At 40.2% G+C, this 144,179-nt stretch overlaps 5 protein-coding genes, 1 long non-coding RNA gene, 6 other non-coding genes and 2 pseudogenes across 15 annotated transcripts; 8 read left to right on the forward strand and 6 right to left on the reverse strand.

The window, feature by feature from the left end:
- Positions 13,984–14,875, reverse strand: PANTROV1R-PS215 (vomeronasal 1 receptor panTroV1R-ps215 pseudogene; annotated as a pseudogene).
- Positions 18,599–23,042, reverse strand: LOC107975089 (uncharacterized). Its single transcript, XR_001718337.1, has 2 exons — positions 22,990–23,042; positions 18,599–18,724 (listed from the first exon to the last, which is right to left on the reverse strand). It is a non-coding gene; the product is annotated as an uncharacterized LOC107975089 (long non-coding RNA).
- Positions 36,894–37,818, forward strand: PANTROV1R-PS216 (vomeronasal 1 receptor panTroV1R-ps216 pseudogene; annotated as a pseudogene).
- TRNAP-CGG (transfer RNA proline (anticodon CGG)) lies at positions 45,326–45,397 on the forward strand. Its single transcript has one exon. It is a non-coding gene; the product is annotated as a tRNA-Pro (tRNA).
- Positions 45,398–49,045: 3,648 nt separating this feature from the next.
- H2BC11 (H2B clustered histone 11) lies at positions 49,046–86,858 on the reverse strand. 4 transcript variants are annotated; one of them, XR_008548790.2, is made up of 4 exons: positions 86,430–86,813; positions 80,388–80,535; positions 56,095–56,167; positions 49,046–51,043 (listed from the first exon to the last, which is right to left on the reverse strand). XR_008548790.2 is itself a non-coding variant. In XM_063812258.1 (2 exons), exon 1 carries the CDS (start codon positions 86,811–86,813, stop codon positions 86,433–86,435), a length of 381 nt encoding a protein of 126 aa, XP_063668328.1. In that variant the 5' UTR covers positions 86,814–86,858; the 3' UTR covers positions 80,743–81,455; positions 86,430–86,432. The 4 variants fall into 4 exon arrangements, 1 of the variants encoding a protein (XP_063668328.1); XR_008548791.2 differs by having other exon boundaries at positions 49,046–51,226; XR_010157604.1 differs by lacking the exons at positions 49,046–51,043; positions 56,095–56,167 and adding an exon at positions 76,727–79,915.
- On the forward strand, positions 50,879–50,960 carry TRNAS-GCU (transfer RNA serine (anticodon GCU)). Its single transcript has one exon. It is a non-coding gene; the product is annotated as a tRNA-Ser (tRNA).
- Positions 63,830–64,020, reverse strand: LOC112209721 (U2 spliceosomal RNA). The gene has a single exon (XR_002944530.1). It is a non-coding gene; the product is annotated as a U2 spliceosomal RNA (small nuclear RNA).
- Positions 86,859–87,134: 276 nt separating the features above from the next.
- H2AC11 (H2A clustered histone 11) lies at positions 87,135–89,360 on the forward strand. The gene has a single exon (XM_063812256.1). It carries the CDS (start codon positions 87,135–87,137, stop codon positions 87,525–87,527), a length of 393 nt encoding a protein of 130 aa, XP_063668326.1. The 3' UTR covers positions 87,528–89,360.
- A 2,995-nt stretch (positions 89,361–92,355) lies between these two features.
- H2BC12 (H2B clustered histone 12) lies at positions 92,356–100,989 on the reverse strand. The gene is made up of 2 exons (XM_518295.8): positions 100,489–100,989; positions 92,356–92,747 (listed from the first exon to the last, which is right to left on the reverse strand). The coding sequence occupies exon 1, from the start codon at positions 100,876–100,878 to the stop codon at positions 100,498–100,500; it is 381 nt and encodes a 126-aa protein (XP_518295.2). The 5' UTR covers positions 100,879–100,989; the 3' UTR covers positions 92,356–92,747; positions 100,489–100,497.
- Positions 93,292–95,310, forward strand: H4C9 (H4 clustered histone 9). The gene has a single exon (XM_054686652.2). It carries the CDS (start codon positions 93,375–93,377, stop codon positions 93,684–93,686), a length of 312 nt encoding a protein of 103 aa, XP_054542627.1. The 5' UTR covers positions 93,292–93,374; the 3' UTR covers positions 93,687–95,310.
- A 149-nt stretch (positions 100,990–101,138) lies between the features above and the next one.
- On the forward strand, positions 101,139–101,716 carry H2AC12 (H2A clustered histone 12). The gene has a single exon (XM_063812257.1). It carries the CDS (start codon positions 101,209–101,211, stop codon positions 101,593–101,595), a length of 387 nt encoding a protein of 128 aa, XP_063668327.1. The 5' UTR covers positions 101,139–101,208; the 3' UTR covers positions 101,596–101,716.
- A 10,462-nt stretch (positions 101,717–112,178) lies between these two features.
- On the forward strand, positions 112,179–112,250 carry TRNAH-GUG (transfer RNA histidin (anticodon GUG)). The gene has a single exon. It is a non-coding gene; the product is annotated as a tRNA-His (tRNA).
- Positions 112,251–116,352: 4,102 nt separating this feature from the next.
- TRNAT-AGU (transfer RNA threonine (anticodon AGU)) lies at positions 116,353–116,426 on the forward strand. The gene has a single exon. It is a non-coding gene; the product is annotated as a tRNA-Thr (tRNA).
- A 14,525-nt stretch (positions 116,427–130,951) lies between these two features.
- TRNAI-AAU (transfer RNA isoleucine (anticodon AAU)) lies at positions 130,952–131,025 on the reverse strand. Its single transcript has one exon. It is a non-coding gene; the product is annotated as a tRNA-Ile (tRNA).
- Positions 131,026–144,179: the final 13,154 nt, after the last annotated feature.

Consider the following 144,179-nt stretch of genomic DNA (forward strand, 5'->3'; position numbering starts at 1 on the left):
ACTGCGAGGGTCTGTGGCTTCATTCTTGAAGTCAGTGAGACCAAGAACCCACCACTTCTGAACACACTAGGATGCCATGTAGTGGGGAAGGAAACTCAATTGAACTTTTCAGATGTTAGTGAACAGTGGCTCTGAATTGACATGAACCAATGGAAACCTGAAATGTCACTGAAACACTAGAGTAGGGATTTAATAAGGTCAGGCGATGAATGCAGTTTTCTCTCAGCTTCATGATTTCTTATGAAAAATCCAATGTTACTTGAGAAACTTTGTTTTCTTACAAGTAGTCCCAGGCCACTTTAGAGGTTTTTTTCCTTTGGTTTAATTTTCAGAAATTTATGATGTGTCTGGGTATGGATATTTCTGGGTTTATCCTGCTTAGCGTTCTCTGAACTTACTGAATTGGGAGGTTTATGTCACCAAATTTATAAAAGGTTTCAGCTCCTTTTTCTCGTCAAATCTTAGGCGCCGGGCGCAGTGGCTCATTCCTATAATCCCAGCACTTCAGGAGGCCGAGGCGGGCGGATCACGAGGTCAGGCGATCGGGACCATCCTGGCTAACACGGTGAAACTCCGTCTCTACTAAAAACACAAAAAAATAGCCGGGCGAGGTGGCGGGCACCTGTAGTTGCAGCTGCTCTGGACGCTATGGCAGGAGAATGGCGTGAACCCAGGAGGCGGAGCTTGCAGTGAGCCAAGATCGTGCCAATGTATTCCAGCCTTGGCAACAGAGCGAGACTCCATCTCGGAAAATAATAATAATAATAATAATAAAGATTTTACAGGCAATATATGTAGAGTTCATCTTTCTAGTTCTATTTTACTGGTAACAAAATACATGGAAGTCAAAGGCAGTGCATGTGGTTATTAGCCACATCAATGTGTTCTAAAATTCAGTATTTCCAGTTTCTATTCCCTGCTTCCCACTCCTTTAGATGTGCAACAATTTTAATTATGTTTATTTTTAATTATTTTCTGATTAAGATTGTAGATTTAAGTTTTCTCAACTCAATTTTGACTTTTCAGAGAGAAGTACAGAATAGCACTTATTTGGACAACTCAAATTCCAGGGTATCCTTAGTTATGTGCCACTGTTGTACCTGAGCGAGTTAGAGAAAACGCCACACTTTGAGACGAATTAAGAGTCCGGTTATTTAGCCGGCGGCCAAGAGACGGCTAATGCTCAAAATTCTCTAGGCCCTGAAGAAGGGGCTAGATTTTCTTTTATACTTTGGTTTAGAAAGGGGAGGGGGATCTAGTTAAAACAATTTTACAGAAATAAAGTAGGCAAAAAGTTAAAAGGATAAATGGTTACAGGAAAGTAAACAGTTCCAGGTGCAGGGGCTTTAAGACTATTACAAGGTGACAGACTCGGGGCTTTGGGCGTTATCAATCAGATGAATTCCTAGGAATTCCGGATATAGCTTGCCACAGTATCGTATCAGTTAATTGCATTCTTGGGTGTGCTGGGAGTCAGCTTACACAAGTTAAGTCCTTGAGGAAGGGGCTGCCAGTGAAAGAGCCAAGATGGAGTGAGTCTGGCTCTCTTAGCTAAGGGAGAGTCAATTCAGGTGGAAACAAGGCTAGGTGATTAAAGGAAAAGGGAGAGTCTAAAAAGGTTAGTAAAAACAAGGTTGGGCATTACATCACTAGTTACACATCTCCTATTTTTTTTTTTTTTTTTTGAGATAGAGTCTCGCTCTGCCGCCCAGGCTGGAGTGCAGTGGCGCAATCTCGGCTCACTGCAAGCTCCGCCTCCCGGGTTCACGCCATTCTCCTGCCTCAGCCTCCTGAGTAGCTGGGACTACAGGCGCCCGCCACCAAGCCCAGCTAACTTTTTGTATTTTTTTAGTAGAGACAGGGTTTCACCGTGTTAGCCAGGATGGTCTCGATCTCCTGACCTCATGATCCGCCCGCCTCGGCCTCCCAAAGTGTTGGGATTATAGGCGTGAGCCACGGCGCCCAGCCCTCATGTCTATTCTTAATACTCAATAATATTTTCTTCAGTATTTTATTTTTTAGAGACAAGGTCTCTGTCACCCAGGCTGGAGTGCAGTGGCATGATCATTGCTTACTGCAGCTTTGAACTCCTGGGCTCAAGGGATCCTTCCACCTGAGCCTCCCAAGTAACTGGGATTATAGGCGCATACCATCATGCCTAGTTAATTTAATTTAAATTTTTTTTTTTTTTTTTTTTTTTTTGGTAGCGATGAGGGTCTCACAAAATTGCCCAGGCTGGTCTTGAACTCCTGGGCTCAAGCATTTCTCCCACCTTGGCCTCTCAAAAGCTGGGATTACAGGTGTGAGCCACCATCTGGCCCATGATTCAGTTTTTGTTGTTGTTGTTGTTGTTGTTTTGAGATGCAGTCTCACTCTGTCGCCCAGGCTGGAGTGTAGTGGTGCCATCTCGGCTCACTGCAACCTCTGCCTCCCAGGTTCAAGCAATTCTCTGCCTCAGCCTCCCAAGTAGCTGGGATTACAGGCGCCTCGCTAATTTTTTCATTTTTAGTAGAGACAGGGTTTCACCATCTTGGCCAGGCTGGTCTCAATTTCCTGACCTCAGGTGATCCACCCGCCTTGGCCTCCCAAAGTGCTGGGATTACAGGCGTATGATTCAGTTTTAATATGTCATTCTTACTATTATTTCCAGATCCTTACATTTTTTTCCTTTTGAGTCAAATACCAACACTTACTTTGTCTTACTTTCTATGTTAGATACTAGGAAAAGGCTGCCACAGAAAAGTTATGAGACTGAGATAGATAGCATGCTCCTTGCCTTCATGTAAGCCACAGTGATATGAGAAAGAGAAGTTCCTAAATTACAGTGTAATATAATAACATAAATTATGTAAAAGCCATGTAGACAGCCAAAAAGCCAAACCAGAAAAGAAGTAAGCGTTCACCATTTTTAAGTAGAGGGGTGAAAAACCCAAATGTTTACAAGGGCTACAACAGAGACATGGTAAAGGGACTGTAAAACATGGGGGGAAAGCCTGTCTATCAATTTTAACATTTTGTGCTATAAACGTGTAAAAAGTAAAATAGTATCAAGTATTTTTCAAAATGGCCTCATCAGATATCTGATTGCCAGAACTATGTATTCTCACCAAATATGTGTATTTAATGATTCCATTTTAAGAAATTAATAACTGAATTATTCATTTAAATTAATGTAGAACCAGATTATTTTGTAGCTCTTTGATGAAAAAGACACTGATAGCATTGTGAGAAGTGCAAAGACATTAATGAATGATGTCTAGAAAGAAGCCACAAATTGTTTTCAAACTTAATTTATTCATTTTGAAAAACAATGCAATAATATGTTTAATAAATAAGACACTACAGAAATATACAAAATGAGATTTATGAAATTCTATGTACTATGACTCTATTTTCTTAGTTTCTGCCAACACTTAAGAGTTTCTTTTGCATTCCTCCAGAGATTGTTCATGGATATAATAACAACTTAAATATATATTTCACATTTTTAGAATACTATTACTCTTGCATTGCTTCTCTTTTGTTAATTAAATTTACACCTTAGATATCATTCTGATACCGAAGGGGGGCAAGGAAGTGCTGGGAGGAGACGGGTGGGTCCCTCTCAAGGGCTCCACCCCCGGGCCTGTGCCCACAGACCTAGGTGAGGACAGGCACTCGGCACTCCTGCTTTTGCACCCAAATGTTGCCTTTCCCAGGACCACCCTGGCCCGCCACGCCCCTATCCTGTGCCTATAAAAACCCCAAGACTCTAGCAGGCAGACACACACGCGGCTGGACGTCAAGACAAACACATTGGCAGAGGAACACACAAGCACCTGGATGTGGAGAGGGTGTCGAGAGCACGCTGACAGGTACCGGCAAGCCTGCAGGCCATCGACCGACCGGCCGAACGACTTGGAGTTTGGTCAGGGCGGTTGGAGGAGAGCCGGGGCTGCTGAGCGGCAGGAATCCAGGGGAAAACCTTCCCACTCCACCCCTCATCTGCTGAAAACTACCTCCACTCAATAAAACCTTGCACTCATTCTCTAAGCCCAGGTGTAATCTGATTCTTCCAATACACCAAGGCAAGAACCCGGGATACCGAAAGCCCTCTGTCCTTACGACAAAGAAGAGGATCTAATTGAGCTGGTTAACATAAGCCGCTTATAGGCAGCAAAACTAAAAGAGCACAGGGCGCACGCCCACTGGGGCTTCAGGAGCTGTAAACATCTACCTCTAGATGCTGCCGTGGGGTTGGAGGCCCAAGCTTGTCCATCTGTATGCTCCCCTAGAGGTTTAAGCAGCAGGGCACTGAAGAAGCGAGCCACTCTCCCTGTTGAACGCCCTGCAAAGAGACCAAAGGAACTTTTCCCGTTTCAATTCCGTATCAGTACATTTTGAACTTCCTTATTTTTTCATATATTCTATAAAATTCCTTTGTATAAATGGATACTTAATGACTATTTTTCAAATAGCCAGAAAACTAGCTCATTTTGCTAGATATCTAATTGTGTTTATAAAATAACAAATGCTTCAATGTGTAGTAATTTTCCTGTTGTAATTCTCACAAGAGCAAGTATATCTACAGAATCAAGGCCTAGAAGAGAAACTCTGGATCAAAAGAATAAATACACTAGTAATTTTGGTAACATTTACCAAATAGTTTTCTTTTACTCTGCCACTGGAAGAGTTGTTGTGAAAGACAAACATTAGAATTAAAGATGTTTGCAGCTGGGTGCAGTGGCTCTTACCTGTAATCCCAGCACTTTGAGAAGCCGAGGCAAGCGAATCACTTGAGGTCAGGAGTTTGAGACCATCCCAGCCAACATGGTGAAACCCTATCTCTACTAAAAACACAAAAAATTAGCCTGGCCTGGTGGTGTGCGCATGTAATCTCACCTACTCGGGGGGGATGAGGCAGGATAATTGCTTGAACCCGAGAGGCGGAGGTTGCAGTGAGCCAAGATGGTCCAATTTGCCCTAAACCTACATGCAGAAGAATGAAATTAGACCCTCATCTCACACCGTATACAAAAATCAACTCAAAATGAGTGAAAAAGCTTAAATGTAAGACCTGAAGCTGTAAAACTACTAGAAGAAAACAGGGGGAAAGCTCCATGACATGGATCTGAGCAATGATTTTTTGGACATGACTTCAAAATCACAGGCAAACAAAAGCAAAAATTAAAACGTATGATTATGTTAAATCAAAAAGCTTCTGCACAGCCAAGGGAATAATAAAGAAACAATCTATGGAATGGGAGAATATATTTGCAAACCATACATCTGATAAGGGGTTAATGTACAAAATATATAAGGAACTCGAACAACTCAATGTTAAGAAAACAAAGAACCTAATTAAAAAGTAGGCAAAGAACCTGAATAGACATTTCTCAAAAGAAGACATACAAATGGACAACAGGTACATGAAAAAATGCTCAACATCACTAATCATGAGGGAAAGGCAAATTAAAACCATAATGAAAAACTACCTCACACTTGTTAGAACAGCTGTTATAAAAAAGACAGAAGATAACAAGTGTTGGAGAGAATATGGAGAAAAGAGAAATCTTGTACACTCTCTGTGGAATGAAAATTAGTACAGCCGTTTCAGAAAACAGTATGGAGATTACACAAAAAATTAAAAATAGAACTATCATATGATCTAGCAATCCCACTATTGGGTATACAGTCAAAGGAAATGAAATCAGTATACTGAAGAGATATCTGCATTCTCATGTTTATTGCAGCATTATTCAAAACTTGTGCAGGAATGTTCACAGCAGTTTTATTTGGAATAGCCAAAACTGAAAACAATCATAATGTCTCTTAATAGGTGAGTGGTTAAACATAATGTGGCAATTTGTACAATGGAGTACTATTCAGCCATAAAAAATTAAACATTGATACATTCAACTATTTAGATAGATCTTGAGGGCATTATGCTTGTAGCAGGACGAGCCTCAGATAAAACCTCTCAGACACCGAGTAGTAGAAGGAAGGGTTTTATTCAGCTGGGAGCATCGGCAAGCTACTGCCTTAAAATCCGAGCTCCCTGAATGCACAATTTCTGTCCCTTTTAAGGGCTCACAACACTAAAGCTTTCACATGAAAGGGTTGTGACTGATTTGAGCAAGCAGGCAGTACGTGACAGGGGCTACATGCACCGGTGGTCAGAGAGAAACAGAACAGGGCAGGGATTTTCACAATGTTCTTCTATACAATGTCTGGAATCTATGAATAACATTGGTTTCTAAGTTATGAGTTGATTTTTAACTACTGGGTTTAGGCCAGGCAGGCCCAGGCCTGGTTTCGGGCCTGGCGCCGGGCTGCCTGTCTTTGGTTTTACTTCCTTGTTGTTTTTTCTTAAAACAGGTACTGGGTATAAAATAATATAAAACAATATGAGAGGGTCTCTCTCTTCCCTCATGCTGAGTGGAAAAAAATCTCTGAAGTTCACATACTGTATGATTTTATATATGTATGTGTTTATATATTTCATATACACGTACAAATACATGACAACATTTGTATACATATACAGACAAAATTGCAGTGATGTAAAACAGATTAGCGATTGCCGGGGATTATAAATGATGGGTATAGGGAGGATACGAGGTTAGGAGGTGGACGTAAATATAAAGGGATATCAGAAGGGAGATTTTTGTGGTGATGGAATAATTATTTATATTGATCATAATGGAGTTTGTACAAATCTAAACGTTATTAAACGGCTTAGAACTATACATATACACACTAGTAATGGCAATTTCCTGGTTTTGTTATTGTACTTTAGTTATGTAAAATGTGACCATGCAGGTAAACATGGGGTCTCTGTACTAACTTTGCAACTTCCTTGAATCTATAATTATAGCAAAATAATAGTAAAAGAAACAAGTTTGAAAATGTAGGTAGTTATTGAAGCATGCCTGATGTGTACTAGACGGGCATCTGACTGTTCTTTATAGCTCTGTGTGTGTATGCAGATCTCCAAGATAACAAAAGAAATAACTTTAGGGAAAAAATGTCCATTAAAAGTCACGTTCTTCCTTTTCTGATCAGCTAAGAGTAAATGCAAGGAATCTGGTGACAGTAGTAAAGATTCAAGTGACAAAACTAAGAGAAAGAGAAAGAAACGAAAGAAAGCCACGAGCCCAAGGAGCAAACAAGGGTTGGCCCTCAAGCTCCAAAAAAAAAAATACCTGGAATTGTTTGTTTCATGGTTTTGAATAGGTACTGCACTTCTAGGGTTTAATAACCACATATATTAAAAAATACAATAAACAATCCTGCTTCCACCTCAGTCCCAAACCACCCAGTTACCCTATCAACTATAAGCAATCACTCCTATTAGTGTCTGTGTACTCATCTGTGTACATAAATATATAAACATGAATTCTTTTTGCATCCTTTTATCTCACATGGCCAATAGTTGCATGTTCCTTCCATGGTTCTCACCATTTGGGCACCCTTACCTATAGGGAAGTGGAGTGGCTGAAACTACTCAGCAGGTGCTTCTGTGCACTGTTGACTGAGAAAGCTGAGGTCAAACCTGCTTCCCTGGGAATTCCCTGCTACACTGGGAATTCCACCATGGCTGCATCTTCCATGAAGGTGAGTTGGTCTGTCACTTTGAAATGTCATGCATGAGTCTCTCAGCACAGTTGCCCAGGGGCTGAGCTGGGCCAGAGCAGCTGTGTGTAGGCAGAATTCCTGTTCCTTTCCTGGAATGGAGCCTTCACCCTTTCTAATGAGAAACACAAAGGCCCTAAGACTGGGAACTCTTATTGTCAGTGAGACCTACTTCAACTGTCTTGTAATTGAGCCACCCCACTTGCATTTTCTGTCCCTACTTACTGCTTTATTTTTTTTTTTCATTTTTACTCCTCTTTTTTTTTTTTTTTTTTTTTTTTGAGACAGAGTCTTGGTCTGTCACCCAGGCTGGAGTGCAATGGGGCAATCTCGGCCCACTGCAACCTCCGCCTCCTGGGTTCAAGCCATTCTCCTGCCTCAGCCTCCCTTGTAGCTGGTATGACAGGTGCCCACCACCACACCAGTTAATTTTTGTATTTTTAGTAGAGATGGGGTTTCACCTTGTTGGCCAGGCTGGTCTTGAACTCTTGACTTCATGATCCACCCGCCTTGGCCTTCTAAAGTGCTGGGATTACAGGCGTGAGCCACCGCACTCAGCCACTCCTCTATTTTTTTTAAAGAAAAGCTTATGAAGATCTGACATTGCATGTTTTGTTTATTGACCTTGCTCCTTCCCCAATATATTCATTGAGACCAGGATTATTTGGTAGGGGTAAGGAGTGTAGGGGAGCTGTTTCCATTTGATCACTGCTCTATTTCCTTGCTTCTAGAGCAGTGCCTGGCATAGTTAGAAACTCAGGGTTATTTTCTTAAGTGAAAAAATTGAATTAATCTTCATCCGCCCCCAAACTGGGAGCTCCTCAAAGGATGTCCTTTACTTCCTTCCATGGATGATTCAGAAGATCAAAGACAATCTGTCAGCCTCAAGCACATTGTTCTGTAACTGGCCAAATTTCTAGTCCATTCTCTACATTTCCTCTTTCCCCCCAAATATTTTCAGTTTTGTTAAAATCAGATAGACATTCAGACCTCCTTTTCTTTTTCCTAAATATGTCCCACTGATTACTACTAGCACAGAGTATTTCATGTTCTCTTTATGTAGCAAAGAGGACAATTGATTTATTTTGCCTCATGAAGACAAATTTGCTCTTTCTTTGGCTGAAACATGACACTTTTGATCATGGAATGCACTAGGAGCTGACTACAATAAAATGTTCCTCCAGATTGTGGGGGCAGAATCATGCTTAATGCTTTCTGTCCCCAAAGCACTGCTTTTTGTATTTTCATTTGTCCTGGTACAGAAACACTGGTTTTAGAGTCCTAGCCAAATAAGCCAATGTGAGAGGGGTCTCTTTTATTTAATTTTTAAATTTTATTTTATTTTACTTTTTATAGAGAAAGGAGTCTCACTATATTGCCCAGGCTTATCTCAAACTCATGGCCTCAAATGATCCTCCCACCTCAGCTTCCCAAAGCACTAGGATTACAGGCATGAGCCACCACACCCGGCCCCCTTTTTACCTCAGTGATCAGAAGGATACAGTGTCCAAGGGCTGCAGTGTCCACACTATTCTCTGCTCACCCAGGGAGAAGACCTTTTGGACTTCCCAATGAGGCCACTTGTGTCTTACTTTTGATGAGACTTCCTTTTCTATTCTCATCTGGATCTTTATTCCCTCAGAAATGTCCATCTATTGAAGGAAATGGCTTCCAAAATTATCTCCTGGCTAAAATTTTCTCCCTTTAATTTAAATCTGCACTTGAAACCATATAGGATGAGATATTCCCATTCAAAATGCTAGCAAAAGGACCTCATAGGAATAATCACCACCATATTTTTAATCTGTGGGGCACACTAAAAAAGAAATCACTTTACTTATCCAATTTCATTTTTACATAAATCTATGTGTGATTACCTGCCATTTACAAAAGAAGCTAGACCTCCTAGGAGTAAAATAACTTTCCTAAAACTACACTCATGCTAGGGGGCCAAGCCAGATGTGGAAAGCAGATACTTTTCTAACTGTAAAACATGTGCTTTCCTCCATCTTAGCTCAAGGTTCCTCCATCAGTTCTTCTGCACAGCTGCTCACTCATTCATTCAACAAATATTTCCATATTTATGAATTCCTTTATCCTTTCAATAGACGTCAAGTCAGAAACTTCTAAGTGCCTAGCACCTGAGTTCAAAACTTCAAAATTTTTCTGACTTCTGCTTCTCCATGGAAATATCCATACTGTGTGAAGTTCTTGCTGTGCAATCCCTCGAATCTGTCTCTTTCCTTTTATTCACTCACTTGCCCATTCCTTGTACACATAGTGAAGGAATTTCTGGATCAGACCCTGTGATAAGACCTGGGTCACAGCTGCGTATTTGTCCTCACTGTCATCAGAAACCAAAGAGAAAAATTGGTCCAGGGTTTCTTTATTTCAATATCTTCCTAACTGGTCTCTCCTTCTGCAGTCTCACCACCTTCCACACTTCCTAAAAGTCCACTGTGAGGACAATTCCTAACTTTCAGTTTGGCAATATAAACTGCTCTGCTCAAAGTTCTTTGAAGGATCTTCAGTCTCCTTAATCTGGATTTCAAACCATTTCACATCATCATCTCCAATTTTCCAGGCTTGTTGTTTAAGTTAGTTCTACCCTAAGTCACACAAATAGGCTCTTTGCTTTTCCTCATAGAGGAATTCTCATGTCCATACCTTCCCTCTCCACCCTCTGGTACCTCCCTAACTTGGACTTCATGGGTTATTCTTCATTGCTTCACTGTGATGTGATATGGCTTTCTCAGAACTGCTGTATCTCTTGATTTAGTCGTGTTTTATGTTTTTTTCTATTTTGTTAGAATGTTGTCATGTGACTTCCTTTCTCAGTCCCCATCCTTTGCAGGGGGGGATGTTAATATTCCATTAACACAATGCCCAGCAACCTGGCATATGAACTTTAACCAAATTGAGCTGGGTAGATTGGAAAAAGCTGGGTTATCTTGAGTAACAGCGCTTAGAACAACTGCTGTTAAAAACAGCTGTGGAGCTAAGAAGAATGGGGGGAAATACCAAAATAAGAGGCAAATCAGAACAGGGACAATTTGTTTGTTGCTGGCAATTTCCATAAGAGGCAGTCTTCTTTACCTAGGTAATAAATGGTACCTTGAATCAGTAGCTTTGTCTAGTTTGGACCAGTAAAGAAATGTTTCCCTCTCAAATGTCAATGCGATTACTCACTAAAAGCATACATAATTCATGCTATTAGGTGTTTTCTATATTATATATTTAAAATAAATAAATAAATAAATATTAAGTACGGCGAATAGACTTGTAGCATTCTTGCTCAACCTGTTTATCTGTTAAGCCTGTTTATCTGTTTATCTCATGAGATTTTCTTTTTCTTTTCTTTTTGCACTGTCCAGCCCTCCCTGATGCTCAGTTTATTTGCAGAAAGGTTGGGGCCACCTAGAGAAGTCTTCACTGGCTTCATCATGTGGGTCCTACACTTGAATTACCAGCATTCAGATAATCAATAGTGTCTACAGTGGTCTATCTTTTGTAAGATGAAAAGAACTAATGATAGGTTAGGCCAGTGCTTTCAAACTGTGTTTAAGTTTCCATTAGTTGATTCACTGTAATTAAAATGTTTTTTAAATTAGTAAATCTAGGGCTGGACACAGTGGCTCACGCCTGTAATCCCAGCACTTTGAGAGGCCAAGGCAGGTGGATCACCTAAGGTCAGGAGTTCGAGACCAGCCTGGCCAACATAGTGAAACCCCGTCTCTACTAAAATTACAAAAAATTAGCCTGATGTGGTGGTGGGCGCCTGTAATCTCAACTACTCGGGATGCTGAGGCAGGAGAATCACTTGAACCTGGGAGGCGGAGGTTGCAGTGAGCCAAGATTGCGCCATTGCACTCCAGCCTGTGTAACAGAGGGAGACTCTGTCTCAAAAATAGATAAATAAATAAATAAATAAATCTAATAAAGAAACAACATGATACTTACTTTTAAAAGTTGAATAACTTGTAGATTATTAAAGCTGTAACTTTATATCATTTGCACTAATAATAGCATAAAGTCATGAAAATAAAAAAGACTTGGTTTGGAATTATAAAATAACTTTATTGTTTTGAATTCTAAAAGAAACAGCATGTGTACATGATTTTAAAAACAGTAAATTAGAGACTATCTGAACAGTAAATTTTTATTTACATTAATTAGTAGTATAAAGTCATGAAATTAAAAAAGTTTGGTTTTAGTTATAAAAATTTATTGTTTTATTTGAATTCTAAAACTCCTCAAATTTGAATTCTAAAATTCTAAATTTTTATTTTAAAATGTTCATATTGTTTTATTTGAATTCCAAAATTTCTTTGTTTTGATTAAAATAGCCATGGAAAAAACATTTAGAACTATATATGACATATATATGGCATGACTAGATAAAGAGATATAATGTATAGCTTGAAACAATCTCCAGATTCCTATGAACAGATAGGTGAAATATACCTCCTCCAAACAATTTGATGAACATAAATCTGAATGTATCAATTGCTAAATGCTAATTAAAATTACTTTTATCCATTTTATGTTTTGAGATACCTTGTAGACATTCTTTTGAAGTAACATTTTCCAGTAAATAATGAAAATTAGGTTGTAAACAACATCATGGGTGAGGACTGTGAGTGTCAGAGGTGTTGAGGAGGAAAAAGGGTTTCTGTTTGAGTCTTGTTCTTTTCAACAGCAGAGGAAGAGGAGCGACTGAAGAAGAAAGAGGGTGGAGGTGGAGATGTGGAGCTCATATTGAATCTTTGGAAAAGTGAAAATGGCTTTTAGTATCCAGTAAGAAGAGTAAATAGAAGAATTTTAGCCACAAATGGAAAAGAAAACGTCTCTTCCTCAGCTCAAAGAGACAAGCTCTTGTCAGTTCCTGTAAAATTTAATGCTGGTGGGCCTGGAAGCACATTTCTCAGACACCCTAGCAAATAGGAATGACCAAGTAATATAATTTTGCCAATAAAAATATGCACAATATTTGGTGGAAATTTCTCACAAAATCTTGCTTTCCTCACATAAATGTTTCATCTTCATGCTTGTTGCTTTCTCTTTTTCCTTCCTATTCAGAAAGGAGATGGATCAATAATTGTACAAGCATGAAGACAAATGCCATATCACAGCAATGGTGAAAAGAAAGCCTAGAAGAAATTTGTCTTCCCAACTTTTTTGGAACCCCTGAATCAGATTGACTGCCTCGAAATAGACTTCTTTTTAAACACACAAAAAAAGTAATCTCATTTTTAACAGCCATAAGAATATACCTTGTGGACCATAAATACTGTAAAATTATTTGACCAGGGCCCCTAGCTGTTCTATTCCCAAATGCTTTGTTGTGTTTTTGCTGTGGCTCAGCATCCCATGAACTGTTTCCAGCGAATAACTGAGTGCATAAGGGATACTAAGACAGACAAAGTTTCTGGGAGACTAAGGACTCCTCCAACAGCTGAATTTAGTGTCAGGCCTTCCTTGCTTAACTCAACTTACACTGCAAGGTGGCCTAGGTTGCTTCCATCCAACCTTCTTCCCTCTATCCTTGCACTGAGTGGTCTGATGATTCTCTCAGCTGATATTTTCTCTGACAGGTATTTCCCCTAATAACACTTAATTTTGTCTTGATGTCTGGTTCTGGGAGGACCCAGCTTAGCACACTATTTTTATAAGACACTGCTAATTTATGCAGGACAAACTTTTTGCTGGGCAAAGACAAAAAAATCACCAAATAATATACTGTCATGTTCACGACTATACCAATTGTCATGTTGAGGTCTGAAGGGAGTGGGTGGATGAGCAGAAAGAACACTCGGGGGGGCCACAGGCAGGTGAAAGATGCTTTATTCAGTAGTAACTCTCAACAACAGCTTACTCACACTAGCTTTCTCACACTGTCTGCCTTGTCTAGCTGTCTGCTACAGCTCTGCAGCTCCTCTCAGCAGCCCCCTTCCACACACAGCTGTATGGCCGGCTCTCCCCTGCCTTCAGGGTCATCAGCTTAACTTTCTCTCTCTGGTCACGAGCCGAGTTGTGCTGTGCCCTGGCTCCCCACTGTCTATCTGCAAAGAGGGACAGCTTTGATTATCTCTTTCTCTGGGCACGAGTACACTTGCACAGTGTCAACAGGGCAATTATACATTTTATAGACAACAGTGGCTCAGAGCCAAGTGATGGCCTTCCCATGTTATGGCTACATAGTTGTGTTTACATTATCCATGGAATTGTGCGCCTGTGTTCCAAACTCGCTGAGTCATTCTGGCCCAGATGTCTGCCTCGGCCTATTCCTTGACCAAAGCACAGCCATGTTTCTTACATATACCTTTAGTTACTGGAGGAGTTAATGTAGAAAGTAATTTTCCCAACTTCTTAGTGAGTGTGCCAGCAGTTAACCAAATGGAATCCCTGCTGATCAGCATGAAGGGACTGGCACAGGCATAACCAACTGTTAGAAATATTTTCATACTTAATATCATAAAATCATTTGTCAAGCTGGAACCTATGTAGAAGGAGAAAATAAAATCTGCCCAATAAAAGAAAAGGAAACAGGTCATGAGAATGAGTACTTTGAGTAGCTCTGATCTCTGGGCTGGAATTATTTGCAAACCTGGAGCTCTGAAGGCAGGAGACACACTTGTGATGTTTATACAGATGATAAGCCATGGACCCACCTCTCCAGCCCATGAGACTCTGAAAGATGATATCACAAAGAGCCATGAGAGTGAGAAAAACCCACCAAACTATTGCTTAGATGGTGGCATATAGCAATAACTAATATGTGGTCTAATTTCAGACCTATTCATGCTATTAACTGCTCTAAGGTAGCAGAGCAAGTTGGAGCTTATCAGAAAATTAAAGATCCAAAAGAGGAAGAGATAAGGAAGAACTTGCCAGGCAGTCTGTAGTTTGACCACAAGGTGGTCTTGGGACTGATGGTGATGGCCTGTACCACACTGAGGAGACAGGTGGTGCAGACGGAAAGGCCCCAAGCTACCTTGCCTAAATAAATTGTAGTTTTACAACCAGCATTATCTAGGAAGTTACCGAAATGAAAAGCTGTCACTACATCTGAGATTCCTCTGACACAAAGTGTCATTGCATTAGTAAAAGCCAGGTGGATAAGAATAAGGTCTATGGGTTTTTTCTTGGAACTCATGACAAACATGTACACATGCTTCGCAAACAAAAAGAAATTCCCTCCAATGCCAGATCCAGTAAAAGAAATAAAGATTATTCCCTGGATGGAGTTATTCCAGATCATTCTCTGACTTCATGGACAAAACCAAGAGGAACCTTTTGAGAAAAACAAACAAAGTGAGCATAACTAGTTTGTTCTGAATTGCTATAACAGAATGCCTGAGACTGGATAGTTTATCAAGAAAAGAAGTTTATTTAGCTTGTAGTACTTCAGGCTGGGAAGTTCAAGGGCATGGCCTTGGCTTCTGGTAAAGGCTTTCATGCTATTTCATAACATGGTTGGGGGAAGTAGGCACATCTGAAGAATCAAAACCCAAGGGGTATCCTGGCTTTATAACAACACATTGTCCTGCATTATACGCCATCTACCTGATTCTACCAACATCACTGTTTTAGTCTGTTTTCTCTTGCTCATAACAGAATACCAGAAACTGGGTAATTTATAAGAAAAGCAATTTATTTCTCATAATTATGGACACTGAGAAATCCAAGGTCAAATGGCCACATCTGATGAACACTTTTTGCTGGTGGAAATTTTCTGCAGAGTCCTAAGGTGGTGCAGGGCATTACATGACCAGGGGGTTAAGCATGCTAGCTTGGGTTTCTCTTCCTCTTCTTATAAAGCCAGCAGGCCTAATCCCATGATAACACATAATCCATTCACTCATTAATCTATGAATGGATTAATCCATTCATGAACACAGAGCCCTCATGATCCAATCACCTCTTAAGGGCCCCACCTATTAGTACTTCTACACTGAAGATAACACTTTTTTTTTTTTTAATTTTTTTTCGAGATGGAGTCTTGCTCTGTTGCCCAGGCTGGAGTGCAGAGGTGCAATCTTGGCTCACTGCAATCTCCACCTCCTGGGTTCAAGCAATTCTCCTGCTTCAGCCTCCCGAGTAGCTGGGATTACAGGCATGCACCACGCCCAGCTAATTTTTGTATTATTAGTAGAGACAGTCTTTCTTCATGTTGGCCAGGCTGGTGTTGAACTCCTGACCTCGTGATCCACCTGCCTCGGACTTCCAAAGTGCTGGGATTACAGGCATGAGCCACTGCACCCGGCCAGGATAACATTTTAAAATGAGTTTTGGAAGCAACAAATATTGAAACCATAGCAATCGCCTTCTGTATATGTCCACATATATGTGGCAATATTCCTCCCCACAATCCTACTATACTTCATGTATTTCCTAAAAAATAGTAAATTCCTACTCTGTAATCCTGAATATTATCTTCCCTCACTTCCAATATTCGACCAACTCTATGTTATCCTGAACATTGTGAATTCCCCTTCCAGATCTCCTGGATATAGCATGTGCGTCCATCTCCCAATTGCTGTGAATGTTGCTTGGAAACAGTTCACAGCTGGCACTTTCTCTAGAGAATTTCCCTTGGCCAAAAGAGAGCAATCTCTACCAAGAGAACAAGCACTCTCTCTCTCCTTACTCAGAACACCTAGGCCAATTACTGACTGACATGGAAGGTCAAGCTTCCCCATAACTTCAACCTGTGGGTCCCTCTGTTATTTTGTTCCATAATCTCATAGACTGGAGGCAGCTGACATATTTTATTAGCTGAGACTGCATTGTGGGGCTAACTTTGCTCATCTGCCCAAACTTGCTTTATCCCCTCCTCTTCCTCTGACTCCCCCCATAAATTATGTGAACACAAATTCCATTTTCAGAATCTGGATCCAGGGAACCCTGCCAAGATCAACATCCTGTTGATTCTATCTTTTAACATTTGTCTAATTCTACCATTTTCTTAATCAAAAATGCTACCCTAATAGCTCATATTTTGATTGACATAATAGTTTTCTAACTCATCACTCTTCCTCCAGGTTTTTCCATCCATTTTCTGCCAGACTGAGATTTCAAATTAGAAATCTGCCTATTTGAATTTATGTCTCATAATCCCTTGATAGCTTTATATCTATGCAAGAACATTTGTCTTCTTTTGATTTGTATAAAGCTTACACTTTTAGCCTCCTTTCCTATCAAACTCATACTGAATTTTGGAGGTACATTGAATTACTGCAAAAAGTTTAATCTTTACACTTATCCATAGATATATGCACAAGCTCCCTATGCCAATATTTTACCTCTGCCACCACCCATTTCATAGCTACCTCCCATCCATCCATCAGAAATCAATTTAGACTTCTTTTGCCTGTTAAACATTCACTGATCTCACAGGGCCAAATTGTCACTCTGTATTTCTCACTTTTCTTCTGCCACCTAACTGTGGAAAGAGACTCACTTTTCATCTAAGTCATCTGGCTATATGCCTGCAAAATAATATTCAATAAACAGTTCATAAACAAAAATCAAATAAGCATGTAGTTATGGTTGTTAAAGTGCATATTAATCACAGAGATGAGGTTAGGAGCCAACTGGGGAGCAGCTGTTTGAGCAGAATCTTCTCTACGAATCTAAAGACTAGATGACATGGAGAACTCAAGTCAATCCATGTCCGATGACACATTCATTAGGGACTTCAGTGTCTTCTCAGATGTATATGTAGGTTTAAACTTTAAGGCTGCCATTCTTGTTACCAGCTCCAGTAAGTCACATGTGCCATCTTTCAAGAGCCACAATAAACTCTGACATATTTACATTTACTCTCCCTGCATTGAAATGCTTCTGATTAATTAGTTATTTTCCAAACATACCATTCTGAGATACCCATAGCAGTTTTTGGAATGAGAATTTTGTCTTTGCTATCTAGAATAGGATGACAAATGGACTGGGCAAGTGATACTTTTATGCCTGCTCTGGTCGCTGGGAGGGGGTGAAAGGTCACACATATTTATTTTTTCTTTTCTTTTCTTTTCTTTTCTTTTTTTTTGAGACGGAGTCTGTCTCTGTCACCAGACTGGAGTGCAGTGGCACAATCTCAACTCACTGCAACCTCCGCCTCCTGGGTTCAAGAGATTCTCGTGCCTCAGCCTCCTGAGTAGCTGGGACTGCAGACACGTGCCACCACACTCAGCTAATGTTTGTATTTTTAGTAGAGATGGAGTTTCACCATGTTGGCCAGGATGGTCTCGATCTCCTGACCTCATGATCTGCCTGCCTCGGCCTCCCAAAGTGCTGGGATTACAGGCGTGAACCACTGTGCCCGGCAGGTCACATGTATTTCTAAGAAACCTTTTGCAAGGCTTTTACAGCCAGTATTTAAGGATGAACCAAAGGCAACCTGGAGAACATAGGGTGTACCTCTTGGAGTTGTTTGGCAGAGGCTTTCTATATGAGAGACAGCATAACCCCAAAGTCAAGTGAGATAGCTGGCCAGGAGGGCTAGTGGTGTTTAAATCTCTGCAGATATGGGCTTCATTAATTACATTGTTTTTCAAGTCTCTCTTTCTATATGTGTGTGTGTGTGTGTGTGTGTGTTGTTTTTGTTTTTGTTTTTGTTTTTGAGACAGAACCTCACTCTGTCTCCCAGGCTGGAGTGCAGAGGTGTGATCTTGGTTCACTGAAACCTCTACCTCCCAGACTCAAGTCCCAGCCTCCCAAGTAGCTGGGACTACAGCTGCACACCACCATGTCCGGCTAATTTTTGTATTTTTTGTAGAGATAGGGTCTCGCCATGTTGCCCATGCTGGCCTCAAACTCCTGGGTTCAAGTGATCCTCCCACCTCAACCTCCCAAAATGCTGGAATTCCAGGCGTGAGCCACCATGCCCAGCCCAAGTCTATAATTAAGGGGTGTGGCTTCAATATTAAGAAGAATTGTCGGAAGATTTAAACACTTTATCATGGTATACATTAAGCCCACCTTAACTTTTAAAGCCTTTATTTATAACCAAGTATATATGAATCTCTAGTAAGCACTTTTCTATCAGAGTTGAGGCCTTCAAAATGGGTTAAACTCAGACACTGTTCTGAATGAAAGACTTATGAACCTGCAAGAAAAATATGATAGATTAAAGAAAACATTTATCCAACAAATGTACCTGGATATTTCACCATATAATAGGCCCTGAATAAGATATTGGAAATTAAATAGAAAAGTACCATGTGGTTTCGCCATCAAGGGCTACTCACTGATAGGGAAAGATATCATGTGGAAGAGCCAAGACAGATGTCTGCAGTGAGTGCCATGGGAACACATGATATCAGGCGAGTGTGGTCATTTAGAGGAGACTATTGAGAAAGGGCTTTTAGATAATGTGGCATTATGGTAGACCCAAAAGGAAAGGGTTTATGAATATCCACAGTTACGGGCTGTGAAAGGTAGAAATGGGTGAGCAGAAGGAACAAATGAAATTTCATGAGCAAAGGCATAAGGTTACCAAGGCGAGGTACAGGGAAGGGAAACAGAAAGTAGGTCACTTTGGCCCCATTGGATAGTACATGAATTGTGGGTGGCAGCCCACACGTTGGGCTCTCTTGAACAAATCTCTAATTTCTTGTAATTTGTTGTTCACACCACAGAACTAACATATATACTTTAAATGAGTCTAATGAATGTATTAGCACTCCATGCTTCAGACACAATGAATGGTTTATAGTTTTAAAATGCATTTTTCTTGTTCATATTCCTGTGCATGTCAATGCCTCTGCTTGGAATCCAGCTTTCATATATGTATTATATATATATATATATATGAATATATAAATATATTTTTTTTAAAAATCAAGATAATTTTTAAAATATCATCTTTTAAATGTCATTCATGTCATCTTTCTTGTAATGCCACCCCTAACATTAACTAGATTTATTTTTTATCTGCTCTATTCACTGGCATTTTGGACCAGTCTCTGCTTAACACTTAGTCAACCCTAGTACAATTGTTGGCTTAGGTATCTCACAGCCTTATGTGACTGCTTCATGTAATAAAATCTCAAAATTGAAATAACTATGTGAGGTTATATATATGTTAATTAGCTGGATTTAGTCATTTCATAATGCATATATTTCAAAATATCATTACATATAATTTCATCTATTTTAAAAAAGAAGAAAAAAGAAATACAAATTTAAAAAAAAATCTCAAAATTGAAGTTTTGGCTGAGTCATTAGGGCACACAGGCATTTGTTAATCATCTCTGAGTGCCTCTTGGGTAGATTTGGTTTTACAGTTTTTGGATCCTGGGAGCCTACAACCTAGTTTGAGGTTTTTCAGTGGGTAAGAAAGCGCAATTTAGAGAAGATTATGGGAAGAAATCAGAAGAGAGCTATATTGTGAACCCTGTCAAGTGAGAGGAGTGAAGGGTGATGTCACATCTAGGAAAGGATGTTTCCTCAACCTATTAGGAAGCACGAAGTGTCTGCCTTGTAGCTGTTACACACGGTTGGGGGATAGGGAGGCCGGTGTCTGACTTGGGCTAATTAAAATGACAAAGGTCCCTCACAGCAGAGGAGAAGGATGTAACTGGGAAGTAAAGGTGCTCAAGGTGATGGGTGATCAATGCTGCAGACCTTTCAAGGACTAGGTTTGACAGTGCAGTAGGGATATCAGCCATGAAAGTGGTCCAACGTGCTGAGTGTATGCACAGGGAAAAGCCTGTGTGTATATCACAAGCAGCAGAATCATTGGGGTTTTCAGGAGTAGGCTTCCTGAAGGAGAGGCATTGCTTGCCCAGGGTGAGTTGCAGCTAGAAGTGCCCAGCAGAAATGCCTCCAAAGAATTTACAAAAGTGTCTCGGAGAGAATTGGCTTTAAGTCAGTTAAATAGTCCCTTTGTTCTCCTGTGAGAACACATAAATAATTAAATAGATAAATATGAGTCAAATAAATAGTCCCTTTGTTTTCCTATCTACTGTGAGGCAGGAGATGCAAAGAGAAAAAGCAGGCCACACCCCTAACTCAGCTCAAAGTTTCACACTCTGCTCACAGAGGGAAGAATATTGTACTCCTGATTGGAAGTGCTTTTGTGATTTAAACTGTCTTTAGGTAATTTTATTTCCTAATTCTGAAAAGAAAAATTAAGGATCTGCTTGAGTTGACATCAGGTATAAAGGATGGGAAACAAAAACAAAGTTTCCCTTATAATTACAACCATGGGATTTGCTATTTCCAATGTATCCACATTTTCAAGGCCTGTTTTCCATTATAAGCCCGAAAACAACATGTCTTTTGGGCTCAGAGACAGTGGATGATAAAAGAAGCATCATGAACATGGCCATTAGACAAGCATAGGTGTACATCCCTGGTTTGGGAAGTTACTAGTTCCACGATTTGGGGAGCATGTGTTTTCTTCCCTGGGACTCTATTTCTTCGTGTTTAAAATGGTTATAATATGATCCATATTGTGGACTACATTTGTGCATTGCATTTTCCAGAATGTCTTCCTCTTATATAGTGCTTGACAAACAATTTAATAATAGATGGCTTATGCCTGTAATCTCAACACTTTGGGAGGCTGAGGCGGGCTGATCACGAGGTCAAGAGATCAAGACCAGCCTGGCCAACATGGTGAAACCCTGTCTCTACGAAAAATACAAAAATTAGCCAGGCATGGTGGCGGGCACCTGCAATCCCAGCTACTGGGGAAGCTGAGGCAGGAGAATCGCTTGAACTCAGTAGGTGGAGGTTGCAGTGAGCTGAGATTGCACCACTGCACTCCAGCCTAGGTGACAGAGCGAGACTCCATCTCAAATATAAATGAATAAATAAATAAATGTAAATAAATAAATAATAATTGGCAACTCACTACAACAACAAAAACAACACTGATTAATAAATAAAAACTCACAGAATTGTTAAACAGTTTGGTCAAGACCTGGAATATGTTCGTAAGGAATATCTCAATTCACTTTATTGACTTATTTTCCATCCAAATACTTTGTTCCATCCCCTTGATCTTTTTGTTTGTTTGTTTTGTTTATTTTGAGACAGTGTTCTGCTCTGTTGCCCGGGCTAGAGTGCAGTGGTGTGATCACAGCTCATTGCAGCTTAGACCTGCTGGGTTTAAGCAGTCCTCCCACCTCAGCCCTCAGCCACTCTCCCACCACAGCAGGGAATACAGGCACATGCCATCACGCCCGGTTAGTTTTTACTTTTTAATTTTTTGTAGAAATGAGGTCTCTCTATGTTGCCCAGGCTGGTGTCAAACTCCTGAGCTCAAGTGATCTTCCTACCTCAGCCTCCCAAGGTGCTAGAATTACAGGCATGAGCAACCATGCTCAGCATCTCATCCCCTCAATCTTTGTGATCATCCTCTTTGCTACTCCTCTGATCACTCCCTCCCAGGTCAACTTATCTAATTCCTACTTCCCACCCTGACTGATATGCTCACTGTCTCTGAATCTCCTAGATGTTTATCTAGCGTCCTTGGGTCTAGGAGATACAACTGCACAGATTCACAAGAATAAGCTTTGCCTTCAGTCACTCTAAAGTTCAAGTCTTGGCTTTCCTAATTTATATCTGCATATTACTTGACCTCTGTAAGACCCAATATTCTCATCTGTAAAATAAGGGCAGTGCTTTGTACTGTACTGGTCTCTAGTGAGGAATGAGGACTGAAGGAACTGATGTAGGAAGTGCTTATATATGTGCTTGGCAACTAAGTACTGAAGAACAATTTTCCATAAGGTAACTATTAGTATTATTATGGTGTGCTTTTTACATCTGTCCTATTCCCCACATCTCAACAATTTTCTAAAAAAGTACACCATATTATGTTTTGGAGCTAGGGTGTTAATTTAAAGAAAAATGCAGAATAAATTTAAACATCCTCGGAATACTAAACCTTATTAAAGAAGACAAAAGTGGCACGTAAAGAAAAGACTGAAGGACACTGGAAATAATATGCATAGCTTAACTAAAAATTCCAACTGCTAGGAAAGAAAGTGCACAAATGCTGAGGGAAGAATGCAGAGAAAAAGTTCTCCCACGCATCCAGGCTGACATGTCACTGATGTCTGATGTCACCTATACTTCTCTTCCTTGTATAAGAAGGGGCAGCTCCAGGCACAGTGCATCAAACACTGCTGTACAATGGCTCTGGCTCCCTTGTGGACCAGAAAGAAGCAGATGTTTCTGGATGGGAGTTGGGAAATGATCAGCCACCTTCTCCCTGGGCCCTGGCACCTTCCTCTTCCACAAGTGACAGAAGACCTCAGACTCTTCTCTTTCACTGCCTACCCCTGACCAGCTCTGCCCTGGACAATCCCCTTCCAAAGCCAAAGGCAGCCCCAATCCACAGTTGTCAGGTACACTCACCTGGGGAGTCTGTGTAGCATGCCTCTGGGTGGCTGTTCTGGCAGAGCAGCACCAACCAGGGCCTGTTTATATTTCCCCAAGTCCCAGTGCTCATGGGCAACTCCCACTGGTGTCACAATGTCAATGTCATAATTTCTGACTTTGCTAAAGGAAAAGGGGTCCTTCTGCACAATGTGAATCCCTGGGTACAACTCTGCCCTCTCCCTGCGGCTCGATAATTTGCTGGGCCCAGAAACATCTTGATCCTAATTATAGTAAATGTGCAGTAACGAGTAGAAGGCACCGTAATGAGGAACAGTTTACTAAGGAGCCTGGGTTTCTTCATTTTTACTATATTCTCCTCCCATCTCCTCCATTCACCACCAAAGCTCAGGAACCAATTTGGAAAAAAAAAAAAAACTGAGAATCTAGAGTGGTCACTTTCCGAACATTTTACAAGTGTGTTCTACATTGATAATGAAAGATCATTGATTGCCAGAATCAGGGGCTTCTCTTGGGGTGTAGTGTCTAGAACATGGCCGAAGTGGGGCCTCTGGTTGCTGGTATTGTCTGTTTCTTGATCCAGGTGCTAGTTTTATGCATATAAATTAGTTTGTACAATTCATTAAGATATTCATTAATGATTTCTGCATTTCTTTGTATGTACATTTCATTTAAAAGTTTACTGCCAAATAAAATATACTGCCACTGGCTCTGGAAGCTCATGCCATGGAGTCACAGCCCAGACTAGCTGAGTAGGATGTGTGTAGCCCTGGCTATCAGAGTTAAACCTTCATGCTGGGTCCCTAATAGCTTTTCCAGAAATGGTTCCATTAGACAATAAAGGGACTCAAGGAGAGGAAGACAGCTGATTTTGATATCCACCATCTAGCAATACGGCTTAGCTTAAATAATCTTTCTCTGTTCTTCACTCATACCCTTCCCTTTTGAGTGGCCAGTATAGTTCTCGATGCAAAGGAATGCACTAAAGTGAATTCCAGCTGAGACCTAAAGTTCAGGTAAATATTTTTCTAGACACAAGAGCACCTGTGCTTATGTCAGCTGAGTTAGGTAAGTGGTAGTTTAAAAAAAACAACAATAACAAACAAAACAAAACAAAACAAAACAGGGAAGAGAGGAGGACTCCAAAGGAATGGAATTGACCTGGTAGCAGAGGCTGGGGTCGGGGCCGGGGACAGTTTCTTTCACAATCCTGAATGATGCAGCATGATCATTGCAGACTCCTCTGCTATTGCAACCTGAAGAGACAAAATTTCCCTAACTTACATTTTTATTCAATTCTTACAACCTTTCGATGTGATACTTGAGCTCCCTCCAAACTCAAGTGTGTGTGTGTGTGTGTGTATCACAACCACACATTATCTATTATTTGCAGAGCTCTTGTATCAGGATATAAAAAAATCTAGGCATAAGTAATTCCATTAGATGCACAACAGATTTTTCAAATTTTCTGCTAAGTGCATACGAGAAGATGAACACAAATATTTAATAATGTATTATACATCTAGAGAATTTCATGTAAATTATTTGAACTTCATGATAACCACGGAAATAAGATGCTGAGGCCAGGTGGGCTAAATTGCTTCCTCAAGGATGCATAAATAAGACGCCGACCTAGATCTCATGACTTATGTTCATCAAAGTCTCCCTAAATTAGTAAAACCACAAGCCACAAACTGACAAAATATATTTACAACAAAGTATTCTGAATTAGTATTCAGAATATATATTAAAACTGGCTTAAAATAGACCAGAAAAGGATAAAACTAAAAAAGCACAAAAAACATGACCATTTCATAGAAGGATAAAAAAATGAATGGAATATAAAAAGACACAGATACACTCAATCTCAATAATTTTATGGCAATGTGAATTAAAACCAAAATAAATACTTTTTATCAAATTTAAACAGACAGAATGCCAGGTGTTGGTGAGCATATAGAACAGTGGGGACTTATGGCTGATAGTGTTAACTGGAACATCAGGGGAAATAATTTGACTAATTATTAACTAGTATGTTTGAACAACTCATATCTTATGACTACGCAACAAATTACTGCATATGTACTTTACTATTACACTTATGTGTCACTCAATGAAGGATATATGTTCTGAGAAACGTGTCATTAGGCAATTTCGTCGTTTGGTGGGAACATCATAGTGGGACACCACCATAGTGTCTCAGATACTCACACAAACCTAGATGGTATACCCTACAACATACCTAGGCTGTCTGGTATAGCCTGTTGCTCCTAGGCTACAAATACATTAGTGCACTGAATGCAGTAGGCAACTGAAACACAATGGTAAGTATTTGTGTATCTAAACGTATCTAAATATAGAAAAGATACAGTAAAAATATGATATTATAATTTTATGGGACCACCCTCATGTATGCAGTCAGTCCATCATTGACCAAAATGTTGTTATATGACCCATGACTATACTATATACCTTAGAATATTTATTAGCTTTCAAAATGTGGTCCTGAGTCCGGAGTCACTAGCATCACCTGGGAACATGTTAGAAATGAAAATTCTATGGCCCAACCCAGACCTACTGAATTTCAAGACTCTGCAGGTGGCACCCAGCAATCTGTGTTGAACAGGCCCTCCAGGTAATTCTGATGCACACAGAAGTTGAAAATATTCCTCTTGCATATTTGTGCAGGAGACAAGGAATTAATAGAATTGCTTTTAGAGCAAAGAGAACAACAAGAACAAAAAACTATAATTAACTGAAATTTAAGTTGATAAGAGAATGAATAAAGACATAGTATTTATGGCACTTAAAACAATTAATTGCATTTGCAACCACAACATAGGTGGATCAAATGGCAGAGTTATATAAGTTATGATACTATTTTAATAGAGTTTCAAGCAAAACTAAAATAAACATTGTTTTGAAATGCATGCATATGTGATAAAACAAAAATAAAGCAGAGAAATGCTAATTTTTAAATTATTTTAATATTTATTTCTTATTTAATGGTATTTTAATGTAAATTTTTTTTTTGTTTTTTGTTTTTGAGATGGAGTCTTGCTCTGTCACCCAGGCTGAAGTGCAGTGGCGCAATCTTGGTTCACTGCAACCTCTGCCTCCTGGGTTCAAGAGATTCTCCTGTCTCAGCCTCCCAAGTAGCTGGGACTACAGGCATGCACCACTACTCCCGGCTAATTTTTGTGTTTCTTGTTGAGACAGGGTTTTGCCACGTTGGTCAGCCTTGTCTCGAACTCCTGACCTCAGGTGATCCAGCTCCGCGTGGCCTCCCAAAATGCTGAGATTACAGGCGTGAGCCACCGCACCCAGTCCTATAATGTAGTTTTAATTATGCTTTTAAAACACATTTTGAGACTTAGTTTATGGTCTATGATGTTTTGTAAACTTTCTTCATAATATACATATTTTAAATTTGAGGAACATAAAACTCTATATATGTTCAATTATTAGTTATATTGTTCTAATCATCTTTATTTCTGGTATCAGAAAATGCAAAGATCAGTATCATCTATCACTAAATGAAAAGATATATTAAAATTTTATGATGCTGGATATCTATATTTCCCATTATAGTTCTATCATTTGCTTTACATATCTGAGGCTTTTCAAATGTGCATAAAATTGAGAATTGTTTTACTATACAAGTTGGAACTTTTATCATTATGTAGCATGATGGCTAATTTTAGATGTTGACCAGATTAAGTAATATCTAGAGAACTGGTAAAGCATTATTTCTGGTCTGTGAAGGTGTTTCCAGAGGAGACTGGTGTGCGAGTGGGTGGACCTAGTAGGGAAGTTCTGCCCTCAATGTGGATGCGCACCACTGAATTGGCTGTTGCTTGGATAGAACAAAAGGGCAGAGAAAAGGCAAGTTGTTTTATCTTTCTCCTGGAGCTGGAACACTCTTCTTCTCCTGTCCAGACTCTCTCAGCCTGGGACTCCAGGACTAGAGGCCCCCAGATTTTCAAAGCTTTGGTCACAGATTGAAAGCTATACCGTTGGTTTTTCTGGGTTCTGACACTTTCAGACATGGACTGAGCCACACTACCAGCATTCTATGGTCTCCGGCCTGCAGACAGCCTCTCATGGGACTTCTCCACCCCCATAATCATGCAAGCCAATTTCCTTACTAAATCCCCTTCTATCTACCTATCATCTATCTATCTATCTATCTATCTATCTATCTATCTATCTATCATCTATCTATCTATATCTATCTCTCTATCTATCTATTACCTATCTATCTACCTATTTATCTCTTATTTGTTCTGTTTCTCTGGAGAACCCTGGACTAATACATGTAGAAACCCTCTTTAGTCGTAATAATGCTTTTTGTCTTAACAACAATTAGTCTTATATTAATATGGGTTCTCCAAAATACTTTTTGCTTAATATTAGCTAAGGTAACTTATTTCATAATTTTCCTTTCGAAGTGGTCATTATGTATTGGATAGGTCTCTTGAAAAGGAAAAATAGCAGTAGTTAGTATTTAGTTTCATCTAATACAATATTCGTAGATGACCAAGAATAATAATTTGATCTATGGCTTCTGGAGTTACTTTTCCTGAATTTGGTGTCTATGCCCATCAATTGCTAGCTTTGAAATCTTGGAAAAGTTATTTAGTTTCTTGGTGTTTTCTCATCAGTAAATTAATAATTAATAATAGTAAATTAATAAATTTCTCATCAGTAAAATAATTTAATTTAATAAAATTAAATATTTAGGAAGGATTATATACATTTTTGATGTTTAAAGGAGTAAAAATCTGTCCAGGAATGAAAGAATAAAAATCAGCTCACATCGTAAAAGAAAAAAAGCAGCATTGTCATTTTTCTCACTAGGAAAACATACACAGATTAAAGAAGGCTGAAAGTTTACAGGAAACATTGCTTTTCTACCAAGATCATGGAATAACTGTAAAACTCCCTAATAGCCTCCTCTTTGAAAGGTTTCTGCTTTCATTCCAATGATGCCCCAGGCCTGCCTTGCTATATCCATTTATTACAGGGGATACCCGACTACTAAAGCACCCTCAACTCATTACTGCACTAAATCTTTAGCTAATCATTCTACTTTCTAGTCCTGTCCTAGAAACATCAACCAAACCAGAACCAAGGTTGAAGAATACCTGCTTCTCCTTGTCTCTCTTCAGAATCTTTCAGCAGTAACTCAAACCTTATAAAATGTACTTCTCTCTTCTCTTCTGTAGAGCTACCGTTTCAAGATTCCTCTCAAACATCTTCCTTCCATTACCTGACTCATTAATCTGATTTTGTCAGATTACAGGTTTGTTTCTAGTGGTTTAGTGGCTCCTGGTTAAAGCTGCTTAGGCTGCAACCTGTTATTATACCAGCACTGATATACTTGGACTTTTTTCTAACATCTCTTTGGTTTGTATTTTTCCCACATTTGAGTTTATTTCTTTTTTATTTTCTTTTTTCTTTACTGTCTTTTTAATTGGATTTTTTATTTTGCTAATTTTTCCCCTTATTGTTCTACTCATGTGAATAATTTTTCTTCTACTAATCTGTATATTTATCTATTCTTTGTGTGCTTACTATCAAAATTTTATTATTAATAGTTAACTTTACAAAGTGTAAAGTTAATCTCCTTTATAACATATTCCAAGCATTAACATATGTTTACACACACATATTTTGAGACAGGATCTTTCTCTGTCACCCAGGCTGGAGTGCAGTGGTGCTATCAGGATTCACTGCAACCTTGACCTCCTTGACTTAAATGATCCTAATTTTTTTTAGGCTAGTTTTAGACCACCTGGCTAATTAAAAAAAACTGGTAGAGACAAGATCTCACCATGTTGCCCAGGCTGATCTCAAATTCCTGGGCTTAAGTGATCCTCCTGCCTCAGCTTCCCAAAGTCCTGCTATTGTAGCCATCATTCCCAGCTACAATATTTTTAAATAGCTTAAATCTAATTACTCTCATCTGTTAAACTATTCTTATCTGTTATTTTAGTTCTGGCTTTTTTCAACCCCCAAAACTCGACATCATTATTATTATTATTATTATTATTATTTTATACAGGCAATATTTGCTTAGGCTTATCTGTTTCCCGATTTTTTTTTTTCATTTTTTTCTTACAGCTTATCCTTTCCAGGGTTGTGTTTTTGTTGTTCAAGTACAAACTTAAAGATTCTATAGTAAAGTTTCTTAGTGGCAATATTGCTCTGCTTTCCCTCACCCTTAAGCTGTATTTTATCCTCATTATTGAAAGACAAATTTACTACGATGGTTTGAGTGTATCCTCCAAAAGTTCACATGTTGGAACCTTAATTCCCTAAAGTGGAAGGATTGGGAAATAGGGCCTAGTGGAAGGTATTTGGGTTATCTCTGCCCTCATGAAGAGATTCATGCAGTTCTGGCTAACTGGGTTAGTTCTCATGAGAGTGAGTTGTTATAAAACCAGTCAGCCTGCTTCTTTTTCCCTCTTTCATCCACATTCTCTTGTCGTGTTGCTTTTTCACCATGTTGTGATGCAGAACAAAAACCCTTGCCAGAAGCCAGTCCCATGACCTTGGACTTCCCAGCCTCCAGAATAAACTTCTTTTCTTTACAAATTACCCAGTCTAAGGTATTCTGTTATAGCAACAGAAAATGAACCAAGACATTTACTTTGTATAAACTTTTGAGTTGACATGTTTCTCTCAACAGTTTGAAGATACACTTTTTCTCAGATTGGACTTTCACTTTGTGGTTTCAAAAACCTATGGCAATCTGAATGTTATTTCTTCAGCAATCTTTTTTTCTCTTTCCTGTTGCTTTAAAAATCTTCCTTTAGTCTTTAGTATTGTTAATTGCACTACAGTGTGTCCGGTGAGATCACTTTCTATTTGATCTGCTTGGAATATGTTGTGCTTTCTGTGTATGTGAAGTCATATCTTTCCTTTGTTCGGAGAAATTATCAGCCATTATCTTTGTAAATATTGCCTCTTCCTATCCTGCAAGTTCTAAGTGTTTTGAAAATGTTTTCCATTGTTTTCACATCTGTGCTAGTTTCTAGATAATACCTTCCATTTTATCTCTTTTTTTAATTTTCTGGACTATTTTTAGAGTTCTACATTTACAAAAAAATTGATCAGAAAGTACAGAGAGTTCCCATATACATCTTTATAGTGTGATACATTTGCAACAGTTGATGAGACAATATTGATGCATTTTTATTAACTAAAGTTCATAGTTACATTAGTGTTCACTTTTTGTGTTGTACATTATAAAGGTCTTGACAAATATACAATGATCATTACAGGATCATACTGAATAGTTTCATAACCCTAGAAGTCCTCTGTGTTCTACCTGTTCATCCTTCTCTTCTTCCTGCCATCCTAGATCCTGGCAACCACTGATCTTTCCACTATCCTTATAGTTTAGCATTTTCCAAAATGTCATATAGTTGGAATCATATAGTATGCAGCCTTTTCAGACTAGCTTCTTTCACTTAACAATATGCATTTAAGTTTCCCCGTGTTTTCTGTGTCTTCATGCCTCATTTCCTTTTATTGATGAATAGTATTCCACTGTATGGATATACCACAGTTTGTTTATCCATTCACCTGAAATGATATTGGAAACCCATGAACAGCCAACAGCCTTTACGAATGTCTATAGTCTACCACACCTGTTTCTTGTTTTAAAAAATTGAAATAGGCCAGGCATGGTGGCTCACGCCTCTAATCCCAGCACTTTGGGAGGCTGAGGAGGGTGGATCACCTGAGGCTGGGAGTTCAAGACCAACCCAACCAACATGGAGAAACCCCATTTCTACTAAAAATACAAAATTAGCAGGGCATGTTGGCTCATGCCTGTAATTCCAGCTATTCGGGAGGCTGAGGCAGGAGAATCACTTGAACCTGGAAGTGGAGGTTGCGGTGAGCCGAGATTGCACCATTGCACTCCAGCCTGGGCAACGAGAGTGAAACTCTATCTCAAAAAAAAAAAACAAAAAAAAATTGAAATAATTTAAAAAGTTTCAGTAGTCCCTAACTCTACTATCTTTTCTTTCTCCTCAGTCATATTCACTCTCTCCCCAATTCGGTTTTCTAATTTTACTACTTTTCTCCCCCATTCAGAGTTTTCTAGTATTACTACTTATGGAAATATTAAAAATAATAAATAGTGTTGTTTTACAGGATTTAATGTATTCAATGAATGGTATCTTACTAAGCAATTCACATTTTTGGCCAAATATTTTTTCTTGAAATTATTAACATAACATTTGTCATGGTTGTTGATGTTTTAATCATAATTACCCCAGGGTTTATTTCTTAAAAGCAGAATATTCTTTTACGTGACTACAGTGCAGTGATTAAAATCAGGAAATTAATATTAATACAATGGTACTATTCACTTGATAGAACATGTTTAGATTCAACAATTGTCCCAGTGATACAATTTATGGTAAAAGATAATCCAAGGTCACATGGTACATTAATATGCAGTTGTCATCTCTCTGTAGCTTCCTTCATCCAGTAAAAGTTCCTGAGTCTTTGCATTTTATGATGTTGTTGTCATAAAAGCTTGAGGCATTTCTACAATGTGCTTCAATTTGAGTTTTTCTGATTTTTCCTTGTAATTAGATTCAGGGTGACCCCTTTGGCAGGAATACGGTAGAATTGATTATGAGTTCTCAGCGCATGATGTCAAGGCTCACATGCTGTTGGTGTGTTTCATCCCAGGCAGTGTTAGCTGCCATCACTTGGTGTCTACTGGTATCTATTTGGTGTTCAGTGTAATGTTACTGTTTTACTCTTTGTCATTAGTAAATCTTTGGGGAAGACACTTTGAGGCAATATTGATATCCTGCTCACCTAAACTTCCACCTATTAGTTTTAGCACCCATTGATGATTCCTTCCTGAAGAAATTATTATTATGATAGTCATCGAGTGGTGATATTCTAATTTCATTATTTCTTTCACATTTACTAGTTGCTTTTTCATTGAAAGTTAGGTCTTTTCCTTCTCCCTCATTTATTCATTTTAATTGTGGACTAATGGATTCTTATAGTATCCAATAGGTAACAATCATTTAAAATCATTATTCAGTTTGATTCTCAAATTTTCTCAAATTTGGCTGGAGGGAGTCCCTTCAAGCTGGCTCCCTATTTGACAGATTCTCACCATTCTTTGAGCACTTTCTTACTTTTTGACACAAAAAGATTCTCTAGGCTCATCTTGCATCTTGTTTTCATTGTCATTTTACATAAGAGAAAGTATAGCAATGGAGAGGCCAGTAATTCATCAAATATTGCCCATCCAATGTAACCCAGCCAGAAATCATTAAAGTTCACATGTAAACCCCAAAACTGTTGAGACAGCCGAGTAAAAAGGGCTCCCCAGAGAACCTCCGACCCACCTGTGCACTGGGAAAAGGGGGTGGAGCCACGAAGTTAGCGTGGTTTGCAGAAGGGAGGAGCCCAGCCTCTTGTGTTCCTGTGTGGTGGGGCAGGAGCAAGTTAACAGGCCTCCCTCTCACTCTGCTGAAAGTATTTCTTTTTCCTTTTTCGCGCAATAAATTCCATTTTTCTCACCCTTCTATGCATCCTCAAGCCTAATCTTTCCTGGTTATGTGACAAGAACCCGGTTTTTAGCTGAACTAAGGAGAAAGTCCTACAACACTGCCACCATGTGGCAATTACTCCAAATAGAAGGAGAGGCTGAAGGACACACAACCAGGGATGCAGAGAAAAAGATGGAGACAGAGTCTGTGCAAGATGGGATTGATACTGAGACTGGGTTAGCCACCTCTCCTAGACAGTGAAACAGATTGCAAGAGAGGCTGACCCAGAAAGACACATGCAAAACAATGGGCAATAGAACACATGACCTGAATTAGATTATCTGGGTTCAAATCCTGATTTTGCTATTCATTATCTGTGTATCACTGGGCAATTTACTCAATCTCTCTGTGCCTGAATATCCTCATTCAAAATCAGGGATGAAAAGAGTACTTATCTCAAAGGGCTATTTGCTCACTTATTGCACAAGTAATTTGGCATCTGATATGTACCAGGTGCACCTCTAGATGAGGATACTGTCACATTGAATGAAGTGAAGACCAGTGACCAGAAGCCTGCCTCACAGCCCAGCTCAGTGAGAAAAATAATTCCATTCTCACCTCTAATCTCAACCCTGTGTCACCATTTATGTATAGTCCTTTGCATTAGTGTCTGGAAAGGTCATTTTTTGAGGGCAGAATGAATAACCTATAGAAGGATCATTCTTGGGTATAATGAATTAAAGAAGTATTATGAAGCTTTATAAGGCAGGATTAGCTCATAGAAATGGAGGGTTCTTTTGCTTTTCCAGTCCCATTTGTTGTTTCACAGACAAAGAATAAAACAACCACTGATGGCAAAGACTGCAAACTGCCAACGTTCATTGATAGAGCCAGGTGACGCTCGTCCTGTCCAGGCCTGTGGTTGGGATAAGCTCAGAAAGCAGAGTCTCCAGGGCTGGTCATCATCTATCATAACCCTGTGTATAAAGAATGCCTTGAGAAAGAAAAGAAGTGACTTATCATGTGTCTTCTGACCTGGTTCTCATTTTTATTCAAAACAGTAGAACCTTGGGAAGATGAAGAGAGGGCCAGAAAAATGGGAAACCCTAGATACAGAAACTTGGCTAGCTGTTTACTTTTTCACTGTACATGTTTCTATTGCAATAGTTAAACCCCAATTAAGACTGAAATAACTCCTGAGGCAAACAAATGTAATTGTAGAGACAGAGGGGAAAATGTACTTCAGGGACTAGGATCCTGCAGAGGGTTTCTGTCTTCCTGACAGAAAAACAACTTTGAAAATTTGAGTCCTGGTAATAGTTTGTTAACCAAGAACTGCACAAATCCAGAAGGCACAAACATGGCTTGGGGAGCCTTACCTTGCCAGAAGGACTAACCCAGAGCTTTACTACACCATAGCTACCAAGGTGAGTAGACCTGACAATTCTTTTATTTATTCAGATATGCCATATAAAATTTCCCTCAGAAGTATGCATCTTGCTTTGTTCTTTGACTAAGCAAGGGAGTTTATGTGAGCCAGAGGACCTCGACTCTGCATCTAATCTTTACCTGGGGTCATAAACATGAAGGGGACCATTTCCAGAAGATGACCCTAGAAACGCTTGAGCATCTTTGTCCCTGTGTTCAGGATCTTGTACTGTAAGAGAGGTCCGGGCTGGGTCTTCCTATAAGGTTCCCTCTTTGGTTTCATCCAAAAATCACAAAGATAAAAAAGCTTTTCAGGTTTCTAGAAAAAACTCTTTTTTTAGGCTTACATTTTCACCTGCATTATAACTCTATCAGCATTATTAGCTTTCATCAAATTTCTTCATATCGTTTTTGGTGCATTTCTGTGATTTGCAAGTGGGCCAACTTTGTCTTTACCTATTAAGTTGTTAATTCATTAAGAAAGAGAGAGAGAGTGTGTGTGTGTATATATCCTGAAGGTCTTCTTTCTGCATCCATCCTTAAAGTCTCCTAATCCAATATGTAATATTGTATCATATACAGAAGTCAACTTCATTAACCATATGCCAGTTTAATGGAAGCATCTATTAACAATCATTATGATTAAAAATCATACTTGCTCTTCAGAAATTTTCCACTTTTATTTTTGGCCAGGCTATAAGTAAGTATAACCTGATGTAACCCTGTAAATTTACCCTGGCATTATGTAGCAGGGAGCACTAATCTCATTTTCAGTTGAGAAAACTGGAGCTGAAATGGGTGCACTTCCTTACCTGCCTAAGCTATTAGGTATTAGAACTGGATGGAGCACTACACATCTATCTGAATGTGAAGCATGTTTTTTCAAATAGTTTTCAATCATGATTCCAAAAACAACTTGGAAGACCAGTCACCCTTCCCTCCTCTGATATTTTTCTTATTATTCAGTCAAAAAATGGAAGTGTCTTATTAGTATTACAGAAGCTAATCTCTAATCTGAATCAGAGCTTTGGAACCTTGGGAAGATGAAGAGAGGGCCAGAAAACTGTGAAACCCTAGAAAAAGATAAGAAGAAACAAACATAAAAATATTTGATAAGGACATCAGGGTGGTGAGGTGTATGCAGGACATTCATTTTTGACAAATTCCAGGTTTCTGACTAAATATGTAACCAGTTCTTACTCCAAACCTATTAGTCCATACTGCTCTTCTTGTTATTAAAGCCTGTAGTTCATTTCACTATAGGCTATCCAGTTCAGATCATGTAATGCTTTGTTTAATGCATTGATATAGATGTTAGTCTCTTCATTTGGCACTGGAGGAAACTGAGGCAGAAAAGCAATAACTAATATTCCAAAAGTTATAAAGTTTCCTGGTATAAGACCTGAGTACAAGCCTAAATTCAGGCAGTTCACACTGCCAGACTCCTTTAAGACAAATTAAGATAAATCTAAGGCATCTCTTAGTGATTAGTAGAAAATGAAAGGGGACAAGGCTTATAGAAAGGCATTCCAAATAGATAGCGAGAGGTCAATCCTGGTTAGATCAAACATCCTGGTTTCTTTTGTTTTGGGGAATTTATTTGTAGTTTGATGTAAGTTCTGGATAAGAAGTGAGATTAGAGAGGTTGATTGTGAAAGAGTAAAATCCTGTTCAGACAAAAAGAGTAAAAATCAGCTTGGACTGGTAAAGATCAAAGTAGCTCTCCTGTTACCAATGTTGGGAGAACAGACACAGGTAGATCTGGTTACAGAGTCAACTGGACTCATTGGTTACACAGCAGTTGTAAACTGCCGTAATTGCACCATTTGAGTGATGACTCTTTTCTTACCAATGTAGCCCCAACCTGCCTTGTATATCCAGACATCAGAGATCTCTAATTTATAAACTGCCTTCATCTCGTGACAGTATGCAATAGCTAATTAATCTACCTCTCCTAATGCCCCTTGAGAAACATCAACACATCAACAACTCCCCTTAGGGGCCCCTCAGATCCATCAGTGGGAACTCAGACCTCTCCTAAATGCCCTCGTAGTGTGACATTCTATGGTTCCTCTAGAGCACCTTCTCTGGCTACATCCAGTCCATGTATCTCATTGTTTTTCAGCAACAGGCTTGTTCCTGAAGGTCTTTGGTTGATTAACCATTAACAGTTGAGGTCCTACAGTGAAATGCTATGCAGTTTGACTTTATATGGAGTACTTGGAAAACCCACTGAAAACTTGTAAGTACTGAAATTACAGATTCAGTTCGGGGTCTTGAAAGACAACTCTGAAATATTAAGGAAAATAAATCAAAGATATGAAAATTAGAAGAGATAAACCAGAAATTGTTATACTAATCAAAATGATAGACATATAGGCATAATGAATAAAAGAAGTATCACGGAAGATAAAACATTGTCAAACTTGAGAAATGTTAAAGATGTTGAAGCAACATGATTTTATGAGTGTCTGTCTGTTGAATGTGGAAGAGGTAGAGGGGTTAAGGGTGAGCACCAGGTTTTTGAAATTGGCTGATAGGAATATTAAGAATTAAGTAGAAAATGGAGACATTCAGGTTGGGGGAATTGTTTTAGTTCATTTCAGCATATGCTGAGACTTAAAATATGTGGGATATATCAGAATTTGAACAAGCAAGTTGGTCTTGCAGCTATGGAGATCAGGAAAACAAAATCTGTTTCCCAAATTTAGATTTTTGTATCCTCTTCCAAGATGACATTTAAGGTCACATGGTATGTTCATCAAAGAGTGTCACAGGGAAAGGACTACAGTTCTTTGGACAAAAATCTGCTCTGTTACATATATTATGATTTCCTTTATCCACTAGAAATGTGCTATGATATGATTTTTTTTGCAGATACATATATATCATCATAACTGGTACTTTCTTCATACAGGGTTTCCTTGATCTAAACATTTCCTGCCCATGAAGTTAGAAATGGCTTTGAATATTATCAAGGGAACAATATTCCTGTTTCTAACTGGACTTGGCATTGTGGGGAATGTTTTGGTTTTGGTAAACTATATGTGCATTTTCTTTTGGGGGACTGAGAAGAAGTCTTTACACTTTATTCTTATCCACTTAGCTTTTACAAATATCATACTTCTATTTTCCAAAGGAATGCCCAAGACAATAGCAGCTTTTGGTTTGAAAAACTTCCTAGATGATACAGGCTGTAAAATTGTTGCTTATCTGGAGAGGGTGGCTCGAGGCCTTTCCATCTGCACCAGCAGTCTCCTCACTGTGGTCCAGGCCATCACCATCAGTCCCAGAGCCTCCATGAGGGGGAGGCTCAAGCTGAGGTCTGCATGGCAAGTCCTTCCCTTGTTTCTCTTTTTTCTGGACATTCAGTTCCTTGATAACCATGAACTTACTTCATTCCATCACAAATAGCAACATGAACAGATCACAAATTAGTGAAAAGGATAACTACTGTTATTTTCTAGCAGGGAGATCGGTAATAAGACGGATTTTTCTCACACTGATAGTCTTGCAAGATGCCCTGTTTCAGGTTCTAATGGGCTGGGCCAGCAGCTACATAGTATTTCTTCTCCACCAGCATCACAAGCATGTTCTCCACATTCAGAACTCCAAATTTCTGTACAAAACTCCCCCTGAGATAAGAGCTGCTCAAAGTGTTCTCCTTCTGATGATCTGTTTTGTTTTCTTTTATTGGACAGATTGTATTATTTCTTTATATTTAACTTTATCCTTAGAGAATAATTTCATAATATCAAATATTCAAGAATATTTAACCCTTGGTTATGCAACTCTCAGCCCTTTTGTGCTGATTCACAGAGATAGATGTGTGGCTGAATGTTGGCATGTTCAGTAAGACTTCAGAAAATGTCTGTTTTATTGATCTCTTCAGTAAGCAAGTTTGAAATAAACTTGCTAGTTTTGCTGTGCTGTGTATTTTTTAAAATAAGAAGAATTGCTTAAACATATAAGGATAAATTATCATACAACAAACCTGGTGACCAGCAGCTCCGATCTAATGCAAGAGATCACAGAAATCCTAGAGAGACTCAGCGCTCTTATTCTCTATCCTTCCACCCTTCAAAAAATAGCTGAAATTCTGTGTATTTATGATGGCTCTTTCACCACCAGGCTTCCAGGAGTAAAAAACAGTAGAACAATCTGGTAAAAATCTATCAAAATTACTGATGCAGTCACCTTTTGACTCAGGAATTCCATGTCTAGGGCCTAATCCTTCAGATATACTTGCGCATTTAAGAATTGGAGTAGGAAAAATACACGTTATGATACATTATTTTAAAAATACAACAAAATATCTAGCAAAAGGAATTATTTTTGGCCATTTAAAGATATTGATATGTATCCATTCATACAAAGGGATTTTATGGTACTTATGAGGAAGTAGATGAGTTCAAAATATATTGACACGGAATGATATGCAAAGGTTTTTTTTTTCAATTAAAACAAAAGCAATGTGAAAGCTGTAGCATTCAAAAAGCAATATAATAATATAATTAATTTGGAATTATCTACATCATGAACTCCTGCAAGAATAAAAAAAAAAACTATAAGAATTATTCCTGATTGAAGAGAAACTAAGTAAATGGAGGCAGAGTAAATCAAATTTTATTTTATATATTTCTCTGTTTTCTGATTTGTTAAACATGTAAATGTATCTCTCTTCAATATATAAATAAGTTAGATAGCAATTTATGACTTGTTTCTAGACATCATTTTTTAGTGCCTTGGCACTCCCACAATGTTATCAGTCTAGTCTCTCTATTATCAGAGTTAAAAAATAATCTGGTTCTGCATTAATTTAAATGAATAACTCGGTTTCAATTTTTCTTAAACTGGAACCAGAATACATATTTGGATAGAATGTATAGTTCTGGCAGTAAGGGATCTCATCAAGCCATTTGGAAAAATACTTGATAAAATAAAAATGAAGTGAAAACTTTATAGATAACAAGAGACTTAAGAGACATTTCAAAAGAACACATGTTCAATCTTACTGAGGTCTTCCTTATTTGTTTTTATTTGGTCTAGTTTTCTTGACCAAATAAGCTAAAGTAAAAGTTAACAATTTTTGAATAAATGTATAAGTAAATGAACATCTGATTACTAAACAAGCTGTAATAAATAAGTGAGAAAAATGATTCCTGATTATAGTACTCATTATATCAAGCATAAGGAAATGAAAGCAAAGGAAACCAGAGGAGAGGAAATAGTATTGGGCAAGAAATTGAAATAAGTGTACTGTATTGAAAGTGAATGAAAATGTTAAGTAGGAGCAATTAGCTGCTTTGGAAAGATTGGCAAGAAATATTTAACTGGTCCATGGCAGCTTCTATAATGAACATTTAATAACTGATTAAACTGATTGAACCATCATAACCAACCACCATTCATTTTCCCCGTTTTTGCTCAAAATGGATACATAAGAAGATCATAATGCATGAAAGGTGAAATAGTGCAGAAAGCAAAAGGCATATGAAACTCTGAAAACCAGAAATTAATGTAAATAAAGAGGTTGGAACTTGTAAGGTAGGGGACACAAGTTTGTGATGCCAGGTTCATTAATGTATGACTCCATTCTTCTTTTCAAGTATTTTAAGTCCTGAAGATATCCTTAAAGTGCATTTGGTAGGTGGGATTCTTCCCTTTTTACTTCTCAATTTCTATCACACTCTTCTGGAAGATACAACACAGTATATTGGAGATAAAGGAAAACTACATTTATTTCTTGAAGGATAAGCAAAATAAAAAATCAAGAAAAGGTTGGGCGCGATGGCCCACGCCTGTAATCCCAGTACTTTGGGAGGCCAAGGCAGGCAGATCACGAGGTCAGGAGATCAAGACCATCTGGCCAACATGGTGAAACGCCGTCTCTACTAAAAATACAAAAATTAGTCAGGCATAGTGGCGGGTGCCTGTAATCCCAGCTACTTGGGAGGCTGAGGCAGGAGAATCGCTTGAACCTGGGAGGTGGAGGCTGCAGTGAGCTGAGATCGCGCCACTCCACTCCAGACTGGGTGACAGAGAGAGACTTCATCTCAAAAAAAAAAAAAAAAAAGAAAAGAAAATACAAGAAATACAGAGTGGGAGAGAGGATGAAAGGAAACCACTGCCTGCCTCAGAGTTTTCTCCGGTTGTAGTTATTACCAGTCTCAAAGAATTCATGATTCATTCAGTGATGGAAGCATTTCAAGCCTGTAATTTGGGTGCCTGCTTTCACTAACTCAGGAACTTGAACACAAAATTCTCAGTTTAAAATGCAGATGTACTCTTGACCAAGCTATGCAAACTGTAAAGTATCTTTTAACTAAAAGATAAGAGGATTTTGATCTGCTACCTGAGTCCTTTTATGTTCTTTTGAAGATGATTTTTGACATCCTCTGATCACACATAAAACATCAGCCTTTAATATATATATTACCAATTTTATACTATTAAAATATACATTCCAGATTTGTTGAACAAAAGAGTTTTGGTGCATGTTGTTATGTGGATGAAATGCAAGATCTTGTTATGACCTTGTGATCCTTGAATAAGCTCAACATTCAGTGGTCTGAAACCATGCCAAAGACCTTGGTGATCCCACCACCCTCCCTGAGTCTGTCATTCCCACTTCCATACCACTGTTGAGGCAAAGTTCAGAGGATCTCATAATTAGCAAAATAGCAGCTTTCATAAAAAGAACTTTCTTCAGCCCTATCCCAGCCACATATGGGGTGTAATAAAGTCCTGTCAATCCAGTGGCCAAAGTGTAACTTGTCAATTTTTTATATCATGATACATGTGTCAAAGAGAATGAATTTCTGACCTTGATTATCATATCTTCATGAAAATATTTCAAGACACGCACACATACACACACACACACCCCTCAAAAATGAGAGATTTGAGTTGGCAAAATATTATTGGAGGAGTCCAGAGAACTTACTTTGAAGCTGTGTCTGCCTATCAATCACACTGGTTAACTTAGATTTTAGTTTTATTTATAATGCCTCAGAAAAGCTGATGGAGATTTTGAGGAAGGGATAGAAAAGCAAATTCCACTTGTCTTCTTGGTTTTTTAATTGTAGCTCTGCCTTGGTTGGTCAGTGTGCTGTATCTGTTGGTGGTTCAGTGTCTTTATCTCTGAAATGGAATACAGAATAACAGCATTATCTGTTTCAAGGCTATTGTGAGAAGTAAAAAGGTAGGTGCCTTTAAAATAGTACATAGTAGATACTAAGTGTGAGAAAACAAAAGACTTTTGTTTCTTATAATTGTGTACTCAATTAGCAAACATTTGCTATGTTGCTTGACATTTTGTATAGGCTACACTGAAGATAGAGTGTCCTAAAAGAATGATTTCCTTCAAAATCTGCCTCTTGTGGGCCGGGCGCGGTGGCTCACACCTGTAATCCCAGCACTTTGGGAGGCCAAGGTGGGTGGATGACCTGAGGTCGGGAGTTCGAGACCAGCCTGGCCAAACATGGTGAAACCCCGTCTCTACTATAAATACAAAAACATTAGCAGGATGTAGTGGCGGATGCCTGTAATCCCAGCTATTCGGGAGGCTGAGGCAGGAGAATCGCTTGAACCTGGGAGGTGGAGGTTGCACTGAGCCCAGATCGCACCAGTGCACTCCAGCCTGGGCAAAAAGAGTGAGACTCTGTCTCAAAAAAAAGAAAAAAAAATCTGCCTCTTGTACACTGCAATTACATGTGCTTTAATTCTGTGTTACCAATCACTTTGTTATTTATGTTCATAATGATTCCATTTTCTAGCACTTCATTAGCTCATGAAAACTTCATGACAGGCACACAAGTTTTGGTGATCCAGCTGGAAGAATCAACACAATTATGTGAGCCACATTCCTGCAAAGTGTGCATTTTACTTTACTTTTGTCTTTCATATTGTCATCATCATCATCATCACCCCACCACCATGACCATCATCACCATCATCTCACCACAATCATCATCATGACCATTTTTATCAATATAATTTCTCTATTGAGCAACATTGTTCAACTTCCAACTGTCAGTCAATTGGTTGGAGGCCTGTGGCCAGACTTACAATAAAGATCCTGGACTGGCCCATTTCCTTAGTCCTCTCTCAACTGAATAAAAATTCAGGTGAATAGAAATGTCACCTGAAGAGAAACCTTACGAAAACTTCAGCAAGTAGAGAACCTCCCAAACTATAAAGATGTGGGAGGCAGTTTACACTGCTTGACTAAAAAGATGGGCTTCTAAGAGGAGATTTTTTAAAGTGTCATATCTTTGAGGGATTCAGTATTTGGTTTTAGTGGAATATAGAGACTTCAGAGTCATAAAACAGACACAGTCATAACAATTTGGGATGCAACTCTGTTTCAGGAGATCTTATACTGATATAAATGTCTATTTTTAATTAAACTTTGTATTGCATCTGTTTGAGATGTATAACATAATTTTTGATATACATAGTGAAATGGTTACTATAGTCAAGCAAATTAACATATTCATTATCTCACAGTTATCCTTTGTGTGTGTGTATGTTAAAATTATCCAAAATCCACTCTTAGCGAATTTCCAGCATACACTACAATATTATCACTATTGTCCTCATGTTGTACATTAGATCTGTATACTTATTCATATCAGATATCTACAGCTTTGTACCCTTTGGCCTATATCTCTTCATTTCCTCCTCTACTCTTCCACTCCGGATAATTATCTCTCTACTCTGTTTCTGTGTATTTGAGATTTTTGTTTGTTTTTGTTTTTTAGATTGCATATATAAGTAAGATCATGTAGTATTTTGTTTTCTATGCCTGGCTTATTTAGCTTAGCATAATGTCCTCCAGTTTCATCCATGTTGTTGCAAACGGCAGTACCTCTTTTTTTAAGGCTGGATAATATTTCATTATATATATTCATATCACATTATACCACATTTATATATATATATATGTATATACACACACACACGCACACACACACTATAATATATATTATAATTTTTTTAATTTTTTTTTTTTGAGACGGAATCTTACTCTGTTGTCCAGGCTGGAGTGCAGTGGTGCGATCTTGGCTCACTGTGACCTCCGCCCCTAGAGTTCAAGCAATTCTCCTGCCTCAGCCTACTGAGTAGCTGGATTTACAGGCATGCGCTACCATGCCTGGCTAATTTTTGTGAGACATGGAGTTTTTAGTAGAGACGGGTTTTGCCATATTGGCCAGGCTAGTCTTGAATTCCTGACCTCAAGTGATCCGCCCACCTCGGCCTCCCAAAGTGCTGGAATTACAGGCATGAGCCACCGCACCCAGATGTATAATATATATATTATATATACACATTTTTATGCACACGCTTCTGCGTGCACACACACACACATACATCCGACAATTTCTTTCTCCATTCATCTATTGAGGAACATGGAAATGCAGATACCTCTACCAGGTGCTGATTTTATTTTCTTTGGGTATATATCCAACAGAGAAATTGCTGGGTAATTTGATATATGTATATATGTGTGTGGGTTTATGTGTATGTGTGTATGTGTGTATATGTATATAGAAATTTGGTGAATCTTGTCATTTGTTGGGAAATTTTATATCCACTGTTCTAAGTTGTCTTCTGTAACTATATCTTTAAGCCACATTTTCTATTTTCCAAGAAATTTGAGTTTATGAATATATTCATATTTGCTAATGTAACTAAGCATGTTATTATGCATGATCTACATGGCCTAGACAAGGACAATAAACATCTCTGTAAAATGACTGGAATATAAGTCCTACGTGGGTCCCCTGATGTGTGTAATGATGCTGAGGTTTAGTAATCTTTAAATAATGACCTTTCTCTGGAGTCTGAGTTCCCACTGGTATAAAAGTAAATGAACTATTTATTATCCTTAGAAAAGTTGGATTTGGGAAGGGAAATGTATATTATACTACAAAAATGAAGAGAGAACGAGGGTTTGGGGTTGAGAGTGTGGGTCTGTATATAAAGTATGTGATCCCATTACCATTGTGTTGAGTTCAGAAATTAGTAAACTAATCTATTCAGTTGATTTCAAGATGAACAGAAGTGCTCTAAGTTGTGTGTCAAAGAACAGGTTCTCTGGGAAATTGTTGGGTTGAGGATAAATAATTATTTTCCACACTGAAATATTTAACCTTTGATTTAACATCTCAATATAGTCCTATGTCCCAGCTCCATCTATGCATGAACATGAGATGCTATTTCTTGAGGAGAAAAATGTATTTTCATGGAAGTGGAATGTTGAGTCTGAACCATAATCACTTCTAAGTTTTAGGGCAGTTAGGAATGATTACTACTCCTAGGTGTGTGTTTCAGAGGAGTTAGTCAAGATTTTTTAGGTTTTCATAGTACAAAGAAAGCAGTCGGATTGCAATAAGAATCTCACTATTCTAACATTAGTAAGGTGGGCAGGAGTTAGAGGAATGCCTAGTAGCCTCATAATTATTTTGATCCGCTCAGTAAATCCATGTCAAAATTCAAATTAAGTACTAGTTTAAATCTACTCTCCCTTTCAGAAAATATTGATTTCTCTTCACACATATTCAAGATAATCCTTATTTCGATTTGTCCTTGCAAGAGAGTTTCATTTTTAGTAAATAAACAGGTACTCTATAATAATTATTGGATAATTGAAAGAATGAACTGAATGAGAACTATCTTTTAAATTTTTGAAGGTATCAAATTCGGGACAGCAAAATGAAATTGAAAATATGTATTAATTCAAAACATAAATTTTAACATGAATGTAAAATGTGGCTTAGATGTATCAGCTAATGATCTGTTGTAAAAACTTTCTTTGCATTTAACCGAAAGTTTTTGTAACTTTCTTAAATCTGTATGTAGGAAGAAGTTAGTAAACTAACCAAATACATCTTGGTACTCCTGAAAAGTTGACCTTAAGAAATCTCTTATAAGTAAAATTTTGCTGAGATTAGGAATATTCTTTCTGAAAAACTTCTGGTAGCGAAAATATTCCTTGTTAGAGCAAATCATCTAGAAGTCCCTCAGTAACAGTAATATCCAACTTTCAAAAAGGGTAGACGTGAGATAAGGAAACTTGAAAACTCAAATTTTTCTAAAATATTTTAATTGAAAGCTAAAAATGGAAAAAATGAGTTAAATTACTTAGAGTAGTATAGCAAAGTAGAATAAAGGAGAAATGTTTCTACAGGTTACAAGTTTTACCATAGTATGGTAATTTAAGCTACTAGTAGACCATCCACAGAAATAGCCTTTCCAACCCCTTCATTTACGTAAATGATTGATGGAGTGATAAATATTATTTGGTAACAAATTCTTTGAGGAATAAAAATAAATAATTTGGGAATAAATCCTACAGTAAATATAAGCAAAAGCCATTTCCAAGTGGCTCGTTGGTCTAGGGGTATGATTCTCGCTTCGGGTGCGAGAGGTCCCGGGTTCAAATCCCGGACGAGCCCACTTCATTTTCGCCCAATAAGCTTTAAGGATTTTTAAAATATTTCCCCAAATAGTCATACCCAAAAATATGTACTTTCACCACATCAACAGTAGAATTGTCTAAGCAGGCGAGTACTGAATCCCGGACCTCTTCTAAGGGCAGACACCGGAATGTTGATGCGGCTGCAGCTGCGCTCTCCCACCTCTGTCCGTCTCTTCTCAAACCCCGAAAGGAAGGCCGTGGGCAGCTCGTGCGCGCGTGCGTGTGCGTGTTTAACCGAGTACTGGAGGGGAAACCTGAGTTGCAGTCAACCGGTTATCTTCCTCTTATAGGAAGGAGGATTTTAATTTACACTTTTAACTCCAGCTTTGGTGATCACTCTCTGACTCCTAGTGTTTACTACTCCCGCCACACTGGAAGGTAAAAGTCTCCCCAAGTGCTGCTGGTGCCACTGCTCCCACTGCAGTCTGTTAGGGTGTCACACTCCTGCCTCTCCTGCTTTCCCCGGTCAGAGTTCATTCCTTTATTTCTTCAACGGATGCATAGCCAATGAGTATGACATGTCACCCTTCAGTGCTGAAAGCTGTGGAGGCAGTGATGGAAAAACATGGTTTTATTTCTACAGAACTTGATATTACAAGTAATTAATTATTTACCATGATGACGCGTTTTGAGAAAGTATGGAATTCCCATGGAAGTATATAGCACCAGGGCTGACTATTGACTCTTGGGAATATTGCTAGCCCAGGTTCGTCTAACTGGAGAGAGAGACCACGAGGAGCAGTCATTAAGGCTGGAATTTCAAAGTTTTTCTCATCCCATGCTCTGGAAATTTGCGGGTACTTTGTTGAAAACACTCAGGAGAATTGATTAACACTGGAATTCGAAACAGGGAAAAAATGGAGAGGAAGATATCAATCCAGTTATTTTGCTCATGCTGTCTAAATTAAAATATTTCCTCAGAATAACTGTTTTGTTTGCTTTTGTGGCCAAGACTGAAAGTGGACACCCACTCCCCGACCCCAGTTTCGTTCTAGCTTCATGGACCTCACAGAGGCTCAACTCGCTCTGCTCATCTTGGTATTCTGAAAGTGTGGATCTTTTTACCTTTCCTTTTTCTGACCAATTTTAAGGGCCACTGAGTATGAAGATGCACATCCTTATTCATAGGTGGGGTGTAATATATTGTCTTTTTATAAATAAAATATGTGTAAAATTTATTTGTAAATTAATGTGTATAATTTATTTGTAATTTAATTTTATAACTTGGAATAGTGTTACTTATTAAGTTTGAAATTCAAAAGGAACTTCCTCTGACCTCTGTTCATTAAGAATTTTCTCTGAATGCAGAAAGTCAGTGTGATGTCATCTAGGCAGAAGAGATTGAATGATCCTTCTCAACAAGGAATTTTACTATCCTAAGAGGGATAAGTTGGACATTTTGACATGTAAGAGTCTGATAGTAAATGACACAGGCAGTCCATTCTAAAATGGTTCCCAGAGTCAATAAATTGGACTCATGGTCTTAGTTTCCAGTTATTTTTAGGGCTTAATTATAATTATGGACCAGCAATCAAAGATCACTAGGCATCATTAGACACTGAAGTTAGTGTCCAATCTGAGAAACAGTGATTTTTTAAAAGCTATTTTAAGAAAGAGAGAGAAAGAATGCTGTACAAAAGGATAACTCTATAGAAGTCTCTTGAAATTAAAATTATGAGAGTAGAAAGAAAAAACTTAATAGAACAATTGACATAAAACCTGAAGGGCATCTCCAAAATGTGGAGTAAAAATATAAGGGGAAACTCCAGCAATTGTGATTCTTGATATATACTCAAATGAGTTGAAAAACCATATCCACACAAAAACCTGCACATCAATGTTTATAGCAGCTTTATTTGGATTTGCTAAAACATAAACAGTCAAGATGTACTTCAATAAGTGAATGGATATATTTAATGCAAACTATGGCACAATGGATGGACTATTAATTCATGATAAAAAGAAAGGAGCTATCAAGACAGGAAAAGACATGGAGGAATCTTAAAAGCATACTGCTAAGTGAAAGAAGCCAATCTGAAAAGGCCACATACTGTATATATGATTCCAACTATATAACGTAGTGAAAAAGGTAAAAATATGTAAACAGCAAAAAAGAGAAGTCATTGCTAAGAGGGAGGGAGGGAGGGAAGGATGAAGAGGCGAAGCACAGGGAATGTTTAGAGTGAAGATACTATTATACATGATACAGTAATGATGGACACATGTCATTATACATTTATCAAAGAGGAAAGAGTTACAACATAATCCATAAGAGTTACAACAATGAAAGTGAACCTAAAGTAAACTACAAATTTTAGTTAATATTAATGTATCAATATTGGTTCATCAGTTGTAACAAATGGACCACAATCGTATAAGATTTAATAATAAGGGAAGCTATAGGAAGGAGAGGAGATATACGGGAACTCTTTGTACTTTCTCTTCAATTTTTCTGTAAATAAAAAACTGCCTAAAAATATCTATTAATTTTTTAAAAGTAAAAAGAATGTAACCAGGAAAGAGCAGTAAAAACAAAACAAAAGGTAGAGGAAACATACTGGAGATTTAAAATCCAAGTAAAGGAAGGGAAGGAAGGGAGGGAGGGAGGAGAGGGAGGGAGGGAGAGAAAGAGAGAGAAAGAAAGAAAAAGAAAAAAGAACGAAAGAAAAGAAAAGAAAATTAGCCGAGTGTGGTGGCACACGCCTGTAGTCCCAGCTACTTGGGAGGCTGAGGCAGAGAATCACCTGAACCCAAGAGGCAGAGGTTGCAGTGAGCTGAGATTGCTCCACTCCACTCCAGCCTGGGCAAGAGAACAAGACTCTGTCTCAAAAAAAAAAAAAAAAAAAAAAAAAAAAAGGGCAGAGAACACAGAAATCAGAAAACTAGCAACAACGAAAAACAAGCTAATATCCCTAACCGAAATACAGGATTTAATGATGTAATAGAGTTCCCAAAACAAGGAATGGAAACAGAAACACACTAAAGCATATCTTTCAGACATTGCAGAACATTGAGGACAAGGAAATTATCCTGAAATAGATAAATAAAAGCTAACTGCAAATGTAGACTCCATAATTAGAATGACTTTGTACTTCTCAAAATGAATACTGGAAGCTAGAAGAAAATAGAGAACTCTCTCAAAATCCTGAAATAAATTTCAAAAGCCTGAAAAATATTTCCCAGACAAACATTCAATCAAGTTGCTGGAGAAGTATTGAAAAGTCTCATCGACCACGGTGAAACCCCGTCTCTACTAAAAATACAAAAAAAATTAGCCGGGCATGGTGGCGGGCGCCTGTAGTCCCAGCTACTCCGGAGGCTGAGACAGGAGAATGGCGTGAACCCGGGAGCCGGGGCTTGCAGTGAGCCAAGATCGCGCCACTGCACTCCAGCCTGAGCGACAGAGCAAGACTCCGTCTTAAATTAAAAAAAAAAAAAAAAAAAAAGTCTCATCTACAATAAACTCTTTCTCAGGAAGCTGCTTTACAATGTACTCCACCAAAATGTGAAGGTATAGTAAGATAGAAAATACATGAGAAATTGGGCATACAGCACCAGTGGCAGGGAAATAAAATGTATAGTACAATGGTGAAGGAAGACATCACGATGAAAACCCAATATCAAGTTTAGAAATCACTCAGTTTATTGTTTTGGCAAGGCTTTTATGGTTATTTGTGATATTTTTTTCTAAAAATAATGTTCAGGAAACAAAATAGCAAAGATAGGTAAATAATATTGCCAAACATAATTATATAAAGGGTGATTACTCATTCAATAAAAATTCTGATATAACTATATTTGAAGGAAAAATTGATCAGAAGAGTGTCTGTGTAGGTGTTTACAGTGAGGAAGAGAAGTGAATCTTCTATTTGTGTAATGGGAAATCAATGGAAAATACTAAGCTTAAAATTAATATGTAGCATATGTATTAGAGTACAATTTTGTCTCTGTAACAAAGACCCAAAAGAACCATAGCTTAAAAGAAGCATTACTGATCTCTCCTGTGACTGTCTGAGGGTGTAATCAATGCCAGGGTGATGCTTTGGCTTCATGGTGTTGGTTCCAGTCTTCTATGTCATGGCTCCCTCCTTCCTACAGTGTGCTGGGTCCAATCACTATTCCATGATGCCTTCATTCTCAAAAGCAGATACATGAGGAAGAGATAAATAGAGGTTATTTCCTTCTCTTATGGACATAACCTGGAAGTTTTACATACATTTTCTCTCTTATGCCTTTACTTAGAAATTGGTCACGTGATGACACTGACTGTCAAGGGAAGTCACTGTAATCTTTTCATGGGTGGCTATGAGCTCAGCTAATTTTCCATTTCTTGGAAAAAGCAAAAATAATGATTGGACAACTAGTCATCTTTGCCATAGCATGATGACATGCAGGTAAAAACAACACAAAATGCCAAATGGCTGAAAATGTTTGCCTCTACTAAGAGGAATAAGATAGGAGAGACCACTGTTTCGCATACACATATTTTTTGAAGTAATTGAGCTTTTAAAACATGTATGGTTAACTTTGATTAAAAATTTTGTTAATAATAATTTTAAAAAAGCTTTAAACTAAGAACCAAAGTATGGATAAATAATTCAGCCAGGCTAAAGTGAGAAAGGGAAAGAGCATTCCATGAGGGAAAATCACTTGTTGGAAGAGGAAAACTAGATCTGTCTTGAGGCAAAAACCCAAATGGGACTGAGCATGGAAAACAACGGGTAAGGAAGTGGGTTGAGTTGAGGTTGAAGATTTCAGGCAGGTCAATGCAGCAACACTACAATATAAGGGCTCTTCCAAGGAAAAAAAAAAGGATGACTCTTTGTGAATTCACAGAAACTAGCAAAGGTGGTATTCACTCAAGATGTTAGTGCAATCTAACGTAAAATATCCTGACATTGAGAGTGTGAAAATACAGCAGGGGTCCATTCCTGCAGGATTTCCCCTATGTTCCCTGTTGTTTAGCCTGTGATTGATTTGCGTGGGCTTCTGAAGAGAAACCGACTCCGGTGTGAACGGTTTTGGGAACCTCCGTCTCCTGCTGGCTCCCAGGTGCGCTATCCGACGCAGCGAGACGCGGTGAGCCAACAGAAGGGCTGACCAGGCTCACCTGACGCCCCAGGTCGACTGCAAACCCCGTGCGCCCCGTCGGCCCGGTCACGCCCGCAGCCTGCTCAGGCGCCTCCTGCCTCGGGACCAGGAAGCGGAAGAAAGGGAGAGACCGGCCCGGCAATTACGTTTCTATCATGTCTCGAACATTTGTGTGAGTCCCACGAAAGCTAAGCCCATTTATTCCCCCCTCGAAGCGTTTCCACTCAGTTCTTGATCATTCATGTGAAAACGAGCCATCTTCACGTCTCCCAAACGTCTTCAAACCGTTTCCTGAGTCTTGTAAGGCCGCCTGTGGGTTCCTATTACAAACTCTGAAATAAAATACTCGGGAAACGTGGGGTATCAAGACGAGGTGGCCGAGTGGTTAAGGCGATGGACTGCTAATCCATTGTGCTCTGCACGCGTGGGTTCGAATCCCACCCTCGCCGGGGGAGGTCTTTTAATACGAAGAGGAGGAAACAATACCCAAGTCCAGCCAACTTCCCTTTCAACTCTCCTGGAATTTAGGTCCCTGGAGTTGGAGAGGAAAAAGGAGCTCTTGTAATTCTGTACCATCAGTATTACGATGGTGTTGCTGGGTTTTTTAACTTTATGGTTGATTGGGTATTGATTGTCAATATTGTGCGAGTGATCAGTTTAATGAATATTCTTCTGGTGGGCTTTCTACCTGATGACTGCAAAAACGCCTTCGAGCCTGAGAAAGGGGAGAGGGCAATAGAGAGGAGAGGAAGGTGACGGTGGGGCTAGAAAGAGAGAAGAAGCTGCCAAAAAGGGGGAAAAACTTGAGGTGTGGTTACCCCAGCCGCTTCTTTTAGAAATCATTACTACTGTGAACATTAAAATAAATTCATCAAAAAGATAAGCAGAAAAAAACAAAAACAAAACAGCACGACAAATACACCAACACAGAAATTCAATTACTTAGATGCTCAAGACAAATCGAGGGACCAACATTGAAGAAACGTGTAGCACTGACGACATGGCCACAAGATTTTTGTTTTGTTTTGTTTTGTTAAAAAAAAAAAAAAAAAAAAAAGCAAGCCGGGCGCAGTGGCTCGAGCCTGTAATCCCAGAACTTTGGGAGGCCGAGGCGGGTGGATTACCTGAGGTCAGGAGTTCAAGACCAGGCTGGCCAATTCGGCGAAACACCGTCTCTACTAAAAAATACAAAAAATTAGCAGGGCTTGGTGGGCGCCTGTAATCCCAGCGACTCGGGAGGCTGAGGCGCGAGAATCGCTTGAACCCAGGAGGCGGAGGTTGCAGTGAGCCGAGATGGCGCCACTGCTCTGCAGCCTGGGTAAGAGAAAGAGACTCTCTCAAAAAACAAACAAAACAAGTTATGAAATTTGGAGGTAAGTTATTTTCAAGTCTTCTTCATGATAATCTTAATAGCTGCATTATAGTCACAGGAGTTGACATACTTTAGCAATTCTTCTGTTTTCGAAATGTGTTTTACGAAAATTAATGAGTCAAAGGATTATTGCAAAAATCAGTCAAAGGCTTTGAACGTCTTCTGGTTACTCTTGGTAATTAGTGATTTCTATTTCAGTTATGTTGTTTCTCTTTGCAATCAACAGTGCAAGAGGGACCCAGTTACCCCACTGACACTTTGACGCAGGATAGGTATTCAAGGAGGTGACCATGGTCTTGGGACACAACAACCGTGGTGACCATACAGTCAACACAATAAGCCTCAGCATTCACACTGAAATTGAGCTCATTCAAATGAACAGCTATCAAGAGGAAATTTCCCCTAGAGACAGCATGCGCATTTTGACTTTACCTGTCCTTAGACTGAGCCTTTGCTCATTACAATAGTAAAAAACACACCTCTGGCTGGAGATTTAAGATGCCAATGAGACATACCATGTATGAACAGGCATGTACAGCTACTGCGCATGTGCACTCAGAGGACCACCCAGAAGATGATTACCAGTAACATTTCTCACCTCCTTCTAAATAGTCATGTGAGACTCCCATAAAGGGAGCCTCCCTAGCGCCAATCTTTGCTGTTTCATCCTTAGGAGCAGCCCGCCCTGAATTCTCTCTCTCTCAGGGTGTGCTGTCTATTCTGCACCTAACTTACAAAATATTCTTTTTCCTTTGCAATAAATTAATCTACGCTGCACTTCTTTTGCTGTGTATCTCTGGTTTAAATTCTTTAAAACTAAGAAGACAAGAACCGCCGGGCGCGGCGGCTCACGCCTGTAATGCCAGCATTTGGGAGGCTGAGGCGGGCCGTTCACTTCATGTCAAGAGTTCGAGACGAGCCTGGTCAACATGGTGAAACCCCATTTCTGCTAAAAATGCAAAAATTAGCCGGGCATGGTGGCGCACGCCTAAAATCGCAGCTACTCGGGTGGCGGAAGCAGGAGAATCGCTTGAACTCGGGAGGCGGAAGCTGCAATGAGCCAAGATCACGCCACTGCACTCCAGCCTGGGCAACAGAGTGACACTTTGTTAAAAAAAAAAAAAAAAAAAAAAAAAAAGACCCGAGGTCTTACCACAGCCATCAACAACTTCACAGGCTGAATTACATTATTTTATTTATTTATTTATTTATTTATTTGAGATGGAGTCTCCCTCTGTCACCTAGGCTGCAGTACAGTGGCGTGATCTCTGCTCACTGCAACCTCCGCCTCCCGGGTTCAAGCGATTCTTCTGCTTCCGTCTCCCGAGTAGCTGGGACTACAGACACCCAACACCACCCCCGGCTAATTTTTTTAATTTTTAGTAGAGACGGGGTTTCACCATGTTGGCCAGGCTGGTTTGAACTCCTAACCTCTCGCAATCCGCCCGCCTCGGCCTCCCAAAGTGCTGGGATTACAGGCATGAGCCACCATGCCTGGTCAACAATTATTTATATACTTTATATATAATCACATATATGTTACATATTTATATATATTGTGGATATATCAAGTAGAATGGCAAGAACTTTTCCATATTCTGTTCTTTAATTATGAATTTACTTGCTATAAATCTATCAGTCCTTAGAATTATTTACCTCAAATATATTTCCTTATACTTTTCAAATAGATTTTTAAAACAATTCATAGAAAATTTTTAAATACATTGAAATTTATATTAGTTATAAAATATCCATGTATCTATCTCAGAACTTCCATTTTATCCATTTTTGAAAATTCCTATTCTACAAAATTGCACTTTTTTAATTTTTAAACTTTTTTGTGAAAATTATCACGCATGCAGAAAAGTACACAAAATATATATGCAAACTTAACTTTATGTAGAGAAAAGTATATAAAATATACATGCCAACTTAAGTAATTACAAAGCAAGCACCTGCAGAATTGTGACAAAGGCCAAGAAGTAGAACATGGCAAGCATCTAATAAGGGAACCCTCTCAGTCACTGACTCCTCTCTTCCCCAAATGTATTTATTATATATAAATATAATATATTATATTTATAATAATAATATAATATATGATATAATATATAATATGATTATATTATATATATTATATATGATATATCATAGATTATATTATATGATATATCATATATTATATTATATGATATATCATATATTATATTATATATGATATATGATATATCATATTATATTTTATATGATATATCATATATTATTTTATATGATATATCATATATTATATTATACATAATAGATCATATGATTATATAATCATAATATAGCATATATTATATAATCATAATATAGCATATATTATATAATGATATAGCATATATTATATAATGATATAGCATATATTATATTATGATAATAGCATATATTATATTATGATATAGCATATATTATATTATAACGATATAGCATATATTATATTATAATGATATAGCATATATTATATTATGATGATATAGCATATATTATATAATATATATAAAATATAAATAAAATATAATATATAAAATATATATGATATATTATATATAAATATATGATATGTTATATTATATTATATTATAAATATGATAGCTGATATTATATTATATACTATATATGATATATTACACATAAATATATGATATACAATATACGGTATATTTATACAGTATAGTATATATCATATATAGTATATATATGATATAGTGTATATCATATATAGTATATATATGATATAGTGTATATCATATATAGTATATACATGATATGCTGTATATCATATATATACTATATATGATATGCTGTATATCATATATATACTATATATGATATATATGATATGCTGTATATCATATATATGATATGCTGTATATGATATATAAATATATATGATATACATATAGTATATATGATATACTATATATAGTACATATAGTATATATGCTATATATAGTACATATAGTATATATGCTATATATAGTACATATAGTATATATACTATATATAGTACATATAGTATATATGCTATATATAGTACATATAGTATGTATGATATGCTATATATAGTACATATAGTATATGTGATATGCTATATAGAGTACATATATAGTATATGTGATATGCTATATAGAGTACATATATAGTATATGTGATATGCTATATAGAGTACATATATAGTATGTATGATATGCTATATAGAGTACATATATAGTATGTATGATATGCTATATGTCATATCATATACTATTATATATTATATATATCATATCATATATTATATATGATGTATTATAAATCATATATCATATATTATATATTGTATATCATCCATTAAATGCGATATGTATGATAACCAACCTGACTTTTATTACTTCCTTGCATTTTTAAGAATTATTTTGTCACCAATTATTTTATTCTTAAACACCATTGTTTACCTATGTCTGAAAGTTATATAAATAGAATCACATCTCTAGTATTTTTTGTTTTTCCTTAATAATATTCTATAAATTTCATTCTTGTTTTTGTAGATATTTCATCCCTTTCTGTTTTTATATAGTATGTCATAACATAAACATACTGTAACATATTTATCCTTTGAATGCATTTTCCATTGCTGTGTAAAAAATTACCCTGAAATGTAGTTGCTTAAAACATTTGTTGGCGGCTGGGCATGGTGGCTCACGATTGTAATACCAGCACATTGGGAGGCCAAGGCAGGCGGATCACAAGGTTAAGAAATCGAGACCATCCTGGTCAACGTGGTGAAACCCCGTGTCTACCAAAAATACAAAAATTAGCTGGGTGTGATGACGCGCTCCTGTAGTCCCAGGTACTTGGAAGGCTGAGGAAGGAGAATCGCTTGAACCCGGGAGGCGGAGGTTGCAGTGAGCTGAGGTCGCACCACTGCACTCCAGCCTGATGACAGAGCATGACTCTCTCTCAAAAAAAAAAAGAAAAAAGAAAGAAAAAAAATTGGCTTCTAATTTCTGTGGGTGAGGATTCTGGGAGTGGCTTAGCTGGGTTCTCTGGCTCAGGGTCGCTCACAAAGCTACAATCAAGGTGGCAGCAGGAGCTTCAGTCATCTCGAGGCTAGACTGGTGAAGGACTGGCTTTCATGATCACTGACATGGTTGTTAACAGCATGTTAGAGTGAGGATGTAAGTACTCACCAACTGTTGTCTGGAGGCCACTCTCAGTTCCTTGCCATTTGAAGTCTCCACAGGACTGCTCACAACATAGCAACTTGTTTCATCAGAGCAAGCAATTCAGAAGAGCCAGAGTAAGTACAAGCAAGAGAAAAGTCAGAATCTTTTATAACCTCATTTTGGAAGTGACATCCTATCACTTTTGCTTATGCTGTTCATTGAAAATGTTTCAGTAGGCCTAGCCCACCATTCAAGGGGATGGAATTACACAAGAGCATGATTAACAGGAGCTGGGTATCGTGGGGGGCTCTCTTAGAAGCTGCCTACCACACATTTTAGGTTAATGAAGATTTGTGTTTCTGTTTACTTCTAGGGTGCTTCTTGTACATTTCTTCTGATGCATATGTGCTCACATTGCTGAGTCATAAATTATGGATATGTCATGGGTCTGGCTTTGTTCAATATGAAGTTGGTGAGATAGATCCATGTACTCATAGTTCATTTTCACTGTGCTGTACTGTTCCATGGTTTGGACCCCTACAATTTATTTATCCATCCTACTGTCAATTGACCTTTTTTTCAAGTTTTGCCTATTATAAACTACATTTTTGGAGATTTTCCCACATATCTCAGTGCACATTTGCACTGGATATACATACAGAAATGAAATGTTGAGTCCTATGATATGCATAATTTATTAGATAATTTTATTAGATATCCCCCAAATTTTCAGAGATAGTATCGTGCACCTGCAGCATACATTAAGTTCCTGTTGCTTCAACTTCTTTCCAAAATTTAATATGGTCAGGCTTTTTAATTTCACTATTTTCCTGGGTGTTAATGGGTCAAAATTGCTTATTTATTCTGTAAATACCTGATTAGTAATGCTGTTAAGTCCTTTTTATATTATTATTACTATTCAATATTTCATTTTGTGAAATGCCTCTTCAAATCACTTGATTTTTGTTTTTCTGTTCCTTTCTTACTGCTGTGTAGTAGTTCTTTCTAGATTTTGACAAGCTCTTTGTTGATTCCATGTGTTATAAACACAATTCTCCTACACTGTAACTTGCCATTTGAACCTCTGAATCTCTTAATAACTTGAGGAACAAAAGATTTTTGTTTTAATGAATCCAAATTTATTTATATGTGTGTATGTGTCATATATTATATATGTACATATGTGTTAGTGTTTTGTGGGTTTTGTTTTACAAATCTTCTGCTCCTTAGAAGTCATAAAGATATTTCCCTTTATTAACATTTAGAAGCTATCTTGTTCTACCTTTTACATTTAGATCTAAAATGCACCTAGAACTGATATTTATGTATAGTGGGAGGGAAAATCACCTGGAATATCTATCTATCTTTCTCTCTCAATTCATTTATCTAGAGATAAGTATATTCATTTTGGTATTAAAATGACCAAGCACTTGGTGGGGCGCAGTGGCTCATGCCTGTAATCCCAGCACTTTGGGAGGACGAGGCAAGTGGATCACTTGAGGTCAGGAGTTCGAGACCAGCCTGCCTAACATGGTGAAAGCCCATCTCTACTAAAAATACAAAAAATTAGCTGGGCGTGGTGGCACACACCTGTAGTCCCAGCTACTCAGGAGGCTGAGGCTCGAGAACTGCTTGAACCCCAGGGGGCAGAGGTTGCAGTGAGCTGAGATTGTGCCACTCTGCTCCAGCCTGGGCGACAGAGAGAAACTCTGTCTCATAAAAAAAAGAAAAAGAAAAAGGCCAATCACCACTTGTTGAAAAAAACCATCTTTTCCCTCTTTGCTCTGCAGACTTACTTTTTCTATCACCAGATGCCCATATATGTGGTTCTTTTCATTTCTCCACTCTCTTCCTCCTATTTATCTAACTTTATAATCTCCCACACTCTTATTTACTATAGCTTTATAAGTCTTGAAATGTGGTAACAGAAAACTTGACCTATTCTTCCCCTTCAAGATTTGCTTGTTCTGTATTGCCTCTCTGTACTTACATATACATTTTGGAATTATTTTGTAAATTTCTGCCAAAAAAAAAGTAAGCTGCTGTGATTTTGGATAATATTTCCTGAATCTGTAGATCAGTTTGATTATAATAGGTATCTTTAAAATTATGAGATCTGGCCACGCACGGTGGCTCACATCTGTAATCTCAGCACTTTGGGAGGAAGAGGTGGACGGATCACTTGAGGTCAGGAGTTCGAGACCAGCCTGACCAACATGGTGAAACTCCGTCTCTAATAAAAATATGAAAATCAGCTGGGCATGGTGGCACATGCCTGTAATCCCAGCTACTTGGGAGGTTGAGGCACGAGAATCACTTGAATTTGGGAGGCGGAGGTTGCAGTGAGCTGAGACCGCACCACTGCACTCCAGCCTGGGTGACAGAGTGAGATTCTAGCTCAAAAATAGTAATAATATCAAAATAATAAAATAATGAAATCTTACAATGTATATATTACCTTTCAATTATTTAGATTTTCTCTAGTTTATCTCAATAGCATCATACTATTTTTCTACATAGAAATATGGCCAACATTTTACTAGGTATATTTCAGATATCTTTTGGTTTTTGCGCTACTACGTGTGGTATTACTTTTTAATTTTTATTTTATTAATACATTACAATTCAACTCATTTCTTATATCTGTTATAGAAAGCCTGATATTGGTCCATTGTGTGGATGCTGATATAAGGAGAAGCAGGCCTGCAGTTAGAAACATCGTATTAGGAAGAGTTAGCCTCACATCAGGTGATGCAGGATACACATATGTGTACAAGACCATAGACCACTAGGAAAACTCAGTCTAAGTTATGACTGAGGCTTCCCTGCTCAACCAGCATGCCTCTTTCATGAAGGATCTAAGCAGTGGTCCTCAACCCACGGTGATTTTGCCCCATTAGGAGACATTTGACAATGTGTAGAGACATTCTTGTTGTCACAACTGGAGAGGAGATGCTACTGGTATCCAGTGGATAAAGGCCAGGGATGTTTCCAAACATCCTCCAATGCAAAGGACAGCTCCCCAGAATAAATAATTTTCCAGCCCAAAATGTCAATAGCTTCAAATTTGAGAAACTCTGATACACTATGATATATATTAATATATAAACATATATATAGAGAAAATATATCAAATGACAATTTTACTCTCTTTTGGATCAATACCCAACTCCTTTGCTGACATTCAAGACCCTCCATGCCCTCTACTTACCTTACTGCTCCTTAGAGTGAAGTTACAGTCTTGCTCACCCATGTCATATGAATTTCTATCTCCAATACATTTCTTAGGATCTTTATGTAACCTACCGTGCACCTTTAGCTTTGACTAATGTATACTTCTTCAAAGACTATTTCCAGGTCTACCCTTCTACATAGACTATAGAGAAAAGTGATTATTTGCTTCTCTCAACTCTGATATGTGATGCTTCCTCATATACCCAGCTAATAGGACATTTGCCCAGGTTTACCTTCTTTTGGATGATAGTTCTCAAACTACCCCACTCAGTTGGATAGAGCTGATCTGCTTCTGTCAAATATATACAGAAATATGTAGATCTCTTTTTCTAGCACATGATATCACTGAATAATAATTTGTTCCCAATGTGGTATCTTCTGATAAAATGAGAACTCTAGAAGTTTTTCTTCAAACAGAAAATATGCTGTATGGATTGCATGTTTGTGTCCCCCCCCTCCCAAATTCGCACATTGAAATCCTAACCTCCAATATCATGGTATTAGGAGGTGGGGCCTTTGGGAGGTAATTAGACCATGAGGGTGGAGTCCTCTTGAATGGGATTAGCGCCTTTGTAAAAGAGACTCCAGAGGGCTCTCTTGCCTTCTTTCTGCCAGGTGAGAATACAATGAGAAGTCTGCAACCTGGAAGAGGGCCCTCACCAGAACCTGACCACACTGGCATGCTGATCTCAAACTTTTGGCCTCCAGAACAGAGATAAATAAATTCCTATGGTTTATAAACCACGCAGTCTATGGCTCTTGGTTATAGCAGCCTACACTGACTATAACATATACCAATCAAAACTAATTGTAGGCTGGGTGTGGTGGCTCATGTCTGTAATCCCAGCACTTTGGGAGGCCAAGGCAGGCAGATCACTTGAGATCACAAGCTGGAATTTGAGACCAGCCTGGCCAACATGGTGAAACCGCGTCTCGACTAAAAATACAAAAATTAGCCAGGCATGGTAGCAGGTGCCTGTAATCCCAGCTACTCAGGAGGCTGAGGCAGGAAAATCGCTTGAACCTGGGAGGTGGAGGTTGCAGTGAGCCAAGATGGCTCCACTTAATTGTATACTTACACACTGTGGTGTTCTCTTCCTCTTCTACACATTCTCCACTAAACAGCTTTAATGCAACCCATCCTGGGTCCATAGGAACAAACTCATGCTATTAGACACAACTTGAATCACATATAATAATACTAACAGAATATTTTAAAACACTAACAGAGACCTAGAGTGACACAGAGACAGATTAGCACCTAGAGACACACCATCTGAGAAACAGACATGCCATAAAAGACACAATCACACCCCCACACATTACGAGGGCCAACATGTACCAGACACTGTGCTAAGCACTTTCTAGTCAAATTTACATAACATTCCCATAAAAAATTATGAGACAGGTACAAATAATTTCCACTTAAAAGTGAATAAATCCAAGGCACAAAAACATAATTTTCCCAAGGTCATCAGATGATAAATTGGGGTCGGGGTAGGAATTTTACCTGTCTGGTCTTTGACCTTAATTACTACTCTGAAGTGTCCCCTTCCCCAAGTTATAATGAGGCTGGTTTCTTCTCTTTCTTCAGATCTCAGGTCTAAGAGGCCTTTCAAGATTCCACATTTAAAGAGCCAACATTGCCTTGCTTCATTGTCGTTAAGAACTCACGACTATTTGAAAGTATTTATTATCCTCTACTTTTGTATAGCTGCTTGCCCTTCCAAGAGTTAGGCAAGAGAGACTTCCTTCATCTAGGATTGCCAGATATAGCATATAAAAATATAAAATGCCCACTTAAATTTGAACTTCAGATTTTTAACATATCTCATGCATTATTTGAAAGTTACTTATATTAAATGCTTATATTCATTATTTATTTGAAATTCAAATTTAACAGGGCATCCTATATTTTATGTGGCAACCCTCTCCATCACAGTCAACTCATCTATGGAGTCTTTCATATAGTTGTTTTTTTTGTTTGGTTGGTTGGGTTTTTCTTTTTTTTTTTTTTTTTGAGACGGAGTCTTGCCCTGTCTCCCAGGCTGGAGTGCAATGGCGCAATCTCGGCTCACTGCAACCTCCACCTCCCAGGTTCAAGCGATTCTCCTGCCTCAGCCTCCCCAGTAGCTGGGATTACAGGCGTGTGCCACCAGGCATGCTATTTTTTTTTTTTTTTTTGTATCTTTAGTAGAGACAGGGTTTCACCATGTCGGCCAGGCTGGTCTCAAACTCCTGACCTCGTGATCCACCCACCTTGGCCTCCCAAAGTGCTGAGATTACAGGCGTGAGCCACCACGCCCAGCCTCATATAGTTGTTTTTAAATGTATACCTTCAATGTAGAAATACAATAAGTATTTCTATGGCTATGGTTCAGGAAATCCATGTAACTGCTTGAATTGGGTGCAGGAACAGATTTGCAGGGAGAATGTTCATAGATATTTCTAGATAAACAAATGGATCAATTTTTTTTACCTTTGCTCTCTCACCAAGTGAGCACTAGCTCCTTTTTATGTAGGATTTTTCCTTAGAACTTTCTCAGACTTGGTGATTCCCCAGCTCTTCTTACATAAACCTCCTCCTTAACTCCCTTTGCCTTATAGAAAGACATAGAGAGACAATGTGTTTGTGAAAGCAGTCTGAAGATGTGGATCCTCATGGTGGACTCACCGCCCACTGTGTCTTGTTTCTCCTTTCATTCCAGGCTTCTAGTTCCTAATTTTTCTCATAAGCAAAATATTATAAACCGTTCAGATTCTTGAAGCAATAGCAAAATAATTCATACAAAATTACTTGTAGGTTCTCAAAAGCAAGAGAAGTGCCTCTCACATTCAGATGATATGTGCCTCTCACATTCAGAAACAGACACACAAGAAGGCATCAAGCACAGAACAGGAATTGAAGTTATTGCCAGGACTAGTATCTTTTGGAACTCAATTGCCTTAATACAGGTCCAGGAAAATGTATACCCACAAAATAAGCATATCCCTACAACCGGCAGACTAGGTGGAAATGGTAAGAGGAAATGTTTTGGGAACTCACTTCTACAACTCCCCTGATGTGGTTCTTAAGTGTGGTGGCATATCCAGAATGGATGATATGACCAGGCATCTGCTTCACCAATACTGGGGCCTATTGCTGAGTTGGGAACAGAGTTAGGGAAATTACATATTCTCCTGGGATACAAATACTAGATAAGTAATTAGATTATTTGATATAATTTTCCTTTGTGTTGTGGAGAACGAAATGAGGCCATAAGTACATAAACAAGGGAGGTCCTTAACCTGGGAGGTTAGGAGAAATATCCCAGGGTAGGTGGCATCAAAGCCATAAACTGAAGGAATGAGAAGATGTGGAGGCATAAATATTCAATACTTTTTGACCAACATCTGTCTGATAGGATCAAGTCCCTACTCTGGAGAAGCCTCCATCTTATTGGGAGTTACTTTTTCAACTTTACATAGTAGAAATATTTTCTAGTTTGTCATTTGTTTTCTATCCTTATTTGCTGATATCTGTTAAAACATTTTAAATGCATACATACTAAACTTTCCTTTTTGTGTTTTTATTACGTTCAGAATGAAATGCAAAACACAAATCAAAATAAGTAGTTTTCTGTATTTTTCAACCTGAAGAAATTATATTACCATTGCATGCATCAAGTCTTTCCTTTTCAACATTAAATGCATTGTTACTGTTTGCACACTTCCTATACAAAATAGGTGCTAAGAAAAATTTGGGGTGATAGAACATATATAACCTGCAAAAGTACCACCCACAAATCCTATAGTCCTATATAGGCTGTTTATTTTTATCGACTTTTTAATGGAAATCCAGTCAAAGGAGAAAGCAGTTGAGATGGGTGTGGCAGAATGTGAGTGAAAGGTGTGATCTCACCAGTCCCAACAAAAGGAGAACATCAGACCAGAGCCCTTCAGGTGCACTTGGGAGGCTTCAAAGTTGGATGCCTGAGGAGAGCTCCTCAGTGTAAAAGAAGGTGAGTTTTAATTCTTGCATTATTTCTATGTTTTATTAGAAGTCACTTCAATGAGGGATATGTGTTTATTATGGGGAACTTTTTTTTTCTTTTAAAGACTAAGTAGACAGACTAGGAAGTATAGGAATTGTCTCACATCATTTTTTTAAATGAAATTCCTCTGCCCCCTAAACCTTGAAAATTTTTTGGATAAAACATTACTAAGGATTCTGGGGAGTTGTCCTTAAAAATATAAATGCTTGTATCACATCATGGAACTATTTAATGTTATGTCAATATTATTTGTTGGACCTAGACTAAAATGGAAAGTCATAGAAACATGGACCATAGTTTATAGAGCTTAAAAATCTTATAAGGCACTCAGGTGTTAGGCAAAAATGACACTAAAGAATAGTATAATTATAAGTAGATGTGGTTAATTAAATAAAAACAAGACTGGCCCCTTTCTAAAGCAGTTATTTATAGGTATGAATCATATTTCACTTGTAATCTCTTGCTACCATTTAAAAAAAATTTCCCCCAGAGGAGGATGCACCATTTTGGAAATACTGCAATACCAAGATGATGTGTGGAGTGGACAGAGGAAGTTGCTATTCTATCTCCTACTTCCAAAAGTCCATTTAATATATTGTTCCTTGGATACAGGATATATCAGATATTAAATTGATAAGAACAAACATTACACTTGATGTTAGCCAAAAGGCCGAGAAGCAATTTCTGTTATATTTAACTCCTAATTTTGGCCTAAGTACTGTCAAAGTCAAAATAAAATATAGAGATGAATCTCTAAACATTTTATTTGGGAATCACAAAATTGCAATTCGAGACATATGCACAGACTGGGGTGGTCCTCGGTATGTCTGAAGAACAGAGAAAGTTGGAGATTTTACTAGAAAGAGAAACGTTATATATTGTTTTGAAAGAAAGCTAATTGGCACTAGAGAAGCTCTTGGGAGCTGGCAAGCTCTGACCTGCAAGTGACAGTAGTAAGTAAAATGTCTTAGAGTCACCAAAAGTCATTTCAGCATCTACTAGGTAAAACTAGTCTTAGGAATAAAGCAAGCCATTTCAGCAGCTGAGCTTATGGAAAAGGTAAGAACCACATGAATGATGGTAGAGATCCCTTTACTGAATTCCATTAGCAGGGACAAAAGAGGTCTTTACCAGGAAAAACTGTCTGGAATGGTAGAGCAGAAAAACTACCATTAAGAAGAAGAAAATTTATGCTTTTATGCTGACCCACAGCATCATATTTCCACCTCTGGCTGCATGTTGGTTCTTTTAAATAGGTAGTGGAGGTCTTCTACCAGTTCACAAGTGTAGGTATGCTGGTCAAGTGTGCTCAGCTAATAACTCCATGAAGTTTAACATTCCAAAGGATTCGTTAACAGCACCTAATAAGAACCTTTTTAAAACAGCTAGAAGTGGTGATACTAGGAGCTGCAAGATTTTGCAACCTTGTGATTTTTATAGTTTTAATAAACCCCAGCAATAAGCCAGTGTCTTAAACTAGGATTTGATTCTGTTCACATTTGTCAGAAAGAGTTAAGAGACCCAAAATATTTTGTTGATACAGAACTACAGGTCATTGTAACCGATAGTTACTTATTTAACCAAAATGATCATCAAAAGACTTTAAAGGCAATACAGAAAGTTACACAGACGTAAAAACCTTAATCCTTGTAAATTTCAGTTTTCGTTAAGCAATCACAAACCTAATAAAGACAACACAGGAACTATCTTGATAATATTTAAAACCAGGCTTCTCAGCCGGGCATGGTGGCTCACGCCTGTAATCCCAGCACTTTGAGATGCCGAGGCGGGCGGATCACGAGGTCAGGAGATTGAGTCCATCCTGGCTAACATGGTGAAACCCCATCTCTACTAAAAATACAAAAAATTAGCTGGGCATGGTGGCAGGTGCCTGTAGTCCCAGCTACTCGGGAGGCTGAGGCAGGAGAATGGCGTGAACCCAGGAGGCAGAGCTTGCAGTGAGCAGAGATTGTGCCACTGCACTCCAGCCTGGGTGACAGAGCAAGACTCTGACTCAAAAAAAAAAAAAAAACAAAAACAAAAAATCAGGCTTCTCAAAGGGACAAAAAGCTAAAAGCACTTCTGAGATATGAATCTGAGTTTTCAAAAAAAAAAAAAAGCTATAGAATTGAAAAGCAAAAGTTTTTATTAATTTCATTAAGAGCAAATCAATACCTTAAGAAAACCATGGTTTTTTTTGTTTGTTTTTTGGTTTTTGGTTTTTAGTTTTTTTGAGATGGAGTCTCGCTCTGTCGCTCAGGCTGGAGTGCAGTGACACAATCTCGGCTCACTGCGGCCTCTGCCTCCTGGGTTCAAGTGATTCTCCTGCCTCAGCCTCCTGAGCAGCTGGGACTAGAGGCACGCACCACCATGACCTGCTAATTTTTGTATTTTTAATAGAGATGGGGTTTCACCATATTGGCCAGGCTGGTCTCAAACTCCTGACCTTGTGATCCACCTGCCTTGGCCTCCCAAAGTGCTGGGATTACAGGTGCAACCCACCGTGCCTGGCCAGAAAACCTTGTTTTAAAAGAGGGGACCATTCTTTAGAAAGACTATTATAAACAGTTCCCTTTTAATTATTCCTAAGAATCATATACAAAATTCCTTTTATATATTCCCCTTCACAAACCTTGTCACAACTTACAAAGACCATCTGTGATATGCTTGGACTTTCTGACTTGTCCTATACTACCTCTTCCTTAAATACCTAGTAATTTGACTCTAGAACAAGAGTTTACCATATAAGATTTTCTTTTCATACTGCAATAGTCCTCTCATATTGATTTTTTAAAATTGAAGATCCTTTTTCATATAGTTATGCTCTTTTCTTTATAACCTTCCTTTATACAATTATTCTTTATGACCTTCCTTACCAAAAATACATCTCCACATCCATAACTTTCTTCACATCTCTCCTACTTATAGATTCCTTATTTCATAACCTTTTCTAATCCATAATTTGAATCAACCTTTATATAGTTTCTGAATTTGACAAAATTATTATCTCAATAAGAACACATTTTAACTAAATATTTTTATTTGCCACTTCAAAAGTTACCTAAGGCTCTTCCATGGAGATGGTAAGGTGTCCAGTGGGAGCTGTGGGGGACCTTGGGCCCCGTCAGTCTTGTTTTCTTGGCCATTATGGGTTTGGGTAGCCTAGGCTCCCTTTGAAGCTTGGAACAGTCCCTTTTTCAATGGCCCTCTTGCTTACAGAAGGCACAGTGATATTAGCCCTGGGGCCAGCAAGTTCGGGGCTCTCATCTGGGCATCTGAGATGCTGATCTCAAATCTCCTCAGGCTGGCTAACCCTGAGGTGGGAGAGGGTGCTTAAAGTAGTCACTAACAATTGCATTTTGGAGATTATTTCTTTTGGTTCTCTCTGCCTGTTTTGACCTGTGCCTATTGTTGTAAACTGGAAAGGCCATATTTAAAAATTGGCTTATAGGAGTTTGCGTTTCCCCTTTCTGCCTGTTATAGCTTCCTCCTAACATCAAGGACAGACTGAGTGATAAAAGAGTTTGCCTTTCTGGGGAGTCTGTCCTGCAATATTTCCTGAGTGCCTCAACCAAACAGCCCTGACTAGAATAGGATTTTTATCCTCCCCTACAGTTACTTCTCTAACCTTGTCATAATTAACTGGATTAAGCACACTTTCATATCTTCTATTAAACAAGTTACCTATGATTTCTACATTTGAGATCTCAGGAACCCCTCTGGTAATCCCACTGGGGGTCCAAATCTGGAAGTACACTCCCACATACAATAAATGGCATGATCCTGGTTACAAGCAGCCATTCCATCAGCATATGCCCAGGTAGTATTCAAAAATCCCTTGTTTCTCCTCTACAGCACAGCAGCTGGACACTATTTGCAAGTCATGCCAAGTTACATCAAACTATAAACTTCCCTGGATCCTCTGATATCAGCCAATGTTTCCCTTGCATGAAGCTAAATCAGACATGGAAAAAGGCACAAGTACTGTTCCCGCCATTAGCAACGTCTCAACCTCTCACAATAGATGTAAGTTTGATTTTAAGGGCTGATAGGACTTTATCACTCCTGATTAGACTGGTTGGACTTATTTCCTCAGGCAGTATGGCATATAGGCTGGAGCTAGTTGGTTAAAGCAGAGGGGTGCCTGATGAACTTGGGATGGAATCCTATAGTGGAGAACTGGCAGGACCCCTTCCTCATATTAAGGCACCAAGGAGGCTCCAGGGAGAGTGAACCATTTTTAGGCCAAATTTCTTGGGAAATTAATTTGTACTAAACAGTGTTATAATAGAAGATGAGTTTTTAAGACATCAAATTTGAATTTGCTTTAGTTGCCTAAAAGGCACCCTAGCAGCAAGTGTTTCAGGACGCTCACTGTTGTTATGTCTACCAGAGATACCTACTAAACCCAGAAATTCTTCCAAGTCCAGAGAGTCCAGTTACTTTTCCTTTCAAATTTCCACCTCCCTTTTCTTCAAGAGCAGTAGGGCAATTACCACTGACTCCTGCCAAAAGAACATGGGTATCAAGAAGTAGGTGCCACAAAAGTGAAAGATGAGTGGGCAGTGGGCTGGCAACTACCATCACTAGCTAATGGAATGTTACAAAGAAGGCACTTTAAGTATGGAAGTAAAAAAACGCTGACCAAATTAAGAACCCTTAGTGGAAATTTAAACCCCAATCTTAGAAAGGTGACCAAAAAACAAAGCCCCTAGGGCAGGACTCTCAATTCTAATGCCACGTAGAGTGGGACTGACAATAACCCAATAAATTCCCCCTAGAGTGGGACTCTAACCCAATCCTAGAAGGAACATGGCTCTGACATACAACCATGCATTTAGGAACTGAATGGTAATATCAAGTAGCCAGTCATTAGAGATTTAATAGACAATGGTCAAAAACGGGGCAATGGGGACATAATCTGAACATGGGACTAGCTGGAGGCCCCACTTTCATTTCCTGGTTTACCCAGAAAGGTCAATATGACAGGGAAATCACAGAAACCACATGGTGCCAATTGGCCATTAATTTGGGTCCAGGCAAAGGTTTCCAAAGCTTCAGTGTACAACCAGTTAGTCACCAAGAAAACATGGCTCTGAAAAGAGCCTTTGGCTAGTATATAGCATTACAGTATCACAACTCCAAACTTTATCTTGATGGTCAACCGCCTCATCTTGATGCTCCCTTCATGGTCTCTTCATTTTGATGGTTCCTTCCTTCAGGGTCACCAGGCTGACACAGGTGAACCCCAAAATTGGGACTTAACCCTGGAGGGCTTTTGGCTTCAGAGTTAATTTAAAAACACTTCCTAGACCAAGAGTGTACAGCAAACTGCTCCATAAACAAAGGGCGACCTGTGTGCTAACCCACAGGCAGCACAGCCTGTAGTAGTAGTATACAGAAAAGTGGGTGCTCCACAGAGCACAAGCTAACCCACAGGCAGAGCAGCCAAGTAGCAGCATGCAGCAAAGTGGGCGCTCCACACAGCACAAGCTAACGCACAGGCAGAGCAGCCCAGAGTAGCAGCATGCAGCATAATAGGTGCTCCACAGAGCAAGGCTCACCCATAGAGCATCCCAGAGTAGCAGCATAGTACAGCAAAGCGGGTGCTCCACAAAGCAAGGCTAACCCACTTTGTAGGCTAACGAGAAGCCTACAGCAACTGTGTACAGCAAGGTGGATGCTGCAGAAAGCACAACTAACCCACAGGCAGAACAGCCCAGAATAGCAGTGTACAGCAAAGTGGATGCTCCACCAGTAGAACAGACAGGAAGGGCAGGAGCAGTGTTCAGCAACAGGAGCAGTCCAGAGCAGGAGTCAGAGCAGGAGCCAGAACTGAAGAAAGAGCCACAGTAAAGCACACAGGCTAGCTATATTTATACCCACTATTAATTATATGCTAATTAAGTAGTGTGTTATTCAGAATTTTCTAGAAAAGGGGCAGGGGGAGCTCCCAGAACCCTATAGGGTAACTTCTGAGTCATGTCCATGGCATTTGTAAACTGTCATGGCGCCGATGGGAGTGTCTTTATTCTAATGAGCTGTGAGGGCAACTAGAGGTTGCTTTGTCACCATCTGCTGGTTTCAGCCAGCTGTTTTGTTTTGTTTTGTTTGAGACTGAGTCTGGCTCTATTGCCCAGGCTGGAGTGCAGTGGCTCCATCTTGACTCACTGCAACCTCCACCTCCCGGGTTCAACCAATTCTCATGCCTCAGCCTCCCTAGTAGCTGGTATTACAGGTGCATGCCACCATGCCCAGCTAATTTTTGTATTTTTAGTAGAGATGGGGTTTCACCATATTGGCCAGGCTGGTCTCGAACTCCTGACCTTAGGTGATCTGCCCACATCAGCGTCCTGAAGTGTTGTGATTACAGGTGTGAGCCACCGCACCCAGCCAGGGTTTTTTGTTTTTGAGACAGGGTCTTGCTCTGTCGCCTCAGCTGGAGTGCAGTGGCACAATCGTAGCTCACTGCTGCCTTGATCTCCCAGGCTCAAGCAATCCTCCCACCTCAGCCCCCCAAGCAGCTGAGACTACACGTGTAGGCCACCATGTCTCGCTAATTTTTTTTTAACTTACATTTTTAGGGATGGAGTTCTCACTATGTTGCCCAGCTGATATCGAACTTCTAGGCTCAGGGGATCCTCCCACCTCAGCCTCCCAAAGCACTGGGATTATAGGTGTGAGCCACCACTCTGCTGAGGTTTTTTTTTGTTTGTTTGTTTTTTAACTGCATCCTGTTTTTGATCCGCATGGTCATTACCGGTGCTTGGAAAAGAAATCCTGCTGATCTCCTACCTCACTTTGGAAAATTCTTTTCAAGATTAAGTATATGACTATTTATAAAGAACTTAGTACAGTGAGACCAACAATCAATTATTTAAAGTTGTTTTACTCTTGTTAGTGTCATTATTAAATTTTTAAATTCTTTTCATTATTCCATATCCCATGTTGTTGTATTTTCACAGTGAATATGAGTCTGCATCCAGTTATGGCCAATGACTTCATATTCTTTTGTGATCTATGGAGTTTCAGATGTGAGTACGTTCAGACAAGACAAGACCATCACAAACCACTGAGATATATTCATCTCTGCTGCTTGTGACCTGGGGTCCTCCTTCTTCCCCTCTGACTGCCACTATTGGGAGGCAGAAGTAGGAAGAACAACAGAATGGGCTGTGGGTGTAATTTTGTTTTATCATTTTTTTTAGAATTACTACCTTTTTTTTTTTTTTTTACATTTTTGCTTTTAAAAATAGTTTTGCTAAAGTATAATTGGCATATGATAAACTGCACATAAAGTATACACGTTAATGAGTGTGACATAAGTATTCATATGAACCCGTTACCCTAATCAAGACACTGAACTTGCTGGGCACAGTGGTTCACGCCTGTAATCCCAGCACTTCAGGAGGCCGAGGCAGGCGAATCACCTGAGGTCAGGAGTTCGAGACCAGCCTGACTAACATGGTGAAACCCCATCTCTACTAAAAATACAAAAATTAGCCGGGCATGGTGGCATATGCCTGTAATCCCAACTACTCAGGAGGCTGAAGCAGGAGAATCACTTGAACCCAGGAGGCAGAGATTGCAGGGAGCCAAGATCACGCCATTGCACTCGAGCCTGGGCAACAGAGCAACACTCCGTCTCAAAAAAAAAAAAGACAGTGAACTTATCCATCACCTCTAAAATATACTTGTCCCCCTTTGTAATACCTTTCTCCTATCTCACTTTGTCCCCCAACTCAAAGGAACCACTGATCTAACCTTTGTCACTGTAGATTAGTTTGTATTTTCTAGTTTTGTAAAAATAGAATACAGTATGTACTGTATTTTGATCAGTTTCTTTTACTCAGCATAACTATTTACTCAGCAGTCCTTGCTGGTTTCATGATGTAAGTGGTCGTGTGGGGAAAGTCCACATGGCCAGGAGCTTCAAGCTCCTCTAGGAAGTGCGGGCAGCCTCTCAGAATTAAAGGCATCTTCCAGCCAGCAACCAGCAAGAAGCGGGTGTCCTCATACCTAAAGCTGCAAGGAAATGAATTCCGCCAACAACCTGAGTGAGCTTGGACATGGATTCTTCCCCAGTCAAGTGTCTAGATGAGAATGCATCCTGGTGGGACACTTCGATTAGTCTTGTGAGACCCTAAGCAAAAGACCTAAGTCATGCCCAGACTCCTGATCATTTATTATCCTGAGATAATAAACGTGTGTTTTTTTGAGACCCTGAAGTTTGTGCTAATGTATTTTGCAGCAACAAAAAACTAACATATTTTAGGCTGGGCACAGTGGCTAACACTGTAATCCCAGTGCTTTGGGAGGCCTAGGTGGAAGGATCACTTGAGACCAGGAGTTCAAGACCAGCCTGGGCAATAGTGAGAAACTGCACCACCCCCCTACAACCCCTCGTCTCCACAAAAAAATTTCTAAAAATTAGCTGGGTGTGGTGGCACACACTTATAGTCCCAGCTACTCAGGAGGCTGAGGCAGGAGGATGGTTTGAACCCAGGAGTTCAAGGCTACAGCAAGCTATGATTGCACCACTGTGCCCCAGCCTGGGTGACAAAGTGAGACTCCATCTCAAACAAAAAGAAAAAGAAGAGTAACATATTTTGAATCAACAGTTTGTTTCTTTTGTTGCTTAATAGTATTTCTTTGCAGGGATATACCACAATATTTTAGCCATTCATCTATTGATGAACATTTGGATTATTTCCAGATTTAACTAATACAAATAAAGCTGCTATGAGTATTTTTGTACAAATCTTTATATGGACACATATTTCCTTTTCTCTTGAGTAGATACCTAGAAGTGCCATGGCTGAATCATATGGTAGTATGATTAACAACATTAGTTGTATGATTAACTTTTTAAGAACCTGTCAAAATGTTTTCCATAGTATTTACATGCATAGGACAAATTTATAAGAGTTCCAATTCCACTATGTCCTTTCCAATACTTCACCTTCAGTCTTTTAAATTTTAGGCATTCTAATAGATGTGTAGTGGTATTTGATTGTGATTTGAGTTTGCATTTCCCAAATGACTGATATTCAAAGTATTTTCCTGTGCTTATTTGCTAACAATACGTTTTCTTTGAAGTGTCTGTTCATATCTTTTGCCCACTTATTTAATTGGGTTGTTTATCCTCTTAGTGTTGAGAGTACTATATTAAGTATTGTTCATTCTGGATACCAGTCCTTTATCAGGTAAGTGCATTTATAAGTATTTCCCCGAGTTTGTGGCCTGATTTTTCATTTTCTTAACACTGACTTTCAAAGAGCTATTTTTAATTTTGAAGAAATCCAATGCATCAGTTTGTTCTTTTATGAATTCTGCTGTCATATCTAAGAAATCTTTGCCTAATCCAGTGTCACAAAAATTTCTTACATTTTCTTGTAGAGGTCTTGTAGTTTTAGGTTTTATGTTTAAATGTATGAACTGTTTTAATTTTTGCAAGGTATAGACATAAGTTCATATATATATATACATATAACATATTATATATATATATATTTTGCATGTGGATATTCAACTTTTCTAACACTACTGTTTGAAAAGACTATCCTTTTTCCACCAGGATGCCTTTGGGCCTCTTTCAAACATCAGTTGTTTATATACATGTTGGTTTGTTTCTGGATTCTCTATTGTGTTCCATTGACCTACTTGCCTATCTTACAACCATACCATGCTGTCTGGCTTTCTGAAGCTTTATAATAATTCTGTGAAATGAGGTAGTTGATAGCCATCCAGGTTTGTTCTTTTTCAGAGTTGTTTTGGCAACTGTAGATCCTTTTCATTTCCATATTAATTTTGGAATCAGATTGCCAATTTCTGCAAAGAAACCTCCTGGGTTTTGACTGGGTTAGTGTTGAATTTGTGTATTCGTTTGAGAATAATTGTTATCTTAACAATACTGAGTTTTCTGGCCTATAAAGCAAGTTTTCTCTCTCCAAGTATTAAAGTCTTCTTCAATTTCTCTCAGAAATATTTTGTAGTTTTCAGTGTATAGATATTTCACATCTTTTCTCAAACTTATCCCTAAGTATTTCATATTTTAGTTTTATTATAACTTTTTAAACATTTTATTTCTGATTGTTACTAGTATATACAAATGCAGTTTTTAATATTGATCTTGCATCCTACAGCCTTTCTGAACTCAAGCATTAACTCTAGTAGCTTTTTGTACATTCTGATTTTCTACATGAGATGGCCATGTCATTTGAGAATAATGATAAGTGCTATCTTCACAATTTAGATGATCCTTCTTTCCTTCCATTGTTCCTTCTTTTCTTTCCTCTTTCTTTTTTCCCCTAATTTCACTAGCTAGAATTTCCAATACAACATTGAATAGAAGTGGTGAAAGCAAACATGACTATCTTGTTTACGACCTTAGGGGGAAAACATTCAGTCTTTAAGTATAATCTTAGTTGTAGATTTTTTGTAAATACACTTTATCACATGAGGAAGTTCTCCTCTATTTCTAGTTTACTGAGAGTTTTCATCAATAATGAATGTTGAATTATGTCAAATGCTTTTTCTGCCTTATAGTGTGACAGTCCTCCACCAGCTTGCTTAAGGGTGATATCTGCTACTTGAACCCTGAAGGCTGGGTGATAAGCCAAGGCCATGGTACCCAGCTGAGGAGCAGGTATCCCTGAGAACCCAAACATCCCAGAGAGTAACTGATCAAGGAAAACAGTCTCCTTGCCTAAACACAGTAGGCAAAGACCAGAACATTAGCTTAAAAGCAGCTTAGAGATGGTGGCAACACAGCTCTCTAGAGCTGTCTTGCTGCCGTCCAGGAATGCCCTGTATATAAGTCCTAATAAACTCATCTACTTATCAAGCTGAACTTGTCCAAGTCATACTTTGGTCTCTCGGTTCCTTCTGAGTTTGGGAGAAATGTTACAGTCCCACGTTTTTCTTGTAACATTCCTCTGTTGAGATTTCTTAGTTTGTTAATATGGTATATTATGTTGATTGATTTTTCTAATGTTTAAACAACTCTACATTTTTTGGAAAAGCCAGGAATACTTGATCATGATGTATTATTCTTTTTACGTATTACTGAATTTGAATTTTCTAAAATTTTGTTTAGAACCTTTGTATCTCTGTTCATGAAGGATATTGGTCAATAAGTTTCTTTGTTTATAATATATTTGTCCAGGTCTAGTATCAAGATGATGTTGCCCTATGGAACGAATTAAGTTAACCAATATTTTAAGAAGCCAGATAGTAAATATTTTAGGCTGTGCAGACAATAAGGTCTCTGTCACAACAACTCAACTTTGCTGTTCTGGTGGGAAAGTAGACATAGATAATACACAAATAAGTGAATGTGGTTGTGTTCCAATAACACTTTTTTTGAAAATCAGGTGGTGGGTCATATTTGGTCTGTGGGCCATAGTTTGTTGACCTCTGAGTTAGGAAGTATTTCTTCCTGATTCTAACACTTCTATGAAAATGAAAAGCCAATTATAAAGAAGAACACAGTTGGAGAACTTACACTATAAGTTGCCAACCCCTATCTTAAACTATGGTAATGAGAATGATTGCTATTGAGCCAGAAACATGTGTATAGTCACCTGATTCATGAGAAAGGTAACACTGCAGTGCAAGGGTTGTCTTTTCAACAAATTATGTTAGTTAGGTCAATGATATGTCCATATGGAAAAGTCCATATGGAAAAAATTGTTACAAATCGATAAGTACAAATAATTTAAAAATGGGCAAAGACACGAACATTCTCTTCCACTAAATGACATTCAATGTATATGAAGCATATGAATAGGTACACAATATTATGACTCATCAGGAAACTGAAAATGAAAGCAACAGTGAGATATCACTAACACATCCTATTCAGAAAGGCAAAACTTAAAGCCTAACAAGATAAAGGCAAAAATTTGAAGCAATTAAAATCATCTTATATTATAGGAGTTTGAATTGGTTTATACATTTTAGAAAAATATTTGTCAGTGTTTACTAAACCTAAATATATGGTTACCTTAAAAACTGTTAATTCCATTCCTATTATATGCTCAAAAGAAATGAGCACAGGCTGGGCACAGTAGCTTATGCCTGTAATCCCAGCACTTTGGGAGACCGAGGCGGGTGGATCACAAGGTCAGGAGATCAAGACAATCCTGGCTAACATAGTGAAACCCTATCTCTACTAAAAATACAAAAAATTAACCGGGCATGGTGGCACCCACCTGTAGTCCCAGCTACTCGGGAGGCTGAGGCAGGAGAATCACTTGAACCTGTGAGGCGGAGGTTGCAGTGAGCCGAGATTGTGCCACTGCACTCCAGCCTGGATGACAAACTGAGAATCCGTCTCAACAAAAGAAATGAGCACATATGTACACCAAAAAACATACACAAAAATATTCATAAAACTTATATTCATAATAGGGAAAAAGATAAGCTAAAAGCAACTGAAAAGTAACCAAGGCCATTACATTTTAAATTATTAACATTTCCTGAAATTGTCTTCTAAAACAATGTCTTCTTTTAATTCTTAAAAGTACAGATGAACACTTTAGTCCTAATGACATCATCATTTACAGAACATGGTGAGTTAACCAAACATTTTACCATGTATGTATAAATCTCAATAAAACGAAGAAGTTTTAGAATTCAAATCTATAAAGTATTGACTTTGTAACATGATTAATTTAAAAGTAAATTAAAATATATGAGTTTGTGCCCGGCATGGTGGCTCACGTCTATATTCCCAGCATTTGGGAGGCTGAGATGGGCAGATCACCTGAGTTTGAGTTCGAAACCAGCCTCAACAACATGGAAAAACCCTGTCTTTACCAAAAAAAAAAAAAAAAGAAAAAAAAAATTGGCCAGGTATAGTCCCAGGTACTTGGGAGGCTGAGGTGGGAGGATCACTTGAGCCTGGGAGGCAGAGATTTCAGTGAGCCAAGAATGCGTCATTGCACTCCAGCCTGAGCAACAGAGCCAGACCCTGTCTCAAAAAGAAAATATATATGTATATTAGTTTGATAAACTCCAATATAACTTTTTTACATAAAATAGATTTTTTAAGTTTATAAATATTTAAATATGATATTTAAATCCAATTTTGCTGGAAAGCCTAAACACAATGTGGAAGCTATTGACTTGTCCCATTATCACTCTTACATACTATTATAAAACAAATGATATACCATTATAGCTTCTCCCAACTATCCAAATGCTTATGGGTTAGGTGTGAAACCTACAAGATGAAGCAAATGAGGCTTTATCTAGGGGTGACAGTTTTGTGGAAAGAAATGAGTATCAGGGAAGGCTACACAATGCAAAAACAAAATTCTGTGAGGACTTGAACCCAAGGCATTTTGCCTACCAGACAAGTAAGTTGAATGACAAAGCAACAATTCCCTGTCATAAAAGTTAATTTATTTGCTATTACAGTATAGACATTTTAAAACACACCAGAAGAATTTTAGAGTTTGAAAATGACAAGTTGCATTTTGTTTTGAGCAGGAAACATATCAAGACAAACTTCCTTCATACTAGACATTATTGTAATCCTAGCGACTCAGGAGGCCCAAGCAGGAGGACCACTTCAGGCCAGGAATTTGAGATTAGCCTAGGAAACATAGCGAGACCTCGTCTCTAAGAAAATAAATTAGTCATTGTAGTAGCACACACCTGTAGTTCTAGCTACTTGGAAGGCTGAGGTAGGAGGATGACTTGAGCCCAGGAGTTTGAGGCTGCAGTGAACCATGATCACGCCACTGCACTCCAGCCTGGGTGATAGATCGAGACCCCATTTCTGGGAGGGTGGGAAAACCAGACATTGACAAGGCCTGAGCAGAGGAGGCTGCCAACTGTAGAAATTGCAAGTTATAAAGAAATTCTCTGTTTTCTACCTTGACAGCTATAAAAAGTCGCTCTAAAGAAAAAGAACCAGCTCTGGCCAGGCGCAGTGGCTCACACCTGTAATTCCAGCACTTTGGGACACCAAGGCAGGTGGATCACTTGAGGTCAGGAGTTTGAGACCAAGCCTGGCCAACATGGTGAAACCCTGTCTCTACTAAAAATACAAAAATTAGTGGGGTGTGGTGATGCTCGCCTATAGTCCCAGCTCTCAGGAGGCTGAGGCAGAATTGCTTGAATCAGGGAGGCGGAGGTTGTGGTGAGTCAAGATTGCACCACTGCACTCCAGCCTGGGTGACAGAGTGAGAAAGAAAAGAAGGAAAGAAAAGACAGGAAAACCAGTTATTTCCACTGTTTTCAGAACAAATCAACAGACTGAAGTTTACTCGTGTCAACAGTGTGTGAGGTTACAATGTGATACTTACTATTCTTGAGATGGAAATGTTCAGAAAAGAAGCCACATAAAGCACATGGTGGAAGAGCAAAAATGCAAAACAGGCTTAAAGAACTGTGAGAGTTTAGAAAAAAGCAATAGATCAAAGGGATCAAGAATGGGCATTAGAAGATGAAACTGAAGACAGAATAGGGAGTAGGGGGTTCCAGGCATGGAAATAGGATATTCTGTATGAGGAAAAGAGAAGAACCTCTTTAGTTGGGCATGAAACATACATTCTAGGTAGAAATAATTTTTTTTTCTTTTTTTTTCTTGAGATGACATCTAGCTCTGTCACCCAGGCTGGAGTGCAATGGCACAATCTTAGTTCACTGCAACCTCCGCCTCCCAGGTTCAAGCGATTCTCCTGCCTCAGCCTCCGAGTAGCTGGGATTACAGGTGCCCGCCACCACGCCCTGCTAATTTTTGTATTTTTAGTAGAGACGGGGTTTCACTGTGTTGGCCAGGCTGGTCTCTAACTCCTGACCTCGTGATCCGCCTGCCTTGGCCTCCCAAAGTGCTGGGATTACAGGCATGAGCCACCGTGCCTGGTCCGGTAGAAATAATTTTTAAAAACTTATCTGGAAAAATGTATATAGAAACAAGTAATGGTTTAAAACCCAGACTAAAAGGATACAAGCTCTTTTGAAAAACTTTGAGAAGTTGCTTTCTCAGACTAAGCTTTGAAGTGTATTTCTTATCTGTCAGGAAGGTCGGAAGATGGCGAGCCTAGAAGTGGAGAAACCAGAAACTTTTCAAACAAGGAAGGGCCCCAGATGCTAGGCCATGTTCCTTCAGCCTCTGAAGTCTGCAGTGAATACATGTGACACAGGATTTCCTCCATAATGCTATGTGCCACAAATGCATGAAGGAATGAATGAAAAGAAAGCAAATGTGTGGGAATAATCTACAAGAGTTGGTAAGTCATTGGAGGTGGAGATGTATATCTAATGGGTGGGAATGCACAAATTTGTAAATATGTGTCAAGTGTACCATTGGGTACATGCAGACAAGGAATGTGGAGGGAACAGGAGCTGATACGTGAGAAGGAGCACATTTCAGAATCAAAACTATTCTGCTTTCTAGTACTGGCTTTGCCACTTATCAATCTTGTGACTTAAGGAAGTTTTCTACTCTGAGTCTCAGCTTCATCTCTAAAATGAGGATAATGATACCTGTTTGTGAAAAACATTAAGTTGGATAAAATAAAACAATGTAAATGACACAATTTTTTTTTTCTGAGACAAAGTCTTGCTATGTCTCCCAGGCTGGAGTGCAGTGGTGTGATCTCGGCTCAGTGCAAGCTCCGCTTCCTGGGTTCACGCCATTCTTCTGCCTCAGCCTCCCAAGTAGCTGGGACTACAGGCTCCCACCACCACGCCCGGCTAATTTTTTGTATTTTTAGTAGAGATGGGGTTTCACCGTGTTAGCCAGGATGGTCTCAATCTCCTGACCTCGTGATCCACCCACCTCGGCCTCCCAAAGTGCTGGGATTAGAGGCATTAGCCACCGCGCCTGGCCATGACTCACACTTTATTGTCCCCTAATACATAGCCCTGAATAGATGGCGGTGACTTTTTATAATAAGGTCCTTTTGGTGATATTTTCAAGAGGAGTGTCTCAGGCCATGTGGTTGCAAGTGCAGATTTAAAATAAGGAGAAATCTGGGCTAGAGGCAAGTTTGCCAGCATTCATCCTTTCAGCTGTACTACGTCACCTACTCTGCACTACGGCCAGAGAGGAAACAATGGCTGGTGAAAGAGCAACTGATATTTCTGAAGGCGGGAAGACATAAATAATTAGAAAAAAGAGAGGGTGAGCAAGGAATAGTGTTGACAGCGCAGCCCTCAAGTCTTGGGTCCTTCTAAGTGCAGGATGGAAAAGGAAGCCTTGATGATACATAAATTCTTACAAGCCAATGTTTCTCTTCTAGGAGAAATGGAAACTCAGAAATCAGTGCTCTCAAAGAAGGGAAATTAGGTATGATTTCTTGGGAGCCACAACCCAACAAGGCTTTCCAAATAATACAGTCCTGAGTTTGAGCCTCAGAGAAGGCAGGTATATTTTCAAGTCATGCACTGTATCAATTGCCTTTTTTTGGTACATAAAAGAAAATACTGTATATGCTAATAATCATTAACAAAAAAACATTCAGGTAAAAAGAAAAAATCTGAGTTTTAACAAAACTGAAAAACACTCAGAAGAGGACTATGTGGAATGACAATTTGTTTTTCATCTTCTGGATCATCCCCTGAGGAAAGTAAAGAAAGTTCTCTCAGGATATTCCAGTTGGCAACAGCAGAGCAGAGGAATATTACTTTATTCATTTATTCAGAGAAGTACTTTGCTGGGCACTGTTCTAGAAGCTGGGAAATACAAGTGATCAAAATATAACCTACCCCACAACTCCCAAATCCAGCTCCAAAAAACTTTTAGTGTGGAGGATGGCATAGTAAAGATAATAAGCCAATGAATAAGGAAAACATAGCATTTCAGATCTTTATATTATGACCAAAGAAAAAAAAAGTCCTAAATTGGAACAGGAAACACAGATGGGGTGGCTCAATTACAAGACAGCAGTTTAAGAAGGCCTCACTGACAAGATGAGTTCCCAGTGTCAGGACCCCAATATCCTTCCTTACAAAGAGTGGGGATCCCACCCTAGAAAAGGAATAGCAGTTCAGCCACCCCACAGCAGCTCTGGCATGACTGTTTCTGGATACCTTCATGGAGAAATGCACACACTGCCCTTCATTTCAAAGATGAGCATCAGTCTCGTCTTCAGAGAAGATGCAGCCATTGTGGGGTTAGGGTTTCTCTCCTCAGGTCACTAGTGTAGATGCACCTGCTGAGAAGTTTCGGCCATTCCACCTGCAATAAGAAAGACAGTTAATGAGAAAAGCAAGAGACAGAACCTGTGAAGAACATGTGACCATCAGTCATTTGAATGAAAGGGGGCAAATGTGAATGAAAGGGGACACATTTGTTTGTGTTTGTATAAAGATATTCCAGACAGGTACACAGGAAACGAATAAAAGTGGTTAATTGTAGTATATCAAAGATAAAACACCAGGCCTTACTTTAAATGACGAAAACAGATTTTATTTAGTAACCACTGACAGTGGGGAACCATCTGGGTTTCATAACTGGCACATATCAAAATCAGGCTCCACTCCTACCACACAGCCTGGGAGACGAGGGCCCTATCTTCAGACGTTGACTGAAACAAACAGTAAATTCCTTTGGCGGCATCAATTGAGTTTTCTCAGGCAGGCACTTGAGAAGACCGGGGCTATTAGTAACTATGTTCGGGTTTGTTCAGGTCTTTATAGGCCAAGGTGGCCACCTAGTCCAGAAGAGGGCTCAGAAGAAGCCGCCTAGAGAATCTTTGCCAAGTAGATGGGGGAACTGGGAGGCTGGGGGCTATTGGGGATGTGATGGTTTATAGTATTTTTTGTATATTCAATTATTAAACCGTAGCAATGAAATGCCTAATCGAAATCATAAAACGAAACAAAGTTTTGGCTACATTAGCCTATCCGTTATTGCCATAAGATGGCGACAGCCCTTCTCAACTCATAAAACTAAACAGTTTTAGCTACATTATCCCATCCATTATCGCCACAAGATGGCGATAGCGCTTCTCAACTCGCTTGCGGGATGGAGGCAGGGTGCGGCCCGGAGAACTCCTCCCTGTTCCAACAGCAGCTCTCCAGCCCGCAGCGCTTCTTGACGTTCTGTTAGTTCAGTCGCCTGAAATTCTCTGCATGTAGATTCCTCTCAGGGTAGCCCTTTGTTGACCAAAAAAGAAAGATGTTCACTGATTTGGCCAGCTTTTTTTTTTTTTTTTTAACTTTTTTTTTGGAGGGGAAAGGGAGTGCTCATGGACATCCTGAAGCAGACACAAAAATATAGAGAATCCTGCACTTCCCAAGCCTCGTCGCACAGGCTTCAACAATTACCAACATCTTGCCCATTTTGTTTCATTATCCGCACCCACACTGACAGATGAGGGAGTCTAAAAAATATCTGAAACATGAAATCCCAAATATGTGATTTTAATCATGAATATTTTCACAAATATCCTAACAGATATGGATATAAAGAAAAAACGCTAAGATTTTACACCTAAGAAAATTTTAAAAATGATGTGTAACATTATCCAATACCTAGCCCTTAAAGAAAATCCTGAATTGTCTCAAATATTGATTTTGTCTGAATGAGATCCCACCAGATCCAAATATGGCATTTGATTGCTGTTCCTCTTGAATGTATTAAAATCCATAAATTTACCCAAGTCTCCAAGTAGCCTGCCTGCCCTTTGAAAAAGGAATTGAGAGACCATAATCTGGGTGGGAATTCTCACTGATCATGGATTGTCATTGCTTTTAAACCATTCTTTGAAAAGTGTTGGGGAAAAAATGTTTTGTTTTCTTTCTTTTTTTTTCTTTTCTTTTTTTTTTTTTTTTTTTTGAGACAGAGTCTCTCTCTGTTGCCCAGGCTGGAGTGCAGTAGCACCATTTCAGCTCATTGCAACCTCTGCCTTGCGAGTTCAAGCGATTTTCCTGCCTCAGGCTCCCAAGTAGCTGGGACTACAGGCACGCACCATCACGACTGGCTTATTTTTGTATTTTTAGTAAAGACAGGTTTCACCATGTCGGCCAGGCTGATCTCTAACTCCTGACCTTACGTGATGTGCCTGCCTCAGCCTCCCAAAGTGCTGGGATTACATGCATGAGCCACTGCACCCAGTCAAAGGTATATTTTTTATGAGACTATTTTTAAAAACACTCAAATTGTCTGTCACAGCTCCTTGCCTATGCCCCTAAAAAGAGAGGGGAGGAGTGGGGGAAGGCGGGGAAACAGAAACAAAAAGAAAACTGACAAACAGAGGAGGAGTCCAAAAGCCCAACACCCATTAAGTCAAGACTTCCCACAGTTCTCTAAGCCAGCAAATGAATGTAATTTAAACTGCTTTAAACTTCATATAAAAATAAATCATTTTTGGTAAATCAATAAACAGAGGCATCTCCATGACTACTGGTGGGAGTATGTACTCCTTTTCTAAAACAAAAAAAACAGCAGGGAGCCCTGAGTTGGAAACATGAAAAGCATAACTTTTTTGAGTTGGCTATTATTAAGTGTAATATGAAAGGTACCACTCCATTCCTACCTCTCCTTTCTTTAACGAATGCATTTTGTCTACAGAAGAAATTATGCTTTTTCTTAGTCACTATTCAGCTCATCTATAACGTCCAAAATTGAACAGTACTTCAAGAGGGTGCTAAATGACTACATGCCGCTGTAACTGAGTCTTCCAAAAATTCAGACTTCTGCTTATAAGGAATGTGGTACACATTAGGACTACCGAGTCTCATGGTCATCCATGCATTACCTTACCCTTTCTGTATAATGTATAGAAATGGGTCCAAAAAATGTTGAGATATGAGGTATAAAGCGTTCAGTAAGTTCACAGATGGTCCTGCTAGCAATAGCATGTAAGAAAGTGAAGCATATCGAAATCTAGAGTGTTTATCTCAGTGAAGACAAATCTCTGCCTCATCCATGACAAAATACTTGCAAGAACACAAGAATACTTCCCCTGACATATGGGACACTTAGCAGCAGCAGTATCCAGAGGTCAGCCTTGGTGAGCTAAGTCTATACTACAGAGCTCAAGTATCACCTCTACCATTGCCTACCACCCTGGTCACATTGTTTACAAGTAAATCACTTGGGCAATAAGTGGGGTGATAGGAAAAGAGACTACATGACAGCCATATGGTTGATGTGTACCTGATTGTTGATAGCCTCCTCTGAAGAGTGGGAATTTAGGTTAGCATTCACGTGGGATATTATTCTCATACTCTGGGACCATTCTGGGAAATTCATCCATATCACTGTTCCCCAAAGCTTCCAGTCAACACAACCTCCACTTTTCCCCACTTAAAAAAATCTGTCTATCCAAACCATTAGCCATGTACATTCAGTTTAGATCAGTGTCTTAGGTCACCTTCCTTCTAGAAAAAGTAAACAATCACATTCAATACTCCAAATTGTGCTGAGTGGCAGCAATTCTTTTCCCTATTGCCATTTATGGACATACTTGAGTTACGGTTTCTAATACTACTGTTACAACCGGCATCAGTAGTATTAGCCAACATATATTGAATGCTTACTATGTACAGGACATTGTTCTAAGTATACCAAAACTATTTGCTCAAGAGGCACTATTACATCCCCCTTTTTAAAATGAAGGAAAAAGCCAGAGGAAAAAAAAGGGAAAAAAGCCAATTCTTCAGGAACTGGTTAGTAATGGGTTGAACTTGCAGCATTCAGTTTTTCTTTCTTTTTTTTTTTTTTTTTTTTTTTTTTTTTTTGAGACGGAGTCCCCTCTGTTGCCCAGGCTGGAGTGCACTGACACGATCTCGGCTCACTGCAAACTATACCTCCTGGGGTCAAGTGATTCTCCTGCCTCAGCCTCCCGAGTAGCTGGGATTACAGGGTCCCACCAGCACATCAGGCTAATTTTTGTATTTTTAGTAGGGACGGGGTTTCACCATCCCCCAGGGGCAGGGGCTGCTCTCGATCTCCTGACCTCAAGTGATCTACCAGCCTTGGCCTCCCAAAGTTCTGGGATTACAGGCGTGAGCCACCCCGCCCAGTCCCATTCAGTTTTTCAAGCAAAGTATTAACTCTTTGTCCTTATTAAGAGGACACCAGCAAGATGAAAATAACCCATAAGGTGATCATTTGTTTCATTACCCCTTAGGCAGTTTAGTCTTCTGAGTAACAGGAGAATTAGCTGGGTTCTTTTCAACTTAACTTTGTATAGTTTTCGAAAACCTAGCCTTTACAAATTTTCACCTGTGGCTGGACAATATACCCATGAGTCAGTCGCAATCCTCCTTTTCTTACAAACCCTGCTTTTTATTCTGATTTCTATATCCTGTAAGACAAAGAAGCAAGTTATTTAGCTTGGAAATTATCATCTGACTATTTGGATTAATAGAGAGGGTCAGAGGCCCATGTAACATAACAATAATGTCATAAAAGTAATTTAAGTTCTGTTTATTCACAGAATTGATAACAGTTCAGTTATCCTTAGTACGGTGAAGGAAAAGAACTTGAGTGTATATTTTCTACATAGAAATATATACAACAAACCAGATAGCAATTCAGAGAGATACATATTTTAGAAACTCTACAGAGACAGTTTTCAAAGGCTGGACAAGTGTCCGAGAAAAAGCTAAAAAAATAGAAGAAATTTCATAAAGCAGGCAATATTTAACTGGGCTTTGAAAAAAACAGGACTTGAGTCAACAAGGGAAACGTGTGTATTTGATAGTGGATTTAACAAAAATACTAATTGTTTTAGATGTTATTACTGTGCTAAATTTAGATCCATTTTAAATAAACTAGATAGTAACTCAAGCTTATATACAATTACTACCTTTGAAACCAAAACCCAGTCATAGTGGGAGCTTCCAAATGCTTTATAGACCTTGGATTTTTACCTAAGAGACACATGACTGAAGTTACAACCTAGAGCAACATCGTTTGTTGGGTGACTGGTTCTCATTTGTGACAACCTGAATAAGGGGGAACTTGTTTTTCCTCACTTCTTCTAGGCAGTCAAAAACAGTATTTAAAATACTAACGAAAGGAGTTTTAAAATTGAAATTGACTTGTTTCAGAAAAGAGTCTGGGATAAATGTCCTCAAGCTTTCTGCCTTCATTACGCCCCGAATTGTCCTGTTTAGGCTTCTAATGCCTTTGCTTATATAGATATACCATAAAGGGAAAATAGTATTCTAATCAGAAATAAAGCATTGATCTTTCTCAGGCTGAAAACTACGGCATTCAAATTCCGTTGTAGCCGGGCTTGATGGCTCATGCCTGTAATCCTAGCACTTTAAGGCTGAGGCTAGTGGATCACCTGAAGTCAGTTCGAGACCAGCCTAGCCAACATGGTGAAACCCCATCTCTACTAAAAATACAAAAATTATCCGGGCGTGGTGGCGCATGCCTGTAATCCCAGCTACACGGAAGGCTGAAGCAGGAGAATCGCTGGAACCCGGGAGGCAGAGGCTGCAGTGAGCTGAGATCGCGCCACCGCACTCCAGTCTGGGCGACAGAGGAAGTCTCCTTCTCAAAAACAAAAAAAAAGACTATGTTGCCATAAAGGGTCCCTTTAAAAAAAAAAAAAAAACGCTCTATCCAACGAAAACTAATTAGAAATAAATCTCCTTCCCGAAAGCGATAAAATACTAAAGAATGAGAAACAGTTTACTGAGTTTGTAAGGAAGGCCAAATAAAGGCGGGGTTTGGATTCCTTTGGCGCACCCAAGCCGACCGTGGACTTCCTGGATACAACAACCAATCAGGATGCAGAGGAAGGGCGGGCGTTGCCCGGGCAAATTCAAACTGACAACCGCTGCAACTTGGCACTGTTCCAAATCACTAACCGACGGGGGACCGACGAGTATTTTAATTGGTTTCTAACGTATTTTAATTGGTTTCGAACTTATAATAGAAAATTTCCCATCTCCTTACTTAACTCTAAGATTAGAATGGCAGATCTAAAAAAAAGTCATTAAGGATTAGTTAAATAACTCCTTTACTTCAGACTAAAAAACACAGTAGCGAGTTACAAGGGTTTGTCAGTGGCCAGCAGAGGAGGAATACAAGCACCAGCTCTTTCTTTGAGAACATGGGTGGCTCTTAAAAGAGCCGTTAGGGTTGAGAGTTTGCAACCAACTCACTGTTTACTTAGCGCTGGTGTACTTGGTGACGGCCTTGGTGCCCTCGGACACGGCGTGCTTGGCCAACTCCCCGGGCAGCAGCAGGCGCACGGCCGTCTGGATCTCCCTGGAGGTGATGGTCGAGCGCTTGTTGTAATGCGCCAGGCGGGAAGCCTCACCTGCGATGCGCTCGAAAATGTCGTTCACAAACGAATTCATGATGCCCATGGCCTTGGACGAAATGCCGGTGTCAGGGTGGACCTGCTTCAGAACCTTGTACACGTAGATGGAATAGCTCTCCTTGCGGCTGCGCTTGCGCTTCTTGCCGTCTTTCTTCTGCGCCTTAGTCACCGCCTTCTTGGAGCCCTTTTTCGGGGCGGGAGCAGACTTCGCTGGCTCTGGCATAGCACTGTGTAGCTACAAAGCGCCAACGAAAAGGAAAAAGAGCGTGAGCAGGGTATGACAAGGCGCTTTTATATAGAATCTCTTATGCAAATAAGGTGAAGAGTTGAAGTCTTGTGTCTGATTGGTAGTTATTCAGGGTAACGTCAGAGGTCAGGTCTGCCCAATCAGGATTCGCAAATCCAGAAGACGCACTACTATTGGTTGAAATTAAACTGCAGCCCTAACCAACAACACGTCTTCTTTTTCGCGCCCAATAGTGTTTATAAAAAGCGCCGCCTTTCCCCTTCACTTTGTGGTTGCTCGTAGTGAGTTGCGGCAGCTATGTCTGGACGTGGCAAGCAGGGAGGCAAAGCCCGCGCTAAGGCCAAGACCCGCTCTTCTAGGGCCGGTCTCCAGTTCCCCGTGGGCCGAGTGCACCGCCTGCTCCGCAAAGGCAACTATGCCGAGCGGGTCGGGGCCGGCGCGCCGGTGTATCTGGCAGCGGTGCTGGAGTACCTGACCGCCGAGATCCTGGAACTGGCGGGCAACGCGGCCCGCGACAACAAGAAGACCCGTATCATCCCGCGTCACCTCCAACTGGCCATCCGCAACGACGAGGAGCTCAACAAGCTGCTGGGCAAAGTCACCATCGCACAGGGCGGTGTCCTGCCCAACATTCAGGCCGTGCTACTGCCCAAAAAGACTGAGAGCCATCACAAGGCGAAGGGCAAGTAACTATCTGGACTAGTTTGTGGCAGCTCAAGTAAAATCGAGTCCAAACCAACGGCTCTTTTCAGGGCCACCCACGTTTTCTCTAAAAGAACTTAACATTTATTCCATGTGAAAGAAAGTGAGACATGGACAAGACTCTAATCATAAGTTACCCATCTTTTTGAAAACAGCGTAGCGAACACCGCAGATTTAAAAGAAAAACTAGAGGGAAGGTGGTCCAGATTCTACCACGCTTAAAAGTTAAGATGTGAACAAATCTCTTAGGCCATTACTTAATTTTAAACTTAGTATGTGTCCACAGAGCACCAGTGGCTTCGTGAGTTCTTGAAGCACTTTGGCCCAAAAGAGTTATCGCCCGGGCTAGAATTTAGCAGACAGCTGTTCCACGCGGGCCAGGGCGGCATGAAGAAGTCCCGCCGCTACGTGTCCGGCACAGTGGCCCTGCGCGACGTTCGGCGCTACCAGAACTCCGAGCTGCTGATCAGCAAGCTGCCGCTCCTGCGAGAGCTCGGCGGTGACGCCGCTGCACGAGAGCGAGGCTGCAGAACTTTGTGACACAATAGTCCACCTCCCTGCAAAGGCTCTGTCAGAGACTCACATCTTTCCTGATGGATAGCCGTGAAGCATTCTCTTACCCACCCTACTGCATGTTGCAAAGTATTCCTTTAAAATGAAGTGAGTAAAATACTGGGATGACGTTATCTGGAGCCCAAGAAAGATGGCTCATTTGGAAAGGCCTAATATCCCAAGTTGCTTACCTAGAAGAACTTGACAGGATAGTTAATAATAAACCTTAAAACCCATGAAGAAATCTGAGGTAAAGTGTTAGCACACAGACTGTTAAAACGTCTGCCTCACAGATATGAGGGAAAATATATAGAGGATTATAATATGGTTCAACAAATGTTGATGAGTATTAGAAATGTACATTAGAAATATTAGAAATGTTTATGACTATTAGAAAAGTACAGGGTATTGGGCGTTCCTCACACAAACTGAGGCCTCCTAGCAAGACTGGCAGTTTTCTGTAGAGGAGGGTTATTTACTACGGTAGTGCAAATAACTTTTGGTGTTGTAGCTAAATAAGGAATACTCATGCCAAGATTGCACAATTGTGCCTCCTCCCTCTGTTCACTGAACTCTGATGTAATTTTTTTTTTTTTTTTTTTTTTTTTTGAGACGGAGTCTCGCTCTGTCGCCCAGGCTGGAGTGCAGTGGCGCTATCTCGGCTCACTGCAAGCTCCGCCTCCCGGGTTCACGCCATTCTCCTGCCTCAGCCTCCTGAGTAGCTGGGGCTACAGGCGTCTCCCACCATGCCCGGCTAATTTTTTGTATTTTTAGTAGAGACGGGGTTTCACCGTGTTAGCCAGGATGGTCTTGATGTCCTGACCTCGTGATCCACCGGCCTCAGCCTCCCAAAGTGCTGGGATTACCGGCGTAAGCCACCACGCCCGGCCCACTCTGATGTAATCTTAAGAAGAAGACGTTAACTCATTTTTCTTGTGTATTGTAGACACTTTTGGCTGTCTGGTAACATGGAAAATCTCAGAATGATGTTTTAAGTATATAAAATGCCAAACAAAGTTAAATTACAGTTATCAAAGTATTTTTAAAACTTCATAGTGATAAATGAGACTATATAGTTATATTGTTAATATAGTTAACACATTACATGATTTGGTGAGCCTAATTGCTGTTACTAGAGGAGTAAAAATGTTTCACGATAACTCAGCAATTGTAATGAGAAATGAAACATCTAATGTCTTTTGGGTTACAAAGTAACAGGTACTGAGATTTGTGGCCTAAATTCATAATAAAGTGAAATGTTCAAGTTCAGTCAAGGTTAAGTTTTTAAAAATAGATATTTTACTACCCAAACTCACGGACTTCCCCTTCAACACCCTCCAATTGCTGAATTTTTTCCTTAGGGGCATTGTGACATATAAGTACGGACCTCAGGTTAAAAACTCTTGCTCTAAAATTTGGTCAACCTACCCCATTTCTTTTCAGCTCCTTTTCTCTAGATACCTCCTCTTCCTATCTGGAATTTCTTTAGCACTTAGTCTACTGACATCTCATAACCTTTTACTGTTTCTGTTTCTTGTTCTTAAAATATAACTACTTCCAATCCTAGTATAAATACGATGTTTTGGAACAGAAACAAGTGCTGACAATATCTAGCAAAAATAGGTACTTGAGAGGCCCCCCAAATAGTAAAATATTTGGCTTTTTGATGGATTTTTATACTGTGTAACCCAATAATTTTACTCATTTTTGAACTGCCCTGTCTTTAAAGGTCTTTCAACTTATTTAAATTAATATTTAATAAATTTCACAATTAAATGTACAGTGGTTGGACACAGGATGTACTTTGCAAGTGTAACTGTTACTGGAAAGGGGTCCCAATCCAGACCCCAAGAGAGAGTTCTTGGGTCTTTCTCAAGAAAGAATTCAAGGCAAATCCATAGAGTACAGTGAAAGCAAGTTTATTAGAGAAGTAAAGAAAATTGTTCTTTCGTTCTATTCTAAGGATATTTATAGTTATTTCTTGATTACATGCTAAACAAGGGGTGGATTCTTCATGAGTTTTCCGGGAAAGGGGTGGGCAGTTCCCCAACTGAGAGTTCCTCCCCCTTTTAGACCCTATAGGGTAACTTTCCGACGTTGCCATGGCATCTGTAAATGGTCATGGCACTGGTAGGAGTGTCTTTTAGCATGCTAATGCATTATAAGTAGTGTATAATGAGCAGTGAGGATAACCAGAGGTCAATTTCCTCACCATCTTGATTTTGGTAGGTTTTGGCTGGCTTCTTTACCGCATACTTTTATTAGCAAGGTCTTTGTGACCTGTACTTTGTGCTGACCTCTTCTGTGACTCATTCTGTGACTACAAATGCCTTAAGCCTCTGGGAATGCAGCCCAGTAGGCCTCAGCCTTATTTTACCCAGCCCCTATTCAAGATGGAGTTTCTCTGGTTTAAACGCCTCTGACAAAGTTTGCTACCAGATTTGTTTTGTAATGTGAAAGAATGTGAGAACTCAGAGTTACTCTGTTTGAACTAAGTTTATCTTGATAGTCAGTTATCCTGTTAGAAAACAGACTGATTAGCATAACATTTTTTTAAAATGTTATACTGCGTGTATGTTTACTATTTCAGAACTAAATTTACCGTCAATTTCAGAAACTAAAGAGTCTGACAAACTCAAATATCCTTGTAGGGGAGGCAAAATTTTACCTCTGTCCTCTTAAGAGTTTTTATGGCTGGCCTGATAATTAAACTGACATAAGAGGAGAAAACCATATAAACTTAATATAAATTTTATGTGGCATGGGACATGGGAGCTCTAATAATAGACCCCAAAGAAGTAGCAAAACCTAAATGCTTTTATAGTAGGTTGAATGGAGTAAATTGTGGAAATGTAACTATGTAGGAAGGCTGAAGGAAAACAAGAATTATTTTAAGATCTGCTTGGACAGAATTCTCTTGGTTTCAACTTCCTGTCCTTGATGAAAATGTTCTTTTCCTTTTAGTACAGGGAGGACATCTTCCACATGGGAATTTTAATTCCTGCTTTTAGGGGGTAAAAGGGAATGGTCAAAGTGCCTTTCTTGTACCTACTCTTTTTAAAATTGCCTGCATCTCAGAATAATTCTTATTCCAAAATGGCATATTTTGGGATGGCATGCTCTGCCACCTTTTACCATTCATTGCTATCCTTGTCACTAATTGCTATACGAAAACTCATGAAATCAGATACAGAAAAAGGCTTCTGATTAGTGAGAAGCTCAAGTAGAGAAATATACTTGTTAACTAATGTTGGGGAAATACAATTTTAAAATCTTCTCCCAAAGAAGACAAAGGAAATAATTTTATTATTGAATAAGCATTAAACCAGGGAGAGTTGCTTATCACAGGAAACCTTATGAAGAGGTTGCAAAAGCAGAAAGAAATCTTGCTTATTATGTATGGCTACACTGGATAGGTTTTGCAATTCGAAGTCAGGTGACAGCTAAAGTTCGGCCCATTTTCTCGCTGGAAACTGGGAGACAGACCACTATCTTTTTTAATGATTAACATTTCAAAGGGATGGCTCTCCAGGCATTGAGAAAATATTCTGAGTTATAAGGCCTATTTAGCCATTAAAAGGATTTACATACATTTTAAAAGGACAGAGAAAGACATTTTGAAAGTGATGGGAAAGGAAAGGGAAGTCTTGTTTTCAACAGATAATTAAGCCTCTCATTTTTAATTTGTATTTACCCTTAGATTAACGTATTCAATTAACCTATGCTACCTTACCCTCTCTACAACATATACTGAATTCAGCTACAGCAAGTTACAGCCAGTCATATCAATTTTGTTTTCCAAAGGTGTATGGCAAGTTTTCTTTTATTGCAACATAAATGCAAAAATTTCTAAAGTATTTTAATGAAAAGTTTATCTTCATTTACTTTATGACATTTAAGTGGAATACTTTGAAAATACTTCAAGCATTGCTGTAAGGTACTCATTGAAATAAAGAGTAGCAAGAAAATCACCAAATGGGCCGGGTGCGGTGGCTCATATATTCAGTATATGATAAGTTCCTCAAATCAGTGGGGGAAATAGTTAATGTATTGTGCTGACTAACCAACTGATTAACTTTTTGAAAAGTTATTTCTATATACAAGAAATCAAGTCCTTATTAGTAAAGTTAGATTACTTTAAATGGTTCTACCCAGCATTAGTTAAGGTTGTAGGCATATCAGGAACTGCTACTGGTGCAGGGGCCAAGAGAAAACCTCCCTTTTGGCCTCTGAAAGTTCACTGAAAATCAACTGACAAGATTAATAAGAGAAAAGGCATACAAATTTATTAAGGTACAGGGCTGAGGACCACAGAATATTACCCCAACCCCCCAGTGGTGGGGTACAGAAGCTTATATACTCTTTCTCAGAGGCAAAAGAGGAGATGGGTAATGTAGACAATTCTTTGAGGAACAGTAAATGATTATTAGAGAGAAGGAATGGACCAAGGAGACAGAAATTAACTTGTAAATGATTCTCTTTGGAATCTGAATGAGATCAAGAGGCCAGCTTTATCTTGTGGAAAAGTCCATCTAGGTATGGTTGCATTCTCGTCTTCTTTTCTGCAGTAGATAATGAGGTAACCGAAGGCAATTGTGCTACTTTTGATAAGAAGCTTTCTTGGTCATATCAGGAAATTCCAGAGAAAGTCCCTCCCTGTATTTGGGGAAGAGAAACAAGACAAAGTTAGAGGGACCTTGATTCTTAGACTTGTTTCTGAGAACCCTCAATTTTCAAAAGCACCCACCATTACCAAGCTCGATATTTGGGGGAATAATTCTCCACCCCAAACACTAGAAATGAAAATAAGTAGAAAAGAACTTAGCAATATACCTGAACGATCTTTAAATTCTATGAGTCTATCTTGTTCTATTGCTAGGAATTTAGCATATGGAGTATATTTCCATTGTATATTAAGGAGAAAAATGCCACAAAATAGCATAGTTCCACACAAATAATGTTAAAGGAAAACATGCATATATGCAGAGATAATATTCTTTTTGCTTTATGTATCTTCTATAATGTTAACATTTTTGTTATGAGACAGGAATCATGTTAAATGAAAAAAGGAAAAACAGCCTAGGTCTTGAGGATTAAAAAGGACTGAAGGAGAACAAGAGGGAGTAGAGCACAGCAGGCCTGTTTCCCTTTTAGGTCCCCTCCCCCAATGCAGAGGGACTTCCCGCCAAAGCTCTTCCGGTTTTCAGTCTGGTCCGCAGAGGTTACCCATAAAAGAAAGCTGCCATCACAGGCAGCAGATCTTTGTTCTCTGACCACTTGATAATGTCAGGACGCGGCAAAGGAGGTAAGGGCCTGGGGAAAGGGGGTGCCAAGCGCCACCGCAAGGTGCTGCGCGACAACATCCAGGGTATCACCAAGCCAGCCATTCGGCGCCTTGCTCGCCGCGGCGGCGTGAAGCGCATTTCTGGCCTCATCTATGAGGAGACCCGCGGAGTGCTGAAGGTGTTCCTGGAGAACGTGATCCGGGACGCCGTGACCTACACGGAGCACGCCAAGCGCAAGACGGTCACCGCCATGGACGTGGTCTACGCGCTCAAGCGCCAGGGCCGCACCCTCTATGGCTTCGGCGGCTAAATGGCATTTTGAAGCCCAGTCATTCTCTAAAAAAGGCCCTTTTTAGGGCCCCTAAGCTTTCAACAAAAGAGTTGAAATGACTGCAAACTGGGTCTCTTAATAGGGCCATTGTCAGTGAGTTCTGTCATCCTATTTTACAAGATTAACTCGACGCCGAAAATGGGCTGATGACTACAGGTGACCTTGGGCCGAGATTTTTCCAAGGCCAGAAGAGCCTCTGCTGGCCAGTAACTTCTGGCGGCTGCCTGGAAATTGCCTGCAGCCGGTTTACCGCTCGGATTAGTTTAGAAAGCCAAGGGGTCTGCGGTCCAAATAGGGGCGGGCTAGATAATTAACTTCCCTCTGGACCTTCAAATACGTCTCAGGAGATAATGAGTTTGATGGGCTCCACTAAATGCTAGAACCTCCAGGAAAACTTCGTGGTGGCTGGTTTAAGAGGACTTGGCGGGCACAGAGCTCTGCATGGGGGGGAGGGGGACAGACCATACTTTTACTACTGTAGAACAGTCGGGCAGTCTTAAGAGTCTTAGTAATAATATTCCTTTATATGTTTGCCTTTTAAATACTGGAATATATCAAGTATACAAAATGCGCTGGTGACCACACCACTTGTTCAAGTGCATCTAAAATCCTTATGTCCCTTTCTCAGTAGCACAGCCCTCCCTTTTTCCTATCTAGAATTAAGTAATATTCTAGGATAAACTGATATTCTAAATTTGTTTACTGTTCCCATGCGTTTTAACTTTAGATGCACATACCCCTAATCTATTTTAATCGTCATGAATTTTTACATTTGCTCTTGAAATATATCCGTGTTGAAATGTGCAGTTCTATGTTATTCTTACCATTAATCTAGTTTTCTAATGTGTCAGTAAATACTTTATTCATTTCTCTGTTGATTTTTTTTCCTCATTACAAAACAGCACTGTATACAGCTGTGCATTTTCTGGTTACATGGAAGTGGAATTATTTGGTAAATGTGCATATTCAACATGAATAAAAATGAACAATTTGCTTTCCAGGGTAGTATTTTAAATTTATACTCCCATATTCCACCAGCAGTGCTTGAGAGTTATTGTTTATCAGCATTTCCTAATGTCAAATCGGAGTTTTTCTAAATGAGATTTTTGGCTATTTGGAGATTTTCCCACTTTCCTGGGAATGGTCTATTCAGATTCTCTACAGTTTTTATTTTATGAGATTTGATTTGTAAATATTCTTTATATATTTGAGTTTTAACTTTTTGTCAGTATGTGACAAATATATTCTGTCACCTTGTGGGTTTGTTTTTAACTGTTCGTGATATCTTTGGATGTGCAAAATTTTAATAATGTTGGATTTATATTTTTTATAGTTTTTGAATGCTGCCTTTTCATAAAGGAGTTATCTTACTTCCACTTTCCCCAGGAGCTGCAGGCATCAATCTGGGGGGAAAAAAACAAAAACCAAAAACATTTAGGCGGCTTATGTCCTGATTTGGCTTGAATTGGATAGTAAGGCTTTTCTGAAATCGCTGTAAGAGTAGCATTAAGAGCAAGCTAAGGGAAGACCTGATAAAAGATTGATCTTACTTTCTAAATAAGCAATGATTAACAATACCTAAAATTTTCAAAGTATTACAAAAGGGACAAAAGAAAGGGTGAAAGAGGAAAGTAATGCCTAAGATACACTGAAAGTTTGTTGAAAATTGTGTTAAGTGCTTTTACATGGATTATCTCGTATCTCATATTCTTGTGAGATAGATTTTATTACTCTTATTTTAAAATGGCAAAAGAGGCCAAATCAAATAACCAATTCACAAATGTTAGATTTTATGACCCAAACTTGTTTTTCTTTAATTTTTATTATTCCAGGAGCATAGATTCAAATTGCCCCGAACATACACTCACTCAAACCTGTAATAGTCTTAATCACACTCTCTTAGTAGATAGATAAGCCATCACAGAGAGTAGTAGTGGTGCTAGTTCTATAATGAAGAATTTGGGGAAATGTGTCAGGACAGATACAAAACCTGCTTGTCACTTAATCCCATTTGGAATGAATTATTTTCATGTGTCAGTTTGTGGGCCTGAGAAAGTCATTTTTATTTTGTGTCTATATAGTTATGTTATTGTTAAATCTGCAGCAATGTAACACGTCCTTCCCTGTCATTTTTCATGTTCCAAGCCCAATGGATTAAACACTCCCTTAGGAAAAACCGTAGTAGGTGGTGATGCCAGAAGGAACTGTAATCCTTTGCATAGTGCCCTAGTGGGTTTTAGGTCAAGTTCTGCTCATTGAGTGTCTTATGGTATAGCACTAGCCATGCATGGAGTTTGAGCACTTACAATGTGGCATGTGACTGAGGGAGTAAGTGTTTAATTATATCTTAATTAGTTTACTTTTAAAAACTGGTGCTGGATTCAATTAGATAACATTCAAGTATACCTGGAACACCTTAGGGACATGAATCAGAATCATCTTATTCTAATTACAGATCAAGAATTCCCCACGAAAATTTATTTTGATATACCATAAAAGTGTAAAATACACACCAGATTTTGAAGATTTGAAATGAAAAAAGAATGCAAGATATTTAATACATTCTGTATTGACTATATGCTGAAACTATTTTTGATATATTCTGTCAAATAGGATACACTATTAAAATTAACTTTTTTAACTTTTTTTTTGGAGACGAACTCTCGCTTTCGTCCCCCAGGCTGGAGTACAATGGTGTGATCTCGGCTCACTGCAACCTCCGCCTCCCGGGTTCAAGCAATTCTCCTGCCTCCGCCTCCCAAGTAGCTGGGATTACAGGTGCGTACTACCACGCCAGGCTAATTTTTTGTATTTTAAGTAGAGACAGGGTTTCACCATGTTGGCCATGCTGGTCTTGAACCTGACCTCAGGTGATCCGCCTGCCTCGGCCTCCCAAAGTGCCGGGATTACAGGCTTGAGCCACTGTGCCCAGACAATTTTTTTTTAACTTTTAAAAATGGTTACTGGAAAGATAAGTACATGTATGACGTATTACATTCCCCCCCTCCTTTTTTTTTTTTTTTTTTTTTTTTTTTGAGACAGTCTCGCTCTGTCGCCCAGGTTCGAGTGCAGTGGCACAATTTTGGCTCACTGCAACCTCAGCCTCCCGGGTTCAAGCCATTCTCCTGCCTCAGCCTCCCAAGCAGCTGGGACTACACTCATGTGAAACCATGCCCAACTAATTTTTGTATTTTTAGCAGAGACGGGGTTTCACCATACTGGCCAGGCTGGTCTCAAACTCCTGATCTTGTGATCCACCCACCTCGGCCTCCCAAAGTGCTGGGATTACAGGCATGAGCCATCGCACGTGGCCACATTATATTTCTATTTGAGTAGTGTCTTAAGAGTAACAAACTGGCTTTCAGACACATATAATAAAGACAAAAAAATCCTAGTTCAAGAAAGAATGAGAAAGTAGGAGAAAGCAAATGAAGAACAAATTTCCCAGGCCCAGTGCGGTGGCTCACTGGCCCGGTTCGCGCCAGCACTTTGGGAGGCCAAGGCAGGTGGATCACCTTAAGTCAGGAGTTCAAGACCAGCCTGGCCAACATGGTGAAATCCCATCTCTACTAAAAATATAAAAACTAGCCAGGCATGGTGGTGGGCACCTGTAATCCCAGCTACTCAGGAGGCTGAGGCAGGATAATTGCTTGAACACAGGAGACAGAGGTTGCAGTGAGCCGACACAGTGCCACTGCACTCCAGCCTTGGCGACAGAGTAAGACTCTGTCTCAAAAAAAAGAAAAAAATTTCCTTTCCTTCACTTATATTCCTGAAGATAGAGATAAGGTCTTCTCCCAACTGTACTTATACCTCAGGTAATATCAAGAAAGTAGTGACATGATATATTACACTTCATAGGCATTGAGTTGTGAGATTTGCTCCTTTGTATTAAGCACTTGAAGAATTACTAAGTTTTTCCAGCTCATCTAGGGTAGAAAGCCATGCCATTTTCTTAGGTCCACTGACCTCTTTACTTCCAACTTCTAGACTTAAAGATACTAGATAACAGCAGAGACCAAACATATGATTGCCAAGTCCCTAACCACAGTTAAATAAACCTCCACTTTTCAATCCCAGAGCTACTCTCAGTTTCCCAAAGGATGGGAGAATCTGAAGCAGGCAATTATTCTGTGCAAGCGTTCTTCAGCAGGCTGTAACAATTGCTAGATTGAATTGCTGTGGTCCAGAATCACACAGCAATTATTGCAAAGCGCTGAACTACTCTTTAAAAAAAAAAAAAAAAAAAAAATTTATGAGACAGGAGACAATTTAGCACATTCAACTTTTTAACAATTTAAAAGAGATTATGAAATATACAAATAAATAAGTTAAAAGAGCCCTATTTTTGCTCCAAATTAAGTCAAATTAATACACGTGGCTAATGAGAAAATAGATGACAAAGAGATATATGGTATAATGGAAACAAACAAGAGCATAATGGAATCTTGTTCTGAGTCTAATGATCTGAGCAAAGTAAGCTTTGCATCCATTTAGCTATTTGTAAAATAACAGTGATCTGAACTTTTTGATTCCTTCAAGCTGTTAAATTCTGTGCTATCAGCCGGGCGTGGTGGCTCACACCTGTAATCCTAGCACTTTAGGAGGCCGAGGCAGGTGGATCGCCCGAGGTGGGGAGTTCCAGACCAGCCTGGCCAACATGTTGAAACCCCATCTCTACTAAAAATACAAAAATTAGCTGGGCATGGTGGCAGGCACTTGTAATATCAGTCATTCGGGAAACTGAGGCAAGATAATCGCTTGAACCTGGGAGGCGGAGGTTGCAGTGAGCCAAGATCTTGCCATTGCACTCCAGCCTGGGCAACAGAGTGAGACTCTGTCTCGGGGTGGGTGGGGGGGAATCTGTGCTATCAAGAGAAATAAAATGAGATCATTTTGAAGGGAGAAAAGGGGTGAGGGTGAAAGCAGGAGAAAGTTATGGCCACTTCCACCCAGTATTTCTATTAAAATACAAATGCACTTACAGAATTTTGTAAAAAGAGCAAAAAGGACTGAAAGTAAATTGTATAAAATCAAGATGATATGTCCATTTGCAAAAATAGTTTGTAAGTCTAAAGGTAATAACAGCAGATAGCTCCAGAGTAAAAATTTTAGTCTATAAAGAGTAGTCAGGTATACCTGAAGGTAGAATTCATTGGCATAGTGTATTTTAGTTTATTTTTTAATTTTATTTGCGACGGAGTTTTGCTCTGTTGCCCAGGCTGGAGTGCAGTGAGGTGATCTAGGCTCACTGCAACCTTTGCCTCCTGGCTTCCAGCAATTCTGCCTCAGCCTCCCGAGTAGCTGGGACTACGGGCACATGCCACCACGCCCCCCCTAATTTTTGTACTGTTAGTAGAGACGGGGTTTCACACTATGTTAGCCATGCTGGTTTTGAATTCCTGACTTCAAGTGATCTGTCCTCCTATATAGGTATAGATATAGATCAGTGCCTCCTATATAGGTAAACAATAAATATAATTATTTGTTGATACATTTCTTAGAATATTAATGTAACCCCCAAATTACTGGTAGGATAAATAAGACTTGGATCAACAGTGAACATATGCTTTGCATGTATGAAGTTTTCCAATATGACCCTGCTAATCTCCAAATGCCTAAGGGCGGGCAATATCCCCAAAGACTAGAACAATGCGTGGCCAAATATGTTAAATATATACATATACACACACACACACACACACACACACACAATTCCCCTGTGAAACTGGCCTACATTTCTAAATCACAAATTTAGCCAGGTAACAACCTAGCTTAAAATTCGTGGACCCTTTCTTTCACTTGGTTCTTCCAAAAAAGTTTCACAGTGCTCATCACCGGCATAGTCATTCTAGCCTCTAATCACACAATAAAACCCACCACCTATTTCTAACCCACCACCTAACACTTAGCTCAAACCCTGTGCTGCTGGGGAAGTTCCCTTCTCCTCTACTCCAACTTCTTGCTTCGGGGCGGACTGTCTCTAGTCTCAGTCTGTTGTCTCCCCTCTGAATCTACTTGCTTTTCATTTTCCTTTTCTATAAGCTTTCTTGTCAGGAAAAATTACTGATTGGATCAATTGACGCTGAACATGCCTTAAAAACTAGTAAACTATTCCAAAAATCTCCGTGATGATCTCATGTTCCGTTTCTTCACTCATGAGAAAAGCTGTGCTCCTCCCCTTACCCTTTCAGACTATCCTGCCTGGTGGTCTGGCATCTTCCCGATGTCCCGTGGGCTGCAGAGATGGAATCGGGGGGTGAGGGGGAAGCAAAGCAAGGCAGAGCTGGGTACAGCCTAGAAGGGGTTAAATAAGGTAACTGCTCGAGCGAAAGCCATACGTACTGGAACGCCATCAGGAACCAAATTTACTAATATATAAACTCACGTTAGAACGTCTTTACATGGTGGAAAGTACACGTGACACAATAGGCTTTCAACAAGTTCTAACAGGAAGTCACAGCACTCGATACAACGGAAGTATCCATTTTCGCGCCAAGAGCCAGGAAGCACTTTCTGTTAACACAAGTTTCCTGCACATCCCTAATTTTTTAGGCGCCATATTTCTCACTCAGTACTAACAAAGTGTATGTGGCTTCTCCTTAGCCAGACTCGATTACAAGCACTGCACGCATTACTCAGTGTGATAAGATCATAATAATCCCTTTAAAAAGATCGCCCGAATTTAAGCCTGGATTAGGAACACGTGTTTACAGCTCTAATATCGACAATTTAAGTGGCTCTTAAAAGAGCCTTTGGGGTTGGGCTTTAAGACGCTTACTTGGCAAGTTTACTTAGCGCTGGTGTACTTGGTGACGGCCTTGGTGCCCTCGGACACGGCGTGCTTGGCCAACTCCCCGGGCAGCAGCAGGCGCACGGCCGTCTGGATCTCCCTGGAGGTGATGGTCGAGCGCTTGTTGTAATGCGCCAGGCGGGAAGCCTCACCCGCGATGCGTTCGAAGATGTCGTTGACGAAGGAGTTCATGATTCCCATGGCCTTAGAGGAGATGCCGGTGTCGGGGTGGACCTGCTTCAGCACCTTGTACACGTATACGGAGTAGCTCTCCTTGCGGCTGCGCTTGCGCTTCTTGCCGTCCTTCTTCTGCGCCTTAGTCACGGCTTTCTTCGAGCCCTTCTTGGGCGCGGGAGCGGACTTCGCTGGCTCCGGCATGTTGAAGGCGAACTACGAGCCTGAGACGAGCAGCAGATCGAGAAAAAGGGAAGTAATGGGAGCAAGGTGCCAGGAGTCGTTTTTATATAGGACCTCTCATGCAAATAAGGTGAAGAGTTAAAGTCCTGTATCTGATTGGTGGTTATTAGGGTGACGTCAGAGGTTAGTTATACCCAATCAACCCAATCTGCAAATCCAAAAGACGTACTTCCATTGGTTAAAACTAAGCTGCAACCCTAACCAATGACATATCTTCTTTTTCGCGCCCAATAGTGTTTATAAAAGGCGCTGCCTTTTCTCGTTGGCTACTTTCAGTAAGTTGTGACCAGTATGTCTGGACGTGGCAAACAAGGCGGTAAAGCTCGCGCCAAGGCCAAGACCCGCTCTTCTCGGGCGGGGCTTCAGTTCCCGGTGGGCCGAGTGCACCGCCTGCTCCGCAAGGGTAATTATGCCGAGCGGGTTGGAGCCGGCGCGCCAGTGTACCTGGCTGCGGTGCTGGAGTACCTGACCGCTGAGATCCTGGAGCTGGCTGGCAATGCGGCCCGCGACAACAAGAAGACCCGTATCATCCCGCGTCACCTCCAACTGGCCATCCGCAACGACGAGGAGCTCAACAAGCTGCTGGGCAAAGTCACCATCGCGCAGGGTGGTGTCTTGCCCAATATCCAGGCCGTGCTGCTGCCTAAGAAGACTGAGAGCCACCATAAGGCCAAATAAGGAGCGAGGTTGTGAGGACTGGAAAACAAAGGCTCTTTTCAGAGCCATTCTACACTCTTAGAGAAAGCTGGACACAGTCATGTTTGTTTCACTTCATGTTTGCTTCGCTAGATAACATTGTAAAGCGCTTCTTTGGCGGTTGGGCTGGAGCAACTCTTTACAATGTTTCTAAATTAACCCACTGGAAGGCAATGAAGACCCACAAGTTGTTGTAGGATACTCCGGAGAAGCTTATTCAGCAGGGGTAATAAGTGAAATCAAACGTACAAATCCCTGAAATCTATTTACTAATTCCAGTGGGTTTTTTTTTTTTTTTTTTGAGATGGAGTCTCCAACAGGCTGGAGTGCAGTGGCGCGGCGCGATCTCGGCTCACTGCAACCTCCACCTCCCAGGTTCAAGCGATTCTCCTGTCTCGGCCTCCCGAATAGCTGGGATTACAGGCACACACCACCACGACCGGCTAGTTTTTTGTATTTTTAGTAGAGACGGGGGTTCCACCATGGTGGCCAGGCTGGTCTCGAACTCCTGACCTCAGGTGATCCGCCCGCCTCGGCCTCCCAAAGTGCTGGGATTACAGGCGTGAGCCACAGCGCCCGGCCTCCAGTGTAATAATTCTATTACATTAATAGTGTTGTCAAACAGCCATAAAAATGGGATATACTTGCCATTCTTTAAAGGCAAATTTTGCAATTCTAAGTATTCTTGAAAAGCAAGAAAGGGCAGCCTGATTCTTAAGTGGTCTAACTCTTAAGAGTAACTTTACCCAGGTGATGAAAGTCTAGTGACTCATTTGCATTAGAATTTGATTCCGATGGAAGGAGAATATGGGATGCAGAATTTCCTGAATCCCATACTTGTAAATCCTTAGTCCCATTTCTTTGGAGCAGGTGTATTAATGCACTCTTGTAGTAGCTTAGGATACAACATAGCTTTTTCTGTCTAGCCAATTTGTATTATCAAATTTATTAGATCGGGATTGCTATTGCTTTTGATTGCTTGTCCACATTAATTTACCTACCCTAGGAAGCCCTATGAGTTTCCTTCCTCCGCCCCACCCCCTCTTGATATTACTTGGCCTGCTTTTACTTCATAGCCTCAAGGCTTTCTGGCTATTCCCACAAAATGCCAAACACATTTTCTGTCTTAAGGCCTTTGCACTTTAAATTCCCTCTTCCCCTGATAACTACCTCTCTCACTTTTTTTCAATCTATGTAGGTCTCTGATCAAGTAACACCTATAAAGAGGTCATCTTTGTTTATCTCCTCTCTAAAATGGAGGGCCCCATTATGCTCTCTATGCCTATGGGGATAGGATATATATTAATTGAAATATTACATGTATACATCTTTATTTTTTCTCTACGGAATTCAAGCCACTTAAAAAAGACACCAAAAAATAGTATTAACTTTATGTATTTCACAAAGATTGAAGAGGACATAGTTTGTAATTCAATACACATAGATTTGTTTGCTACTCCCAGTCTTTGCATGCAGAAGCCCAATTGAAAAAGAAATGCAAGAGATGCAGAACGAGAAATTATAATGTAGTGACATATGAGTTCTCGATAAACAGATGCTAAGATGGAGTTTGGGATGCAAAATGTTTATTAGGGCTCAATATCTGTGAAGGGGTGAAGGAAATAGGATTGGGCAAAGGAAAATGTCAAACTATGATACAGGCCAGACAAATGTTCAGCCAACCCAGTGGAGAGCTCTGGAGCCAGTATGCCTGTCAAGTTGCCCCCACATTGGGCCAAAGGGGCTCTAGACCACCCTTTTTAACTCCTTTGTGGGTCACTGAATGAGGACTGCCCTGGGGAAGGATGCAGCCTTGAGTGGGGAGGAGCTCTGCAGCTGAGGCAAACACTGAGGAAGCTAACAGCTGGTGTCTATCTGCTAACTGTGCTCTCTGCAGTTGGGCTGCAAGCCCTTCCTTGAAGGAGGATCTGGGCAGTGTATTTCCATGTCTATGACATATATTAACATGAATATAAATATCAATGTTAAGGTCTATGATAGTATCTGTGAGACTGACTTTAGCATGCATAAGTGCATAGCTGGTATTGCTCTTTGACTTTTTTTCGTTTTCTTTTTTGAGATGAAGTTTTGCTCTTCTTGCCCAGGCTGGAGTGCAATGGCCTGATCTCGGCTCACTGCAACCTCCACCTCCCAGATTCAAGCGATTCTCCTGCTTCAGCCTCCTGAGTAGCTGGGATTACTGGTGTGTGCCACCACTCCCGGCTAATTTTGTAATTTTAGTAGAGTCAGGGTTTCACCATGTTGGTCAGGCTGGTCTCGAACTCCTGACCTCAGGTGATCTGCCTGCCTTGGCCTCCCAAAGTGCCAGGATTACAGGCATGAGCCTGTAATTACTTTCATCAGGGAATTTAAAGGCCGGGGAGGGGAGGGTCTTTTCTTTTTAGAGAAATAAGAAAATGTACAGACATTCTAAAAATCTTTATTAGTTTGATATACTCCTGTAAGAGCTTTAAATGCCTCAATCATTGCACATGGAAGGTGATAGAAAACAATTATAAAAGAAATGGGAGATTCTTCCACTAACTTTTCCTACCCCAGATTCAGCAAATCTCTTTACTTTTCCTGTACTGAGAAATAATCCAGCTTTGCCCCATACTGAAGAAACTTCAGAATGAATATTTGAGGCTCAAAAGAGAGGAGAGGAAACCTTTAAAAAAAACCATGGAATGAGTTTCTGTAGTATGGTGGTTATGACGTTAGTCTCACACGTGAAAGGTCCCTGGTTCGAAACCAGGTGGAAACACATTTTAGGCTGGGTGCGGTGGTTCATGCCTGTAATCCCAACACAAAAACTTAGCCGGGCGTGGTGGCAGCTGCCTATAGTCCCAGCTACTTGGGAGGCTGAGGCAGGAGAATTGCTTGAGCCCGGAAGGCGGAGGTTGCAGTGAGCCGAGATTGTGCCACTGTACTCCAGCCTGGGTGACAGAGTGAGACTCCAGCTCAAAAAAAAAAAAAAAAAAAACCCCACCTAGAAGAGATATTTGGTGCCGACCATTTATGGGCTACATATGCAATATGAATGTGCTTATTTATTTCTCACAACCTTTTGAGGTGGGTATTGTTTGGACTCTAATTTGGAAAAGAAAGTGTGGTGTTACTTATCCAATCAGATTCTCAATTAGTAGGAGAAAAAGCTATCAGAATATTATCTACTCAACATGGAACACACACATAACTGCCTTCTCTTAACTATCTGGTCTCATGTGCTTTAGTCTAAGGTATATAGAAACTTGGGTAAGAATTGTTAAAGGGAGATGTTGAAAGGTTCTACCAGAAGAGTATCATGATCATATCTGAATTAATAGATACCAAATGAGAAAGAATAAAACTAGACTTAATTATTCAAACAGTGTTTACAATAGTTTAAAGTGAATAGCTAAAGATTCCTGAAAATGGGAATCACACTTAAAATATATACTTTAAAAAAATATATTTTTAAAACACACAATTTTTAAAATGCATACATACATGCTTTTCCTCAGTTCCGCCCTTCCCCCTCATCTTCATACCTATTACAGATGGAGTCGTTGTCATGCATTCCTTGTAAGGAATAATTCTGATAAAATCAAAATAGTAAAGTCACATCTAAAAATATGTGAAGGTTTATACCCCAGAGGAGCTGCATGATTTAAATAATTAACAATGACAAAATATGGGAAATATATGTGATTATGGATAATGAACGGTGCTTAACTAAAGACGGAATAATATAATTTTATATCAGGCTAACTATTGACATGGCTTCACTTACCTGGGAAGCTAGATTCTGTGTGTAATAGTAAACACCTGGGAGGAATAGTGATTGTTTACAAGGCTGACTGGTATCTGGACTCAGAACTGGCCATCAGTAAATCAACTTGAGATCCCAAATATGCCTTGGAATCACACAAAGGAAAACACCAAAAAAAAAAAAAAAAAAAAAGGAGGTAAAATTGCTGGTGTACGTTGATATTGCTTGACTTATTAAAAGCTAACTTTATTCACAGCAGAATTGCTAAACTTTTTTCTATTCACAGCAAAATTGCCATTTTTGAAGAAACCAGTGCATTTTCTAATTTACTTGAAGCTGTAAGATTTAATAAAATCAACGGACTGGAATTAGAAAGTGTATTCAGGGATTGGTCTGTCTGATTCTATCTGGTACTCCTGTAGCTTTGCACTTGCGATTTCCCAGGCCCAGAGTGTTTGTCCTACCAGCCTCTCCTTGGGTAACTCCTATTCATTCTTCAATTTTCATAATATGGCACCTCCTCAATGAGGTATTCTCTTATTCTTAGTTCTCGTTATGCCTTCTGGGTTTACCAGATCAAGTTCTTTTTTTTTTTTTTTTTGAGACAGAGTCTTGCTCGGTAGTCCAGGCTGGAGTGCAGTGGCGCGATCTTGGCTCACTGCAACCTCCGCCTCCTGGGTTCAAGTGATTCTCCTACCTCAGACTCCCAAGTAGCTGGGATTACAGGCGCGTGCCACCACTCCCTGCTAAGTTTTTTGTATTTTTTGTACAGATGGGGTTTCACTGTGTTAGCCAGGACAGTCTCAATCTCCTGACCTCGTGATCTGCCAGCCTCAGCCTTCCAAAGTGCTGGGATTAGAGGCGTGATCTTCCGCGCCCAGCCCAGATCAGGTTCTTAAACTCCACATCATCACCGCTTCTCAGCCTTTTGGCTAAGACCAAGTGTTTTCAGCCTTTTGGCTAAGATCATCTGTTCTTATGGGTTTAAACTCCATGTCAATGACTATATTTTGAAAGTAAATATCTTATTTGTATTTTCATTTAATATCTGTAAACACAGCAGCATATAAGCTAAAAGAGGTCAATATGTCAGCCAGTGTCCCATCAGGAGAGATTAGGCCTTCAAATTGGGTACTTTGGGCCTGATGCAGTGACTCATGTCTGTAACCCCAACACTTTGGGAGGCCGAGGCGGGCAGATCACTTGAGGTCCAGAGTTCGAGGCCAGCCTGGCCAACATGGTGAAACCCCGTCTCTACTAAAAATACAAAAAAATTAGCCAGGCGTGGTGGTGGGCACCTGTAATCCCAGCTACTCAGGAGACTGAGGCAGGACCTTGAACCCAGGAGGCGGAGGTTGCAGTGAGCTGAGATTGCACCACTGCACTCCAGCCTGGGTGACAGAGCAAGACTCCGTCTCAAAAAACAAACAAACAACAACAACAACAACAACCAATTGGGTGCTTTGAAGATTGAAAAAGAAGTGAGCAAGGTGTTAGGAAGCCACAAGAGATAGTGCAGTATTTTGAAGCTAATACCATATATAAGTAATTACCACACCTAGGCCCAAAGGGGCAATGAGAGGAAAGGAAATCTGGAAACAGAAAGAACTCCTTCCTCTCTCTGACATATTTTCACTTTTCATCAGCCAAATTTGACCAGCAGCCAAAGGACAAGGATCAAATTCATGTATAGATCAGCCTCCTAGGGACACAGGATGAAAGAAGGGGACAGTGGGCCGGGCACGGTGGCTCACGCCTGTAATCCCAGCACTTTGGGAGGCCGAGGTGGGCATATCACAAGGTCAGGAGATCAAGACCATCCTGGCCAACATGGTGAAACCCCGTCTCTACTAAAAATACAAAAATTAGCTGGGCATGGTGGTGGGCGCCTGTAATCCCAGCTACTTGGGAGGCTGAGGCAGAAGAATCGCTTGAACCTGGGAGGCAGAGGTTGTAGTGAGCCAAGATTGCACCACTGCACTCCAGCCTGGGTGACAGAGCGAGACTCTGTCTCAGAGAAAAAAAAAAAAAAAAAAAAAAAAAAAGAAGAGGACAGTGAATCTAGGCTGGCAAAAGTAAATATCTAGCACAGTCCATCCCTTTTGCCCTTTGGCGTGTACTATCCTTTTCTCAAGTGAAAAGTCTGCATTGCATTCCAACATGGAATTTGTGAAATCACAGCCAGCTCATGGGGGTGATGCCAGTTTGTTCATAATCCTACTTTAAAACTAAAATGTTAGTCGTCACCTTCCTAGAATGTACTGGGGTAAAAAGTGAGAAGTACTTAGTTAACATAATACAAAGCTGTTATGAACCTTGCTTCTGTAGCTGATCATAAGGCTTAGGTTAGTAATCACAGCTTCCTTCTAAAATTCATTTCTTAGGCCAGGTGTGGTGGCTCATGCCTGTAATCCCAGCACTTTGGGAGGCTAAGGGGAGAAGCTCACTTGAGCCCAGGAGTTTAACATGAGACTGGGCAAAATGGCGAGATTCTGACTCTACAGAAAATACAAAAAATTAGCCAGGCATAGTGGTGTATGCCTGTACTCCCAACTATTGGGGAGGCTGAGGTAGGAGAATCACCTGAGCCCGGGAGGTTGAGACTGCAGTGAGCCATGATCATGCCACTACACCCCAGCCTGGGCACCAGCCTGGGCAATGAAATGAGACCCTATCTCAAAAATAAATGAATAAATAAAAATAAAATTCATTTCTTGTTATCCTGACTTCTGTCAGCATGTTGGCTGAATTCTTTACATGGTAGTATAAAATATGCCTTTATTCCTGTGGGATCTGTGTCCTTGTGATCTTTTCTTTATCTCATTGTCACAATTTTTAATTGACCATGGCTTGTGGGAAAAAAACATTTAGAGACTTCTCTGGATTAGTAATGTTTGTTTGTTTGTTTGTTTTTTGTTTTCTTTAACCTCCACTGTACAGCAGACACCAAACTACCTCCTAGAAACTGGGAGCAATCACTCCAAGTAGAGGGACACTTTTCCCTGCATATTGGTTCAGTGGCATGAAAAGACTAAAATGGCCAGAAGCAGTTTTCAGGTTTCAATTGATTTGAAAGGTGACAATGCTCTCTAGTGGAAATATTTATCCACTGGGCACAAAGACACCCATTCCCTCAGAGCTCAATCAAGGTCACAGGGATAGGATACAAAATTGTCTGAATGGATCACTGAGGAATAATGAGAAGTGCCACTCACACCTCTACTTCTTGAGTCCCAGACATGTGCATTCTAGATATGGAGAGATGGCTCTACATATTGGCCACTGTTTTAATACTTATTAATACTATCACATTGGCAATTAACTATCAACATAAGAATTTTGGGGAACACATTCAGACCACAGCAGTTTCTAAGAGGAGGTAGAAATCCAATGTATCAAATAGTGTTGAGAAATCATATAAGTTGAGGACTAACATAGCCATTTCAACTAGTGAAATGTAAAAGATCAGTTTAAGTGGAGTGTTGAAGAAGAAAGCAAGATGAAGGAGTGTAATAAAGAAATGAGATGAAAGAAGATTTGGGTTTGATGACACTTCAAGGAAATATGGCTATAAACTGAAAGACAGTACTATCAATAGCTGAAAGGAAAAGTGAAAGCAAGAGAACATTTCTTTCAGATGAAAGAAATAAAAGCAGCTTTGAATGCTGATGAGAAAGATCCTATAGAGATCAAATAGAATTTTTTTTAATAATACAGGAGAAAGAGGAAAATATTGCTGGAACTATGCCCTTGAAAGAAAGAGGGTTTTTAATTATTTCTTACAGAAAATGTAGAAATTTAGAAGTAGAAGAGTGCATGGCATTGGTAAAGGTAGAACTGGTAGGTTCAACTGTGCCAGCCTGTCTCTTATTCTTCCCAGAATCACTGTAGTGAATGTGTCAGATGAAATCTTCAAAATGGCCTTCCAAAATAAGCACAAGGAAAGAGGCCTTTTTCTAGGCCTATGACATCAAAGATACAGCTTTTCTCTCTTTTTATGGAGAAGCACATGCAGATCAACCCAATTTCCAAAAACATCCCAGCAGAAAATGCTGAAAAGCACTTTCATTCACAGCAGCTTTCTAAATGGGGTTGGGGAAGGCCCTAAGCAAAGGAAAAGGAAAGATCTAACTCAAAGAGGCTTGAGACAGAGGCAGCTTGCATTTCCTTCTTACTGGCTGCATTTTCTTTGATGGAGCTCATGTCTTTGAGACTGAGAAAGCCCTTAGGTCACTTCCCTGATCAAACAAATTAATGTTAGGGCTGGGTGCGGTGGCTCACGCCTGTAATCCCAGCACTTGGGTGGCGGAGGTGGGCGGATCATGAGGTCAGGAGATCCAGATCATCCTGTCTGAAACAGTGAAAACCCGTCTCTACTAAAAATACAAAAAATTAGCCGGTCGTGGTGTCACGCGCCTGTAGTCCCAGCTGCTCAAGAGGCTGAGGCAGGAGAATCACTTGAACCCGGGAGGCGGAGGTTGCAGTGAGCCAAGATCGCACCACTGCCCTCCAGCCTGGGCGACAGAGCGAGACTCCATCTCAAAAAATAAAATAAAATAATAATAATAATAATAATAATAATAATGCTAGGAAACAGGTAATTCTTCATTCAGTAAACCTATTAGTAATTAGAATACTTTTGTGTAATCCAGACAGAGGAAAGGAGATAAAGAAAATTTTAGGAAATTAAGCACATTATTTTGGCTCTGCTGAGAAGCTTTATTATGGATAGCTGCAGGGGTAATTTTGAACTCCCTTCATTTTTAAATTTATTATTATTATTTTAGGGGGAGGATCTTGCTCTGTAGCCCAGGCTGCAGTGCAGAGGCACAATCATAGCTCACTGCAACCTCAAACTCCTGGATTCAAGTGATCCTCCTGCCTCAGCCTCCCTTGTAATGGGGACTACAGGCATGCACCTCTGTGCCTGGTTAAATTTTTTTATTTTTTTTGTAGAGACAGGGTCTCGCTATGTTGCCCAAACTTGATTCAAATTCATGGCCTCAAGCAATACTCCTGTCTTGACCTCCCAACCTTTCTTTAAATTATTACCAATCTTTTCCCATCAAAGGTCAAAAGGCAAGCCTGCTGAACTAGGCCAGATGCTGCTGGGAGAAGTTGCTTTCATAGAGCTTTGGATGGTAGTCTCTGCCCACCCATTCATTCATTCTGCAGCCAAACTATATTGATAAAGAACCTACCAAATGGGGAGCCCTAGTGATAGATTATTGAACAAAATAGATATTCCTCGTCTTGGGGCATATGGAGCGGGAGGATGGAGGCTGACATTAATCAAATAACTCTGGTATTATACATTACAAACTGATATAAAAGCACTAAAGGAAAAGTGAAAAAGAATCAAGTGGCCGGGCATGATGGCTCACGCCTGTAATCCCAGCACTTTGGGAGCCCAAGGCGGGTGGATCACTTGAAGTCAGGAGTTGTAGATCAGCCTGGCCAACATGGTGAAACCCCCTCTCTAATAAAAATACAAAAATTAGCCCTGCGTAGTAGCTTACGCCTGTAATCCCAGCTACTCCGGAGGCTGAGGCAGGAGAATCGCTTGAACCCGGGAGGTGGAGGTTGCAATGAGTCGAGATTGTGCCATTGCCTTCCAGCCTGGGCGACAGAGCGAGACTCTGAGAAAAAAAAAAAAGAAGAAGAAGAAAGAGAAAGAAAGAAAGAAAAGGAAGGAAGGAAGAAAGAAAGAGAATGAGAGAGAGAGAAAGAAGGAAGGAAGGAAAGAAGAAAAGAAAAGAAAGAGAGAGGGAAGGAGGGAGGGAGAGAGGAAGGAAGGAAGGAAGGAGGGAAAGAAGGGAGGGAAGGAAAAAAAAAAAACCAAGGAACCATGTGTTGCGTGGAGACGGGAGGTCAAGAAAAGCTTCCTTGATTTGAAAAGCTTTCTTGAGTTGAAGCTGAAGCATTAAACAAATTTAACCAGGTAAAGAGAAGAGGCCGGGCGCGGTGGCTCACTCCTGTAATCCTAGCGCTTTGGGAAGCCGAGAGGGGCGGATCAGTTGAGTTCAGGAGTTTAAGACCAGAATGATTTTACAGAAAGAAAATCATTTGGTATCAAGGGGAAAACACGACCAGCACCTTGACTCTAGAGGCTACGTTCCTAAAACAGCAAGCGGGGCAGGAGGGAAGTCCCACGGAGCTTTGGAGCCACAGGAGAGGCACTTTTATCTCCCTCTTCTGGCAAACTAGGTATGAAAGGGAGAAAGAAATTTCACTCTGAGGTGCGAGCGCCGCCGGACATTTCCTGACGGCTCAGGTGGGCAGGCTGAGTGCGCGAGCGCCTCACTGGCTTCTCATAGGTACCTGGGTCAGGACGAAGCCACATAGTTCCTCGTGATGAGAAACTCACTTCTGGCACCTGTCGAGATGCCAGATTCCATGCCAAGCCCCCGAAGATTCTGACTAGTTTGGCAAAAAATGGGATCTGGCAGGTCCACTTCAAAGCAGCGCCCTGTTCCTTTTGTTGCCAAAGATCTGAGGACCACACTGCTAAACTGAGCAAAAAACATGCGTGGGTTGGAGATGGAAGTGAGAATAATGAGTTTACAAGCACAGTATTACCAACCCCAAAAAACAACCACCACGCTGGGAAAATTCCATATAATGAAACTTAATGTGTTACCTTTGGCTTGTTTGCCATAAGCAAAATATTGGGGACGGGGAGTGGATAAGGAAGTAAACTGGGTAGGTGTGTAAATAAGGACGAAAGACTGCACCATTCTTTAGATGACAAAAATAGACATTCCTGGGAAATAAGCAAAGGAAGAGCCCCACAAGCAGCGGCCTCTGGTGGCGTGCCGTGATCGTATAGTGGTTAGTACTCTGCGTTGTGGCCGCAGCAACCTCGGTTCGAATCCGAGTCACGGCAGTACTTTGATGTCGCCTCAATTTCTCAACGTACTGAGCAGTACCTTGACGTCGCCTCAATTTTTCAACATACTGGCGTGGAGACAGTCTCGGAAAAACCCTTGCAAAATTGAATTGACTTACGATCTAATCTGTACACAAAAAACACTAGTATTCATCATGGTGCCCCAACCAGTCAGCCAAGCAGAGAGTGTCTACGCTTGTTGCCTTGTCTTTTTTTCCCCCTCTCCAAAGATTCTCTTCCCAACCCTACCCAAGCCCTACAGTCTTGTTGGCATTGGCTGTATGTGAAGAAACTGAGGTAATTTTTTTTTAATGGAAAACTTTTACTTTCAAACACTGGTAGGCATGAGGAAAGGACTGTTCAAAAGGGGATCCAGGTTTGTTGTGGAGATCTTTCTTAAAACACAAAAGACAAATTATTAATCACGCGTTTCTAAGTATCCTAGCTGGACCAATGCTGAAAAACTGTAACCTTTGATCGTCTGGAGAAAATTAAAGAAATTTGAGTAATTGAAGGAATTTGGGCGGGTGGGAATAATGGCCCAGAAGAACAGCCGCCATTTCTAGCCCGTTCAGTTTCTAGAATGAGTTCTAAAGGGCCAAGTAGACTGGGTGAGGCGGGAGTGGAGGAGAGCTGATCTGAGATACGGAGGTGGCTGAAAAGAAGTAGTTGGTGCTACCTAGGACCAGTAGGAGGTGGCTGGAGACAGGCAGATCCCCAGAGGCGCTTCCATGAGCCCAGTTCTAGTTAGTAGCACAGCACTCTGAGAACACATTAATGGCACTTCGTCCCTCCTGGCCCTGGTGGATGGTTAGTATTCAAACAGGTGTGGTGGCTCATGCCTATAATCCCAGCACTTTGGGAGGCCGAGGCGGGCAGATCACCTGAGGTCGGGAGTTCGAGACCAGCATGGCCAACATGGTGAAACCCCGTCTCTACTAAAAATACAAAAATTAGCTTGGCATAGTGGCATAGGCCTGTAGTCCCAGCTATTCGGAAGGCTAAGGCACGAGAATTGCCTGAACCCAGGCAGTGGAAGTTGCAGTAAGCCAAGATCACACCACTGCACTCCAGCCTGAGTGACAGAGTAAGACTCTGTCTCAAAAAAAAAAAAGAATACTCATACTTTTAGCAACTTATCAAAAATTTCAGCAAAAGAGATTTGTTCTTTCCTTCTTGGGGCTAAAATAGCCCCCATTTCTTCTCCAACTGTCCATCCAGCTGACATGGATTCTGAAACTCAGAGATATTGTAATTGAGCTGAGCTGCCTTATACTGTAGGATATCATCTCTCCAACAGGTCAGGTTCTAGGCCTCTTCTCAGTAATTTAATAGCATTTGTAGTGGTTATTCATGTTCACTTGTATCACATTCTACTTCAATTTTCTTTTTAGTCTATTTTATCTTGACTCAGTCTTACAAGAGTGAAGACAGGGATCAAGTATGTATTGACCCTAAAGGATCAGTTCTTGTCAATTATTTTGCCACAAGTGAATGATAAAACTGCTAAAGCAATAAACATTTTGATCTTGCAATTCTCCAGAACACATTTTCTCAGATCTTACTGGCCTGAGTAGCAGAAATCTATGGACTCTGACTCAGAGGCTATCTCTTAGTGAGAGAGCTAGGGTCCTAGATCTATTACAGAATAAAATTGTAGTGACAAGTGAGTCATAGGGCTCAATAAAACCCATGCTGTATGATTTGCTCCAAAAGTAGAGAGCTTGCTTGGCGTGTACCATATGATACTCAGTGCAAAGCACATGTTTATCTTAGAGGTGTGAAGTTCTCTGGTTCACAATAATGTTTTGCAGCTTTGAGTGAGCATTGCTAGAAATCTGGTATAAACAGGGGAATTGTGAGGTTAAAAGCTTGCATTTTATGAATGCACTAATATTGGTGTGGAAGTATCTTACACAGTCTGCCAACCACATTTTCAGAAAGAAAACTGTTTTACTCTACCTATGGCATTCATGGTCTTGAAATGACTTTTTAATATTTCTATGTTTTATCATTCTCATCTCTCCATGGAAATTAATGAAAGTTACCACCTTCTAAGATTGTTCTAAAGATTTAAGGGTGGTAAATGCATGATGGCACTAGCTCAGTAAGGTACAAACAAACAAACAAAATAATAAAATAAGCCATTTTTGGAGTTAAATAAATAAATATCATTGCTACTTAAGTGGTGGAAGGCCTTCATGCAGTAGTAATATTGCAAAGGCTGGTACCAGACTCAGCATCTATTTAACTTGACTACAATCCCGTGCTTCTTTGATGCTGATAAGGTAGTTCTAACAATAATAAGAAGGGTTTTGTCTGTCCTCAGGATTGAGGCTTATTTGAAGATCTGAGCAAGGCTTTTTATAAGGCAGATGTTGGCCAAAATGTTTGCTATGATAGGCCATAAGTTTAGGGAAGACACAGATGTTGTGGGAAAAGGTAGGTTCTAGAAAGAATAGCCCCAAAAGTCAGGGAATCAGGAAAAGAACTTTCCTTCTAATGTCAGCAGAAATCCAGATGAAACACTTTAAGCAGGGGTTTTGTAGTATTAATTTCTCTCAAGGGTGCAGCAATCTATCTGTAGCCACACCACTCCAGCACCTACTTTATGTTGAAACATCTGCTTGTATCTTGGAAAGATTTCCAAAAGGAGAAACAAAGGGCTTTTCTTCCAGGGTTTTACACATACCAAGATTTATGAAACACCTGTCAGTGAGAAACAGAAGTCGGGGAATACATAACTAAGCTTCACAAAAAACCTCAGCCAATAAAGCTGAAAAATTGGTATAACCTGGCTTTGTGATTAGCTAGGTAGTGAGTAGAAGCTCATGACCCACAGGAAATAAATCAGAAGCAACACCAGGCTTGGTTAAAAAATAAAAACTCAACCTCAACCCAAGTAATTTCTCATCTTTCCAGGGTCTTGCATTTTGTGGATGCTTAATGAATGCATATGCAAAGCACCAGGCGGTTATTTAAATATTTCAGGATATTGGTTTCATCTGCTTTTCCCCATGCTAAGCTGCATTCAGCTAAACATTCCATGACTCCTTCTGCATTCATTAAACTGACATAGAACCTGAGATAAAAGGTCATGCAACTCTGTGAGGCCCAAGTGAGAGGTTCCCACAGCATCCTGTGAGGGCTATCACATTGTACTCTACTTTGTTCTCTACTTCTCTGTATCATCCACGCAGTTTTACAATCTATGTGGGTCTAGAAATTGAGTCTATTTTAACCCAGCAGGCAAATGAGCAGAACAAGACTATGACAGAAGCAAAGATATCCATCCAGGAGAACTCCGTGTGTACACCTAACTCATTGTTTCTAACAGCAGATCTCCTGTTGAGACCAAAGCTGTCTTTGAAACAGAGGGTTTCAAGGTGCCTAGTTTGGGTAAGTGGGAAGCAGGGTGACCACAGATCTCCACGACATCACTGTGTCCTCGTCTAGGCTCACTTTCTTGTGCCAGATTAGATAAAATAGAAGGAAGCATAATGGTTTTACTCAATTGCACTGAATTAGCTCAGAAGGTAGTGTCGTGGGTTCTATAACCCAGCGGTAAAGAGATTGGTTTCCATATCACTTGTGTTTTTGTTTGTTGTTGGATTTTTTTAGTTGGTTAGTTTGTTTTGGGGTGTTTTTTGTTGTTGTTTTCAGCAAATTTTAAAAATTTGCTTTTTTATCTCCCTGTAGAACATAAATTCAATAATGAAAGAAAATTTTGCTGTTTTATTCAATGTTCTTTCTCCAATACCTAGAAAAGTACCTGAAATGCAGTAATGACTCAACATTTGTGGACAAAATGAATGCACGAACAGAGAAATAAATTTAAAATATGTTGCGATATCCAATATTTCCTGTAGGGGGAGATAGTCACCATGAAATAGAAATTTCACTCATTTCAATTTGAAATAAATTCTGAAATCTTGCATTGAAGAAAAGTATTTTTTTTAGTGTTGGAATTGCTGCTTTGTTGCTGGTTCAGAAACACAGATGTGCTTTCTTTGTCACAAAATTAAGTACACTTTTGTCAAATTGATACATTTTACAAAAATGTTATAAATACGATATATCTGAACATATGCCCAAGAGGGGCCCTGTGGCTTAGCTGGTCAAAGCGCCTGTCTAGTAAACAGGAGATCCTGGGTTCGAATCCCAGCGGGGCCTTACGTGTTCAATTTTATATTTTCAATAGTATGTTGCAAATACATATGTTGAAAATGCATTAAGGAATTTATAGGTTGTGAAATCCGTATTGAGCAATTAGCACAATTATGGAGAGTCCCTTGCAGGTAACTGCATCACAATATGAAAGGGTTGGGATGAAGGGAAAAATGAATAAAGTTTCTGTTGGTAAAAAGTAATGGGTTTGCTGATGACAGGTAAGACTGGGGATATACAAGTTGTACAAAAAAAAATCTTGTAATACATAGTAGAGAGTAACATTTCAAATTCTGTTGTAGACATTCAGTCTCCAGCCTCTTAACCTTGATAGCCATCATTTTCAGCTACATGATAGATTTTGATTATCAGTGTCAGGCAAATAATTAATAAGCCATGGCATTTTGTTTGGAGTCTGATTCACTTTGATTTTTGAAAACAAGAGAGCAACGGTGCAATTTATATTCTCACCATTTCTGTTTTGTATGACCCTAAGAATTGTCTTATTTGTGCATCTAGGATCTAGGGACTCAATGATATCTCGAGGAAATAAATCACAAATGAATGAAGACTTTCCTGAATCTTAAGTGGCATTGCAGTTCATAAACTAAAGTGTACCCTCTACAGCACTGGCCTACTCATTAGGCTTCTCAGTTTTATCTAAAGAGATTTCAAATGTTTTTATCAGAGTTCCACCAGAGTCATAGTCTTTTCACTGCTGTAAAAGTAGTCTTGCACTGTGCCTGAAATCATTTATACTTCAGAGTAAATCTGAATTCTGCTTTCTCATTTTATTCATAGCAGTTCTCTCCCACCTACTTTCAAAGGAATGTGAGCAAAAGAGATTGTCACAAGCCTCAGCTTCACTTCTCAGAAAACTGATATTTAAAGGATCCTGAAAATTGGAATGCTGCTATTGAAAAATTTGTAAACAATTGATTAAGCTATGTCTTCAAAGTTTAAGTATAAAAATACAAACTTGAATACTACAGTATTCTCTCCTTCTTGCAAACTAAATTCAAAGAAGGCTGAAAATATCTTAAGATTTATATATTACATGTTATGGTGTTATTCTTGCTCTACGCTTACTAAAAGCTCAGAGAGGAACAAATATGTTCTCAGGTACATTTCAGTTAAGTGGCCCTAAACAACCTGTGTCTGAAATATTAAGTGGAACACACAAATCACATACCAAACTCTCACTACCTGACACCTGTCAGTTACTCCAAACTCAACCTACACATTGAAAGGAAGCTTCAGGTCGGGTGCGGTAGCTCACGCCTGTAATCCCAGCACTTTGGGAGGCTGAGGCAGGTGGATCACAAGGTCAGGAGTTCAAGACCAGCCTGACCAACATGGTGAAACCCCGTCTCTACTAAAAATACAAAAATTAGCCGGGCATGGTGGCATGCGCCTGTAATCCCAGCTACCCAGGAGGCTGAGGCAGGAGAATCGCTTGAACCCAGGAGGCAGAGATTGCAGTGAGCCGAGATCGTACCACTGCACTCCAGCCTGGGCAACAGAGCCAGACTCCATCTCAAAAAAAGAGAAAGAGAAAAAGAAAAAGAAAAGAAACGGAAAAGAAAAGAAAGGAAGCTTCCTCCGTTATTAACATATTTGCAGACTGTCTCACAGCCTGGTTTTGAAAGATGAGAAAGTAGAATTCTCCCTTCCCCCTGTTATATTTATGAAAGAAGGGAGAAGTAAATTAAGAGGAATGACAGAAGATGACACAGAATATATGGTGTCAATGTTATTTAAAGCTTTGCAAAATAACAGAGATTCAGTGAAGAATTTTTATAGTGACATGAAATATTCTTAGAAAGACAATGATTAAAAGGAATTCAAGAAAGCAAGATAAACAAGAAAGTAAGATAAGATAAATAAAAGAAACCAAAATAAACAAAAGATTTGCTGGGTTTGGTGGCTTATGCCTGTAATCCCAGTACTTTGGGAGGCAGGCGGATCACCTGAGGTCAGGAGTTTGAGACCAGCCTGGCCAACATGGTGAAACTCCGTCTCTATTAAAAATACAAAAATTAGCCAGGCATGGTGGTGTGCGCCTGTAATCCCAGCTACTCGGGAGGCTGAGGTACGAGAATCACTTGAGCCCAGGAGGCAGAGGTTACAGTGAGCCAAATCACACTACTGCACTCCAGCCTGCGTGACAGAATGAGACTGTCTCAGAAAAAAAAGCCTTCAAGCAAAACAAAACAAAACAAAACAAAAACAAACACTTGAAAATAAAATATCTGACAGTTTATGAGCAGTAGCTTTGGTTTTTAAAGATATCGATTTATAAATCAAATCTTGAAATATGATGTTTTAATGACTTTTTAAATAATTTTCTGTACTCTAGAGCAGGCAGAACATTCTTCACACAGAACATTTCATCTCAAAAGCTTTCTGCTCTTTGTTTTAATTCTCCAGTGGCCATCAATTCACTTCTCAGAAGACTAATATTTAAAGGACCACGCGAATTGGAATGCTGCTATTGAAAACCTTATAAGGAATTGATTAAACTGTGTCTTCAAGGTTTAAGTACCTAAAAATACAAACTTGGCATGCTTGTTCCATTAGCAAACCATCCCAACACATATTTTTATTGGTATTTATTATTAGTATATATTTGATATTAAACAAGATGCAATAAGCCATAATTTCAGTTATTTATTTAAATGTTAACTTAGTCACAACTTTACTTTGTTCATTTGAATCTAGCATTTCTAGGCCAGTGGTTTACAATTGGAGATTTGCATCACTTACCTATGGAGTTTTATTAATATGCAAATATTTTAGGACCTACTCCAAGCTTACCAAATCTCCATTTGACATTATTAATATATTTTTTATGTTTTTATTTTTATTTTTTTAGAGACAGGGTCTCACTCTGTCACCCAGGCTAGAGTGCAGTAGCATGATCATACCTCATTGTAACCTCAAACTCCTGGGCTCAAGCGATCCTCCCATCTCAGCCTCCCAAAGTGCTGGCATTACAGGTGTGAGCCACTGCACCAGCCTTTATTGATATATTCTTGGCATAATCTTATCATGTGGTAATATCTTTGTGGTATATCATGTTGTATCTTAAGACTTTTTTCTTTGTAAAAATTATGTTCATCCACTTTAATAAATTAAATGCAATGTCTACTCTTGTCTTTGAAAATATAATTAATCAGTATGTTCATAACTATTTTGTCTAAAATTGATTTTGGATTGGCTTTATTGTCTTCTTTTACAGGCCACAGAAAAACCAAAACTCCTTATTAGTGTCATTATTTGTATTATGAACTCTCATCAGATATTTCACTTTTTTTTTTTTCTTGAGGTGAAGTCTTGCTCTGTCACCTAGGCTGGAGTGCAGTGTGGTGATCTCGGCTCACTGCAACCTCTGCCTCCCAGGTTCAAGCAATTTTCCTGCCTCAGCCTCCCAAGTAGCTGGGATTACAGGCATGTGCCATCACGCCCAGCTAATTTTTATATTTTTAGTAGAAGCGGGGTTTCATCATGTTGGCCAGGCTGGTCTCGAACTCCTGATGTCAGGTGATCCACCCGCCTCTGCCTCCCAAAGTGCTGGGATTACAGGCATGAGCCACCGCGCCCAGGCAGATCTTTCACTTTTGAAAATTGTAAGTAATAGATTAACTATAACCATTTTAAGTCTTTTGTCATCTACATATAGTTATTTTGTTTTACTTTGATGCTGCATTGAAAGCCCTTGCAATTAGCTATAGGCCAGAGTGCTTTATCTTCAACAAAGAAGAACTCTCAAAACCTTATGGAAAAAGACTATGCCAGGTACTTTTGGGTACAGGCTTCTGAGGGCATCACTTAAGCAACTTTAAGACCATATCATTCTACCAAGGCAGCATTTCCAAACTCTAGTCAAGAAACACATGGTCTCATGAGAATGTGCTAGGGAAATAAAATAATCCTGCCAACAAAAATACCCTTCTGTACCAATAGAAGAAAGAACATCCTTTATTGAGTGTGCATTAACAGATGTACATGTATGTAAGGCAGCATAAAGGTGATGACAAAATTAGAACAAAATCTCACTCATCTTACATAGCAAAGCTGAAAAAAGAACAATAATTCCTCTTAACTTCTTGAAAAGCAAAGAGCTGCACCTCATGACACTCTCCCGTTCATCTTTGAGAGAGACCCCTGACCTAATTCTAGAGCTACCTTTTCTACATATCTAAAGTTTATTTGGTCCACCCGCTTGGAAATAGCCCTACATTGCAAAATCTGGAGACTGGGTTTAATCTTTTTTTTTTTTTCTTTTCTTTTCTGAGATAGGCTCTCCCTCTATTGCCTAGGCTGGAGCACAGTGGCGTGATCATAGCTCACAGCAGCCCCAAATTCTCCAACTCCTGGGCTCAAAGGATCCTCCCCACCTCAGCCTCTCAAGTAGCTAGGACTACAGGTGTACATCACTACATCCAAGCATTTTTTTTTCCTTTTACAGATGGGGTATCACTATGTTGCACAGAGGCTGATCTCAAACTCCTGGGCTCAAGCGATCCTCCCGCCTTGGCCTCCTAAAATGTTGAGATTACAGGTGTGAGCCACTGCACCTGGCCTAATCTTTAAAAATACTAATCTCTGCTGAAGATTAGCATAAGGACTCAGACTCACTATGTCTACAAGGAAACTCTATAAAAAGAGAAATGGGCACTTTGCCATACATGAATGGAGAACATAATTTTCATTTACCCTTACAACTGCTAACTGGAGATCCAGTGGGGCCGGAATTAATTACCTAGAACTACATGAATTTATGAGGGATGGTTGTAGTTATTATTTAGAATATTTTTGATGTCTTTTTAGTGTTCTATTTTCTGAATGCATAAAAAAGCACTTTCTCTTTCCTCTCTTTTTTTTTTTTTTTTGAAACGGAGTCTCGCTCTGTTGCCCAGGCTGGAGTGTAGTGGCACAACCTCGGCTCACTGCAACCTCCGCCTCCTGAGTTCAAGTGATTGTCCTGCCTCAGCCTCCCGAGTAGCTGAGAGTGCAGTGATGCGATCTCCGCTCACTGCAACCTCTGCCTCCCGGGTTCAAGCGATTTCCCCGCCTCAGCCTTCCGAGTAGCTGGGACTACAGGCGCGCGCCACAGTGCCCGGCTAATTTTTTGTATCTTAGTAGAGACGGGGTTTCACCATGTTGGCCAGGATGGTCTCGATCTCCTGACCTCGTGATCCGTCCACCTCAGCCTCTAAAAGTGCTGGGATTACAGGCGTAAGCCACTGCTCCTGGCCGATTTTTTGTTTGTTTGTTTTGTTTTATTTTGTATTTTTAGTAGAGACGGGGTTTCACCATGTTGACCAAGCTGGTCTTGAACTCCTGGCCTCAAGGATCCACCCACCTCGGCCTCCCAAAGTGCTGGGATTGCAGGCATGAGCCACCACGCCCGGCCTCTCCTCTTAAGCTATCTATGTTATGAGCCATTTACTCATAACAATTTAGCAGACTTTGCTTTTGTAAACTAAAATTAAACATTTGTAAATATCTTACTGTCCCTACCTGACCTCTCTAAAATTGGGAAACTCTTATTAAGTACTCTTATTTTCATGGCATTATAGGTATTCGCATAGGTTCAATAAGAATCTGTCCTTTTTTTCACTAGGACATAATTGGAAACACTGGTCATGCAACCAAGGCTTTGCCTCAAATGTCGCATTTGAAAATGGTGTTCATTTGATCAGGTATAACCACACATTTTTTAAAAAGTAAGATTGACGTTATGGAGACTTACAAAGCAATCTCCAGGAAACTAACCTGATACCTGGTTTGCAGTGTTCCTAGCCTTCTAAGTGAGTGTCTGTAGAAGGACATTTCCTGGCAGGCCCAAGAAACTCAGAATGTTTTAGGGACTTTGAGAAGAGAGGTATTCACTCAAATTTACAAGTACTGCAGGTTAAATCTGGTCATGAGGTCTTGGCTTCTGAACAAGCAACTAAGAACGAAAACAAATAATATGAGTCTTTATTTAAAGTCCAATCTGTGACTCCTTGTGAAAACTTCCAGCAAAGCAAACTTAAGACAGCCTATATGCTGCACAGATGTAATCAGGTCAAATTAATGACCTCATTCTTATTTTATGACGAAGAATATTATCCTTTTTTTGACAAGAATATTCTTTTGAGATTATTTTTGGTCAAAAGAGGGTAAGTCTGTAAGAAAATAATTTTGTTTCAAATGAAAACTATGCATTGTCTAAATACAGCATATGCTTCTGGGATATCAGGTTCTAGCCTTTTATTATCTTTGAGTTATTTTACAGTTTTTTGTAAATTAATAGGCATGCAAATTCTATCTTGTCCAGTACAGTTTCAGTTGATTTCTGACATGGTTTGGATGTTTGTCCCCTCCAAATCTCATGCTGAAATATGATCCCCAATGTTGGAGCTGGGGCCTGAGGAAGTGTTTGAGTCATGAGGGTAAATACTTCATGAATGACTTGGTGCCCTCTCCTCAGTAATGAGTTTGTGTGAGAGATCTGGTTGTTAAACCTGAGCGTTCTCACGAGGAATCTCAGATTGGACTTTAAAAAGAGACCAGGACTTTCCTTCTCTCTCTCTTGCTCCCTCTCTCACCATGAGGCGCCTGCTCCTGCTTCACCTTCCCCATGAGTAAAAGCTCCTTTTGGCCTCACCAGAAGCTGAGCAGATGCTGGTGCCATGCTTGTACAGCCTGCGGAACCATGAGCCAAATAAACCTCTATTATTTATAAATTATCCAGCCTCAGCTATTCCTTGATAGCAACGCAAAATAGACTAACACAACTTTCCTCCCACAGTGGAAAAACCAGTTTTCTCTCCATTTCCAATGTAATTCTTCTACTCCATATAAATTTGTGTTTTTTGACTTTCCCTTCAAACTGGTTATAACATCTGTCTGATTCCTTCACTGAATCAGCAAAATAAGATATTTAATCTGTATTCATTATTTTTATTGAGATAAAATTTACATAACATAAAATTAATCATTTTAAATTGTACAATTCAGTGGCATTTAGTATGTTTACAATGTTGTGCAGTCATCATTTCTATCCACTTCCAAACATTTTAATCACCTCAAAAGCAAACTCTATACTCATTAAGCAGTCACTCCCCATTGTTCTTTTCCCCAGATCCTGGCAACCATTAATCTAAGTTCTGTGTGTATGAATTTACCTATTCTGGATATTTCATTAAACGGAATCATACACTGTCAGCCTTCTATTGCTTAGCATAATGTTTGAGGTTCATCTGTGTTGTGTATATATGAGTACTTCATTACTTTTTATGCTGAATAATATTCACTGTATAGATGTACCATATTTTCCTTGTGCCTTTATCAGTTGATGGATATTTGTGTTGCTTCCACCTTTTGGCTATTGTGACAGTAATACTATAAATATTCATGTACAGGTATTTGTTTGAAAACCTGCTTTTAAATCTATTGATTATATGCATAAAGGTGGAATTGTGAGTTCATATGGTAATTCTATGTTTAACTTTTTAAGGAACTACTAAACTTTTCCACAGTGGCTGCACCATTTTACATTCCCGTTAGCAATGTATGAGAGTTCCAGTTTCTCCATATTCTCGCCAACACTTGTTATTACCTGATTTTTTAATTCTAGTCATCCAAGTAGGTATGGAGTGGTATCTCACTAATTTGCATTTCCCTAATAATTAATAATGTTGATCATCTTTTCATGTGCTTGTTGGTCATTTGTATATCTTCTTTGAAAGAATTCCTAGTCAAGTCTTTTGCCCAATTTTTAATTGGTTTGTTTTCTTTTTGTTGTTGAGTTGTAAGGGTTTTTAAAAATATACTCTGGACACTAGACCCTTACCAGATATATGATTTATAAATATTTTGTCATTCTTTTTTTTTTTTTTTTTTTAAGACAGAGTCTCACATTGTCGCCCAGGCTGGAGTACAGTGGCATGATCTCCTCTAACTGCAACCTCCACCTCCCAGGTTTGAGCGATTCTCCTGCCTCCCGGCTAATTTTTTATATTTTTAGTAGTGATGGGATTTCACTACATTGGCCAGGCTGGTCTTGAACTCCTGACCTCATGATCCACCCACCTTGGCCTCCCAAAGTGCTGGGATTACAGGTGTGAGCCACCACACCCGGCGTTTCTGTTATTCTTTAGGCTGCCTTTTCACTCTTCTGATATGTCCTCTGATCCACAAAAGTTTCTAATTTCAAGAAGTCCAATGTGCCTATTTTTCCTTTTGTTGCATGTGCTTTTAGTGTCATATCTATGAAGCCATTGTCACATTGAAGGTCATGAAGATTTATTCCTATTTTTTCTTCTAGGAATTTTGTAGTTTTAGCTCTTCCATTTAAGTCTTTGATCCATTTTGATTTAGATTTTCCATATGGTACAAGGTAGGGATCCACTTTCATAGTTTCACATGTGAATTTTCAGTTATTCCAACCCCATTTGTTGAAGAGATTATTCTTTCTCTCATTGAATTGTCTTGCTGGTCCTTGTCAAAAATTAATTGGTCATAGGTATATGGCTTTATTCCTGAACTCTCATTGATCTATATGTATATATGCCAGCACTGCACCATTTTTATTATTGTAGTTTTGTGGTATCTTTAGAAATCAGAAAGCACAAGTTCTCCAGCTTTTTTTTTTCTTTTCTTTTCTTTTTTTTTTTTTTTTGAGATGGAGTCTCACTCTGTCGCCCAGGTTGGAGTGCAGTGGCATGGTCTTGGCTCACTGCAACCTCCACCTCCCGGGTTCAAGTGATTCTCCTGCCTCAGCCTCCCAAGTAGCTGGGACTACAGGTACATACTACCACACCTGGCTAATTTTTGTATTTTTAGTAAAGACAGGGTTTAACCACGTTGGCCAAGCTGGTCTTGAACTCCTGACCTCAAGTGATCTGCCCACCTCAGCCTCCCAACGTGCTAGGATTACAGACGCGAGCCACCACACCCAGCCTGTTTTTCTTTTGATTGCAATAACATATGAATTTTAGAATCAGCCTTTCCATTTCTGGAAAAAAAAAAGTTATTAGGATATTAATAGGGATTGCATTAAACCTTTAGATAGCTTTGGGGCAGAATTGCCATTTTAATAATACTAAGTCTTCCAATCTTTGAACATGGGATATTGTGATGGTTAATTTTATGTGTCAACTTGGCTAGACCACAGTACCCAAACATTTAGTTAAATACTATTCTAGATATTTCTGTAAAGGTATTTTTTGGGTGGGATAAGCATTTATATCTGTAGACTTTGAGTCAGATTGCTCTCCATAATGTGAATGGGCCTCATTCAATCAGTTGAAGAGAAAAAAAACTGATGTTTCCTAAGGAAAAAAGAATTCTGTCAGCAGAATGCCTTCAGACTCCAGCTGTATGATCAATTCTTCCCTGGGTCCCCAGCCTGCTGCCCTACCATGAAGGCTTTTTTTTTTTTTTTTTTTTTTTTTTTTTGAGAAGGAGTCTCGCTCTGTCACCCAGGCTGGAGTGCAGTGGCGCGATCTCTGCTCACTGCAAGCTCCGCCTCCTGTGTTCACGCCATTCTCCTGCCTCAGCCTCCCGAGTAGCTGGGACTACAGGCGCCTGCCACCATGCCAGGCTAATTTTTGTTGCTGTTGTTGTTGTTGTTGTTGTATTTTTAGTAGAGACGGGGTTTCGCCGTGTTAGCCAGGATGGTCTCTATCTCCTGACCTCGTGATCCGCCCGCCTCAGCCTCCCAAAGTGCTGGGATTACAGGCGTGAGCCACCGCGCCCGGCCACCATGAAGGTTTTAAACTTGTTTCCACAGTTGCAGAAATCAATTCCTGAAAATAAATCCCCCCTCCTATACACACACACACACACACACACACACACACACACACACACATCCCATTGGCTCTGTTTCTGGGGAGAACCTTCACTAATACACATGCCTTTTCTTTTATTTACATCTTCTTTAATTTCCTATTAAAAAAATAAAAGTTTCTTCCTAATTCTAATTAAGAATGTTCTTACCTTAGGAAAGTGAAAGAACTCTAGTTAGGGCTTGCAGAGGTACTAAACCAACACACCTTTTATCCCAACCTCAACCCTGGAAAGATAAAGCAAAGTGAAAGAAAATGCACAGCAAAATAGATATAATCCTGAAGATTTTTAAAGAATAATTTTTTAAAATTAAACATTATGCAAATACGTGCCACACTTGCTTTGTCCATGCATATGCGCTATACACAATTTTGAAAAATACTGTGTTGTCCTCTTGTTTTAAAAGTCATATACAGGCCGGGCACGATGGCTCACGCCTGTAAATCCCAGCTCTCTGGGAGGCCAAGGCGGCGGATCACCTGAGGTCAGGAGTTTGAGACCAGCCTGACCAACGTGGTGAAACCTTGTCTCTACTAAAAATACAAAAATGAGCAGGGCGTGGTGGCACGTGCCTGTAATCCCAGCTACTCAGGAGGCTGAGGCAGGAGAATCGCTTGAACGTGGGAGGCGGAGGTTGCAGTGAGCCGAGATCACACCACTGCACTCCAGCCTGGGTGACAGAGCGAGACTCTGTCTAAAAAAAAAAAAAGTCATATACAAAATTTTGTTTTGTTTTGTTTTGTTTTGTTTCGTTTCTTGCTGCCTAGCCCCTTCGTCATCCCAAGATTTTCTTTACAAGGACCTAAGCATAATTCACTCATTACCTTGGGGTATGAGGGCAAGACTCAGTCTGTGTGGTGGGGGTGTGTTTGTGTAGGGGAGGAGGGGAAGAGGCCTTTTATCGAATTACAACAAAATGTCTGGTTTGGACATGAAAAGCAGTGTCAAGGAGCTGTTTGAAATTTTAACTGTTCTATACTCAGGAAAAAGAAAAAAGAAGTCAGCTTTGAGAATGAAGCTATGTTACAAGTTAAAGCTGGAGGGCTTTTAGTGTGTCTGTTACAGCTTCCTTTTCTTTTTCTTTTTCGGTTTTTTTTTTTTTAAAGGCAGGGTCTCATATCTGTCACCCAGGCCGGAGTGTAGTGGCGCGATCTCGGATCACTGCAGCTTCTGCCTCCTGGGTTCAAGAGATTCTCATGCCTCAGCCTCTTGAGTCGCTGGGATTAAGGGAGCACACCACTATGCTTGGCTTTTTTTTTTTTTTTTTTTTTGTATTTTTAGTAGAGATGGGTTTTGGCCATGTTGTCCATGGCTGGTCTCAAACTCCTGACCTCAAATGATCCACCCACTTCGGCCTCCCAAAGTGCTGGGAATACAGACCTGAGCCACCGTGCCCGGATGTCTGTCATAGTTTTGTTGGTGGCCTAGAGTACTGTTGTACAATGTTTTATCTACCTTTTCATTAAAATATAATTTACTTACACTTTGCATCAACAAGACTTCTGGTACTACAGACCAGCGGTGTCAGAATAGGCTTAGTGCCTCCTTGTTGATATTTGTTTTGTTTGTTTTAATTGCAATGAGCCCTCTAACATCTTTAATCTCTTTCAGCAATGTTTTGTAGTTTCCAGAGTACAATTCTTGCATCTCCTTGGTTAAGTTTATTCTGAAGCATTTTATTCTTTTCGATCGTATGCTTATTTTTATATCTGTATGAGAGCTACGGATTTAGCTTTTTCTGAAAGTCATCTTTTAACAAATGAATATGTAATTTCCTTTGATCAACAGAGTGTTATGGATCCCCTACTTGAAGACTCTTTGGAATATCACATGGCTTCATATAGAGTTTTATTCATATTATTAAAGTAAAGGTGTAATCTTCTCTCTCTCTCTCCAATCCTGCTTATATACTTCCTATCCTCAGTTGTGGGATTAACTTAAAGGGTCTAGATTCAGCCGGGCTCGGTGGCTCTCGCCTGTAATCCCAACACTTTGGGAGGCCGAGGTGGGGGTGGGGTTATCACCTGAAGTCAGGAGTTCGAGACCAGCCTGGCCAACATGGCAAAACCCCGTGTCTACTAAAAATACAAAAATTAGCCGGGCATGGTGGCGGGTGCCTGTAATCCCAGCTACTCGGGAGGCTGAGGCAGGATAATCACTTGAGCCCGGGAGATGGAGGATGCAGTGAGCCAAGATCACACCACTGTACTCCAGACTGGGCGACAAGATGGAAACTCTGTCTCAAAAAAAAAAAAAAAAAAGTTTTATTTCTGTACATATAATGCTGTTTGAAAGCATTACAAGTGTTGCTAAATTAGACATCTCCAAGGCATATCAAGTGAAAAAAGCAGAATGTAAAATAGTGTGTATAATGTTATATTTTACATAAGTAGAAAGGAAAAGTAAAATGTATTATGTATATTTGCACCTATTGCACAAAGAACATTAAGGAGAATACATAGGAAACTAAGAAGAATTGTCATATACAGGAGGTAGTGCTGAGAACTGAGCAGATGTGGGTTATGAGGAAGAAGAAAATCTTCACTTTTAGTTACTGTTTATGTGAATGTATTAACTTTTCATATATATGCATATCTATATCCTTAATTTTTAATGGATCAAAAGAAGCTCCCTCTTTTTTTTTTCATTCTTACTGTGTTGATGTTGAAAATTATTGTCCCTCATTTTAAAACCATATTTCATCTTACACTGCACTGAAGAGAGGAAGATAACCCAGGATAGATAGTAGGAAGTGTGGGTGGGTTAACAATTTCTTGTTTTGTTAGTTTTTCTATTACTTCCTTAACAAACTACCACAAATTTAATAGCTTAAAACAACATCCATTCATTATCACACAGTTCTGTGCATTATAAGTCTGGCAGGGTGTCATCAAACTAATACCAAAACGTCAGCAGGCCCGGCCATGTTCCTTATGGAGGCTCTAGGGGAGAATTCGTTTTCAAACTCACTCAGGTTGTCAGTAGCATTCAGTTCCCTGCAGCTGTAGGACTGAGATAACGGTTTACAGGTTGTTCACAGTTTCTAGCAGATGCCTGAGTTCTCTGGCTGGTGGCTCCCTTCGTTTTCAAAGTCAGCAACTACCTGTGGAATCCTTCTTATACTTAAATCTGTATATATCATCTAATATACAATGGACTAAGTAGTAGGTACTCTTCATTAATTTATTCTAAAGAAATCTTTTTCAGTCGCTGACTTTGAGCTACTTACTGTTTTTGACGTGAAAAATCACAGCACTGAGCAAAACAGAGGGAGCCCCTTCCCTTTGTGATTCGCCCACTATGTCCTTGGCGCTGTTTTTGAGCCATTATTTACCGCATTATTTATCAATATTGTTAATGTCATTTTCATAGCAACCCATGTTTTAAAATAAGAGAAGGGTAAAAATATGTTGGGAGGATGAGGAGTGAAGGAAGAAATGTAAATGAGACACGTGCCAGGCACACGGGGACCCAGTGACCAGACTCCAAGAAAGCGCAGGACAGAAAGAGCGAGGTGCTAAGACTTAGAGTGGACCCAGAGGCTCTGGCCCTCCTATTTCCCACCACGCACTCCATTTTTGTCACATTTCAAACCTATCGCTTTTACGATATATGTTCAAAAATTGTTTAATGAACTGTAAATGGCTTGGTAAGGGCCGCATCCTAAATGGCTTGGTATGGGCCACATCGAGAACAGCTGTCAAATATAAGCCTAAGGCTAACCACGGATCCATTTTAACACTGAGCAGTTGTGGCTGCGTGTCTGGAGCTTGGCAGAAAGCAACGTCACAAGTCTGGCTTTTTCCCACGTAGACTGAACCCTCGCCCTCAAAGCTACAAACACAACAATTTAACCAACTGAGTGATCAACTAGGAGAAGAATCAATATGATCTCTTTCAAAAGCTTAAAATATGTCAAAATAGTATTATCTCAGAAAGGTTTTTTTTCCCAAAATAATACAAGACATTATCAAATTCTTATTTAACCCTTTTCTAAAATCACCCACCCACCTCATTGAATTTCCTTTAAAAAATCTTCATCCTGGCCGGGCGCGATGGCTCATGCCTGTAATCTCAGCACTTTGGGAGGCCAAAGCAGGCTGATCACCTGAGGTCAGGAGTTCAAGACTAGCCTGGCCAACATGGTGAAACTCCGTCTCTACTGAAAATACAAAAATTACCCAGGCATCGTGGCACACGCCTGTAATCCCAGCTACTTGGGAGGCTGAGGCAGAAGAATTGCTTAAACCTGGGAGGCGGAGGTTGCAGCGAGCCAAGATCGCGCCGCTGCACTCCAGCCTGGGCGTCAGAGCAAGACTCTGTCTCAAAAACAAACAAATAAAAAAAACCTTTTCATCCTAACTCGTATATTATTTCTTCAAAAGAATAAAAAACGTGCAAATCTAATGCTTGTCTAGCTATTGCGACCACATTTACAAATGGATAGGCAGCGCTCCGGAGTTGGATGTAAGACCGTAGTATACAATCCAGGTGTGGTCGATTTAAGAAAAAAGAAAAAGAAAAAAGAAAAGAAAAAAATTCCTGTCTAGCTAGTGCAACTACATTTATAAATGGATAGGCGAGGCTACGGAGTTCGATGTAAAACCGAAGTTTACAGGCGAGGTGTGGTCGGTGTAAAATAAAAACGAAAAAGAAGAAAAAAAAAAGAAAAAACCCTACGTAAGTGGCCCGTACGGGGATCGAACCCGCGACCTTGGCGTTATTAGCACCACGCTCTAACCAACTGAGCTAACCGGCCTCCTTGGTGGGAGGGTCTTTTCTTATGTTTATTTAAATCATACCTGATCCATGCCCGCTGAATTTTTTTTTTTTTAATAGAAGCGTTACTTTCCCTTTTATTAATAAAATATATTTTTTTTTTAAGAAAAGGAGAATTCCTCACTGTAGGCACAGGAAAACCATGCTGTTTCAGGGAAAACAGTCTCAAACCACTGATTCTGACTGGAGAAACCTCAGATTCAACGACCCCAAGCAGGGCTTCCTTCCCCTCACCAGGTGAAGGACTCAGAACAAACCAAAAAGCAGCTCTAAGCTTGCGATCGCGGCCAGTTCCTCACGGAACCAACCGCAGAGCCGCCCCAGGTTCGCAGGATCGGAGGGTTCGGAGGACTCGGAGGGTGCGGATTCCTCTCTGCTCCTTGAGACCATTCCAGCCAGGTGGGCTCTTAGGCCTGGGAACCTGGGAAAGTGCACTCTCTCGCCTCCTGGCCTCGCGGTGGTTCCGCAGTCACCAGGACCCGAAATTCACAGCTGTGCGTCCTAAGCTTGCAGCTCCACAAACGATAAAATCAGACTTGGCCCTGCAGTCCCGGGCACCGGGCCCTTGGTGATGCTCGAGTGCCGGGCTGGCATCGGCGTAAATGAAAGGACCAGCAGGACGGCTCCTTTCAAGAGTCTCTGACTCCTTCCGTCCCGGGAAGACCAAGACACCCACATCTAAGACAAGGGAAGTCACCATTATCTACACCAATGATAAACGCCGGTATCTGGGAGGAACTGAGCCCAGGACCGGGTCAGGCAGCTCAGAGTGTTGGGACAACTAAGTCCCTCTTCAAAGACTCAACTTTCTGGTCATAAGTTGCAAAAGTTGTACATCAGTCCTGCCCGCCCCCCGCCCCCCGCCCCCCACCACACACATACACTCATTTTTTTCGCAAATCCAGGGTTTACCCTATTTGCCAAAGTTTAAGTCTTAGCCAATCGGGATCAGCTTAGATTGTGCGGTCCAACCCCAGCCAATAGGGGAAGGACACAGAAACAGGAACTGCGTTAGGATTAAAAACTCCTTCCCTCCTTTGTTTGGTGTGCTCTTGCAATTGTAACAGGCAAGGAGCACCCTTCTGCAGAAGTAAAGATGCCTTGCTGAGGAATTTTCTAAGTGAGGGTTTCTTTTGGCTACACCAAGCACTTGTTTCCAGTAAATCTTAGGGACTCGTCCGGGATCCCATTCTCCTTCGGGAGGGGCTAGCGATTATCTTTCATGGGGAGACGCGTCCCATTGCCTCGTGGTGGCCCCAGGAGCGGAGGATCGAGTCCCGCCCGAAGTGACGAATAAATCCGGACTCTCAGCAACGCGGACAGTAGGGAGGATCCTTAAGAATTCTGTGAGACCAGCTTGGTCAATACGGTGAAACTCCGTTTCTACTAAAAATACAAAAATTAACCGGGCGTGGTGGTGCGCGCCCTTAGTCCCAGCTACTTGGGAGGCTGAGGCAGGAAAATCACTTGAACCCGGGAGGCAGAAGTTGCAGTGAGCCGAGATCATGCCACTGCACTCCAGCCTAGGCAACAGAGCGAGACTCCGTCTCAAAAAAAAAAAAAAAAAAAAAAAAGAATTCCATGGCGACCACAGGTAACTCTGTGCACAGACCAAGGTAAGAAACGTTGCTATTGGGGCGGCAAAGCATTCCTTGGTGGTTGGGGTCTCTGGAGGTTTAAAGTGTGTGAGTGAGACGTACCACTGGGCGCAAGGCGAGTGCGGAGTCCGGACTTGGTTCCTTGGTCACCTCATACGGCTTAGGGCGGTTTTCCAATCAGGGGATTCCACCTACCCGCCAATGCTAAGAGGTGCCTAAAATTCCCGCAAGGGAAGCAGCCAATAAGGACGAAGTGAGTGCTCACGAGAGTGCAAGAAACCTCCAGTGGAAAAAGGGGAGGTTGAGCCTCTAAGACACGGGAGTGCAAGAGATCTCTAATATTATATATTAAGCCTCACCAACCTCCAGGATGGGAAATACCCCCAAGTAAGACAGAGACTCTAAAAGGCCAAGCAGACAATAAAATTTCCCTCACAGTCCCCTAGGCCTAATGTTAAAATACTGGAAGGATAATGAAAGGACCAAACACAAGAAAAGACAGCAAATGATAAAGTATTGCTGTTTTATTTGGACTAAGGAACCCATCCTCAGACCTTCGGTCTTTTGGCCAAAGTTTGGGTGGGACGAGGACTGGATATGCCAACTCCTGATCCAGTATGTCAATGATAAAAGCCCAGTTTCTCAAGAGGAGATAGATTATGCTCTATGTTGGAGACAAGGACCTGTCCTTCTCTATCCCTTAAAGGACGAAAAAGCAAAGCCAAACTCAAAACCCCCCAAAGACGACCTAGCTAAGTCATATTCTATATCCAAAGATGCACGGGATCCTCTAGACCACCTTCCCCTGCCTACCTCTCCGCCCCGACTGAACAACAGCCCTTCCCGCACCTACCCCTCTGCCTCAAGCTAAAACTCCGTCCCTCCCCCATATAACCCTGCCCCATGGGCCTTGACACCACACACCCCCGTTGGACAGCCACTCGAACATGCCCCTCCCTTAGGAAAGCTCCAGTGGCAAATAGAACAATGCCAAAGGGATGTTCAAAACTTTCCTTTCCTCTCTTCAAAGAAGTCTGCCCCAACCTTTTTTCCCTTGAGGGAAGTACCACTAGGAGGAGGGGATATTGGCTTCGTAAATGCCCCCCTTAGCTAGTGAAGAAGTTAGAAATCTAAAAAGGAGACTCAAATCGCTGTTAGATGACCCTTTTGGAGTCTCAGATCAAATTGACCAATTTATGGGGCCACAACTGTATACCTGGGCTGAATTGATGTCTATTCTAGGTATTATCTTCTTAGGAGAGGAAAGAACCATGATCTGCAAGGCTGCTATGATAGTCTGGGAGCGCAAGCACCCTCCTCGTCAGAATGTCCTTGCAGCAGAGCATAAATTCCCGGCCCAGGACCCTCAATGGGATAACAACAGTGCGGCTCACCGGGAAAACATGAGAGATAGGGATATGATAATTAAAGGGATTCAGGAATCAGTTCCTCCAACCCAAAACATTTCCCAAGCATTTAATGTACAGCAAGAGAAAGATGAAGGGCCCATGGAATTCTTAAACAGACTTAAGGAACAGATAAGAAAATACGCAGGTTTGGACATAGAGGACCCACTAGGACAAAGGATGTTAAAGCTCCACTTTGTCACCAATAGTTGGCCAGACACTATAAAGAAATTACAAAAGATAGAAAATTAGAAAGACTGTCCCATAGAGGAACTTTAAAGAGAGGTCCAAAAGGTATATGTACGGAGGGATGAGGAAAGGCAGAAGCAAAAGGCGAAAATTATGCTGTCCACCCTACAACAGGGAACTTTTCAACAGGCATCCCAGGGAAATAGAACTTGTAAACCTTCTGAGTACCAGGCTGCCAGACCCTATACAGGAAGCAAAGGGACGAAACCTGAGAATCAGGGAACCAGGAGGGGGAGAAGGAAACACAGATGTTTCAGGTGTGGAAAGCCAGGACATTTTAAGAGGGAATGTCCTGAATGGGAGAGGGAAAAGAAAGTCCTTTCACTCATGACATTTGAAGAACAGTGGGCTCAGGGGCTCTACGTCTTCCATCTTCAGTCCCACCAAGAGCCCTTGATAAATTTAACGGTGGGACCCAAATTGGAAATAGTCACTTTCCTGGTCAATTCGGGAGCAGCTGGCTCCTGCCTATGTTTTCTCCCGTCAGATTTATCCTGTTCAGCCGAAGACCTTACTGTCTCAGGAGTTAAAGGGGAAGGATTCAGAGCAAAAATTCTAGAGGAAACCAAAGTCAAATATAAGAATAAGTCGGTTGCTACTAAGTTCTTCTTAATTCCTGAAGCAGGAACTAATTTATTAGGAAGGGACTTAATGTTAAGGTTAGGCACAGGCCTATATGTTAATCAAGGAAAACTCCTTACTTCCTTAAACGTACTCACCACTTCAGAAGAAAGCCGCATCCATCCCAACGTATGGTCGAAAGAAGGGAATCGTATGGTCGAAAGAAGGGAATCGAGGATGGGTTCCTCCAATCCATGTCAAATTAAAAACTCCTGGGGAAATAGTGAAACAAAAACAATACCCTATTCCCTTGGAAGCCAGGATAGGTTTATAACCTATAATTGAAAGCCTTGTCTACGAAAACAATACTCTATTCCCTTGGAAGCCAGGATAGGTTTAAAACCAGGATAGTTTTAAAACCTGTAATTGAAAGACTTGAACCCTGTGTGTCCCCTTATAACACTCCAATATTGCCTGTAAGGAAGTCAGACGGGTCATACCAGCTAGTGCAAGACCTCTGGGCTATTTACCAAATAGTTCAGACCATCCACCCTGTTGTTCCCAATCCTTACACCATTTTCAGTAGAATCCCGCATAACCACCAATGGTTCACGGTGATAGATTTAAATGATGCCTTTTGGGCTTGCCCTTTAGCAGAGGACAGCTGGGACAAATTTGCCTTTGAGTGAGAGGACCCTCACTCCGGTCGATGGACAGTCTTGCCCCAAGGTTTACAGAGTCCCCAAATCTATTTGGTCAAATTTTAGAGCAAGTCCTAGAAAACTTCTCCCTGCCTTCATCCATATGCCTACTCAAATACGTAGATGTCCTGCTCATTTCAGGAGATAACAAGGATCAAGTAACAGCAATTTCAGTTAACTTCCTAAATTTCCTAAGGGGCCAAGGATTACGGGTCTCAAAGAACAAAATCCAATTCATAGAATCTGAGGTAAAATATCTAGGACACCTAATCAGTAAAGGTGAACAAAAGATAGAATCCGAACGAATTGAAGGTATCCTGTCTTTGCCTTTACCTGAAACAAAGCAGGAACTTAGGAAATTATTAGGATTGGTTGGATATTGTCATCTGTGGACTGACTCTTATGCCTTAAAAACAAAGCCCCTATATCAAAAACTCACTCAAGAAGGACCAGACCCCCTCCTTTGGACCCCATCAGAGATCCAACGGTAAAAGAATTAAAACACCTACTTGTAACTGTCCCTGTTCTAACTTTGCCCTCCTTAGAACAGCCATTCCATCTTTTCATTAATGTAAGCAAAGGAGTGGCCTTAGGGGTACTCACCCAAAAACATGGAAGCCACCGGCAGCCTGTAGTCTTTCTGTCAAAAATCCTTGACCCAGTAACCCGTGGATGGCCCGAATTTGTTCAATCCATAGCAGCAACTGCCTTGCTAACAGAAGAAAGCAGGAAAATAACCTTTGGGGGAAACCTCATCGTAAGTGCCCCTCATCAAGTCAGAACCATTCTTAATCAGAAGGCAGGGAGATGGCTCACTGACTCAAGGATTTTAAAATATGAAGCTATCTCATTAGAGGGAGATAACCTAACACTAACCACTGACAATTCACTCAACCCCGCTGCTTTCCTAACAGGAAATCCAAACCAGGAGGAACGTGAGCATAACTGCTTAGATCTAATCAGTTTTCAAACTAGAGTCAGACCGCATCCAGGCACGAAACCCCCTTCCAAACAGGGCATCACCTCTTTATAGACGGCTCCTCCCAGGTCATTGAAGGAAAAAGGCACAACGGGTACTCCATAGTTGATAGGGAAACCCTCACAGTGGTAGAGTCAGAAAGACTGCCAAATAAGTGGTCTGCCCAAATATGTGAACTCTTTGCATTAAACCAAGCCTTAAAATCCCTGCAGTATCAGGAAGGAACTATTTACACTTACTCCAAGTATGCCTTCGGAAAAGATCTGGACTGAACGAGGCCTCATCAATAGTAAGGGCCAAGATTTGGTCCACAAGGAATTAATTATGCAAGTGCTAGAAAATCTTCAGCTGCCGGAAGAGATTGCAGTTGTCCATGTCCCAGGACACCAAAATAACCCATCTTTTGAAAGCCGGGAAATAACCTCACAGATTAAGTAGCTAAGCAAGCTAGCAAGCTGCCTATTCCCAAGAGGCACCCATTTTCCATCTAACCCCTTGTCTTCCCCCTCCAGCTGTGATCTCCATCTTCTCCCACACAGACCAAGAGAAACTCAAGAAAATAGGAGCTAAGGAAAGCCCAGAGGGGAAGTGGGTGTGGACAGATGGAAGGGAAATGCTGTCTAAACCCCTCATGAGGGAAATATTGTCACAGCTTCACCAAGGAACTCACTGGGGTCCTCAAGCTATGTGCGGTGCAGTCCTTAGAGTCTATGGGTGTGTAGGGATATATACCTTCACTAGGCAAGTGACGGATGGTGCAGAAAAACTAATAAGCAAACCCTAAAGAGGCAACCTCCCGGGGGAAGAAACCCAGGGTTGAGGCCGTTCCAAAGCATCCAAGTTGACTACACTGAAACGCCCCCAATAGGCCGTCTTAAGTATTTACTAGTAATAGTAGACCATCTCACCCACTGGAGAGAGGCCATCCCCTTCCCAAGCACAACAGCTAGTAATGCAGTCAAAGCCCTTTTGGAACATATCATATGCAGGTTTGGACTAACAGAGAACGTTCATCTGGAAAATGGGACCCACTTCATTGCACACATCATTAAGGGGCTAACCCAAGTACTAGGAATAAAATGGGAATATCATACTCCCTGGCACCCGCCCTCATCAGGGAGGGTAGAAAGAATGAATCAAACTCTAAAAAAATCTCCTAACCAAATTAATCTTTGAAACCTGGTTACCATGGACAAAATGCCTTCCCATTGTCTTACATTGCCCTCGAATTCCCAGTTAACCAACACCAGCCTCATCAAAAGTTGGAAAGAGGGAAAGCTCGAACCAACATGGGAGGGACCTTATCTAGCACTCCTGACCACCGAAACAGCAATCTGAATGGCCGAAAAAGGATGGACCCACCACACTTGAGTGAAAAAGGCCCCACCCCTTGCAAAGTCATGGACTGTCGACAGCCCCCAAACTAACATTCAAAAGGGTTTAATCTGTCTTTTTCTTCTTCCTTTAGCTACCCAAGGACATCTTATCATCAATACAACCCAGTCACCCTCCCCCAAAACAATTACATTTGATGCCTGTCTTGTCATGCCCTGCAGGGATGTCCAAAGTGAAAGACAGCTAGCCTCTTCAGAAAAGTAACTTTGTCCCTCTAAGATAGACTGTACTGCCTACAAAACTGACTCTTGCACTGAACGGGCATGAATCTGGCATTAGTGGTTTTGCTATACTTGGGGAGATGTTATATGGACTACCAAGTATCAGGGCTGGACCTCCTCAGAGGGTTGCACCGCCCTAAAACCCTACCTCCACTTCACCAAAGGAACCACCCCCTCTAATTGCCAATCTCACCATTGCAACCCAGTACTTATCTCTATTAATACCCCTACCTCCACTAACCCTACACCCACTTTAGAGCGCTTTTATGGCCTAGGAGCAGATATCACTGGAAAGGACCCTATAGGCTTCTTTGAAATGTGCTTGGTTCCTCCTTCTCCATCTTGTACCATTAGCCCCTCCCACACAATTAAACCATTTCTCGCTTCATGCCGAATGACAAAACCAAAGTAGCTATAGTAGATGTCAAGGACTTGAAGCAAACCTGAGCCATAGAAACCAGGTATCAAGATATAAATGCCTGGCTGGAATGGATTAAATATTCTGTTCGCACTCTAAATAAAAGCAATGGTTACGCTTGTGCAATGGGCAGGCCAACAAACCCAAATTGTTCCTTTCCCACATGGATGGGCCAACCAACTTGGCATGGTTTTTATGGTAGGCCTCTTCCAGCACCCCACAGCCTGGGGAAACAAGTCATGCACCACTCTTTCACTACTTTTCCCAAAGGTAAAGAGCCCTATGGAACTGCCCCCAAGGGACATTCAATCTCCAGCACTCGATGCCAATTTTACCTTGTGTCTCTCACAGCAAGGGAAACATTTGACATACCTTGGAAACCTGATGGGATGTAGTGAGCCTAAACTTTTTTAAGAGCTAACCACTCAGTCAGCCCTAGTCTATCCCCAAGCAGATGTGTGGGACCTAGTCTATCCCCGAGCGGTATTGTGGGGGACCAACATTGGGTACACTGCCAAGCAACTGGAGCAGCACTTGAGCTCTGATCCAATTAGCCGTCCCTTTCACCTTGGCATTTCATCAACCAGACAGGAAGCAAGTAACCTGAAGAAAAAGAGAAGCCTTTCACGGGTCCTTTGACCTGCACATTACATAGACAGTATCGGGGTCCCGCAGCGGGTACCAAATGAATTCAAAGCTTGAAACCAAATAGCCACCGGGTTCGAGCCTATCTTATTCTGGTGGTCCACTATTAACAAAAATGTAGACTGGATAAATTATATATACTACAATCAGGAGCAATTTGTCAATTATACCAGAGATGCCATAAAAGGAATAGCTGAACAGTTAGACCCAACGAGCCAGATGGCCTGGGAAACTAGAATAGCCCTTGACATGATGTTAGCTGAAAAGGGCAGACTTTGTGTCATGATCGGGGTCCAGTGTTGTACTTTTATTCCTAATAATACAGCCCCTGACGGGACAATCACAAAAGCCTTGCAAGGCCTTACCACCCTAGCAAGTGAATTAGCGGAAAACTCTGGAATAGACGACCCCTTTATGGGCCTGATGGAAAGGTGGTTTGGAAAATGGAAAGGACTCATGACCTCAGTCTTTACTTTCCTTGCAATTCTTACAGATGTACTCATCCTTGTGAGCTGCTGTATCATACCTTGTATTCGTGGGTTAACCCAAAGGCTCATAGAAGCAGCTCTTACAAAAACCTCCCTCACCTTTCCCCCTCTGTACTCAGATAAGCTCTTGCTCTTAGATAATCAAGAAGAACAAAAACAACAAATCCTGTTGAAGAAATTTGAAGAGGAAGAACTATAAGACAGAAGAGGGGAAATGGTTGGGACAACTAAGTTGCTCTTCAAAGACTCAACTTTCTGGTCATAAGTTGTAAAAGTTGTAAATCAATCCTACCCCCCGCTCCCCCCCGCCCCACCTCTTCTTTTCACAAATGGTGGGTTTACCCTATATGGAAAAGTTTAAGTTTTAGCCAGTCAGGATCAGCTTAGATTGTGCAGTCCAACCCCAGCCAACAGGGGAAGAACATAGAAACAGGAACTGCGTTAGTATTAAAAACTCCTTCCCGGTTTTGTTCGTTGTGCTCTTGCGATTGTAACAGGTGCAAGCAGCACTCTTCTGCAGAAGTAAAGGTGTCTTGCTGAGGAATTTTCTGTCTAAGCGTGAGTTTCTTTGGGCTACAATGAGCACTTGTTTCCAACGATAGGGAGGAGGCGGTAAATATCTGCCCTTGCGAGGGTTCCTCTCAGGCCAGGGCCTGATCCACCCGTGGGCAGTGGTAAACCCATAGAGGAGCCAGCAGAGCCCCTGAGTCACCCCGTGCCTGCTGTCTTGTGGACCCTACAATTCTCCCATTTCTTTTATACTTTTCTACTCCTTTGATTCATCCGAAGTTATTGACTCATTTACTCTCTCTCTCTCTGTCTATATACAGGTATGTATCTCATACTTGAAGGACATTTTTTCCCTTTTTTTGTTTTGTTTTTGAGAAAGGAGAGCCATATCTTTCGATGAGCCAGGTCAACTATTTACTTATTTTTGTTATGTAATTTGTAAATTTTGTTTTTAATTTAAAGATAGGCACAAGATTGGCTGGCGCGGTGGCTCACGCCTGTAATCCCAGCACTTTGGGAGGCCGCGGCGGGGAGATCACGAGGTCAGGAGATCAAGACCATCCTGGCCAACGTGGTGAAACCCTGTCTCTACTAAAATACAAACAAAATTAGCCAAGCGTGGTGGCACGCGCCTATAGTCCCAGCTTCTCGGGAGGCTGACGGAGGAGAACGGTGTGAACTCGGGAAGCCGAGGTTGCAGTGAGCTGAGATTGCGCCACTGCACTCCAGCCTGGGCAACAGAGCGGGACTCCATCTCAAACAAACAAACAAAAAAAGATAGACACAAGATCATGTTTCTTATCTTTAGCACACTTCATTAACTCTGTTTCTGCATCTACCATGTGAAATAGTAGTTGTCTTTACTTGCTTTGTTGACTAGTAGAAATTTGATGGAAGATGAATGGTAAAACCAAAATTATTATTTTTTTACTACAGTACTTCTCGGTGGTACCTTCTCTTCTCTTTGTGCTTTACTGCCCCTCCTGCAGCTTTCCAAACCCTGAGAGATTGAGCTCTGCTGACCCAACAGGGTGTCAGCCGTTTGGGTTGCTGGACATTCTCTTGAAGATCTATTGGGAAAAAGGCTTATGGGGTACCTGCATAAACTGGCAATAAAAATATGGGAGAGTAAGTTGTGGAAAGCCACAAGAGGCCTCTGAAGAGGAAAGCCTTCTTATCGCCATTATGTTCCCATGCTCTGAGTGCAACCTGCTCTCTTATCTATAAACACTGTGTTCAAGAAGAAAGACACTCCTTTGAAGCGTTGGAATGTAGACAGACGTGCAGGCTCCTAGTTAAGCCCGCTCCCACTAGCTACTCTCCAATAAGTTAAAGATACGCTGTTTAGGCACAAAGGAGATTCATTTAAACCGCTATTGCTATAGATTACGCCTGTAACACGCTGCCTCCCTTTCACCATTTCGCCCTAAATGTCTGCTTTTTGGATCTAAGTGATTGTACTCAATAAATAGTGTGGAGACCAGAGCTGGGCGCCTTTTGCAGCCTCCATTTTGCAATTGGCCCCCTGGCCCCCACTCTTTATACACTCTTAACCTGTCTCTTCTCATTCCTTTGTCGCCACCGGACTTTAGGTACCCTAAGGGTGGTATTGAGGCTGGTCCCCAACATTCTGGTGCCCAACGTGGGGCTCGAAGGAATCTGATGAACGAATGCTCGAGCGTGTGAAACGGAGGGCTGATGGACGAAGGACTCCCGAGGACGAAAAAGTTTTTAAGCTCTGCAGGTAAGCAGGGCACTTGGAGAAAGCCAGGGACACAATGGGGAAAACTGAAAGTAAGTACACCACGTATTTGAGCTTGCTAGGGCGGCTGTTGAAGCGTGATGGCGTAAAAGTTGGTACAAAAAATCGTATGAATTAATTTCATGCTGTGGAACAATTTTGCCCTTGGTTCCCTGAACAGGGAACTTTGAAATTAAGAGATTGGGAAAGAGTTGGAAAGGACCTTTAAAAAGCACGTAGAGAAGGAAAGGAAATTCGTTTGCCTGTTTGGTCAGTTTGGTCATTGGTGCGTGCCGCACTGGAGCCATTTCAGACAAATGATGAGGCTGAGTCAGAGGAGGAGAAGGAGGAGTTTGATAATCAGGACTCTGAAACGCCTCTACCGAGTACTAGCCAAAAGGAGAGTCCGGAAGTAATTTATGCCAATCCCCCCAGTCTTCCTAAACCTATTCAGAAACTCATTCAGCTCAGGGTTCCTCAAGAGGAATGTCCGGAATGGCCACCTCCTCCTCAGCCGAGTGAGTGCAGGCGGAGGGAGCCTGAGACTCCGCTGCCGAGACTCGGCTGGCCGCGCTCATTATTGCCCGACCCGCAGTTCATTATGGAGAGGGGATAATTCAGGTTCGCCCTGCAGTTCATTACGGTGAAGGAGCAATTTCCCTTAAAATGGATGACCCAGCGCCCTGTCTGGGTCGAACAGTGGCCTAAGGAAAAATTGGGGGCGCTTTATGAAATAGTTAAAGAACTACTAGAAAAAGGATATATTTCACCCACTTTCTCTCCTTAGAATTCCCCAATAGTTGTAATTAAGAAAAAGTCCGGTAGATGGCACATGCTGACCGACTTGCGAGTGGCCAACGCTGTAATTCAACCGATGGGAGCCTTACAACCTGGGCTCCCATCCCCCACTATGCTCCTTAAAGACTGGCTGCTCATTATTATAGATTTAAAAGACTGCTTTTTTTTTACAATTCCTTTAGCAGAGGCAGATTTCGAAGAATTTGCCTTTACTGTCCCTGCCATTAAAAACAAAGAACCTGCAGCCAGATATCATTAGAAGGCTTTACTCCGGGGTATGTTAAACAGTCCCACAATCTGTCAAACTTTTGTAGGCAGAACTATCCAGCCTGTTAGAGATCAATTTCCAGATGTGTGCAGCAAAAAATAGAGATCAACTTATTCAATGTTATTCATCTTTACAAAAGGCAATTACAAACGCTGAATTGCGTATAGCACCTGACAAAATTCAAACAACCACTCCTTTTCAGTATTTGGGGATGCAAGTACAGGATACAGCCATTAAGCCTCAAAAGGTTCAAATTTAAAAAGATTATTTAAAAACCTTAAATTATTTTCAAAAATTGTTAGGAGATATTAATTGGATTCGGCCCACCTTAGGAATTCCTACTTATGCTATGTCTAATCTCTTCTCAATATTGAGGGGAGATTCCAACTTACACAGTAACAGAGAACTAACACCGAGGCCATAAAAGAGTTAAAAGTAATTGAAGAAAAAAATTCAACAAGCCCAGGTCAGTAAGATTGACTCAGACTTGCCTTTACAATTCATTGTGTTCCCTACTTCACACTCCCCAATGGGGGTTATTGTTCAAAATAATGATTTAGTTTAATGGTCTTTTTTTTTTTGCCACATAATACCATAAAAACACTCACAGTATATTTAGATCAGATGGCAATTCTAATTGGACAGGCTCGTCACGAATTGTTAAACTTTGTGGCACTGAGCCCGATAAGATTATAATTCCAATAAATAAAAATCAGGTAAAACAGGCATTTATTAACTCAGTTACATGGCAAGTTAATTTAAGAGAATTTGTTGAATGTATTGATAATCATTATCCTAAAAATAAAATTTTCCAGTTCTTAAAATTGACTACATGGGTTCTTCCAAAAATTCCTTGTGATGCTCCCTTGGAAGGAGCTGTGACTGTTTTTACTGGTGGGTCTAGTAAACATAAAAAAGCGACAGTCTGGTGGAGACCACATAATCCAATCACTCGATCTGAATTTACTAACATTCAAAAAGCTAAGGTTATTCTGTTTAATTATTAAAGAACTTTTACAGCCTTAAGTTCGCTCTGGAGCCCAGTCTGTGTGTTCTTTTTCTTCAACTTCAGCAATTGCTAAACCAAGGTACACATCCTATTTTTATTACACACATTCGAGCCCACAGCTCTCTGCCTGGCCCATTGGCTTACGGC

Source organism: Pan troglodytes, chromosome 5 (genome assembly GCF_028858775.2).
Source record: "Pan troglodytes isolate AG18354 chromosome 5, NHGRI_mPanTro3-v2.0_pri, whole genome shotgun sequence".
Lineage (NCBI taxonomy): Eukaryota > Metazoa > Chordata > Mammalia > Primates > Hominidae > Pan > Pan troglodytes.

Bases quoted from the DNA above. Each gene is read 5' to 3' on its own strand.
- H2AC11 (XM_063812256.1), top strand. From the start codon at position 87,135: ATGTCTGGACGTGGCAAGCAGGGAGGCAAAGCCCGCGCTAAGGCCAAG.
- H2AC12 (XM_063812257.1), top strand. From the start codon at position 101,209: ATGTCTGGACGTGGCAAACAAGGCGGTAAAGCTCGCGCCAAGGCCAAG.
- H2BC12 (XM_518295.8), bottom strand. From the start codon at position 100,878: ATGCCGGAGCCAGCGAAGTCCGCTCCCGCGCCCAAGAAGGGCTCGAAG.
- H2BC11 (XM_063812258.1), bottom strand. From the start codon at position 86,813: ATGCCAGAGCCAGCGAAGTCTGCTCCCGCCCCGAAAAAGGGCTCCAAG.
- H4C9 (XM_054686652.2), top strand. From the start codon at position 93,375: ATGTCAGGACGCGGCAAAGGAGGTAAGGGCCTGGGGAAAGGGGGTGCC.